The sequence below is a fragment of the Acanthaster planci genome, linkage group LG16 (assembly GCF_054643075.1).
Source record: "Acanthaster planci isolate LZ-2023a linkage group LG16, COTS_SCS, whole genome shotgun sequence".
NCBI lineage: Eukaryota > Metazoa > Echinodermata > Asteroidea > Valvatida > Acanthasteridae > Acanthaster > Acanthaster planci.
In genome coordinates, this window is record NC_141792.1 from 3,525,957 (window position 1) to 3,669,149 (window position 143,193).

Genomic DNA, 143,193 nt, shown 5'->3' on the forward strand with positions numbered 1-143,193 from the left:
TTTTCCAGGTGAGAGATTTCATTCTATTATTGTACTTTCATTGTACTATCCCGCCGCGATTAAAGCAGTTACCGGAAAGATGACTGCCATATAGTTCGTAGAATATACATTATTATAATTATGCAACTACTTTACGCCAGTGCGTTCAAATATATACAATAGTCGCCTGCTCTACCGAATAAATAATAAAAAGCCATCCTGTTTCCCAAATCTAAAGCTGGCGCTACCCTCTTGAACACAGAGCTGTTTAGAGAGTGAGTTGCGACATGCGTATCTCAATCGTTGGAACCAAAATGGTGTACTATTCGTAAGTGCACATGAACAATTAGCACACAATAGTTGCATGTTGTACTGCACATATAAAGAGCAGCCATTTTGGTTACCAAGTGTGAAGTTGGCAGTGCTCTATAAACAACTTTGTGTACTCAGCATCGGAGGGAGAAAGGTTCCCCCAGGAACAGCCTTATTTTGATGGGCAATGAACATCTCAAACTTTCAAATGCAGGGTGGGCAGGGGTGGCACGGAAATTTTGCTTGACAACGAGCCTTTGGGCTTCTATTAGCTCATCATTATCCTGCGAGTCTTTTCTCTTCTGACCAGAGACAATGAACAAACACAACAAACAACGAATTCAGTGTTGCGTAATATTATTCCCTTCACCTAATTCAAAAATTATGTACAAATATATACAGTTATTGCCCATAAAATCGCTACGTATAAAGGGTAAACATATCGGACATAAACAATGACCTACAGTATCCTTATAACTGGTAACCCGTTGTTACCAAACACTTCATTTTGTCCTTGTAAGTTGTCGCGCGGTGTTAAAATGGAAGGCGCTCGGAGTTCCGATCTCGTGATCTAAGAGTCGTTGTAGCAGGACCTGCTCCTGTAAATATGAAGCAACAAAAATACCGAGTGTCTTCAAATGAAGCCCTTTTTCGTTTACATACGTGTATCATGTTTTCTCCTTTACACTATTTTTTTACATTTATAAAAAGCTGATTTACAAAAGAAAAGAAGTTTAAGACTGCACCTTTGCAAAAAATTCGGTAAAATTTGTGCACAAATTAATACAGGATTAACGTTGGTTCCTGACATGATGTTACAGATTTGCTCGTCAGTATGCCAAGCATTCGCATGAAGCAATTAGTACCAAAATACCTTTTAAAATGGGAAAACAAACATGCATTTCATATAGGCCCTTTCAACCAAGAGCACTTAACCACAAGTTAACAGATGTAGCCGGTAGAAGGCAGTGAGTTCCAAAACATTTCTGCTGGGCGCATGCGTGTAACCCACTCCTTTGGAAAAAAATTCCACTTTCAACTTGGATTGTTGGAACCCATATCCTGCTATAACGACCCAGCTCCCAGTAAAAATTTAATTTTGACAAAATCTTATTCTTTAGCTGTGACTGTACTAACCCGACAAAGTTGTTGTAGTAACTTCTACTGCACGACGACCAATTGGGATCTGCGCGGTGATCATTCACAATGGCGGCCATGATGTAACCACTAGACGAGCAGCTATTTCCATCGCTGTCATGCTGCATACTCAGACTGTGGTGGAAGAAATTCAGGGTAATAGATAGACCGTGTACCAATATTAAATCTCGAACCTTACTTGATACTAACTTTTGGTCTTTATAATAAAAAACTATTAGTCAATGTCAGCACAACGGTGGACCTAAAATACGTGCAGTAACTCCTAGAGCCATTTTACGAGCCTTTGATAGGGTTCTGTGATTCCTTTTCCGTGTGACGATCAGTGTTTTCATCTTGGGCTGTACCCTCTGTCAAATGAAGATCGTCTTGCACCTGCCACTGACACTTTTGCACGCTACTCCCTACCACCCTTATCGGAAGCTGGAAAGCCTAGGTTCCGATGCCTTTCAAAAAGTCTGGTAGGGAAATGCGTCAGCATGACAGACACGCAAAGCATTATGGGTTACACGATGTCCAAATCCTTGCACGTAAAACTAACGCAATCTCCGAAAAACCCCCAAAACCAAAGATATTTTGTTGTTCTCTATACACTCTGTTTACTGTATCTATGGGCCCGTTGACAAATAATGATGAAACGGAACGATCATCAAATTCATAACGAATTGGATAAATACATGCACAAGTTTGAATTTGTTGAAAATGAAAAGTGCTTACTTGTGTCCGATCTCGTGAGCAAGCACGTTGGTAGTATCAAGGTTGCGGAAGGTTGAAACGGAGATGGAATAACTGGTGCCACAGCTGCCAACGTAGGCTATGCCAAGGGTTCTGCCGGAATTCATTTCCCATCTGTAGGGTTGTTAAACAACAAACTTATAGTTGGCCTAGCCAAGCTACAATTGGGGTCGGAGTTCATTGGATTGCATACCAGACCAAAACAAATACAATGCCCATAAACAATGTCCAGAATGCTCACAAAAGAAAGTCGTATCCTTGGGTTTTCTGAGTGATTTCCGTACACAGCTGTCCAAGTTGCATTGTGTACTGGGGCTATTGATCCCAAGCCAAGGCCAAAAAGTCTGTGGTTTCTGGTTAGCGCGCGCGTAGCCGTAGACCTGCGCATCAGCAAAATAAAGAAGTTTATTATTTGGTATAAAACGATGTCCAAAAGCTACCAAACTTTCTTAGTCGACTGGAATCCTGCTACTGCGTTATCTTTAAGTGTTTTTGGCTGAGTAATGTACAATAAAGAAGTCCCCTTTAGTTCCCCACATTGGGGTACCCTTTTTCAGATGACGCCTTTTCTGTATTATATATTTATGTCTGGGAACCAGACAAACGAGGTTGTCTGATGTCCTGCGTACAAGCTGAAAATGCTTTAAACAGTAAAAGTGCCGGGGCCAGTCTATTTTAGTGTCGGTAGCAGCCAGAGTTACATACGCATGGACGCACATGGACTCGCGAGGGGCATCTCGCGTTAATTGTGGACGTGCACTGACGCAATGAATAAACCATTAGGTTCCAACAAATAGAGACACTCGTGTTGCAGATCTCTTTATCAACAGCTCTGGCTTCCTAGCTTGAATGGCGCCCCCAGAGGAAAACAAAATTCACAAGAACCAACATGGAAGAGGAATCCAACTGGGGCTGCATGGGTTGCTCAGCCGGTGGAGCACTAAGTACGGTGTTCCGAACGTCTGATCTTGCTATAGTCAGTTGTTTTTCTTCATGTAGTTTTTCGTGTAGTTTTAGTTGATGCTGGAAAGGGTTATGCATTCAACAAAATTGGTTAAGGCCCAGTCCTTTGTTTAAAACAAATTCTGGACATCGCCCCATCGCTGGTGGTCCTTTACAGTCAGTCACATTGACAGTGTCCCTAATGGTTGTAAGGACTACGACTTTGAGTTTTCGCTCCATAGATAACACCGCTGTGGAAAGCCTCAGCCACTGCCGCCTGTGTTAGACATCACAGGCGGCACGGAGGAGTGGTGTCTCGAATGGGACAGTACAGTGCCACAGCCAGCTTACAGCCGAGATGTCATGTGAAACTGGCCAGCTTACCCAGTGAGCACAGCGGCATTGTCCCACGAACGACTGACGGAACTATGCCACGACCTTGCATATCCAATCGACTGTGAGGCGTCTGGGCAGGTGTTCAGTCCCGACTGTGAAAAAAAAAAACGATTGTGTTTGTTATGTGTACGTCTATCCGCCTTCAGCAGACCCACACTCTCCTCGGTTGAAACAAGCCATGTTGGTCGTATTGTTCATTTTGTTGGCAACGACGCGTCAGTAACGTGTGCATTTCATTGTCGTTCGTAAATCAGCGAAGTGCAGATCCGACCAAAATTGCGCCCTCTCTTGGTCCAGCTCGATCAGGGCTCATTTTTACAACATTTCACATGCGTGCATGCAAATAAATTGAATAACTATGAAATAAAATCTGAATTACTTTTCTCAATTTCAGTCTCTATCTACGGTGCACTTCTCTGCTTTCTGGTAAAAAGGCCTAATTATTGAGTCAGTTGATCACCATAAGGTCGAAAATCCAAAAATTTTTGAATTAAACGTTTTCTTGAATTTCAATGTCATGCCTGACTCATGCCTGGATTCTTTAGCTATAGTCTTGAGATACCTTGTAATAACAAAAATAGAAATTAATTTTATGATACACCATAAGTATAAACTGTAAAAATAGTGGGCAATAAAAAGTTGGGCAACGGTAAATTACCCAGATGTTGGTCACTTTTAGTATAAACTTTTGCCATTTTCGAACAGATTTTACAAATAGTTGGACGCCTTGGGAGGTTGGTATCTACATCAATTTAGGGTAAAAGACTATACTAAAATATAGATCGTCATATATCTCACCGGTTTATTGTAAATTGTTGTGAGTACATAAACACATTTGGTGTCCAAGTTCAAAAAAATCTGTACTTTATCCGCCACAAAAAAGGGAAATGTCGATTTGTACAAAACGTCTGCCTTGCTCCTATGATTAATTACTAGTTAATCAACTAGTTTTAAGATATGATCACTTCGTCTAATAGTACAGAACTGGTGTTGACATACAAATACTAATTACGTTTGTTCGGTGGGGGTAATATTGATGATATTACGCATACCTGTGCTGATGTGAAGATGATCATGCTCTCCAGTTGGGGCACAAGGTTGCTTCCAGCCAAAGAACTGAGCTGCATGACGTTCTTCACCTATTTACAAAGAAAGAAAACTTATAAAATTATTGGTACTATTTTCCTTTTTTTTCAATAAATCCAGTCGAAGTTTGGAAATTCCAACTCCTGCTTCTTAATACCATTGTTAAAAAGCATCTAAATTTCATTAAATCATCTGAACAAAGAATAATGCCGTGCAAATTAACGTGACTGGATGATAGGCTATCCCATTTGATTGGTGAAAGCGAGACCAATCAACACCTCAAAGTCACGGATTTTGATTGTTCTTTAGTTTGTAGCTGACACATTCCAAGCACCGTTGTCCGTCATTGTGTCAAAACAAATATCAAATTGAATTTTAGCACAGGTAATACACTTCCAAAGCATGATCAAGGTCGCAAGTAATCACCTCGAGGTCATCTTTCGGATGGCAGAGCTAAGGTAGGAATAAAATATAAATGCTACATACACGGATCAGAAATACATTTTACCGCGTTGAAAAGTGTTGTCAAACAATGCTGGGTATTTCCTCCACGCAGATCATACAGCACGGCGTCACCAACAAGAGCAAGCTCGAGATACTTGGTGGATTCTGGGTCGACGTCATCTTTATCGTCATTAGTCTCTTTGTTTTCGTACACTACAAACTCAGAGTCAGCTGTGAAAAATTAAGTAACAGTGAGCCACCAAAATGTTATTTAACCTTTCATTTGGGTACTGTACCTTGGTTTTCTCCAAGAATTTTTAAATGGGAAGAGGTGGGGATTACCATAAAATTACAGTCGCCTAGTCGACACCGAACGTTGACTGCCCGAACGAAATTCATGTAAACTAGCTTAGTCGATACCGAACTCCGACTGCGCGGACGAAATACATATAAACAGGTTTGTCAGGACTCGACGTTAGAAGTTGTGGTTTCGAAATTTGCATCTGGCATAATTCCTGTTCAGAATGTGCTGCGGGCCAGATTGCTGTCCAGTTTCTATGTCACGTGGAAGGCTGCCAATGGCAACGCTCACAGTACTCGACACGAGTTGAAATTGTTACTTCCAGCCTATTTACGACGCCGTGTTGGAACTTCCATAAGGGCTCATAAGAGAGAAAATACTGTACAACTGTGGGTGCTATTCTCATTTCGTCTCAAGGTTTCCTAAAGCTGAACCAACTACATAGAAATGTTGTGTAACAAATGAGATTCATGACCAGCACATCCATTTGCAAAGAGCCAGTATTTAGAATATCAAGTTTGGTAAATTAATCAACCCTACTGTAAATCATTTCTTACATAAAATAACTATTTGCTACACAAATTGTATAGTTGCTTCATGTGACATTTTTAAATTTTCTACAAACCATTTTCTGCCCGATGCAGGCATGATAACAGGACATTTTAGTATGTGGGTTAAGAGTGTCTCTAAAGGTTTGATTTTGGTATGGTGGGAATTCAAATACAACCCCCAAGCATATAAGCCCCGATCTATACTTACGTGTGACTGGGCAAGTGGCGCCATTATCTGGTCGGTTCTTGTAGGCAACGTGGGGAAGGCCACGCCCAATGTCTCTCTTGAAAGCGTGCTCGTCATCCAACGGCTCAATGTACGTCGGTCCAGAGGCATGATTCATAACTGCCATCTTTGAGGGGAAATTAAGAGGACTGATCAATGGAAAGGCTGTATTGCTAAGGGCAAAAATCGATTTGTGAGTGAGTGTAGCATGATATCGTGAACTACAGAGTCTTCGAATTCAAGTTGGTAGTTTCAATGTCTTGCTGTTGAGTTTTGCCCATTTTTACGACAAAGTCGCCAAATGACCTGACTTCTTAGCAACGCAATTTGCATGGATATTTCTCCCACAGTTACATTTCCTGCAACTGCCTGGTTCCTGACTAATTAAGATTGAGAATTTCCGAATACTTCTTTTGGCACACTTGCTGAGATCTGTTTTCTTTTTACTTGGAGTTTCTGTGCGGTTATTTGACCATGTCGACCATTCGGAATGGTCATCTGGTATGCTGAAGGAACAGTGGCACATTGAGGTCATAAGTCCTTCGAAAACGATGTAATCAAATTAAATTGAAATAAAGAAATATGCGCTTAGGTGTCAGGAAAAACAAGGTACAACTCTTTGTGCAAGCAAAGTCGATATATTTTGCCCATGTAAAATTCCTCGTCTTTGAAACATTCTGTTATTGAATTTGAAATGGCTTAAACAGTGTAAAACAGGATTGGTGCCAAATGTTAAAAAAGTGTAAGATAATTTGTCATAACAGGAATAGCGAGGGAAAAAAACTCTTAAGAAAACGGTCAAGACCGAAAATAAAACAGGATATAAAAGATGAATTCAGTCTCCTACTTTCGTGTGTTACTTTTTTTTTAATATCTAACGTCACTTATTATTTGGTGGTGTGATATATTTCATGCGGTGTTCTTTAATACCAAAGGGATGCATTATGGCACGCAGCGAAAAACATTCAAGCAATTAATTAGGTATCGCTCCCTTGAAATGATTTTCTTCAAAAAGTGGTTATAACTAAGTGATTATTGTCCGTTTGGTTATTGAGTCTTCCGATGGACTATATTGATATATGCACATCATCAAGGGTGAAGAATCGTCTCACTGCATATCAGTCTACCCATGTAAGTCAGAAGACCTAGCCACCATGGTCGTAACAGGTAATTAATTACAAATATTGCAGGTATTGATACTTTCGAAGCATGTCTTACTTCAGAAGTATATGAAATATATAGATGTACCTTGGCTTTATGTATTTTAATCTTAGCAAGGATGAAGGGTACAATTTTCAAGACTGTCCCTAACCAGTATACGGTTGTGATTTCTCTGCTGGCTCAATGAAAAATCTTTGTTTGGGTATATCACATGTTCACTAGAAAGACCGTCGATATATCTCTAAACATCGTTACACTGACCCCTTTCCTAAATGTATGTGCTTGCAATTAGGAAATGGACCTTTTCAACCAATTATTGCCAGATAGCTTTTAAATGCATCCATTCTTTCTTCCGTATGCTTAGTTATGTTTTCAACTGTAAGAGCCTAACACAAATAATTTGTTCAATAATTCCCACGAGGCAACTGTCAGTGGTGATAATCGCTTAAAACCTGGCGAGGCCCTTAGCCAGGCTTTCCTTTAGCTCTGCGAAAGGTTTCTGTTTTAGTTTACAAGTATCCAAGCAACAATGTCCTACCGCGTGAAAAGCTATGAACAGCTCAGCACGGTATTAAAATTGTTTTGAAAGCATGCCTCGTTCTCAGCCGTATAGGTTTGTGCAGGAAAAACTCCTGTGTATCAAACTTACCAAACCCGCACAAGTGGTGACCGACACGAGGGAGTCAACTTCCCCAACGACTTTGCCGGTGTAAATGCAGTCTGTGCGGACAGGCACCTTGATAGTTCCCTCCTCAGTGACGTAATGAGCCTCGAGTCCAGGTTTGAAGTTACTGTCGTCGTGCTCCAATGCCATGTGAAAGGCCTCACCGAATGCCTCAACATGAACGTCAAGGTAAGAGGCTGCAACGGCACTGCGACCCATATCGCGCTTGCTGTCGGCAGTCACGTACTGTGGGTACACAATCTCGTACTCAGGTGCTAAAACCAGAAGACGAAGAGAATCACAAAGATGCATATTATGGATTTATAAAGTCATTTGAACTCTGAATACTAAAACTGAGATTTCGTATTTCTGACTCACTAATTTAAAGTGAGTCACTGTAAGTGACATCTGACAACGGTTTTTAGTGATATGAAGGAGTAGACTCGGACCTTTCTCGTGGCTGTCGACACCGAAGTAACGCTGAAGTTCTTCATTGTCGAACCTGTGGTGTGGCTGCAAAATTGAAAACAAGGAAAAACAAGAGGGCGGAAATTTAAACGGCATCAATGAGATCTTGCTCGAGGGATTTTAGTCTTTCTCAGGCGAAGGAGAAGTCTCATCAGCATATCTCGTTAATCAAAAGTCATGCAGCTCTTCAGACACAAAAATAGTTGACACAAGTTTTAACGATCCTGTGCCTCTTAGGCACTGTCTTAGGTCTTTGCTAATTCTGTGTCTTCCAACAGGTTTTCTTTCCCGTTATTTGTCTGGCATCCTCGTCGACGTTACGAAGTACGTGTTTTGTGATCTCCAAAGTTTTTTGTTTTTATTTATCGTGCTAGTCAAGAACTATCACAAATCAATGGGGACACTTACCACCGCTGGTCCAGCAAACACCGACGAGGTAAGGCACAGGCAGAGGGCGAGTGACAGCATCATCGTGGCACGTCTTCGAACTCACGATCACAATGAGAATGTTGGCTTTGCGCTTGGCTCTTTTTAAGGACTTCCAGCCACACTGACGCACCGCAACTGCGTGTGGGATAAACCTCGGAAAACAAATATACTGACAGCAATCAACCCAGAAAAAAAAAGATCACTTGAAATGTCATTTACACGATACTTTGGAACTATCGAGATCACAAAGTTGAAATTAGAATTTGAATTAAACTTATACCAGCAAATTTACCATCAATTATTATTTCCTTGTGGATTTATTGATCTTCTTATATATTATGTACATGGTTTTTAAATGGCAGGATCGAGAATACAAATTAGAATCGTACAGCTTTTTCAAACGTGAGTCAATTTTTGATGCCTGCAATAAATATTTCCAATTAATGCCTCAAGGTCTAAAATTCAGTTTAACTTTTCCCACTCAAGCCATACATCCGGAATTACTTTTGTCGTTGGTGAAAAGAAAAGACTCCTCTCCCGCCGGATCCGACACCTCAAGTTGGTCTTCATTGTTAGCAAAGCAATTAATTAGGATTTCATTTGAAACAGGTTTTACACTGACACAGAACTGGCTGTCCCTCAGATCGTAACTGGCTTCAGCCAATTTTATACCGCGCTGACGACCACAACCTGGCTTCATGGACAACACATTTTTATGATAAAAACAATCAGTTACTTGATACAGCGCAAAATCTATTTAAAAAATTAAAAGGATTTTTTGACACAGATTATTAAAAAATGTGGCTCCGCAGTAAAACGTCCTGTCTTGTAATTATTCACAAAAATATGAAGAAACCAACTAAAAACGGGGGTGGGGGGCACAGAGATTCTTTTTAGAAGAATTTCCAATGTTGCAACTCGGTCCGTTGATCACAGCGTTACAGGGCCATCGACAACCTTGGTATCCGTTCAGCATGAATTATAAACGGACTTTTGCACTATAAATGTCTTTCAAAATTTAAGGTAAACTTTTCAGTTAGGAGAGCCCTTAGACAGAATCTTTCTTTCTTTGGGGTGTTCCTCCGAGTGCTCTTCGGTTTTTCCTTTTCATGTCTTTTTAATATCGTCTTCTTGGATGTTATTTTTTGTCTCATTTCACTCTTTTCGTATGTTTCCTTCTGACCACACTTCCCTGAGAGAGGGAGTAAAATGACAGTGAAGATTGCAACCCTTGGCTTTGTATATAATCGTCTTTGCAGAAAGTTTTGAACAAGACTGGGCGCGATTGGGAGTAGATGCGAATTCATGCGTGAACATGGTGTTCCTGGAGCCTATACCAACAGATAGGTATCCACAGGTATACCTGTGGGGGAGGGGTACCCTACAAGGGTAGTGATGTAATGTGGATATCTCTAAGGTGTAAACTTAAAAAAAAAGAATACTGTTTTCAGTGTTTAAAGAATCCAGCACTTTCGTTTTGATACCATTTCCGACTTTTTTCAGTTTCTATCAGTACAATAAATTCGATAAAAGCTTTCAACTACTTTCTACCCGCAGAAACAAAATACCACGAGCAGGAAAAGAGGTGCGGGTAAAGGAAAACATAAATCTACGAGTTGAGAAGTGTTTTAAAAAAATTTAACCGCGCTTATTGACGTTGACACGAACTGCAATGTATGTAAATCCCAAGGTTTGAATTAATACCGCCATAAATACACCTAATTAATTTTGAAGATTTCAATGACTGATACAATCACTTCGAAGACCTTCGATTTGTAATTGCTTTTAAAAGTCTCGTGTGCTTCTTACCGCGCTGGCGAAACGCGGAGAGCTCTGGTGTGCACCAGGCTTGTAGCATTCAACCCTGGGCATAAGCACCCGTCATCGATTGAAAAGAGCCACGTTGGTTGGGAGTGTTCATTTTTGTTGGTAGCGATGCGACATTTTGTTGGTAGCGATGCGACAGAAACGCTTGCGTTTCATAGTTATTCGTGAACCAGCGATGCGCAGTTACTACCAAAGGAGAATCCGTCGCTGAGGGTTGCGCTACACCAATAGAAAACAGTGCAAAATCGGACCGAAAAAGCGCCGCCTGTTGACTCTCGTGAAGAGGTTGGCCTCCGTTTTGTCACTGGAAATTCAAGATTATGGCCAGAATATCACTTTTCTTTTCGATTTCATGGGGGTTAGCCACGAAAAAAAATTACTCGCCTTTGAACGAGGTACCCCCCAAAATAGCAATAAAACTAAGCGCTCATTTTTGAATGTAGCCGCCCGTCTCTATTCAAAATAGGTCGGATTCGGGCTTTTTGTGAAAGAAATACCCTGAACTGGAGACTATCAGTCCTAAATTCGAGATTAGAAATATTTCTATGATGCCTCCTGATTATGGCCTGTCTTATTGTAAAAACCCCGTGAGATCACAGAATATCAATGAGCTCGCGCGCAGAAATACAACCATTTGGTGGAATGCACCCTGAGAAAACATCGCTTAGTGTAGGGTACTACTGCATGCTAGGCGAAAGCAGGCTTGTCTTATCTTATCAGCGGCGCTTAATATGTTGCTTTGTGTCAGGGGTTTGAGTGTTGGAAAGGAATAGGACTTCCGGCTTGCCAAGGCGAGGAATAAGTGTTCCGCAGGCCCAGGCATTTTCGTTATATATGGAGTCCCCACTGACACGATTTCTTAGACGGATTTCACATTAGCGCCATCTGCGCAAATCCGCATCGAAACCGAGGCTCTCTTTGTCGCGCGTGCCTGCGGAGTCCACACAGTACATGGAGTATCCGGTTCATAAGTGTGATACCACTTCAGTTGAAAAACCACGCCCACTGCACTAGATACACGACCATCGCAGGTACGTTAGTCCGCGGTAAACTGCCATTGTTTTTTCTCTCGATTTCACGTGTCGAGTCATTCTGAAAGACTCAACAAAAATTTGCAGCCTGAAAAGTTTGAATTTAACATTCCTTTATTCATTTTGTGTCTCAACTCCTTACTTTCAATCGTCTGATCGTATTAAGAATTGAAACTAACACATACAGCCTCTTTTTCAAACGCGGAAGTGCGCAGATCTACGTTAAAGGCGTCGTGTTGGGATTCCTCTATAGTGCTCAGTCACGCATTCCCCTGTAGAATGCCGCGCTTAACTAGCATCTATATAGCTATATGAGCCTACTGGCGCCGCTCTACTTTAGACAGACGAGCCCAACTGTTTACACAAACTTCACTCGGGCATCGGCATGCAGCTAACGTCAGCCTACGGTTTGCAAATTGAGCGTATTTCTCATAAAGCTTGCGGATAAGTCACTTCCTTTTAAAACAGTTGTGTGAAATACAATTTGGGGAAAAAAAGAGGTACAGACAGTCTCGCCTTACTTGTTCAACTTTTTGAACACCGAAGAAGTTGTCAATACGAAACAATCCAGTTTAAAGTTTTCCGAAATCGAAAATTCCAAAGGTTCCGTCGCCGCTAGCTGCTTGTTCGTTTTGCACTTTACTGGAAACGACTGGAATCGATACGGTACGTTTCCAGCATAACTAATGGAATAACCCTTTCGTGAAAGCAACTTTAGTGTAATTATGGTAAGATTTGAACTAATTAATAAAATGTAAAATTGATGTGTCAAAAGTGTCAAATTGATTCAACAAGGTGTGTATAAACTCATACAAAATCATACAAATGGTGTGAATAACAGTCACTAAATTGTCCAACATCCACTCCTTTATATTCAAATTCAGTTACACATTATATTAAAAATTCAAATTCGCACACTACAGCACTTCAGAGAATTTTTCAAAGGTATTAAAATTTAAGACAACGTTCGCTTAACCCTGTACAGAGCAAATCTGTTCAAACACACAAAACCACGAAAATGCGACCAAATATCTTTCCAGTGACTCGTTATATACAGAATATAAGTTAGTAAATATCACAAACGAAAGCACATTAATTTCCCCATCCCTTCTAACGTTAATCTTTCCCGCTTTTTTAATAACAAGCACAGACATACTAGAGCGCTCCGCAATCAGAAAAGAGACCGCGCCTCGGATTAGCTTTCTGTCTTGATAGCCTGCTTTAGCCTCGGGGTCGGGAGTCAGTTTCAATCAGCATCTACGCAAGCCCAGATAGGACAAACGACCTGAATCAACAGGAGCAGGCATTATTAGATACGAGGTTAGTCGTCATATTATGTGGAAGTAGTCATCGTCACAACATACACAGGGCCTGCAAATACATTTTATAAGGGAATTGAGATACCTATTTGAAACGGGTACAGCGCCTTTACACAAATGCGGATCCAGAATCACCTCTTGGACGGGGTGGGGATGCCAATTTTTTTAGGGGACCAAACCCCAGTGACATAACTAGGGGGGGTACGTGCTCCCCAGCGAATACCCGTGCCCCTGGGTGCCCCCCCCCCATTTGGAATCCATGAACAACCTCTGCTGCAGCTCACTGCCTTTTGGTAGCCCTTTGAAAAAAATAAGTGCATCCCCGGATGCCCCTAGACATAACAGCCCTAGTTACGCCACTGCCGAAACATTTGAGAATTTTTGTGTAACTTCCATGGCAATCCTGGCCAGGGGGTTGTGAAGTTGCATTTAGGGAGGATTTTACATTAAAAAAAATTGGAGGGAAAAGAAACGAAATAGGCTAAGAAAAAATTGCCTTTCTCTCATTCTAAAAAAAAATCCACTAGTGCACGGGGAGAGCAAAGAACATTAATCCCGGGAAAAAGACAGTTAATAGACATAGACAACTTTTTACTTAATTAAATCTGTGTCAGCATTAAATGTGAAATTTGCGCGCCGCACGCGATCTCCATGTCATAAACCAACTAATGGCATACTATTGTACAGGTCTTTATGTCCATGCAAATTTGATCAGCGACTATCATAATAACAATTCGAAAATTCGAAAAAAATAAGCTCCAAACTTATGCCTCAACCGCCAGAAGGGCCACAGGGCAATTTCCAGGCTCCTAAGTTGTAACATTCTAGCTTAACCCTAAAACTCCCAAATCCTCCAATTTCAATACGATTTTACATACACCCAAGGGGGTTAGGGTTAAAAGTGCTTCCGGTGCCCATTCAGCCATCTCAAACTTCTATTTCTTCCATTCAGCTGAAGAACGGTAGCGAGGCTCATCAATGTGCTTGGTTGGATAATAACAATGTAATGTGCGGGGTTTTACGACCGAATGGTGATGTGTTTGGATTTGTGTGATGAGACTCTGGACTGGGAGTATTAGAACGTATCGTGTAAACACTTTGGTGCTAAATTTATTCTCCTGTCTTCTGCTGGGTGGGGTGGCAGGAAAAGAATGGGGCATATTCGAAGACTTTAGACTGGCTGAAGATTATTGGGATCTATGCCAAATGGAGGCTGGAAAGGTGTCCTCGCTTATACGTGCATTATGAGGACCTGCAGAAAAAAGTGAAGTCCACATGATGCAGGGTATAAAGACATGTGTGGACTTACACAGGTCCCCACAATGAAGATGCATGGACTTGCACAGATCCACACAACCTTTGCCACTCTAGGCACAGTTTCAGAGGCAGTGGTTGTCAGGGTTATCCACGACAAAATGAAGAGTCAAGGAAATCCTGGAAAAAATTAACTTTGAAAGAGTGTGTGTAGGAGGAAAACGATTAATTTCTCTGGGCTTTCATAGCGACAAGGAAACAAAGGAAACGTCCCGCAGAAGAGGCATGTCAAAGAATTGTAAGTTTTTACAGATATCCATTTCAAAACCTTCCTCCTAGTTTTGATATACAAGTACACATATCCATACGCATGCGTATTACTTGAGACAGCATTTTTGACGTTCTCTTACTAAACCATTAGAAAATTTAGGGAACCATTTCTAGAATCCAGGGCATTTAAACAACTCTGAAGAGATAAACTCTCAGTGTTGCTGAAGTGAGCCAGTTCTTCAATTTGTTGCTGTTGCTAGGAAACTGTTGCTAGGGTGCTGTTGCTATGGTGAAGGCATCTCCTCTGTAACCACCTGTGCTCGCAGGATGAGGTTGTACCTCTCCAGCACATCCCCCTTCAGGTTGAGGATAATGCTGGCCTCAATAACCATATTCGGCTGGAGTGAAGGGGCGGGGAATAAGAAGTCACAGCAAAGGTGAATTATTGGTGGGATTTCCATGCTGGGAAAATGTTAACGTTAGTGCCAGCTTTTGAATTTTACTGATGAAACTGTACGGCCTAGGACTATTAAAGATTGAGGAGGAAAAATGGTTGATGCAAAATCAACAAAACATTCAGCAGAAATGTTGCAACAACAATCCATATAAAACTTTTTGGGTGCTTTCAATATCTACTTTGTAATAATGCTGTCAGTCTCATCCAGGGCTAGGTAAGAGACAGAAATGCTTGTCGAAATGTTCATCTCCAATGCATGATAGGGAGTAACGGACTAATTCCAGACCAAATATTCAACATAAAACAATATGGGCAAAACAATTTCTGAAACCAGTGTAGGTACAGTGATGCATCAGGATCCACATGGACAGCATCTGTGCATAGTGTGTCACATCGGAGTGATCCACCTGTGATCAACATAACTCCATTTTTGCCGGACTCAAGTCCTTACCACTGAGACCAAGTCCAGTATGTACGAGTCTGAGTCTATGAAAAAGCAGATTTGAGTTTGGATTCGAGTCCGTAGTCAGACAACACTGATAAACAGAACTTACATCATGGCCTTTTGGGGGTGTCCAGGTGATGTTGACCGCTCTGGTCATGCCGGCTTCCACCATGCCGCGCTGGGTGTCCACAGCAAACCCCTTGGGTGTCACCATGTTCAGATTGTCAAAGAAGAACTCCCCGTTCTAAACATTTAGAGAGAGCAAAAGCATAAGAAAACAAGGAAAATAAAAAAACAATGAGAGACGTGTAAAACAGTATCATCTGGGCACTACAAATATGCCTCAATTTTGATGGCAACCATTTAAACCTGAGCTCTATGGACAAATTCAACAACTGTAATTAGGACTGAATCTCACAAACTGAGTCTTAAATACATATTTCTTTCTTGTTTATTGCCATAAAAGGAGAAGCCAAGTGCCTCATTTGGACTTGTGCAATGCCTGAGTAAAAGTCTTTGGATAGGTGGATTGTTGAACGTGTCACTAAATAAACCGTCCGTTGAAGTAGTCATTCCCCCCTACAGCTCTGATGCTCCACAAAAATAGAGGGGGCTATTCTACCACCTAATGGAAGTTCTTTGGGCTTGTCAAAAAGAAATTTCCAAACTCAAAAGAGTGATACAAATTGAGACTGTTTATTTCCCACTTGTTTGGCTTAAAAAAACAAACTAAACCAGAATCTGGGAAGGGGATAGTAAGCTTTTGAAGACCCCTTCAGAACTTTTGTAAACCTCACCCCCAGGTATTTCTCTTGATATGCACTGTCAAAAAACAAAACACTACTAATTCTGAAGGCTGTGATGCATATATGTCCATATCTGTTCACCGAACTGTACATTCAAAGCAATCCCAGGGATCGAACTGGGTTTTTAATGTCAAATTTTTATTGCAAATTTCAGTAATTTGTGGAGGCATTGGGAAATATATGCTGTCCAACGCAAATGTAATGCCATGTTCACCATATTGATGGTAACAAATCTGCTCAAAAAATTCTTAAGCAAATATTAAAATTGATTGAAAAAATTTATCCGCTTTCATCATTATGTAATCAACCTTTCTTAAATAAACAATAACAAAAAGCGTTCTTTTTTGTCAAGAAATAATGCAGTGATATAAAGCCATGCAACTTGGACTTCGACAAGAAACAAGGAAATTTGAATCTTTACAAGACTTGGTAGGTGTTTTTCAGTTTCCAATTGCATGAGTGAGAGGTGAAAAACAGAAATATTAGCTGATCCGAGGAAACGTTGCATGCCTGGATATAGGCTAAACGGTCGTTAAAAACTTTATTCTTCAATTTTTTTTTTCAACTGAATTTCATTCCTTGGGTGCATGGTACTTCTTAAAAATAGGTTCCAGAGATGAATTGGTACCTTGTAATTTATCAAAATCAAGTCAAGTGGGCTGGGCCTTCATGCCACTTAAGCCGACTCCCCAAGTGACCACAGAATGGCTGCAACATATTAAGCACAACTGAGGGGGTTAAAATGCAGCCTTGAGACACTAGCCTGGTGGGAATTAGCAGCAAGGGTACAAACCTTCTTCTGGCTGATGGCCATGGTGCGTATGCATCCCACCTGCAGCTGCCTACTCGCTGGGACGGTTTCGTCTTCCTTGCTCAAGGCCCGGAATGACAGCAATGTTGGAATCGCTGGAGGGAGAGCTTTAGGGTCTGTAAAAATGAAGTAACAGACTTCATCTTTATTAGATACGGGAAGAGTTTCAAACTGAGAAGAGACAGGGTACTGATGCTAAGCAAAAACGTTAGACATCTCTCTTTTGAAAATACTATTAACCCTGCAAAAAGAACAGGTCACAGCAACGGTTGCCTAATGTTGCATTCAATAATCAACATAAGTTGCAAAGCGTAATGCATAATCTTGATACTGCCTAGACTAGTATTTACTAGTATTAAATCTACTCTTGGAGATTGTTACATTTTGTTGTATTTTTCAGGGTTCTCATTTTAACTGTGTTGCATTTTGTTGCATTTTGGTTCCCACTTCAGCTGTGTTGCATTCCGTTACAAAGCCTGCCTGAGAGAATCCAACAAGGGTTTAGGTTTCAACTGAGCAGGAAGGAGGTGAACGACCTTCTTCTTCGTCTGTGACCGGCACAACGGCCAGGCTCTCCACGGGCGGCTGCATCTGATCCCCTCCCAGGAGGTACATGATCTTGGACTTGGCCGCCCCCGTCAGGTGAATGGTATGGGCCTCCTGCTTTCCGTACAGCACCACTTGGGCCACATCCGAGAAGCACTCGGAGGGGTGGTCAGGGCGGAAGAAGACTGAGATCTCCGTCTTGCTACCTGCAAAACAGAGTGACAAGAAAGTGCACAAGATATCCAAATTGAGAAACTGGTTTTCTGCCTGCTAATTAATGGTGGGGTAAATTCCATTTCTCTACGGTCAAAATTCTGGTACCGTTGCGTCAAAAAATCAATCACTGTTATGTCCAAACTCTGTTGTTGGAATTTCAACATTTGCAACTGGCTTGCCCCAAATCCATTCAAGGCCAGCTTCATACCTGGTTGCAATGTGCCCTCGCAGGGAACACAGTCAAAGACACTGCTCCCACTGAGGTTGGCTTTGCCAACCACTCCGGCGTCTGCTGCAGCGTCACGGCGGATGAAGAGTGGCAAGCCTTGCTGGTCAGCATGCTTCCGGAAGGAAAGGCTGGCGAGCTTGATGACGTAGTCCACAGCGAGCGGGGACACGTTCTCTAGCTGTGAAAAGAATGAGCAAGTCATTGTGTTCACTCAAAAATTAGAGTGCCTCAAATCAACTAAAATTGTTGAACTTCTTACCTTTATCCCACGAGTTCCATGAATATGAAACTCAAAATGTTACCGTTACAACGTTAGTCTCGCAAATTTCACTTCTCAATACAGGTTTTTTGACCATGAACATGATAGCACAAAACAACCTTTTGTTAACCTTGTTTACATGACTTAAAACATACAGTTCAATTGTGAACAAAGGAAATCAGTTCCACCTACGAGATGCCTAAAGAAAGCCATGTTTGTAATTTCCTCACTCAAGATCATGCCCCCATTAGGAAAACACTATGGAGTCAAGACACGGTTTGTGCATATACATGTACAAAGGCCGTCTTGCATACTGTTTCTGCAATTCTGCAGAAAGATTGCCATATGGTCCACATCCAACAGGCAGCATACCTTAAAGGTTTCTGAGGTCTCCTCTCCTGCGAGCACGTAGCCCAGATCCAGCTTGGGCTCCTTCAGTGAAATGTTCACCACGGGGCTTATCCCCTGGCCCTTCAGGCAAATGCTGAGAGTTGCCGCTGCACAGCAGATGTCCAGAACCTCTTGGTACTACAAACAACCAAAAACAGAAATAATGGGTGGGCGACGGAAAGAACACAAAATATTACACTGGCAACATTGGGAATGAGATGAGATTATAAAAAAGATTAAAGGATCCTTTATTGTCCATTTCAAACAAATAAAATGGAAAATTTTCATGTCTGCTGCTGTCAAAACCCCAATTAAAATTGCAGTTAAAAACACTAAAAACTGAGAGTTTTGAATCATACATAGACAGACAAATTGTACATGCATTGAGATAAATTACGAACAGTGAAACAAAAATAATATGTTTAAAAACATAAGAACAAAACTCAAGATATTTTATTTCTATTAAACACTCTAACTGAAAATGGCACGAATGAATTCAGAAATCGGCTTGTATATCTGCATCTATTAATCCTCAAATGCCCTCTAAAGAAACTAAAGATATTTTGAATACTTCATAAATGACTCTCCAATATCTTGGTTACATATACTGAGGGTGGATACTGAAATATTCAAATGCCTAAACATTTGATATACAGGAGGTACAACATCTGTGAAGGTCGCTAACATTCACTGGCATATCTTGAGTGTAGGATTTCCTAAAATGCGCAAATACATCATCTGGATCTGGGATATTTGAGCTGTAGGATCTGCAAGTGGGTAACGTACAGCTGGAGTATCCAGAGTGCTGGACCTTAAGGTGTATTCATCAGAGAGGTCCTAGGTGCAGAGTCTAAAGTTAAGTTAAATCAGCCGGAAGATCCCAGGCACATGATCCAATGGAAATGAAATGGATATCCTTCATATCGGATCTGAAATCATACTCTTGGATACTCAGTGTGAGACTACATTGAAGTATATGTAACAGTTTCTTTGACAATCTGCAGACTCATCAAGTATTGTACACTTTTGTGTATCATTTTTGAAGATTTGTTCTTTTTTACGAGCTTCTAATTACTGAGTACCAATTGCATCTTACTTTGAATTCCACTGCTAGTAATCAGAAATAACTCCAGTACAGGCATTTACTTTAAGATGCTTTCTGATCAACACGAGACCTCAAGTCTGAAGTCAAGTCACAAGTTATTCATATGAAATGCAACATAAGCACTCCTTTGTCAATGTTCCCAAATAAAATGCAAGAAAATCACTCCTTTGTCAACATTCCCAATTTGTGACTGTTCTTGTAACTGGGCTCGCTTATGGGGGCAGTCTAGACTACAATAATGTCATCGTTGACGATGGTAGACAATGACTTAACAATCTGAAGGAACCTACCACTTTGGCCTTGAGGGGTGCAAAAGCAATCAGGAGGGTGTGCGTACCATCGACAGGAAGACTTCTCAAAGCATTGAGAAGACTGAAGGGGCCACTGGTATCTAAGATAGAGGATTTGAGCTGATAGGAGAGTAACTAGTCAAGGAACAAAGCAAGTGGCTTTAGATATTACTTGAAAAGACACGATCCTTATACTAAATATCAACTGTAAGCAAAAAGGCCTTTTTTTTTCATTTTGCTAAAAAAGGGAAACAATACTTGACAGCAGGCCCCGGGAGAGCCAATTATTATGGAAAAGGCACTTCTATGTTTCTTCATGCAGAACCTAGATGTAATAACTGAGAGAAAATGGAAATATCATATTTAAGCCTCACTGACAAAAAATAGAAACTTTTGTTGACTTGTTCAGCAAAGAAACATGTGGAAAGCTTGAAAATTTGTACGACTTTTGTAGAGCTTATCAGTAGATGATGTCTCATTAGAGCTAACATGCCAAAAAACGAAAAGCATAACCAGTACATCAGGGTTGTGTGTTGAGCACTTTATTTGGAATTTGTTCCATCTTGTTTCATGGTGTTCTACAAATGAACACGCTTATTTTAGAACGTGTAAACTCAGGAGGGTGCTGACGTTTCTCCACACAGGGAATTACAGGTTTAAGCACTAGCAGTAATCACAAATGCAGCTCTGTGCCACTGACCCACTGATAGTATGGGTGCATTTATCAATCTAAAAGGATACCTCCAAGGGCTGGTCTGAGATGTTCTGTATGGTCACAGACATGATGATGCGCTGACCGACTGATATGTCCCCAAAGTCCTTGGTAGTGCGGCCACGGTCTGAAATGACCACCAAGGGGGGCTTGACTGCCGGGCAGTGGACCTCAAGGTAGAGCGTGTTGTGGACACTGGGGTAACAAAAATATAAAGGCACCATCTCCGCTTTCATATGCTACTATCTGACAGCGTCCCTACTGTCATCTTGATGACATGGATGAGGTGCTACTGCCTACATGAGCTACTCTCAAAGATTTCCAAATTTGAAAAATTTACCCATCATTTTGGAAACGGCCAGAAGATGAAAAATATGACCTGCTCTGTGAAAATGCGTCCCCAGGCCATTTTCTGCCAATAATATTGTGTCAGTTCTCATTAAGAGTAGCAAGAGTAGCTCTTTGTCTTGTGATGCAGTTGATGCATTTTTCACTGGCAAGCAGCGCTACAAAATGTATTTTTTGCTGTTTCTTTGGCATATATGGCATGGTTTATTTCAACAGCAAAGTTTAATAATCCTCAGCGAACAGGAAAACTGGTAGCATGTATGTAATGTCCACAGGGACTCACTTGTAAGGAAGAGTTCCTGGATCGCCCGGCTGGCCGGAGGCGACATAGCAGGGGATGGAATAGCTGCTGAACCTGCCTGCAAACTGCCGCAGGAGAGATGTGCGACCGGCAGCATACTCATCAGATCTGAGCAAGAAATACCATCGCCACGATAAATCCTCAACACAACACTTTCATACCAGAATGCAGTGATCCCAACTGGGTAGAAAGCTTTGGAAGAAGTATTAAACTGACGAATCCCTGGAAACTTTGTGAATTGAACAGAGTGCACGACTGTACCCTTCTTCTTCTTGAAGCTATTCAATCTTCCCGCTTTTCAAACATACGAGTATTATGAAACTTACCCGTGTATAACTCATATAAAGTGTGGCACTGAAAAAACCCTGACCTTTCACAAGGAGGCCAATGTTGATTTTACTCAGTGCAATCTGTTTAATGGGGCTGGTGACAGACTATGTTGGGTTCCATGCCTCACTTTCATATTTATCAATGTAGTTCATAGTATAATCACAACGTTTAAAAATATTCATCAGTACAAATGACATTATTTGTAATGTTTTTATTTCAGCGCTTTCATTTTCATTCTCAGGTGCCAAAATAACACAAAAAAAAGACCTCGCTTTCAATTCAATATGGCTGCCCTGTGAACGAAGCCAACTGGATTCTTAGTTTATTCACACTCACCCAAGCTCAATGTCCTCCACCTTGGGAGGGATGACTGGCTGTAGGGTAGGGCTGGCCTTGGATTTGCCTGACGGAGACTTGACATTCCGCTTGGGCCCTTTCTTTCCCTTCTGTGATATGACGAAAAATAACCAGGGATTATGACATGATTGGGTGACAAATGGCCAAACATGTTTCAAAGGGGATTCTGCGTTATAATATATTAACAGGTTTTGTACAAAACCTTTTCGGGGAAAGTTTACTGCACTTTTGGCAACTGAAAAATAATGCCTCTGAAATATGGAGTTGATCTCCTCCACAACATAAGCTATCTTTTCTCTTCATGATAACCAACTGGATTACGACATGACTTAACTTCACGATAGATGCTTTAATAACAATCTCTCTGGTCACCACTGTTTGAAATGCTGTCTGTGACAATAAGTGCACAAAAGATGTGGTAAATTAGGCTCAATCTCCGTCATCTCATCAAGCACAACTGATCCAAATCTGAACATAACATGACACCACTGCAATGATCTGTCAGCTCTGCCGAGGCCAGGAATCCAACCAACATTCAGTCCAAATAGATCTGTACTTTCTTTACGTGTGCACTTTCCTATGCAACCTGTGAGGGCCCACGGCCCACTGTGCTCCACGGGAAAGCACACATTAGACAGTGTGGTATCATTTGTCTTTGTTCTTATTAAATATGGTGTTAGATTGCAATCTTTTATTAAAACTTTAACAGAAATTAATATCTGTTTTCTTTTTCTTTTCCGTGATTTTCACCTCCAATTATTTCATTTGAAAAAAAGAATATTCCAAAATTTTGATAATGACCCAGTTCTGCATATCAATGATGCATGCCCAAAATGCAGTGCATTAGAGGTCAATCGGGAAGGGCAATATGCGTGCGGTTGGTCCCAACCAGCACGGCTGCATGCCGACTCTCACACCCTGAACATATTAATACAGCTGTGCACCTCGCTCTCGAAAGATCTTGCCTTTTGAAAAGCGGAGCTGGCTCAGTTTTGAATCTGTGGCACAGTCCTCCTCAAAGTACTGGCTTGCCAGCCTGCTAAAGAGCACATACTGGCAGTATTCAGCCAGAGAAGCTCCCTCGGTCTCAGAATTGGGACTTTATGCTGCTGTTTTTGACTTGTCGATGCAACAAGGTCACATCCTATACACATGTTCATCTTTCTTGAATCCAGCAGGATTGACAGATGAAAACAGATGCTTCATAAAAATTCATCAAGAAATTTTAAGTTGCTTTACGATATAAACATGTATCAATAAAGTTTCATAATCAAATTCAAGGAATATTCAACATTTTCTTCAGAAGAAGTAGAAACGAGATTTCATAGCATTTTCTGAGCTGATATTAAATATAACAGACCACATATGAACACTCATGACAGAAAAGTTTTAAGAAACATGACCAACTTGCGCAGATAACATATTGCATATCAAATTGTAAACAAGAAACCAAAGGCTCTATTTGTCCAGTCAAATCAATATTTCAATTTTTAACCTTTGCGTCCTCTTCCTCCGCCAGACCCTCGAGGGCGCTCTTCTTAGCAGCCAGCTGCGCCTGCTCAAACTCATACTTGGCCTTGGTCTCCATGGCCTTGGTGACCAGCCTGACCGCCTCCTCCTTGATGTCAGCCGCGCCCAGCTGGGGGCAGAACTTGACAGAAATTTTGGTTTTCTGCAAAAATCACAGGGGCAAAAAAATGTGCAAAATAATCGGCAAAGGTATGCTGCGGACACTTGAGTAGCGACACCGAAATATCTCTGGAATGATGTCGGAAATGTATCATTGAGAAATCTTTGAGCAGAAAGCTAGTAAAAAGCTTCAGGAGAAGAACACTCTGTCCAACGGATCTCAGAGGAGACAGACTGAATATGAAGAAAACAAAATTTCTTGCCGTGTTTCCTGGTTGTAGCCATCACCACTTATTTTCATACAGAAAATCACCACCTATTTCACACAAGGTATGACTATGATAGAGTCTAGTATCCCAACTTCCTTCAGATACTCTAATACACTTCCTGGTTCCTGCAAAGTTAATTTCTGCGCAATATTTTATGGCTCACACTTTTATCTGAACAAAACTGGGACAAGACCAGACAGTAATGATCAAAATCGTGAACACAAGACTGCTGGATCTTTTAATGATTTTGGATGGACGAATGAATTTCATTCTTAAGTGAATGAATTCCAAAAGGAGGAAAATAACATCACAAATCCAAAGTGGCGGTATGCATGTACACTTCTGAGTTTACCTTGCCAGGTTTCACGACACCAACTGCGGGCGAGACGGCAAGCGGCACGCCCCTGGGTACCACGAACTCAAATGCCGTGGGCCCAACAGGGGCTATCTCCCCCTTGCCAATGCGGGGCACCGGATGGGTGAACTCGTTGGCGCTAGTGTGGGAGTTGACCACCCACAGTGAAGTAACGGAGGAATCTTCCATGGCGGTGGCAGCAAAGTGGATGGTGGAATGCGAGAGCTCAAGGGGCGGGTGGACGCCCACAGCTTTACAGGAGATCTTGAAGTCCCTGGGTTTGTGAATTATAAAGATGAGCAAAGAAATTGACGGCAGCTGGATTTCAACCTGCATACTTCTAGAACTTCATGTGATCAATCTTCCAACTATTAGCTATCCAACCTTGTCTCAGTAGTTCCTACCATCTGATCAACATCTTTTCTTCATGGGCCAAAACTCAGACGCCTCAAATCCACAAAAGGCCCGGCAAAAATGTATTGGGACAGATTTGAGGGAGAATGGGCAGGAAACATGCTTTCCAGGAGATTTGGAAAGCTCTTGAGAGAGAAAGAGGGCAACCATCAGGACTGATGAGTCAGGGCTGGGGTATGTTTTGTAGCGAAACCGGTGAGCTGTATCAAATGACAGTGTTTACTTTCAGCTCAACATATTTTGAATAGCTTGAAATCTTTAGTCTTGACGTTGGTATTTCAAGAGTCAATGGCAGAGATAGCCACAGATCTTTACCTGTTTATTCCAGACTTGCAAGTCAGCTCAAAGCTGTAGTTCTTGGCCTTCTTGGCACTGAAGATGATGTCCAGGTCGATGGCTTCCAGAGGCAGTAAGGTGCCGAATCCATCGTTGGGTTGGACATCCACATACTGCGGAGGAAAATGAGTGAAACCTCAACACTGAAAGGCTGCATTCGAATTCCCCAACCGGGGTAATCCAAATACATGTTGATTAATTCATCAGAAGATCTGTCACAACTATGGAGGCAATTATAGTCATATGCACGTCACACTAGTTCTTGGGGTTAACTTGGCAACCCTACTTGTCATAGAGGCATTCTAAGCATATGCACTGCCCGCGTGCTAGCATGGCACTATGGAAGTAAAAGACTTCTAGTTCTGGATCAAATTCGATCACAAACCATGATTTTCCACTCACTGGTTGTATTGCCTGGTGACCTACACACAAAGTGCATCCTGGGCACCAGGCAAAATTGACCAGTGGTTGACTATAATGGTCCCTAGACTGGCCCAGGTCATCAAACAGTATATACACTGTTAAGCATTGTTAATGCAGACACCGCTTTCGAGCTTCGCAGTCAACCTCCACATGAAGTTGTCGACCATCTGTCCTTGTTTGCACGCAACATAAAAAGTTTCAAAGTACTTGTAAAGCCAGCATCACGCAAACAAATGAATTCCAACTCCAATCAAAAAGTTTCGAAGATTGGTAAATGTTTGAAAAAGGCTGAAAAAGCCGGACTTACGGACAGCTCTATAAAACTGTGCCTTTTCTATTGTTACAATCACTCCAAATGGGTTCCAACTACAATTCAAACCAGTTTCAGGTTTTTGTCTCCAAAGGTCTGATCTACAGTTTCACTTGAATAATTGCAACATTGGGCTTGGTTCACTAAGACCCAAGCAAACAACTTTCTACAGTGACAGAACGTCTCATTCTAAACAAAACAAGCTCCAAGCTTACGTCTGGGAGGTTGACGAATCCAAATTTCTGCGACAGGATAGACATGTTGGTCAACTTAACCGTTGCAATGACCGACTCATGAATGGTGGCGTAACCAAAGTCAATGAAGTCGGTGTTGAAGGTCATGTCGGATGTGGTGACCACGGCATGCACGGTGTACAACACAGGAGCCGTCTGTAAGGGAAACATCACCAAAAAAGTTGGGCTATAATCCAATTTGATATAATTCATCACACAATCCAGAAGGTTAGGATTTTAACAAAGCAATTGGCATTTTGCCCTTCACCAACACATATTTACAAGCAGGCTCGTGAAATTCTCACAGATCTTTGTGAAATTTTCACAAATCTTTGGACACGACAGAGTCCACAGTTATGTCTGTAAAGGGTATAACACCAACAAAAGAAATCTACATTTCCCAGACCAAAATAATTTACTTCTAACTAGGGTTGAGCAGAAGTTGAGAGGAGGGGGTTTCCAAGCTCATACCTTCAGAACGCTACGACACTGCTCCACTGGCAGTCAGGGCTAATGACTGGGAGATATGATTCCTTCTTACCTGGTCTGCCACCCGGATGGTCATGGGTGCTTCCAACACACCTGTTTCCTTGTCAAAACAGGGACCAGCCTCCTCAATTAAACTATGCCTAGGGTAAAAACAAAGGACAAAACACTCTCGGAACTGTTCCAGTACACAACCTTTCCTAATAACAACTCTGTAGGAATGTCAAGTATTCGTATACAATTCCCTTTTCATTCTAGAGTTAATGGTTCTGGGATAATGAAACCTTTATGGTTGCTTGTTTTCTTTTAAGATTTTCTCCAAAAGATGCAATATCAAGCCAGCAAGCTCAAGCGGAATTTCAGCTGGGCAGAGAACAGGAACGGGACCTGGTCTGCAATATCACAGAGCCACTCTTGAAAGGAACCTCAACTGGTCAGAGAGCTCAAATTGGGTCCGTCCAAACTTTGCAGTATGAATGTTTCATCTTGGCAGGAACTTTAACTGGGCAGAAAACTGTGACTGGGCCTCTTCAAATTTGCAATATCAAACATCAACAGTGGTGGGGATTTCAACTGTACAGGGAGTTTTGACAAGGGCCAGTTCAAATCTTTAGTAGAAAAAGTTCTCACTTTGCCTAGAACTTTTGCTGGGCAGAGAACTGTGCCTTGGCCTATTCAACTTTTCAGCAATCAAAGCACCCACCTTGGCAGGAAGCTAAATAACTACTTAACAGGGCACAAAACTTTAGCTGGGTCTGTTCAAATTTTGTAGTAAACAAAGTACCTACCTTGGCAGGAACTTCAACTGGGCTGAGAACTGTGATTGGGCCTGTATGTAGGCAGTCTTGGGTAGGAGCTCCATGTGGTTGCGCAACTCCTTGCAGACTTCAAACTTGATGCGCAGCGCCGTGGTGGCCCGGTTGTTGACCACAATGGCGTCCTGGTACAGCCTGTCGAACATGCAGATCTTCAGGTCTACGTTCTGCCGCTCCACCCAGACTGGAACGTCGATGGCCACTGCCACGGATTTGACACTGATCTGTGAAAAAGGACAAAGGAGAGGGTTACAATTGTGTCCCCCCCCCACAAAACAGTGACCCAACCAAATAAAATGATTCACACGTGGTCAACATCATTTTTTATTTATAAATGTGGCGTTTAACCCCTTGGCTACGGAGGACTGCTCCTACCACACCGTTGTGTGAGGATTAGTGCATACCACACATACAGTCTATTCACCATGCAGCTGCTGGTTCAATGGGGTCTGCTGCTGGACAAAGCCCTCCATTCAGGGCATACCACAACCCAGCAGTCGCGGTCAAAATAATCCCGAAGTGAAGGGGTTAAAAAATCTACCACAATTTAGATCAACAGAAACCCTCAACATTCTTGACCACAATTTTTCTTTATATACTGTGACTTTTTGCCCTGCACTGACGTATGGGGCAATGCTGACAGCCAGGAGCTGCACAAAATGGCGGGTAGCCATAACACCGCACTGCTGAAAACAACTGCAACGAGTGTGCACGTACGTACTGACCAAAGAGGAGACTGTGTAACCTGATCCTCGGACTGGCTGGTGCGCGTGTACATGTATATCACCATGGTCACCATCAGCGTGGTACCTGCCATTTTGCAGGAGTCCCGGATGTCCACACTGCCCCATACCAAAACACTGCATACTGGTTGTCTGACAGGCTTGTGGTGAACTATGCAAGTTTGCTTGGTTAGTATTCAAAGCCACTACCTCCTGCTTTACAATTGCAGATGTCTGACCCCTTGGCAAACGAGCTGGCAGGGGTCGGGTGGCCAGTTTAAATCACCGAACCGTGAGAATTGCACCAAACAAATTGGACAAATTGACAATATTACTGAAACAAGAAACCTTTAAACTCTTTTGTAGGACCTAGCCACAAATGCACAAAACCTATATGATGTTTTGTGCATTGTAACATCAGACTCTCTGAAAGTTTTTTTTTTTTCCAAAATGAATGGAAATCTAAAAATTGTAACATTCGCAAGCTGTTTCCTTGTCTAGCATTCCAACAAGTAAACTAGAAAATAATGGGGCAGATGAGTAGAATCTGGCGAGGCAAAATGTACATGTATGTAAAGCCTTTATTATTAAGGCTCGGTTTCTGACTTTGGGTATTAATGGTGCTTGGACAGGCATACAGCGAAGTCAAAAGTACATGTATTCAAACACTTTCCAACTTTTCGGTAATAAGTTTACCATAAGGCTCAACCAATCTTTCTATGAAATGAACAGTAAACGTCTCTCTTTGTTTCTACCCAAACTCACTGTTTCTGAAAGCGGGTCCGTAAAACGTATTTCAAAGTCTACGTCCACAGCGCCAGGAATCGTGGGATTGAAGATGATCTCCAGCTTAACTGAGGAGAAGGGTCCGATCTCGTTGCCGGTCACTTGCCCCACACGCATCCCATCCCAGACACTGGGATCTTCCAAATCATCGGGCGCTAGGGTGAATCCTTTGGTTGCCGTCAAAGAAAATGATGGATTGAATTAAAAACCTGTCATCACACGCACCTACCCATCAACTGATAGGGGAATTTTTTCCTGTTCTCAAATGCTTCAAAACTTTTAAACAGCATAAATGAATTCTTTCAAGAGCTTTGGAAAAGGCAAAACCAGCATAAATCTTGAAAGCCTTGGCATCTGGAGGCTAGTTCACCAGACGCAAGAGGAAAGATGAAGGCGGATTTATGTGCACATAATAAAACCTTGCTGATAAAATCACATTTTCCTTGCAGTTGCCCTGGGATGCACGAACCATGATGAAAATTTGAACCTTTGATAACAAGGAAAAATCCACCTGACTTCGACTATGGAATGTGGTATTAGCTTGCAACTAGACAAAAAGCTTTATGCCCCATGTTGGCAGTTTTCCAATTTTCATCGATTCCCCAAATACGTAAACACACAATTCATGGAGAGGTCACCAACAATACATGTATAACAAGTGAATTGTGTACATATTTTTGTATAGGTAGGGTGAAGTCACATGTCTCATCTCTTCCTGGAAAACTTTTACTTTCAGGTTAGATGAGAATTCTTAAAAATGCAAGAAAACAAACAAAAAACTAAAGAGATCAAAAGAAGACACATGAAGAAAACTGAAACAAGATAACAAGCTCCTGAATTCTGAGACAGGGTCACTGAAAAACAGGAACTACAGTGGAACGATGCTATAACGAACACGGCAGGGTACACGCTAAATGTTCGGTACAGCGGTCGTTCAGTTTAGCGAAATTAACTGCTGAACGTTTCGTTGCCATGTTGAATAGCGCCCTCTCTCTTGTCTAACTGCAGCGCACCCTCTTGTGATACTATGATTCGCTGTTTTGTTGATGTTTTTCCGCTGCATTCATGTTCGAGGTTTCTAGAAATGTATATGTTAATTATATTTGGTTTCTATTAAATCTTGAGTTACAAAATTGACATTTAGTTTTTCTTAAAGTAGTGACGCTACCGCTCAGGATCGATCTCTGCTGCTCTGTGGCGAATCTCGCTTGATTTGCAACTGCATAAATGTTCGGTAGATTTTGTGCACAAAATATTGGGAGCCAAGGACGATGTTAGGTACAGCCTAATGTTCAGTATAGCGACGTTCCACTGTAGTGATTTGATTTTCAGCTCACCTTCAGTGTCATCTACAGTGATGGTCACCACCCCTGACTTCTTACTCCTTGCAGACAACGGTTCCCTAGTCTCCTCTCCAGCCGCCAGTTCTGTATCTTTAACAGAAACAAAATCTGTTTTAAGCAAATGTGGTTCTACATGTTCGGGGGGTACCATTTTGAAAAAAATCTGGAACCCAAAATTCCCGTTTACCGTACATTTTGTGAAAAATGCTTATTAATTTCTTGAATTAGGCCTCACAAGGTAAATATCTTTTCAAGCGCAACTTCACACTCAACAGTCCTTTTGTCCATACCTGCTTTTAACTGTCTGTGAGACAAACAGGCTGAAAATAGGTACATGGGAAAGGTGTGTATGCATGTTGGTTGCAGAAGAATATTACTATACTTGCCAAGGAGGAAAGCTTGTCATGTTAACTTTTCTACGGACCAAGTACATGGAGTGATCTTAGATGGAAAAGTGGGCCATTCCAAACAGCACAAAAAGATGTACGGAAGTGTGTTTTCGTGTTTGTATTAAATGATGCACACTGCAAGTTGATAGAAATGGGATGTACAGCCGACTTGGGATACAAGGTGCATCGCTGTTACAGGAAATGTCGTTGAAAAGTTTATGACTGGGTGAGTGGTGTCTGCAAAGTGGTGCTGCAAAGAGCTGAAGAGCCACGTCATAGTCAAGACAGTCACAAGACCAGTCAAAAAGTAACAGGATGAAAACGATAACAAAATATGCTTTTGCTGCAGTTCAAATGACAGCTTGTGACTTGACTTCAGGCTGGGGGTGTTGTTTTGTCTTGACGGCTCAGGAGAATGACCTTAAGAGGTCTTGACCAAACTCTCCAGAACAAAACACGGACATCTTTATCAGAATGATTCAGTTACAGATAAGGGTCTGACCCTGAATCCTCTGGTGCGTCTTACCCGGTGCAGTGTCTCCCTCGTTCTTAGCCTCTGGTTCGTCCGCTTTCTCCTTCTCGTCAGTGGGGATGTTGTCCTGGTCCTTGGATGTATTTGGACGAGTGGTGATATCCGCTGTAGTCTGATCAAGATGAATGACATGAGTGTTTTTGCTTCAACTTTTGAAAAAAAATACCTTTGAGGTTCAATTAAACCTTATTTTCAACTGTCTCAGATTAAAGGGTATTTTTGGAGGTCATTTGGCTTTCATGCTAAAGGGAATTTCCATATTCATGACCAAAACTGTGATGTCATAACTGTTATTCCAGGGTGGAAACCCTCAACGTTGTATTCATTTGTGCACAAAAAAACCTGCAGCAATATGTGATGCGTTACTGCTCTACTAAAATGTCCTTTTTCTTTGGTAATGTATCGTTGAGTGAGCACATGGCAATGAGCCAGTGAGCCTCCCTTTTGCAGAAATATTTGGATGAGCACATCTAGGCTCACAATCTGAACAGCCATGGAAAGAGAAGAATGCTCCAACTCACCAGGCGACCCAGGGATGTACCGGCTGATGTTACTGTATTTTGCTTCATCCCTAAGAAAAAAGGACAACAATTTTTCATTTTAAAAATGATTTTATACACTGTACCTGTTTTGGAAATGATTGCCATTTGGACAATTGTGTGGACCATTCTTTGCAAAAAAGGAAATTTAATTTGACTTTAATGCACAGTGTTTTATTCTCAAATCACAACGGCCACAAACATGATAAGCTTTTCTGTGCTAATAAAGTACAAGCAGGCTCATGCTTACAAAAATTGCTTACTTAAGTTTTCAATAAGCTATCCACAAACAGAGGTGTTCATGGTTTCAGTCACACAAGTGTCAATGTAGAACAAACAGCTCTTGCAAACTAAAATCAGAGCCAACAAGGACATAAAAGTAACATCTACTAGCAATGAGACAAAATACCACATTGTATCCCAAAAAAAATACAAATGATAAAAAACCAACTGGAATGTTTAACATCTACAGTACTCCAAAAAATGCAGCATCTGTCTCTGAAAACTCAGTCCCATTGCGCTGCACAGACTAGGGATAACACTTCCCAAGAGAGTGACTCTGGACTTCAATATCACTGTCGTTCTGAGCTTCGGGTGTGTGGGTGTAATTGGGAAAGCCTACTGATGCCTGTCCATTTGGAGCACAAGATAGCATCTGAGGGATTCGCAGTGAAAGTCTCAAAGTAAAAGTTTCACAGTGAGGTCATTTTTATACTTGTAATTCTGGTAATGAAACCAAGGGTTTCTCAAGTGCCAAGATACTGACATGTGTAAGCCAATGAGGAGACAGTAAGAAGGGTTACAGTAGGGGGGGAGTGAATTACATTTTATTCTGGATGAAACCCACGGAATCAGGTAGGGACTGAAAACCTAACCCCCATGAGGGCCGAGCCGGGAACTGAACCAGCACTGCAAAGGTGTGAGGCAAGGGAAAAAAACTACCGTGCCAATTTGCATTACTCTCAGAGGTCTGTATTCTGAAGGAACGGGAAAAAAATCTGCACTTCTTTTTTGCAGCTTTACCAGTGATCTTGATGAATTCAAACTGTGTCCCCTTCGCCCCCTTGTTGGTCAGGGTAATGGTTTTCTTCAGCGTTTCTCCGATGACTTGAGTCCCAAAATCTATGCCGTCTGTGTCCACAGATAACTGTTGGCAACGAAAAAGTGGGGGAAACATGTTTTCAATGATATTTCAGTGAAAATACGGTCCACCATACTTTTGAAGACCTCTTTAAGCAACTGGATCAAAAACGAGACATATCAAGATTTTGTACTAAGGATAGCGAGGGCACATTGCTACAGGTTGTTCATAACATATCGAGTGAACTTCATTTATCATTTTTTTTAATCTAAAGTCTGGTTCGTCATCTGTATCAATTTCTGAAACTGAAGCTTATTTTTTTCTGTATTTTTCATCTTCAACTTTGGTGGTGTATACAACTTCATTGAGCAACATGCTGGACGTGAAATACTGACATAAACATTCAGTTTTTATTATATTAACTACATGACCTACTTTATATCAAAAAGCTTTGAGGTGTTTGAAGCAGAGATTTTTTGTTCTACAGATCAATTTCAGGGTACTTACATCACATTTCTTTGTGGAGCAATTGACGGGTACACAGAATGGACCGGTTTGTGTCAAAAACTGCACCTCACCCTCCAAATCCTCGTTGATCTAAAACATGGAAAGAAGAGCTCGATTTGAGAAGTTCCAAAGCAGCGCTGTAAAGGGTATTTTACTGCCTTTTAGGGTTTATGCTGATGAGTATTTCCATATTCATGAGAAGACTGTCATGTCATCCCAGGAGGAAAGCCACGTTGTTACGTTAGTTTGCAACCAAAAACGTCCTGCAGTTTTGTAGATTTTACCAAACTAAATTTCTCTTCTTTATTGATCCATTGTTGTTTATATGCATGGCAATAAGCAAACACCAATCCATTTCTCAGAAATGTTTTCAGCACAATTTACAGAGAAAGCTGGAGAGAAGACCCCATCACGTTCCAGTAAAAACTGCTTTTTCGTGAGGGGAACCAAAGCCAGCACTCAAGCATCAACGATGCCTGAAACGTTTCGGTAAAAATTGATTCCTATGTAAATTTAAGTCAAACGGCAGGAAGTGTTTTGTGTACTTTCAAAGCAAGACTCTGAAACCAAACTTTCTACGCACTCTCAGTGAAAAGGGTTGCACTCTGTGTCGTCATCCATTCAATAATTTGCCTACTGCAAAAAAATGGTTCGTCTAATACATTAAGGGGCCATCCATAATTTCCATCATTTTCACGAGCATACAAGTCGTACAGGGGAGGGTATTAAAACCCTGCATATACATGCTTTTTCTGAATATGAAAAATGACGATCCATCAACATGCAAATCACATTCAAATTTGGCGGGTGTTGCTAGCCCGCGCCGCTTCCTTTACGCCACTATTTTAAGTCCTGTTCTATGCTCTACTAGTATCAGTATTCACTGCTTTTCAAGACTTGACTTTTCAGGTGTTGTTTTAAACAATGTTTGATATGAAATTTACATTTCTGTTAACCACAACACTTACATGTATATCATTGTGCCTCGGCAATAAGGGATTTGGCCAATGAAGCACTCCATCCATCATTTTTTGCCCGCTGGTGTAGAGTTGGGGGTAGCAAAGTCTACTTTTTGCAAGCTCGTGAAAATGACAAAAATTATGGACGGCCCCTAACGAAACTGGGGTCTGACCAAATGGCCCAAATGTCTTCTGGACATACAAACAGAGTGACGGTCATGCTGTCACAATAACATCTAAAGAGGATAATTTTGGGGGAATCTCCCTAAAAAGAGGATTGGGTGCAACTTTGATCTGTACCGGGCCACTCACCATTGGTTTGAATGTGACCAACATCTCGCAGCTCATGCCGGCTGACATCTGACCAGGAGGATCAAACCTACGTACCACAGAACATTGCACATGGGGTAAAGCTTTGATTGAGTCACAGCAAGAAAGTCATGGTGCCAACTGGCCAGAGAAGCTAACGGGGGAAAGGCTATCATTAGAGGTTAAAATTACTTAAAGAGCAAAAGTTTAATCTGAAATAAAACTAGAAATATTATGAATAATGCCTCTTATACAGAGATGTTTTCAGCAAGTTATATGACTTACACGTAAGATAACCCAGAAGTCTGTGTCACAGTTAACCACTTTCAATGAAAACTGTGATCGGCCAAACACAAATTTAACTTCAAGACAGCTAACTGATCACAGGTGTCACAGTTGGTGCACAGATGGACCCAATCACGATCTGTTTTGGTGGGCATTGTTGGGCGACTGCACTTAAACTCTATCACAGCTTCTAGCGCAAATATCACACTAAGGAACAATTACATGTTCCAGTAAACTCAATAGGGCTGAGTAAATTCCAATAATTCACTATTCGAATATTTGACCTTCAATTTGATTGAAACTCTGAATGTTTGGTCGTACCGACCGGCAGATTGTTGATGAACAAACTATATACAAAATCTGTTGCAATAGCGCACACAATTGTACATTATAATCAATATAATAGCTTCTCACATCTAGGAGTATCTCCAGCCACGATTTAGCAAGATTTAAGAGATAAACGAGACTTTTTGCACTGTTGAAAATGTCTATTCCCTTTAAATCATTTCATGAATAATTTACTTTTTAGGTTTCTGACGCTTTTCATTTGAATCTGCTTGAAATAAGCCTCCATAGTGCAATTTTTCTCACTTAAAACGAAAGAAAATTTTCCCTTCCTTTTCATGAGTTTTGTATTCAAATATTCAAATTAAAAAAATAATATCTGAATATTCGACAATCAATCGAATATTCGGATATTCGGCACAGCCCTAAAACTCAACTCTCTTGGAATCGAGTTGCGGCAGACTTTGGCTGACAAGCTCCTTTTTTGGGACTTACTGTAGGTCTATGAAATCCTTGAGATGATCGGACAGATCTACCAGCTTGATGAAGTTGACGCTATAGGACACGTTGGTGAGGATCACTTTCTTCTTGTAGGACTTGCCGACATCAAAATCCTGAAAGAGGGAAAATACAAGAATATTTCAGTATCAGACAACAGGCGAGCCCCAAAGAAATGGTAGCCTTAGAAGCCAGCACTGCTGTGTGTGCCAAAGCTGGAGTCAGTATTGCAGGCGAGACCTCTTAAGACCATCATTAGGCCAACACAAGATCAACATGAGATCTGTAGTCTGAAGGCAAGTCACACGCTAATCGAATGAACTGCAACAAAAGCATTCCTGTTCCATGATTCCCCCTTGTTACAGTATTTGTGACTGGCCTTGTGGCTGGTCTAGTGACCTGTCTTGCGTCTGATGTTGAGATGACGACGACATCCGCAGATGGGTTCATCACCTGGTCTGCCTTCGGCCTCAGGAAAAATGACCCTCTTCAGGTCACTCACGGTCCCTTGGGCGCACAAGTGGCCTCGTTGCCAGTCCAAAATAGTGTCTGATGCTCAACAGGTGTTTAAAGTTCACTGCAGTACATGTTTTTCCAGTGCCATTTTCAGACTCGGAAAAAGACTATTAATGATTACAAACCTATTATGAGCGAATAAAAAGCCGCATCCAGTGGCAAACTTGTTGGACAAAATGGTGCAACCAAAAAGGCTGTTGCCATACCTTGAAGTGGATGACGTCGGGTTTGCTGTAGAACGGACAACCCTTAAACTCCTTGCCGGCCGCCACCTGTTTGCGGACGATGCCCGCCCGGTGCTTGTCCAATGCTGCTGCCATCATATCTCTCTCCATCTTGCTGGTGTACTTGAGGCTGTAGCCTGCATCCTCCTCTTTGGGAACCTAGGGGAGACGGGACAGATGTGAACGGTTCCACAAAAAGAATTGCCATTGGAAAGAGCAGACTGATCTCTTTGTTTTGAGGTATCACTCAGTTTACTTTCCAGTTGAAATGGATATCATTATTATTATTATCATCAATATTATTAAACATTTCTGGTAACGAGTCCAAGGATTCCTCAAATGCTCCCCAGGCACTGCAGCTCACACATCTAAAGAAAAGTTTAGTGAGGAGACCACACAGCTTGAGGGGTTAGTCTAATTCACACCATGCATGATTCTTTCAGACCTTAGATTCAAAAGCACCTCTGACAGATTCCAACTCCTTTTGCTATTCATGCAGAGCAAAGCGGTATAAATGAAGTCAAATCGTTGCCAGTCAATCCCAAATTGTTTGGCCGTTCAAACCAACTTCGGTAAAGACAGTCACTTGTCACTCTTTGCACCCGTCACCTGTGACCCCAAAATCTGGTTTGACCCCAGACCGTCGCTCTGCTGACCAATCTCAAGAGTTCAGTGGTTAATAGGATGAATCCACTAGTTCACAGGAGGTCACAGATTCAAGTCACAGCTGAGAAAGTTTCTAAAATTTTCTGTGGCCACCCTCCGAGTAATAAGGACCCAATTCCCCAATAGTATTGGTACCTTGTAAGTCTTGTGCTGCTGGTTCCACAGTCCCTCAAACTCCGGCTTGGCCAGTTCATCCTTGCGATCCTCACTGTCGCTGCCCCCGCGCTCATCTCGGCTGGTGGCACCGTAGGGGCTGAAACCGTCATCGTCCGAGGATATGTCTGCCCCTGCTAGCTTGGCCGAACTGGGTTTCTGGGTCAGGGTAGAAAGAAGAAGGATCAAACTGGTCGTTTAACAATCGAACTCTTGGTGGAAAACTCCTGCTTCAGAGTTTGTATTCAAAACAGAGTCTGGAACAGAACAGCTATCAAAATCAAATCCAAAGCCGACACCACAAGTGATGTGGCATTTTACACATTTAAATGTTCAAACAAAAGGTAACAAGCCTAATTTCATTTTTAGTTCCTACTTCCTAGACATCATAAACAGGACTCAAGTTTTGAAATATGAGCCTCTTGTGTGTTACAGTACGTAATTCTTATTTTTAAAAGTAATCCCTAAAATGTATTGTTTTTGTTCTCAGATAATTAATACCTATTACATATTAATACTAAAGCTGTACAATTAATTACCCTGTATCTGCTTTATCCCAAGCTAATAATTGCCGCTAGTCAGGCAAGTCTTCTCTGGTTGGCTTGGCAATCAACAACAGAGAACATTTCTGTTCCCCCCCCCCACGGTGGGATGATATTCCACTGCAGGTTTACTTCTCAGCTACCGGTAATGCCAAAATTCATTTACATGTACAATGTAGGTATACTCCTGGCCAGAAATAGGCAAATTGCAGTAACGTGGCTTGCCCATGGACACAACATATGACAAGCAGCTTAATCCGAGCTCGAGTCTGGGACCGCGGGTCAGAGATCCTCATTTTATGTCGCTTTCCCCCCTTTATTCGGCTCAACCCAGCCACCATTTCATTTTGTCACTCACCGGTACAGCAGCTTCTTCGACATCGGCACTGTACTCCATGGAGGAAGAGCCGCTGTACTCCCGGATGATGCGCGCTTTGCGCTTGGGCCGCGTGACGCGTTTGGCTCGGTCCCGCTTGGCGTCAGGCCAGAGTTGCGGATACATGGCTTGCCGTTTCTTCATCTGTCGCTCCTCCCTCAGGAGGTGAGACAGCAGCTCTGCCTGGCGTTCCTTCTGATTGGCTTCGTGTTGCCTGTTGAACGGAAAGACAAAATTCTGATGTGAAGAGGTGTAAATATACATTTGAAATGTTTCCACTTTCACAAATGTAATCTAGGCCAGTACAGTATGCTCAGTGCTGTTTGAGGGACTGTGAGATAATTCTCAGGCTCTGCTGGGAGATCTGACCCGTGACCTTCTACATTATGCTGATGTCATAATTATAATCTCAACCACAAAGCTTGTCTGGTCAACAGCAGCGTATGGGGGGAGGGGACACAACCCCCCATGAAAAATCGTCGCCCCTCTCCCCACTGAAAATTTGATAAACAAAGAAAATAATAGCACCATTACACTTGTCAGAAAATAAGGGACATAACATCCACCTCCCTTGCTCACAGTCGCTACAATGAGAACCCTAGCTTCATTACTGCAAGTCAAATTGCCTGGTTAGAACATAATACACCCGTGGGTACTGTAAAACCCTATTGGTTATACAGTACCCACAGGTACCCAATGGGCAGACTTTTTGCATTGAAAAATGCATGTACATGTACATGAGTCCACTTGAAAGTTTATTTTCTAGAATCAGAATGGTTAAGTGAGATGCAGGCTTGCGGGTACACCAAGGAACCAATCTCGTGGAAGAGGTGTGGCTCTTAGAAGAACCGGTGAGTGTTAACTCGACGTTTTGTCCTCTCCTGAGGAGCATCCTGGCTGAAACATCGAGTTATTTTCACCGGTTCTTCTAAAAACCACACCTCTTCCAAAAGAGATTGATTCCACGGTATACCCGCAAGCCTACATCTCATGTAACTTCCACCATGCAAAGCTTCAAATCTTACAGAAACGCTAAATTACCCCAAGACAATCCAGGATCAAGCGGCAAAAGAAATATTTGGATGTCCCTCTCCCTAACAAAAACTTCCACATAAAGAATACACAATGATACAGTGGGCTTCCGAAATTGTACCACAAAAGGGACAATTTTTTTACACATATTTTGATATGAAAACTGACAAAATTCATCTGCCAAGTGGCATCCCTTTCAAGCAAGGTTGCAACAAATTTAGGGAGAAATAAATGGTTCATTTTAGAGGCCCACAAAGGAGCTTGTGTTTGGAATGTCTGTGCAGAATTTAGACTGTGAAATTTAACCCCTTCATACCGGAGCCCTCCACAGCTGTGGCCTTGTGTGAGGATTAGTGCATACCGCAGATACATTCTATTCATCATGCACGTGTGGTTTCAATGTGGGCTGGCTGCTGGACAGAACTTTGCATACTGGGCATACCGCAGTCCAGCAGTCAAGGTTAAAAGAATCCTGGCGTGAAGGGGTTAGGACAAGTCTTGTCAAGGCAAAAATCTTGTGGTAGTGACATCAAAACAAGATACATAAATCATTTCATACATGCTGTGATTGTGCTCTGTATCTAGTAGTACATGTAGTTACTCTGTATGCTGAGTAGTCAGCATACCACAGAGAAACCATGAGTCAAACAACTCAAAAGAGCCCCACGAGTCCAATGGAGCAAGAAATTTGTTTTGCCTTAGTAATACTAACACTTTTTTCTGTGGTTACACACTTTACTCCAGGCGGCATGTAAATTTGCTACCTACATGTATAACACCAGGAGCCAACTTCAAGCGAAACGTTGCACATGGTGCAAGTTGCACAAGTTACATGTAGGGCACGCTGCATAAAAGTTACGCACTGTGTAAGTCTTGACTCGGATAACTAATTGTGGCTTAACTCATTCAGTCATTTTAGGTGGCGCAAGTAGTGCCTAATGGATTGAAAATGGACAAGTTAACAAACTTAGATTATTTTCATTGCTAGTAAGGGTGGGAATTTAGATTTGATTTGAAAAACGTTTAGAAAACTTCCCCATACCGTTTAAACTTATAAACCTCAAACCCTTACCACGGTGTCATTAAAAACTTTAAACACAAATTGTATCAGATGTAAATGGCTGACACAAAGTTCTGGTGATGAATTCATGGTATTCCTTTGATAATGACCCAGCAGTAAAGTGTTCTGAAAATCGGAGTACATTTTATAGGCATCGTTTACAATAAAAATTTATACCAAACTGCATCAATCAAAACGTCAAACCTCTAAAAGTGACGGTTCCATTTAAATATTTGGGAAAATCTGTCATCGTGTAAACGCCCCCCCTCTTTTGCAGGACTCGTCATAGTTTGATTATCAAGGTTAACAAGTAATTTACAAAAAAAAAATATATATATCTTGAAAAAAGAAGAGTAATTTACAATTTTTTTTTCTGGAGGTGACGAAACACTGGTTTGGCTGTGAGAAAACATGGGAGAATTGCTGCCAGATTTCTGATGAGGAGAAGACGAAACCATCTTCAAAAATGGCAGCCACGGCATTAATTTGGCAACTGTTTTGTTGCCTAATTGTGATTGTTCTCATTCAAGGGGTTTAACATAATCAGAAGGTTGCATGGCCAAGCAACATTCTGTGAAATTGACCCTAAGTACATTGCGCAGCTACGCTATAAATATGTGGTGTAAGGCTTATATATAGTGTTAAGTTTACACCAAGTGTCATGACATTGGCAACTGCTTTTCCTCTTACTGTTTCTCCTGCTCAAACTGCTGCAGCCTCTGCTTCCTCAACATGACCTCCTCGGCATTTTCTCCAGCCACCTCCAGGTCTTCTCGCTCCCTGTCCAGAGCCTCGCGCTCCTGCTGAGCGACGTAGTGGCTCCTCGCCTGCAGCGCTCGCAGATTCTCCTGTTGGAAAAACGATAACGTTAACACTGATAACAGCACACCAATGCATCAGTATAACATGGTTTGATGGTACATAGCCAATGTTGGGTTCCCCAAGTAGTAGAAGTTGACAAATTAGTTACTGCTGCAAAGCTGAGGGAACTAGAGGTGGAAAGGCTTGCGGTAGCACCATGCGAAGGAATATATCTCTTATGAGTATGTGTGGTTCTGAAAAGAACCGGGAGTGTACTCAGCTTCATCATCAACATCTCTTCAGTCTCCTGACGATGGACTAATGTTGAGTATACTCCCGGTTCTTTTCAGAACCACACATACTCATAAGAGAGATATATTCCTTCACATGGTGCTACCGCAAGCCTTTCCACCTATTGCTGTCTTTCACCATGAAGGGCCTGAAATTCAATCTGAAGGAACTAATTTGTCAACCGCCGACAATATTGAGGAGAGGTCACGTCAACTACCCAACCAAAATAACCTGTGCCATACATGTATTTGTTTTACTAGGCCTCACACATATTCAGCTGAAATTACAATCAGACATTATTTACATGCGGAACCATCTCTTCATGGGCAGCTAGGGCAATGTTTGGCCATGTACACATGTACAGTACTTCAATCGAACGGTTCCCTGACATCTCCACGGTAAAATTTCCTCGGGTTAGCCTGGGAGCAGTTAATTGCACACATGCACACCTGGTAACAGGAGTGTGTTAGTGGCCAGTTAAAATCACAGCTGAAATAGCTGGCAAAAAGCTGAAATGTAAAAAAATTGTTCAGACCAGGTGTACAAAAAAGCTGAAATTCAGGGACAACATCTCAACAAAAAAAGCTGAAATCAGCTAAAAAACCGAATTCTCACAGCAGCAGTTTTGTCACTGGACATTCCTGATGGCCCCTCGTCCATAGTAGAAAGCACATTGTGTTCGACTTTGGAGTGACTGTCACAAAGCGTGGCTTCGTGCATGTATAATAGGGGCAAAGCCAGTGATAGCATTGCTATGGTCACCAGATTTGCTTATTGAGTTCCAAAGAGCCACCAGCCATTTTCCAATACTCAACTTCGGCTCTGTCTCAGGCTTCAACTGTTTTGTTAAATACCTAACTTTGAAGCTGTAAGTGTAATAATTAGTCAAATAGTGCCACAAAACATGAAATAAGGTGAAAAAGAGCCAAAAATTACAGTAACCCCAATTTAATTTAAACGGTCCAGGCCCACAATCAGGGGTTGGTTTGGGGGACAGAGCCTGAGACGGAGATGGGTATTGGAAAACGGCCATGGTTACGGTACTTCCAACAAACTGACATAGGACAACTGGCACAGATTCGTTTTACTACATCTACATGTAGGTATTTTCAAGATGTATTTTTGCGTTGGGGAGATGTTAATTATATATAACGGGTTTGCCCTTACCCAACGTATATTAATAAGCAATGTATGCTCAGTGCTTGTCCGAGAGCTTGCGAAAAAACCTCACAAGCTTACTCGGATGGGACTCGAACCCACGACCTCCTGTTTACTAGTGCAGAGGTCTTAATCACTCAACCACCGAGCTTGCCGGGGTCGGCTGGCCGGTCCGAGTCAAATGAAGCAGCGGGTACCGCGAACACCTACCTACATGTAGGTACCCATTTACTCACAGATACCAGTTACTTGTTAATGCTCATCTACTACCTAGCAGTTTTACTAAAAAAGATGACCAATACTCATGGGTACCTATTCGCACACTGGTACCCATTTACTCACAGATACCAGTAACTTGCTAATGCTCATCTACTACCTAGCGGTTTTACTGAAAATGATACCCAATACTCATGAGTACCTATCCGCACACTGGTACCCATTTACTCACAGATACCAGTTATTTGCTAATGCTCATCTACTACGTAGTGGTTTTACAGAAAAGATAACCGCTGTACCTATTTGCACATTGGTACCCATTACTCACAGATGCCAATAGACCTCTTGCAGCTGGTACTTGGTAAAAAATCCTTTAACATGGCAAGGAACCATAGAAAAGAGTGAAGTGCAATACTTCTGTTACAAGTTAAAGCTCACTTTTATACTCGCAGGTCTCTAGACCATTGGACTAAGCAAGGCACTAGCCACTGGTGCTTATTAGACTGAGAGAAATGAATAGGCCTAAGTACGGATGATGTTACACTTACAAGTATGCACACCTTTCCTAAGACGCTTTAAAGCCATTGTTGACTTGGCTCCGTAAGATAGCGCACATGTCAAGAAAGCAAGACGTCATCACCACACGGGCCTAATCAGGATTGCATGCTACATATACCATACACACAAGCTGTTCTGCAGGCTGTGCTGAAAATGGTAGCCATGGATTTGGTTACAATTTATAAACAAACTATGACCGGGGCAAAATTACATGTACCTCACTGTGGCTCAAAATTATGCAAATCTCTACAGGAAGAGGCAGTAACCACAAATACAGACATGCATAATTTCAAGCCGCAGTTACTAAGTAATTCGGACACGGCCAATCCTTCACAGGAAATCCTGTGACAACTTTAATCATATACAAGTAAAATTCATCAGGTTCTTTTTCCCATTCAGCCTGTTCATGGAAGGTGCAGCGAGGGCCTACCCTGTTGGATGACACGTCGCTCCTCAAGTTCAGCAACGTCCTGACCCGTTGGTCCATGTGGGTCCTGTGCCTCTCCTCCTCATCTGCCTCCTTCTGTCGAACTCTGATGGGTCAAAGGTTAAACCAAAGTCAGGTCAAGTCAGTACAAATCAGTCAAAGGTTAAACCAAAGTCAGGTCAAGTCAGTACAAATCAGTCAATGGTTGTTGGGCACATCTAGCTGGCCAAGATCAAAGCCAACTAAAGGCCAGGCTCGATGAGCAACCATTTATTACCCACTCGCCATTTCTCCCTGGTAACCTGTGCATAAAATGCAACCTCGGTTCCAGCCAAATTGACAAATGATTGATGGTCACTGATCGAACCTGGTTAAAAGGTTTGGGTGACCTGCTCATTAATGGTATGGTATCTTGTGTACAATACACACGTCCATCTGGAAACCAGGAGTACATGGTTTCATGTTGAGGAGTGCTATAAGTTTAATATTTCCTTCGCTGAACTTGGAATACAGACAAGATCTCTTGATTTTTGATTTGATTTCTATATTTTATATCTGCCTCTGGAAGACACAATGACCAAATGATTAACTGTAATTTATGATGCTGTGCAAAATTTCCACTGCCGTAGATTCTGAGAGCTTCTTAGATAAATGAAAACAAATGTCTTCCCCACTTTCCAGGGTATCATGTACGTCTTAAGACTAGCTGACAGATACAGTCTGAATATTCAACTTTGTTGACACCCACTGTCAGTCAATCAAAGGTTCCACATGTTCCAGCCCACAAGGTTAATATTTTTGATTCTGGGGCTACAGAGTCAACTTTCTGGAAATTGCAGCAATAGGATTGGCTAGAAGCTATGTCCAACCATACATGGAGAGTTATATTGGCACAATGGTACTTTCCTCACCTTCCATCTCGGTTGGCATGTGGATTGAGTTTTCAGTCTAGTCCCTACCTGATTCCCAGAGTTTTAGCAGGAATACCTGTCAAGGGTTTTCTAAAATCTCTTCCTTGGCTTCTTCATTGTCATTAAAATTTACTCTGTAACAGGTGCCTACGCTTTTGGCTGGACACAAAATGAAATGAAAATAAAAGATTTTGATTCAATTTGCCTTTTCAGCTTAGGATCTACATGTACGCGAGAAAGACTACCCTGGCTAGCAAGGACAAGGGAGCTGAGCGCTCATCATACTTTGCCACGGTTTCCTTGAGGTACTTGGCTGCAGCTTCTCGTGACCGTCGAGCAGCACTCATGGCTTGACGATGCTTACGGTCCCGCTCACGCAAGGCTGCCATGTGATCTCTGCCAAGGAAGAACAGGGGACCTCCAAAAATTAATCTTTCTGTCACGTCAACATCTCTTCTAAAACACCCCCACCAAAAGAGCACATTGGCAAAGAACACCTTATGACGTACCGATAGCCCACAAGCAGCTGTGAAAAATGCAGTTGCGGCTCTCAAGACAAACTGACAAAATTTCTTTTCAGGTTCGGAACGTGAGAAAATTTGCTGAAGAAGTAAAACAGCAACTTGAACGCATGCTGCTGAGGATTTGACATTCAGGCATTTTACAGAACAAATAAATAATATTTTATAGTCATACTATGGAAAAAACAATGATTTCTCCACGTGACAGAACATTCAATCTGTTACCTCATTCAATTAGTTCCACCTTTACACTGCACCCACATTTATCATTTTTACACGACTTCATGTAATGTGAATTTTGTCAATTATCATGTCATGCATGTGGTCTGAACTTGTCTGTGTGTTGTCCAGTTTAGGGCAAAGTGTTCACTGACGAAGCAAGCAATGCCATCTCTGGGTATTCCCGATGCCGCCCTCTTAGACCAAAAAAGCATTTGATTTGGGTTTTGTACGAAGAGACTGTCCCAGTAAAAAAAGGCACGGTACGATAATTACTGGAAGGCTTAGCTTTATTGGAGTGAGCCACCACAAAAGACAAGTCAGTAGCATCACCATGGCAACCAGATTTGTTTGCTTTTCTCAAATGAATTTCAGTGTATATGGCTGTGAAAGGAGTGAACACAAATAATTATCCTTAAGACTCAGTTTGTTGGATCACGTCAAAGCACACTGTTATGGCACAGGATGGCGCACATTCCTCGTCCCTACCTTTCCCTGTTTTTGCGCCTGCGGTCGGCCTGCACCACTTTGATGTTCTCCTTCCTGGCTCGCTGCATGGTGTTCTCCATTCTCTCCTGCTCCAGTCGTTCCTCCTGCACCTCCAAATCCTCCTCTGCCAAAATGAACTTGCCTTGTTCCAGCTCCGCTTTGGACAGGTCCAGTCTGAAGGGAGGGAGGGTGAAAACGAAATGAAAGCCAAGGTTTTAGGAATGAATGCCAACTTGAAAGGAAGGGGCACGTGTAACTCGTAAAACCCTGTTACACCTTGTGAAACCTCAGGGTGGACCTCAAGTAAAAGCTGGACCTCAGTAAACCAAAATTTAATTTGGCACTCTTCCCTCGTGAACTGTAGATCATTTTGGTTATATAACTTTTACCTACAGGAGGGGAAAAACACGAAAACCCGCGAACCCTCGTGAAACTTGAGGTAAACCTTAAGTTACCTCTGAATTTGTTTTGCCTCATTCCTTCGTGTAGATCATCTTCTGTTTCTATTTAAGCCCGTAAAAAGAGACATAGGCTAAACATGAAAGCCATGGCTTTTCAAAGGTGCTACAAATCACATTGCCGCTGTACTCTGAACTGATCTATCCTGTTAAATGGTCTAGCATTTTAATAGGGCTCAATGTGGCTTACTACGTACAAACACACGTTGACATGTAGAGTGCTGCAACTCAGGTGTGACGGGAAGTGGGTTCAAGCCCCGAAAGTGCAAAAACTCCACCCAGGAGTACACATGGGTACCCAAAAGGTAATCGAGTTCTGCTGATCACTGAAGAAAAGTGGCTCAGTGAGCAGGGGTAATAGAAATTGAAATTGTAACTGTGAAGCACTTTGGCGATAAAGTGTTATGCAGTACAAGCAACAGGTAGTAAGTCTGCCCAGTCCGTCATTCCTATCTGCTCCTCTACAAAGCAAAGCATCATATACATGTATATGTATATGTATGCTACCTACACATTTTCATGTACTGTGCTTTAATCTACCCTCTATGGACTAATATTTAGAGCTCAAAGCATCTTACTCTGCCTGGTCCAGTCGTTCCTGTATCTGCTTCTCTAGGTCTCCCTCTGCCTCCAGTTCCTTCTCCAGCTTGGCTAGCTTGCTTTTCAGCCGGTGGACATTGGCCATGTTGCCTTGTTCCTCACTCTGCTGGAGCTGTTCTGTTGTGTGCTCCTTCTCCAACTCTAGGGCTTCCAGCTTGGTGCGACATTTCTTGAGTTCCTCCCTAGGGACAGCCCCCCCCAAAAGAAAAGCGACTCCATCAAAATGAGGAATGAGTTTGAAATGAGTCAGTTTTTACTTGTATCACTTACTCTCATGTTAACATGTAGATGGATGTTTTAACTGTCACAACTGAGGCCGTGTCCACATTACTTGGCTGCGATTTCAAATTACACACAACTCAATGGGTGGTGTCTGCAGCCACTGTCATAGACTCGCGTGTACTTTCAAACATGGTCTGAGAAATTTTTCTGGCCATTTGCAGTGTCACAGGAATGTCTTTTTACAAGTGGTGGGGGGGAGGTAAAATGTAAAAATGGGTACTCAATATCCCTGCTGAAAGATAGAAGGGTTCAACACCATCTTCCAGTGGTACATGGTCTGTGCAATATCCGATATTGGGTGCCACTCCAGCACTAGGCACTGTGCAAGAAGTATGCTCATGTTAACAGGGACAAGTTAAGGTCCACTTATTGGGGGGAAAGGCACTTGCTGCAAATCACTGGCCAGGAGAAAAGGACAATGAAAGAAAAAGGCACCTGTTGCAGAACATCGAGGGAAAAGAAGTATTTACTAGGAAAGAGGATACTGTACATGTGCCAAAACAATGGGGGGGGATTCCTTGCTCTCCTCCTCATGCTATGGCTTTGTTTCTCTGGGAAAATGCATAACCCGTGGCATATCTGGCATTGTCAAAGTGGTAGGGGGATGAGTGGCTTTTTCGAAAGGGTCGTACCCCAGATGAAGGCGAATCTAAACAATTGAGCCAGGCATAATTTTACTGATAACTTTTGTCCTTAAACTTACTAGGTAACTAGGAGGCATCAAAATGAAAAAATGCTATCTTCCCCCAAAACAAAGAGGGAAGCACAAGGCTGTGCAACGTGCCTGCAAGGTGCGTTCCCTCGATTTGTTGCTGATTACCTTACTCCTGCCACCCAAAGAAAGACAGCGTGTTTGTACTCATTCCCACGAAAATATCTTGTGTACACTGTGCAACATATTTGTGCTGTCCAAACAGCTGACTGACCTGGTGGTCTGCACGATGTGCTCGCTCTCCAGTACCTGGCCGGCCAGGTTGTCCAGGTGTCGGCGTAGCGCCAGCATGCGCAACTTCTCGTGCCGACTGAACTTCTGCTTGGCAAAGGACGGCCGGTCGCTGCCTTGCTCGCTCAGACTCTCTTCCGGCCTGGCGGGGGAAAGAAAAGAAAAATTGCATATAACGACATGTGTGTTCAGCTTGTCCCCTTTCTGTTTGCTGCAACAACAGGAGTTCATGACACCAAGTACAAACTCCATTACGATGCCTATTAACTTCAGAAACCTTCCTGACTTTACTATTCCTTACTTTTTCTTCACTATTAAGACAAGGAAAGATTTCTTGTATTCTTGAACGTTCAGATGGTATTGTGAGAAGCAGTAACAGCCGAGTTAACACCTGTACCAGTACAATCCTCCATCATGCAAAATCCTCAAGGTCACAAAGGCAAGTTCGGTGGTATGCTGGAGGAATTACCGTCGAGTTTAGCGATGAGTGGCAAACATACCGTAGAAATCAACCAAGCAACTTTTGAGCAATAGCTCTGTTATGTATAGAATCTTGCGCAAGGTAAATCAATAAGCACCCTCAACACACTTCACCTACAAAATATCCATTTTCATTAAGATGCCAAAAAGAGTGACACATCCAAACAGAGAGCTCATGCTCTTTGTAATGTTATGCCAACTACCAAAAAAGTAACTGAAAAAATGGTCTTTCAAAGACCTGTTCTATGGGATTGGGTCGAGGCATGTACATGGTGAAGATCCATAAATCATCAATTCCCAAGTTAACATCATTCTAATACGAGGTCATACCCAGTCAATGAGGTATCATCGCTCTGCGACCACATTTCAGGGTCGCTCTCATACTCCAGTGGTCCCTCGCTGGATTCCATCCATTGGCGGGTCTCGGGTCCCCCACCACTGGCTCCACCCCCAAAGGAGGATTGCAGATCATCACCATCAGGGCTAGGGCTGTCGTCCAGAAGGTAGGTGTCTCCGTCCTGGTGCGGGACAGTAAGCCCTCCTGACATGGTCCTGGTTGCCTTTCAGGTTTTTGTTTTTCCTTTAATCTTTTGTGTGGCCAATTCTTTTGTTTTACCAGTTCCAAAGCCCTAAGGGAGATAAGTGAAAGAGAAAAATGCACAGAATACAGGCGTTTCACAAGAGTGCACCTCCAAGAGTTTGCAACGCATTGGCCAATCACAATGCATGAAATCTGTTTAAACAGGGATGAGGTCTTGTGTTGTTTTCACCGTGGGACCGTCCTGGCTGCTGTTGTGACCTTGAAACACACATCAGGTGAGACGCGGGACATGTGCGATGTCATCCCCGCCACTGAAAATGGTCGAGCCAAGATGTGGAGCAAGTGCGGTCATTGGTAGGCTCATCGAATGCGCAGTCTGATAAACGCAAACAGCATGAACAGAGTTTTTTCCAAAAATACTCCGTCTCATGCTCTGAAACTACTATTATCCCCTTATTACCAGCTATAGATCAAGCAGATTTGCTGACAGGGGATAATTTGGTTTAATAGGCCTAGCTTTTTTGGGGCTGCAAACCATTTCACCACAAAAATTCGAGTCCAAAACCCCATAGCGTTATGACGCCATGTAAAATCTTCTTGCCTTGAAAGGCACATGGAATATCATGGAGTTAGTGACTGTGAGTTCTCGAAGTAGTGCCCCACCTGAGCACATGTACTATGGTAGCAGTAGGCCCTAGCATAACTAGAAATGCAGTGGCTGTTGTTACGGCAGCCGTAATGCATCTCCCATTTTCTATTGTTATGGCACTCCGACTGCGCAAGCGCGCCAACTTAAGTGCAGATTTCGGACTTTATTTCCCTTTTAAAAAAATCCTCCAAAGCCTCCTATGAGGAAAGAAAAAAGATTCCTGCTTAGGCCTATATAATTAGAAACTAACATAAAAAAACAATTATGGTATGAAACATGAAATTTAGGCGAAAAAAAATAAAATAAGCCCTAGGCCTAGTCCAACTGCGGATTCGAACTCACACACCAGTGGTTCCAAACCTTTCACCTTGACCACTCAGCAGAGTTGTAATGGCTCAAGTCAATGACTCGACTTGAGTTGCATTTCTGGGTGACTCGACTCGAGTCTCTGCTGTAAAATGACTCGATTCGAGTCACAAAAATCAGTGACTCGTTACAACTCTGGTACACATGTACATACACCAGCACGTTTGCATGGTTACTTGGTTTGAACACTGTGGCAATTACAACCAGGGGCCAATTTCATTGAGCTGCTTAAACATAAATTTTGCCCAAATGTTAAAAACTGTTACTCAATAAAATAAGGTTGCTTGCCTAAACTCCATCTGATGTATGTTGGTTTTGAATGGTATTTACACATGTACATGTAGTTGTACATTTTGGTTAGCAAGACAAATACAAAGAGCTTGGGCGGGTGACCTTATTTACTGAGCAACGGTTTTTTGCACTTACGCAAGTGTTTTGCTTTGGCGTCTCTATGAAATTGACACCTGGTGAGGCAAATCTCCAGGGCTTTCTCTTGGGATAAGCAACCACTGAAACCTGCAGAGTGATTTTATTGAGTGCAGTTTTTTCACATTTAGCAAATGTTGTGCTATGCTCCTCATTAATAAATTCAAAACAGCGAACACATTTCCGTCTCTTGATGTTTATTTATTATGAGTCCAAATGTTTGTGACTCGAATTGAATCGGGCAGAATAAATTACTTGACTCGACTTCTCGGTGTGATGACTCGACTCGAGTCTCTGCTGTAAAATGACTCAACTCGACTCGAGTCACAAAAAATCAGTGACTCATTACAACTCTGCCACTCCGCCACAAGCGTTCAGCGATCCAGGTAATTTTAAAATATATAAACCGTTGAGATGATCAGCTACATCATCACACTTGCACAGTTCAATGCCGTAACAATAGAAAATGAGAAGTGCGTTACGACTGCCGTAACGATAGCCACTTTGAACTACAAAATACTCAGAATTTTTCAAACAAGTTCCAAAGGGTTTTTACACAGGGTATCAAGAGGCGTCCATATGTGGATCTCTTTCCAAATGTTCTCCCAATAGGGAGAACACTTCAAGTGAGACAATTCATCTGGTTTCTTTTTCTCCTGATCGGAGAATTCTTCCACTCGAATATGCCTATTCAATATGGGATAGGCCTTGGCCCTAGCTGGACACACATTGCTCTTTGTTACTTACAAGGCTTACGACGTGCTTCAGGAAGAACTAACATAACTAATCTGACTAAGGTGAGATGTTTGGCAATTGTCATCTGGGATGGCATTGGCAATTGCCACGAACGTCGCCATCTTTGTCTTAGCACACAGTCTTGCATAGCAACAAGTTGATTGTGTGCATTATTGGCAAAAGCACACCGGCTCTCATTTGTCCACAGAGGGCGCTATACATGTTCAGTCTGCACCGTACCGGCTAACTGTGCAGGATGCACAGAATATAGTGTAAAATCAACAAAGTTTGGAGCACCGTGGCAGGCAACTGAAGTCCCTGAGGCCTCTCAAACAAAAGAAAATGTGTTGTTTGGTCATTCAGATTTCATTTGATATTCAATTTTCAGTAGGTTAATGAATGAATATTTTAATTATCCGCCCAAAACAAACTCACCTCCCAAAAAGTGAACGTTCCCGAGTCTTCGCATTTTTTTTTTCAAAAGACATCCAATCCCTCACCTTCCACACCTTCCGCGGGCTCTTCTGACAAATTTTCAATCACATATGTCTTCTTTGCCACCATGTAGGTGCCCCTTAATCTACAGAGATAATCCTGGGCCATACTGACACAATCCCACAATTTCTTGGCCCAAACAGACTCCTCTTTTGGAAGAATCTGTCATGGGTACTTTGTATGTGCCTCCGACTGGCGGAGAATTTTCCTTGAATTGGGACACTGCACCCCACAGGGTGCATTCAACCAAATGGTTGTATTTCTGCCCGCGGGTTTATCAATATTCTGTGTTCCCACGGGGTTTTTACAATAAGACAGGCCATAATCAGGAGGGATCTTAGACTTATTTCTGCAAATCCCGAATTTGGGACTGATAGTTTCCATTTTGGTTTTTTTTTTTTGTTTACAAAAAGCCCCAAATTGCGGGCCTATTTTAGATAGAGGCGGGAGGCTACATTCGGAAATGAGCGCTTAGTGATATTGCTATTTTGGGGGTACCTTCGGAGAAAGGCGGATAAAAAAAAATTCGTGGCTAACCCCAATGAAATTAAAACGAAAAGTGATCTTCTGGCCATAATCTTGAATTTCCAGTAAAAAAACTATGGAATTCCATATCTGCCGTCGTGCGTCGTCCGTCGTGCGTCGTGTTTTTTTTTCTTTTGGTCACTTTAACTTAACACTTTAACTTAACTTTGACCCTTGATCATTACACATGTACATGTACTTGTTTGATCGATCCATCATGCCTGACTCTCATTTTAGGAGCAGAACTAGAAGATGTATTCGTTTTTGCAGTTGCACCGAACTACACTTGAAAGAAGAAATTATATCCTGACATCGGTAAAGTGACGTGTATATGAAAAAATACCATTTTTAAAGTAAATTAATTAAAAATAGACGTTTGTTAGGGTAGATTGTTTTTCTCAATAACTTAGTAACTCTAGACGTAACTTTACTCGTTAACGGCCTGACGTTAGGTCTGTAGCCTATGTAATATTTCTGTCTGTCCCTGTACGATATCCTACAGAACGGTAAACAATAAATTATTTACAATGTTTGATTCCTTAATGATTGCAAAGCATGCAAAACCTAAACAATTATTTGTTACATATTTTGCAAAAATGACACAAGCCGTTAAGGCACTCTGAATCTCTCAACTATATTTTATGTAAAAATCATACGAAACTTTTCTTGTCAATTCCTAAAGCTATTTATTACTTAACACATTGACCCACCTCCAGTATTTTGCCTCAGGATTTAAGGGAAAACGATGAAACAGAGAATTTGTAAAATTCTCTTCACGCGAGCCAAGATCTTTTTATAAGTAACCCTGAGATTTTATTTTTTTAACGAAAGCACCACAGTTTGTGTGAATTTTCCCTCAGAGTTTTGATGCTTTGCAATGCTGGCTCTCCGCATCATTGAATCAGGAGCAGTTCTCCAGCTGTTACCGTATTTATATTTGGTTTATATTCCCTAATGTTGTTTAAAAGTCGCTGATGTAATTTTATACGATTATGAAACAACTCTGACATTTGGTCTGCTTCCTTCACTAATGTCTTTTAAAAGTCACCGATGTCCTTTGACACGATTACGAAACAACTCCGATATTATTAGTTCTTGCACTATTTAATTTACCTACACAAGTATGATTTTAAATTAAACTGAAGACATAATAACTGATAATGGTCAGTCCAAGTCAAACATTAAGATAGAGGTCTTACTTATCTGTTTAAAAAGACGTATGTGAGCCTACCTGCAACTCAAGTAATGTCTAATTTGGAGTATACAGCAGATTTCATCATAGGTATACTCGCCCTCAAAGTAATGTTGAATCGGTTTGTCGCTTATGAAAACTATTAACTAGAAACATGACAAACTTGTTACAGTTCATTGCATTTAGCTTTTACCTGTGTAGACTTTAAACGTTTATCTGGACTGGTTTACTTAATTAATCAGCATTTACAAATAAGAAATGCAAAGCTCAAAATGTCATGAACCAAACGGGTAAAAAGCTTTTTTTTATCTGAACCAGTCTGCCTGAAACCAAATTATCCAATCGCACAAACGTGAAGGATTAAATTGTAACGCGGCCTCCTCATTCTTCACCTTAGTTGGTTCCCGCCTGCTACGTATGTGAGTTTGTTTCTGCATTCAATTGGGGACCCTGAACAATAGAGGACAATAAGGTCCCCGATTGACAGAGGGTCCCCGATTGACAACTGTGTACAAAACATATGGGTGGTCTCCTAAAAAAGTTAAAGTACAAACAAAAGAGGAACAATAGGGGGTCCCCATGGAGTTGCAGGTAAATACACACGAAGCTCCCCCCCCCAAAAAAAAGTGCACCTTGCGGGTCTTGATAATAATTACATTGTTTACATGAAAGTTACATAAGTTACAACTCAAAAGAAATAAAAAATAAATGAGGAAGTACGTGTATGTCCAAAGTTGGCATAATTATTGGCAGGCCTACATTTTGCAATGTGGATAGAGTAACCAGTCTAATTACACCCTTTCGCGCGCACTTTTCGAATTGGCAACATTCATATTCTGATTCAGCGGGTTTTTGTTGATAGAAACAACCAAAGTTACTCACGAAAGTCACTTTCTGGCCACATTCCTTGGGGGAGGGGTGATCATGGCCTATTTGGACCTTCTAGAATTCACAAGGTTTTTCGATCGTTTGGTAGTTTCCCTTGAAACCAGACGGGAAACCCGTTCTCGTGGAAGTGTTGGGCCAAGTGCGCGTCGGTCGTGCACGGTCTGTATCGTGGGTGTCCATGCATCAATTACCAATCAGTGGTATATAATTCCGCTAATTGGGGCCAACGCAGACTTCAGGTGTGGTGCCATTCCCCACAAACTGGTGATATTTTTCCTAAACTGGGAATATCTAGAGCTGGCTTGTAGGGGAATCACGCCACAATATGAACACATCGACAAAACGTAGAGCCTACGGAACGTTGCTGTAACAGTTTAACACATTCCTACCTAATTACTTTTATGAAACAAACAACATGTATATAGGGAAATTGAATAGGTGCTTTCATGTAATTATAAAGATGAACGAAGGAATTGCTTTTAAATTCCTCCGATACGCAAGCATTTTTTTTTATCTCTCAAAAAACAGTTTGACACAGTAGTTCATGAACAAGATCGCATAACGTCAAGTTCTGTTAGACTGGAGACACACAAAGCGTCCCATATTTTTCTCCAGTTGCTGTTTTCTTCACTTAAAACGAGTAATACAGCATGTTTCAAGAAAATCCATTCACTCTAAAATTAAATTTGTCATTTTGATAAAAAATATTGTCCAGAGCAATGTCTCTTGATGACTTATTGAAATTGGTCAAAAAGATACTTATTACAAACTAGATTAGGCAAGATTCTGATTAGAAATATCAGTCATGTGACAAGGATAGGATCATGTCTGATGCATTCAATCTCTTAATCAAGTGTCGACTTTCCTCAGTTGTAATTGAACTTCTGACAAACCAAGTTAGTCAAGAATCTGAATTGTCATGTGACTTCCAAGCATATAGGATTATCTGATATACGACTGATATGTTTATCGAGTGACTTTTTTTCCAATTATTACTTGAAATTTCTCACTAATCACGGTGTCGTCCAGTGACTAATGAACTTTGATGATGCTGAAATCAGTAGTGGTGGCAGATCCAAGTTGCATAAGCTTCTCAAGTAATTTGGTCATGTTTCTGCAGCTGATGACTCGTGTCTATAATGCATGAGGGTAAATTAATGCCGGCTCCTCCTTGGATCGACCACACCTTAATCATGACGACACCTGAAAAAAGGAGAGAAAAAGCTGTTTAAGTATGTCTTAAATACTGTTTATTTCGCTAAGCATCTCTAAAAAGACAATGAAATAAATGCTAAAAACATGGCCGTTGTGAAGATCACTGATCATTCAGAACACATATACCAATACTAAATTGATATCATAAGCAAATGACCTAAAACATCATTGCTACATGCTATGTCACAGCACACTTTACTGTGGAAGTGAACTGGATATCAACCATCAAACATCACTGAAGAGCGCGCTTATATACGAAGCATGACGTAACAGTATGTTTTAAGTTTTTTCCCCGAAATCCGATTCGGAAGAAGGAAAACCATTCATATCAACTTCAATCATAATTGGAATATTCGAATTCACGAAAATGTCATCATCTTTAAGACAAGCATGACTGGAGAATTAGAAAATAACATTTTCGTCAAAAAGGTCAACAGCTGTCAGACAAACCTAGTTCAAGTGTCTTCCACTAAAGTTGCCAATTTTTGTGAAATTCGCAAATGATGTACATGCAATATGTAAATTATAAAAAGGTCATATAGTTACGTTGTTATCTAGACGTGTGCCTGGACACCTCTCATTATTAGTGAGCTGCGATGATGGGGCTGAGACGGAGTTGGATGGTATGATGGGATGGGGGAGGAGTCGAAAATGGATGGGACGATTGAAGGGGGAGGCAGAATTGGAGATGGGTGGACTGATGGAATGGAGGAGGCGGAGGTGGAGATGGATAGACTGATGGAATGGGGGAGGCGGAGGTGGAGATGGGTGGGATGATGGGATGGAGGGACGCAGAGTAAGAGATGGATGAAAGGATGGGGTGTCGGAGTGGATGATAGATGGGATAATAAGATGGGGGGAGGCGGAGTTGGAGGTGGATGAGATGATGGGAACGTGTGTATAGGGAAGGGGTGCAATCACAGGCCTACATGTCGCCTCTACGTGTTAAGTTTAAGGGAGTGGAGCTAGCTAGGCTGCCACCATGAATTTCGTTTTTTCCTGGACTGTTCTAAAACGAACTTGTTTCTATGGCAAAGAAAATAGCAGGGGAAACTGGCCTGTGTAAGCAAAGTTCAAGGAATAATTGGTCGATATTATTGCTACTGTTTTGATAATAGGGGGCCGGGGATTTTCAGGATTATTCCAAGAAGATTGCTACCCTGAGTGAGAGTTTTATAGAAGCCTTGGAGGTGAGATTTGTTATCAGCATCAACAGAGCCACTTCCCACTCTTTTTTACTGCATGGTTCTATACAGCTTCATGGATGAGCGGTCTGCTTGCTGGGTTTTACATGCCCAATAGATGTTCGTATACAAACCTGTTACACGCTGTAGGCTGAGGCGCTGCATGACGTCACGTGAGGGACAGGTATGTGACGGAGCGTACCGTGTCCGTGGAGGCCGTACAATTTAAATCTGTACGCCAGTGAGATGAGAAACTTCGAAGGCGCGCGCATCCCGGCGCATATTTATGTAAATTGAACGCTTACCATCAAAATCACGTGACTGAAAATCCTCTATAGTTATATAGCCTACGAGGTAAGCCTTGGAAACACTCCTGTTCATAAGTACTTGAGATTTTTTTCCTCGAAGAATTTCACTCAGTAGCTTATCCAACTATAGCATTTAATAAATAGCACATGCTGAGCTTAACCGAAGCTTCTTCCATACGACGTATCTTCAGTCTTGGACTGCTTTGTTTTTACACAATGTGAACGGCAAGGAAATAACAAACTCCAACTAGTCAAAGGGTGAGGTGACTAATTTGTACAAGTGATGAGTTTTCTTCAGAAACAGTTGATTAACTGCAGTTTCTGAAAACCAACACCAGTACAAGTCTGTGTTAGTTATCGGCTTTCAACATCTACGCGGCTAATGTATATTTGTCAACTTGAACATGACATGTTGTTTTAGTCATCGCTGACGGCAAATTAGTCCTTAATATTGAAGACGTTAAGTGATTCAGAAATGACTAAACAGAGTTCATTTTGACAAATGAAGAGGCGGCAATGACGAATTCATTTTTGGAGTGTTCCAAAAGAGACGGAAAAGACGTTAGGAATTGCAAGAAAAGAAAAATATCTTTGCAACCTGTATGCCTCCTTAATGTGTGTCACTATGGAGTTTGGCAAGTTGAACAATCTTGCCAATGCAGGGGCATTTGTTGTCTAAAAATCTTGTTGAATTACATGGCTTGGAAGACAAGACGAGATCGAACGCTCCACTTCGAAAATGTGTGCCTATAGTTTGAATTAGAATTAACATTCAATATTGTGTGTCTGTGGCAAATGAGGAAATTTTACAAGCTTGCAAGGGCAACAATTCAATTTTACTAAACAAATTTGGAGATAAAACATCATGAATGTAAATGAAAAAGAAAAATGTTTTATATAGGTGTGAAAGGCCGGGACAACTTATCTAAAGGTTCCTCTTGTTTTACTGAAGTGGGCTTTATACTTTATTGCAACCCCACGCAAGATTGAAACTCGCAACTAATTTATTCGCAACTGTTTTATATTCGCATATCTCAATTGCGGCCATCTGTGGGCAGATATGATACGCATGACTCATTTTATGGGACCCAATGATAATAATATTTTTTTTCAAAGCACTCTTTGTAGGTACCGCTTATAAGCGAATTATTATAATTTACTAAGGATTCCACAGCAAGATGAGGGCCCGCTACCAACTCCGTCTCGGCATTCTTGCCACACTTGCCGGGTTTTTACAGTTCTTTGTGACGGCCATCATAGTGAAATCCCTGGGCATTCTGTTGGTGTCAATGGGCGGGGAGTTGCGGGCAGACACTTGGGTGCTCGGCTCCGTCTTTGCGCTGATCGAGTGCGTCAGCGACGTGCTAGGTAAGTGCGCTGTGTTACGGTGTCTGTTTCCGGGATCTGAATTCGGGAACATGTCAGACTAAACCTTAGACAAAAAAAATAATATATAATAAGTGTTCTGAACCCTGATCGATTAGACTTATGCGAGGACCTATACGCAATGTTGCGCAAAAAATTCAAAATCAAAGCAAAACAAAACAAAACCAGCGAAATTCAAACAAAATGATTTTTTATCACCTACCTACGTTACGCTATTGCACCCATACATTCATTTCCATTTTGCTTTCGTGTAAGGACAATGCACATCACAGCTTGAGGTTCACTGAGTCTGCGCATACAGCTCGTTTTAATTGCATGTGTGCATGCACTAACTATGATCTATGCTTTTGTCCATGCTCGCAAAAGCGCCCCTAAATTCTAGCTTTCCCAAATCACCGTAATCTTGTGAATATAACATACTCCTCAACTGTTCAGAGAGAATCTCTACTCGCAAAAGGGAAGAACCAAGTATGTACGGGAAAGAAAACATATGTACAAACATGAAAGCCAAAATCAACTTAGGTTAACGTAGGCCTGTACAAAGGGGAAAATATTAAGTTGAAGGCACAACTTATGGGAATGTCATGTACAGATCCGTGTAGTGTGACGATAGCTTTCTCGAATAGGACTCATGCTTTGCCCCATAAGGGAAAACTGTATTAAGGAATGTAACATTCTTTTCGTAGAATTTTCATTGAGGAGAATCTGTTTACCACAGGGGCATAATCAGCAAGCATCCTCCAGTTGGGGAAAATTAACCTCTAAATTTACACCAGGAGAAGGTATAAAAGTACATTTCTTTCAAAAAAAATAAAGAAAGTAAATTTCATGGTAAAGTCCATGGGGCCTTTTGTTTTGGGGGGGATAAGCAAGCAGCTGTTGTTAAGTTACATCTAGAAATGTAGAGTGCAATCTTGCAACGAAATACTTTAATTTTCCCCTTTCTTAGGTTGCTGATATCATTTCCAAACGATCAATTATTTAAAAAAAAAACGAATAGCTAATACAGCCAAAACAATGCTTCTTTGAAATGTTTGTGTCTCCAAAACAGCACCACTTGCTGGGCCAGTCGGTTCGGCTGTCGGTCATCGGCAAGCTGTCATGCTGGGCGGTGTACTGGTCAGCATGGGCTTTGTAGCCGCTTCTCAAGCCACCAACGTCTTACAAGTTGCATTACTGCTGAACCTACCATTAGGTATGATTCGTGTTCTATACATTATAATGATGCTGCTGTTATTAAGGACGGGATATTGACTATGTTAACGGATATGGGATTGATATCAAGCATTACGTTCTTCTAAAATGGTTGCATCAAAAACTTGTGAGCAGTTTCAAAAGAACTGTAAGTGAAATGTGTAGGCCTAGTGGTCAGTTTTACTTTCGTTGTCTATTCCTAGGGGCCTTGCAGGAGACCAAAGTCCATTTGAGGTCAAGACATTTTTGCAGCGAAATTCTTTCTTCATTGAGCAAATATTTTGTCAGCCCTCACAAAATCGAGTTAGTGTTCGCTTTTACGTTCGTTTGTATGATTTTGCCGATGTCGAATGGCGCAAATGGCGAAAAAATAGTCTTTGGGTATGATATTTAACCACTGGAACTTTTTTCTCTGTTTCATTCATATAGGCCTACGGAACGAATGAAGCTGAAACGTTGCCAAGTCATTATTTCCTCCGACTTAAGATCAAGACGTAACAATTATGACCTTTGCCTCTTTGCTTGTTATCTTTCCCCATAGCCACCGGCTACTGCCTCACTAACGTGCTTACAAGAGCCTCACTTGGGGAATATTTCGACAGCAGGAATTTCGCACTGGCGTCCGGTATAACCAAAACAGGCGTCTCCATCAGTCTAGTCTGTCTGCCGCCTCTCGTGCAGCTGTTTAACGACATGTACGGATGGAGGGGCACCATGCTTCTGGTTGGCTCGATTGGTGCTCATCTCGTCGTGTGTGGGGCTCTCCTCATCCCATTGCCTGAGGCAGCAATGGACAGAAATCCTAGGGCCGAATATGAACCCCTTACAGACAGCCAGTCATCAAAACTGCTCAGTAGGTTGGCAAATAAGTGTGGCACCACAATGTCGCTGAAACCACTTGTTTTAAGAGCAGGAAAAGATCTTAATCTCTCCCTCTTGAGGAACGGCAACTTTTGGATTGTAGCTTGCATCTTTGTTGCCACTCGTATTACCAAGTCGGCTTGGATCATCTACTTTGTGCCTCATGTGGTTGCTAAAGGGTTTTCCCCGGATATAGCCGCTGCCATGGTGACGCTGGCTGGAGTAGGCCATCTTTTCGGCACGGTCTTTGTCAGCGTGGCCTTGTTCAAGGAGAAGGTGACGAGTACCAGCGCTATGCTGGTTTCCGCACTGCTTCTGGCCGTCCTATTCCTCGTCGATCCCTGGTTAAATGCCACGTGGTCACTGTCAGTCAGCGGTGTGGTTGTCATGTCAGCCGTTGGCGCAGTTTATGCCCTCTCTGACGTAATGGTAGAGGAACACCTTGGTTACGAGAAAATGGCCAGTGCCTACGGTTGGATGGGTTTCTTCTCAGGTATATTTCGGGTTTCTTCAGGGTTTATTCCAGGTGAGAAAAGGTCTCTCTTGTTCAATATTCTCTTAAACACCAGGAAAACCTCAGAAGAAGACTTTCAAACAATTGTTTCCTTGTGTAGTTTTCACAAGAGTGAAACTATACTCATGCTGTGTGCTGTAATACTAAACTGTGTACTTCCATTCTTCCACCATTTAGGCTGGATTGTCGACCACAGTGGGAGCTATAACCTTGCTTTTATTATCCTGGGAGCCATCCAGGTTAGTTCCCTGGTGCCACTTCTTTTCAGAAGAGTGAAACGGGGCTTCACGGAGGCCTAACTGGCACTGCAGCGGAGTATTCCCGCATGCTCGTGTGACAGACCAGCAGAACAGCAACAAGAAAGACAACAGACTCTGTGGACAAAAACTGATGTACCTAGGAGTGCACACAGCGTGTATCGTCAGTGTGGGTGGCACAGCGTGAGGGCGTCTTAAATGGAGAGTTTACCTTTCGATGCACACATACGCAGGGACTCAATTAGGGCAGAGCGATATTCATTAAACTTATTGGTAGCAGAGTGCTAAACCAGAAATAGCCTGGCGAACTGACTTGATTAATTAAAAGTAAACACGTAAGTGCTGTCCTTCAAAACGTGTTGTAATTATAAAACACTCGTGTTCGAGTCTTTTTGGTATATAGGTATCATAATGGCGAATGGCATATCCCGTCACAATTACCAAATCAAGTACTCAACCCCCATTAAGATAACTAGTGCGTCCAAACCTACCCGCATGTGACATCTCTACTTACAACAATGCAATCTATTCGTTTTGTTTTTACGAGCCCTCCAATACAATACGTGCGCACGGTATATATAATATGAAGGCTAAGGAAGCGGCTTTCTGAAGAGAAATTTGGTTAAATTGGGGAGATAGTCGGCAGTTTGTTCCCTGTGCATTTTTGGTTCACTTTTACTGTTATTTTTGGTAAGATGAGCACATATACAAAATAAAAAGCCCTATAAAAGAGACACTCTTTCATAGAGAAACAATTTTTAAGGCGCTAACCCTCAGACACATCTTTGGTCATGGAGTCGGGGTCCATGATTTATGCGTACGTTCTGGAGAGTGTCCATTGACGTGTGCATGCGTGACGCAATAAACGGAAGCACTTTCAAGTTGAACCAGACAATTAACAAAAACGGGAAAACGCCCAAAGTCACGCAGTGAGATGGTTGCTATTTTTTGTTATCATTTTTTTTTTTTTGGAAACGTAGCGGCACGCTACTACATGAGATTCAAAACTATAACCGTTTTCACCAACATGAATTGCTGCTTTTCCTAGCATTTCCTACAGGACCTTATAATGCAAGGTTATACAAGGGATTTCACAAATGATCTTGGTATGTACTAGTCTGAGGCTGGATTTTGAGGAAAAGCGGGAAGAGGTAGAAACTTGTCCAACGACTTTCTCAATATAAACCATCCAATATATTATATTAAAAGTAATGAGTAATAAAACACAAACAAAAAGGAGGCCTAGGCCTACATGTACCAGAGGCCTTACTGTAATAGGCCTACATTTTTCATGTAATTACGCCTAGGGCCTTCATATTCAAGTACCGGTACTTTAAGCTTTGTAGACTGTTTATTGCCGCCTTAAATTACTTTATTTGGTGTATGGCGAATTACAAACCCTTCTGGGTCTTAGAATGAGTTTATGCTGCGAAGGAGCAGTTCATCCTGCTCCTTTTTTAATTTTCGACGTCTCTTGAACCTGTCTATCATCGCATGCATCGAAGGGTAGATACGGAGCTCCGGAAGTGTCATCCGACTTGCTGAGATCCTGACTTTTTTTCTCAGGATGAAGACATCATACAGGCGGGATGTCGACATCCTGAGATAAAACATCTCATGATGTCCCCATATTGCCTGTAATAATTATGTTGTCATCCAGAGATAAAATATGTCAGGATCTCGATATGTAGGATGGCACTTCCAGAGCGCCATTCATTACAAACAGTTAGAGTCTCGAACTGTGTGGAGACCCGTTTGCATGGGATGCGAGAGCAAACAAACACAAAAATCACACAATCTGCAAGAACAGGTCTTGTTCTCGATTTCCTCACTTTGTGATTATAAAAAGAACCCACACATGTCTAATCACTCCAATGCTCTGACACTGTAGGAAAACAACTCCCTAGAAACCCGGTTGTCCAAACACCTGAATGGTCGGGGCTGGAAGCACCAAATCGGCATCTTCATACAACTATGGCTTTTTGAATACTGCAAATAAAGGAACACAAACACCACTGCATGCTGCGCTGAACAGTTTTAATAGGCACTGCATCTGGAACAAAATAATTTATTGATATTTGAGAAATTACTTTCTTACTTTTGTTTTCCCAGTAAAAACCCTCCAGAACACCCGAATAATGTGTCATCCGCCGATGCAATCCAAACCGTTGACAAGCTTGGTACTCTCAGAAATGAGATTATTATATTTTTTTTCAAAATTTATGTGTGCGAGTAAAACTCCTTTTAAGCTTTTCATTCAATCCGACGGGTTTTAACCCTCACAGACCCATGCTCAACAGACTTTTATTTTCCAAAATTCAAACTTTCGCTGTTCATTGAGGTGTCCATGAACTGTTAACCACGAACCTGACATCAATCAAAGCAGAACCACACCCTTCACCAACGGGTACAACCACATTTTTGAAACTTGATCCTATGGTATTTTTTCTCAGTGTTTACCTTTTTTGACACACCCTGTAGTATTTTTTTTCTGCGATCGCAAACCATCGGTACGTGTTTGAGGACACAATCTCCAGACGAACCATCACCGACGTAAAACGCGAACCGAAGTATATACAGCGCCCTCTGTAATCTGATTTAAACCATTTGGGCTATGTGAAGTCTTGGGACATGCTGTTACATTAGCTGTGATTAGAACAGTTTGGCTCGTGGACTTGACGGTTTGCAAACAAAAATGATGGAAGCTACCAACAGGACTGCCAACTTGTGCTGATAAGCAGGACCCTATAGACATGGTTCTAATATTGCAACTGACCTTATACCGAGGCCTCAATATTATTTTCCTGGATGGAATTCGATATCACGATCGACTGGGTTTTTTTTAGGGTTGATCGCTCATTTCTTGCATGGAAATATCTTCAAAAGTCATCCACTAAATGTTGAAAAGAAGATAAAGGATTAAGAAAGGAGCTTTATTTCTTGTATCTTCAATACCTGAGAAACCTTTGTGTATACTAGTTTTTGCATGATTGAAGTGGGGGTATTACGCTACTGTTATACGGCAGCCTATACTTGTTTGCAACCCTATATAGTGACAAGCGCTCCTTCCTGTTCACGTGTAAGCCTTGCGAGTATAGTAAGCAACAGATATAGGCCTAACCTTGGGTGACATTACATGTATGCGGTTTCCGGGATGTGAGTTCATAGTTGAAGGTTGCGCTGGTACACGACCTGTATCAATGCGCAATAGAATGCAGACAGACATCGCAATGAGGATCAAGCAGGCTCTGGTATTGTCACTTCTACTTTTGATTGTTACCACGACACTAAATGTCTTCATTCCGTATGTTCGTCTAATCTGGAAACGCCAGAGAACGAGAAACACCGCACCGGCCGCTCACCATTGCAATGCAACAAACTGCAGTAGTAGACTTGGCTTCATTGTTGGTTCCAACACAAGGAACGAAGTCATCTTCACACACCAAGCATGGAGGAATAAAACACATTCCTCCATGCACCAAGTAACAACTACCCAGGAGCCCTGGTGTTCCGGCCGGCCTTTCATTGAACTATCGAAAGGGAGGCACAAAAGGTCAAACTCTGACATCAAGGTAAAGTACTTCTTAACTGCTGTTTTGGTGGTTCGCATCTACGCCACTGACGTCTCTCATTTTACAATCAGAGAGATCGTGCAGTGGTTGCAGTATCTCAGTTACGCAGGTGTTGAGCATGTGTACGTTTACGACTCTTATCTCTACAACAATGAATGTCAGAGAGAAAAACTGCATTGTTTCATTGAGACTGGCTTTGTGACCTACATCGACTGGAGCCACTGGGCAATAAAAAAGCTAAGTAAGCGGGCGCAGGCCACGCAGGTGCCCGCTTACCGGGACTGCCTCAATAGATTCGGCCGTCAGTTCAAGTGGCAGACAGCTATCGATATCGACGAGTACCCTTACAGCTCCAAGGATCGAGCACCGGGATTCTTACGCCGTGTCGTCGAGAAGGTCGCCCGATTTAAAACGCAGAAGCTCGGTCAGATTTTCATGGAGAACTACCTGTTTCTCGGTAAGCCCCTGAATGACACCGAGCATCCGGTCTTGATTGACCGTCTGTGGCGGAGAACCAAGAAGAAATGGAATTACAGTACGAGGAAACCAATCTATCGCCCCGAAGCCGTGAAGAAGGTAAGAGTGCACGATAATCTCCTGCGTAAAGGATACCTGAGGTACTTTCCCAAGAAAGAATTACTGAGGATGCATCATTACCATGGAATTCGACACAAGGACCTGGACGAAGCAAAGATCCTGAACATAACTGAAGAGGATTGGGGCATGAGAGTAGCTGCTACCGCCTTGCAGCATTGCATCGATGGATGTCACCTTGGATGCTGCTGACGCCAGCCGTTAAAAAGCGGGATGATAGGCGAGGATATGTCCCCGATTACTACGTCTGAAAATGAATTTCGTGGCACCCCTCTTAGAACTAATAATTGACGACTGGTTTTTATAGATTCTGATATGAACTCAAAGCTGCTGGTTGGAATTTTTATAAAGCTGCAGTTTTGTAGATATTTGTGCTTAAAGGTGCCCTCTCAAAAGCTTAAGATTTTAGCTTTAAAAAGGGGGAAAAACGAACGTTTTCTTTTTTCTTCAGAATATTTTAAATTGATTCTGGCCTGTAGTTTTGGCTTTATCAAAAGACACATAACCTCTCAGACATAATGATGTACATTAAAAACATTAAAAGATTCATTCCCCAAATACACTGTACAAGTTCATGTCTATCCCCAACTCAAATCTTCAACCCTTGTTGAGTGATAAGGACATCTTTAAATTTGGATTCATTAAGCAACAAGTGTTGAAGTCAATGTCAATTAAAGATGCAGTACACTACCTGGATGAATTTGGGGGAAAATGAGTGCAGTAGAAAGAATTTTGATGGACACAGTGTGGGAGACCCAGAGGAATAAAAGACATTTCTGAATGGATTCTGCATCTTAAATAAAACCTAGAAATCAACTGAAGCTGTCGTTCAATACAGATTTTAAGTTAAAGGTGACAACCACTCAGAAAGGACTTCACGTGAGTGTGAACAGTAGTTGCTCACTTGGGCTATCGTTTGACAAACAATTATAAATATGCTGATAATGTTCTTATTTATTCCTTACAGAGGTGGTTGTCCAAAAGAGATATTAAGGGGAAAATAATTAAGTCACCTAATTCGCTCGCAAACTGTGATACAAAATCTGACATTTCATAAATGATACTTCCATGAAGGCTCACTGCACAAAGGCTTTGTTGTTTTGTGCATGAAAGGTGAATACTCAACCCAAGGGATCTTAAAAATATCATTGCGTTAGATTAATTTGCACTTACAGGGCACTTAGTTTTGAAATAACTTGATAAAATCTTCATTGTTTGGATTGCTTACCATTTCAAACGTCTGGTTGAAGTGAAAACAACGTAATATTGTTCCAGGGAAAAGGAGAACCTGATCGACAGTGTACTCAATGCACTTATCTTGCTGTTTCCTTTTTTAATTAAATGGAATAAAAGGATGGTTGAATGCAAACTTCGTGTATCCTACTTTTTAAATGGATCTTTATTACGATTAACATAATTTCTTTCAAATTGAGTTTGTAGCCCAGTTGGGTGTCGTCCAGGCCTTCCCTTTAAACGGATTTCCAAATGCCACATTTAGAGACAATTTTTGTCATCACAAAATTAGTCAATTTTATTTAGATTCCTTAAAACTGTATGAATGAATTGCCAGATAGGTTTGTGAGGAGAGATTGGTGTTATTTATATTTAATCACTCTCAGAGATTACTATCAGCATCGACATCAACAATGGACTGTTGGATGTACAGTATGTGCTGGCTTGGTTGGCACACTCAACACAACCCCACAACTCTGTGCAGGAAATATCATTGCTCTTGCAGGAACACAATCCTGTGTTGCACTTAGACATTTTGCACGCCGCGAGCAGTTCACTTGGTTAAGAATTTCTGGAGAAGCTGGAGGATCCCTCATCCAGTTTATCTTCAGGTCGCCTTCTTCAAACACTCATCCATGTCCCACTGGGTCTGGTGGTAATATGTACCGATCAAGCGATTGGCAATGGATTGCAGCCTGGTAGTTTGCTCTCTCGATGTGTTGGGAAAGGGCATCTGAAGTGGGTGGCTGTGCCTGTTCATATGTAGATTTCATACAGAAAGTCTGTACCTGGCTTCGTTAGCAGATTCTGTTTCTACTATCCTTGCGGCAGACAAAGACCTCCAACAGCTTTGCTGTGTGTCTGCTGTAAACTCCTTTCCCAAGTTGATGATTTACTTTAATTAAGTTTCCACCATCTCAGTGAACAGTCTCAGTAGTTCATTCAAACGCATGACACCATCCTTCTCAGCACGATGCGTGGCTCAATGACACTCTCACAAAATACAGCGAATGATTGATAAAAGGAGGTTGTGACATGGGATTTGTTACTAAACTGGAAAAATATGTAACATGCGCAATGAATGCACATGAAACATTGTAAAGAAATATTAAGTAGTATAACAAATGCCAAGAAAAAAATGTCCCTCATTGCGGATGATGTTGAAAAAAACTGCTTTACCTATGAGTTCCATTAGATAAAACTGTCTTCGTTGTGCCATTTTTTAATATTTTATATTATTAATATTGTTAGTGGGGACAAGGGTCGCAAGGTTGAGAAAGGAAGTACATTTAAGGGAAATAATTGTGGTCAATCATGCCAGTCCACATTTAAGTGTGCTGTTTGAGTACAGAGAGAAATACAATTTCAACAGTATCATCCTTACCCATTGTCCATTTTCTCCATTAGCTCCTGATTGTACAGAAACCTGAACTTCCACAGCAATGCAGTCTTTTCCCCTTATGTGGACAAGAATCGGTTCGTCTCTGTTCAGTTCAGCAGCTTTTCTAAGCTTACTTGAAACAAATTTGTGTGAAACAAAGTTGTAAGCAACTTTTAATTCTCGAGCACTCAGGTTGAGAAAAAATTAAAACGAAATAAGAATAGAAACAAAGAAATGGACTATTAATTGATAAAGGTAGCCTATTACAGATTTGCCCTTTTCCCAAGCACACATTGCAGTGATAACATTTTGATCAATACTGCAACCGACATAGAGTATTTCTCACCTGCATCTGCAGTTTCAGCACATCGGAAGTTGTCAACAACACGTTCCCCCTTCCTGCTGATGTAGTGCGATTTTTGCTTACAAATTACATATGGAGCAGGACGTAATGTATGCATTGAACTGAAAGAAGCATATAGTGGTATCCACTACTCCAGCTGATCGTCGAGGCTCTGAGGATGAGGTTGATGGCGAGTCTTATTAAGGATGACATTCAGCAGGAGTGGACCGGGCTGTCTGTGACTGCTATTTCTCATGACCTTTGGATGCTGCATTCAAGTTACTTTTGTTGGTGAACAGTGCATAGCATCATCGGTGAAATTCACACAACGGGGGTACGGTTTGGGAACTGGACCTGTATTATGGATCATCAAAATATATAATTAAAAACTTTGTTTAACCTATTTATACACTAAAATTCTTTATTTAGTCCCGGAGCATGAGAACATGGATGTCTACATGTATATTGCCCTTTCACTTTGAAACACAAGTCTCGCATTGCTTGACTGATGTCCGTTTAATAGCAGCACAGGCCGTGGTTGACAATCGGCCAGAATGAGTACATCAATACCAGTAACCCCTCTAGTGCTACACGCATGCACTCTGTCCATTTGGGGGGTCGCCTCATAAAGTGTTTAAATTGAGCTCAATCACCTGCGAATTAAAGCCTAGATGTACATTTCAGTGGGCATAGTGAGTATACATGTAGGAATTGGACATTAAAAAGATGAAGTAAAATTAGGTCCCTAATTTTACAGCATGGGTATAGGAAGAGTGTCAGATTTTTAGCCATTACTATCAATAGAACCAGAGACTCATAAAAATAGTTGAATAATTTATGAACACATCTGATATTGATAATGACACGTACATTCTTGAATATTACCTTGTTTATTTTTCTGAATAAAAGGATGATCTTTGACTTTGAGTGAAATTACAGGGTAGCCGGTAAGATGATGAAAACGAGAAAATAAGCTTTAAAAATGAAGACATTGCAAGCATGGAGGCTGCAATGAATGTTTGACATGTTAGATGCATGATGTTGAATGATATGTTGTTAGGTCTTGTTTCCTTGCTCTATGGGCTTACTCCTCTACAAATTGTATCATGATTTCAAAATATTTGTCATCTTGTGCTGTTTTCTCAGAAAAAAGCAGGTTTGAACACTTATCCAATTTCATGTATGTCCAGGTTTGAAGCGTTCTAATTTCGTTTATTCACAGGAAAAAGTCCTCATTTCGGCACGTTTTGTCCACATTGACAAGCCTGACCTGTGGAACCCCATAAGTGCCAACTTTTTGTGATATATAGTCGCAAGGTGGTACGTGTTTGTAATAAGTTGCTTAAGCAAGATAATACTACGACGAAGGGATGACCGACCAGTCTGGGTCAATGGTATTATTAGAGAGGAAACGAAGTTAGAAGAAAGGTCCAAAATTAATCACACTATAGTCCGTGTAAATCCCACGTCGAATTGGATTCATAAAATCCAACAAAATGTGCAGAACTGTGGCTGACTGGCGTTCGCGCACCCATGCCTTCCCAGAGAACGAGAAGAAAGGCGGAGCATCTGAAGACGCTAACTAATATTCATGACCCTACAATAGTAATAAAACTCCGTTGGGTTGTGGGGGAAGTTCAGCGTTGTGACTCGAGTCGCATTTTTGGGTAACTCGACTCGACTCGAGTCTGTGCTGTAAAATGACTCGACTCACAAAAATCAGTGACTCGTTACAACTCTGGGAAAGTTACCCCCTCCCTTGATAAGCCACTGCAGCTGACGAACTTTTAGGGTTGTAGACGAAAAAGCCACATCATCAGGATACAGCATACCTGTGAAGGTGTCATCACCGGTGGTGATGTGGAGGATGTTCTGCATCCGCCTGAAGAGCCAGTCCATGGCCCAGCAAAAGAACAAAGAATCAACAATGAAACCTTTACAAACACCGGAGGTAAGTTGCGCGAAAAGGCACCGCGAGGTTGCATCCCAGTATCACCTGAGCCCGAGTGCCGTCAGGTAAAGCCTTCACCATGTCGGTTAGCTTCACCGGAATGCCACTAGCACTTAACAGCGTCCATAAGGTGGCCCGGTCCATGGATTCGAAAGCCGTTTTTAATACATGTATCGACAAAGGCAGCTGTGACATTTACTGAACTCGCTATGCAACTTGGAAAATACTTCTGGCGTGATGACAGCATACTGAGGTCATGAGGGTGTGAGTCCTGACTGCTGTTGCTGGCGGTACTCGATTAGGAGGGGTTGCATAATTATCGCTGAAGGAGAACCCAGGCAAACACCTTCCCCGGAACTGAAAGCAGTGTAATCAGGCGATAACTGCTTCATGCAGATCGTGAACCTTACTGTCCTTCCATTGGGATGGCACACAACCCTCCCGCCACACTATTGTGAAGAACCTCTCCAACGCCCTGCAAAGAGATTCCTCCGCTGCTTTCAGGAGTTCAGGGTCCACACCATCACACCCAGCTGCAAGACCCGTCCTTAGCCTCCTGGTAGCAGAAGTGTGAGTATGGGTGTGTTGGGGGGGGCACTGGGACCAGCAGCTCATTGGCAAAGGAGTGATCAAAGTTTCACCAAGTAAACTTTACTGACACAAAATCTCTCTCGTGACAGTGCTTGTCTTTTTTACTTATTTTTTATTCTTGGAATCTATCATCAGAGACCTTGTCCCTTAAAGTATGAAGCTATATCCATTTTATTACACCATTACAAATATTATTCACGATATCGAAAAAGTACACGCCGCACTTTTTTTAACCGATAGCATTGTTTCATTAGATGAAAATATGTTAGGAAACTCGAAAGCAGGTTTGTATAAGATTTGTAATAAGCCTTGTGTGATGGCAACATGTGATGATTGCCATTTTCAATAGGACAATTCTTTTTGTTGATTTTGCACACCCCCTTTTAAGAGCTTAACAGGCCGTCCTAGGCACAAAATCTTGGCGCATCCCTCCGGCAACTACTGACAAAGACGAATACCCCAGTGGCTCACCTTAACTCAAAGAATACATGGCCGTAAATCCCGGGGAACAGGGGGTATGTACCCCCCCCCCACGCATAAACGTCTCTGGTGGGGTTCGAACCCACGACTTCCTGCTTACTAGTGCAGACGTTTTAACCAAGACAGAACTGTTCCAAGTAAAATTTCAAAGAGAAAGGGTTACCTAGCTAGCCATGAATTGAAAATTCCCGCCTATCATGACCTCACAGGTCACAGCACATAGAGTCGTTGAAGTCCAAACACAAAATTGTAGTTTGGTGTGGGAAGGAAACTAAACACTGCATACATATTAAACCACCGCCGAAAAGTTGCATGACCTGACTGAGAGGTTGTGTTTTGGGATTCACATACTCCATGACCCACCCCATAACAAATAAAGAAATATGAACACAAAAGAAGTCAGGAGTCAATAATTAAAAGGGCGCTGAAAATTCTGGGTAATTGAATTGCCAATAGGGCCAAATTTTTCCATGTATTCATACTAAATATTATGTATGTAAATTAAAACAGGAACACTTCTTCTTCTTCTCAGTGTGAGAGCTTTACATTTAGAAACGAGATCTCCCAGCCACAGTAGCTGGCGGGTAGAACTTATGTCACACAAAGCAGAAAATTAAGGACCAGTGTCTGAAGTTCAATTTTCCACTGCGATGATGGTGTAACTTACGCAACTATTTATTTTTTTCTGGAAAGTTGAAAAGACAGCCCTCTTTGTGGCATTTGGAGTCTTTGCTCGACAAAACCTCCTTCAGAAAAAAAGTGTAAAATGGCAGGTTTGTTTTACAGGGAACCAGAGGGCTTTGAACTGAAATATTTGAAAGGAATAAATTGCTCTTAACAAAAGTCTCTGACCAAAGTCTCGTTAGTTTTTTTATTAATGTGAAGAGAGAGCCAGGCATGATTGTCCCGCCAACCTTGAACTGAAAAAGTGCAATGTATTTGTGACTTTGCGTGCAACCTTGATGTGAAAGTACGAAAATCTTAATGAATGGCCCGAGTTGACACAAGCATTTGTTGCATTGTCTAGCTAGTCGCAGTTCATCACTATAGCTCCAGTGTTTCCTATAAAGGTTGCTCACCTGCGGTCTGGTATCCGTCGGCCTTGGATTCATCGGTGTTACTCCAGTAAATGCGGGAACTGTCCTGTATGAAAAGGACCGACTTAAAAGCAGGTTCATACTTCTGTTGAACGAGAAAGCGAAGCAAAATTACGAAACGTTGTTGAAATGTGCCAAAGTCTCAAAAAGTTTCACTGTAACGAGATTTTGATTTAAAGCTCGGCCATACTTTGCTCTGGCTGGATACAACACACACGTCTACGTTACTGGCTGGGAACGTCTTCATTGTTTGTGTTTGTGTTTGTAATTGTTTGTGTATTTACTCCCCTAATATTTCTAGCAAGTGCCCCCTATCGTAATGGCAGGCCATCTATTAAGGAGGTCCGCTTAAATTATCAGTTTGGATGCCAAGACAAAAGAAGACAGGCAGATAAGAGAGTCAAAAAGTCAATTATACAGAGTTTTATTTCACATTAACTTTCGGGGTTCAAAATGTCCAGGTTTGATTACAATGAAATATGATTTCGTTCCTATATTCATGTATTATTCTGATATTGTTATACTCTTGTACCCCCCCCATTCCTTTATGCTTATGTTGCTTTATTCTTATATTCCCTGAATGGCAAGCTGGTGAGCCACTGTGGATTTGGCGTTCCAGATATCACTCAGCGGTACCCAAGCTTCAATTAAAGGAAGAGTGCATTCGCCCTATATGATACTATCTTTGCACTTTGCAGGTATTGTTAAACATTTCTAAGGGGTTGGGCGTCATGCCAAATAAATAAGACTGACCACTAAAACACGCTTCCCTACACCTATAACCTCCCATTTTATTTGTTCTTCCGGTATTTTGATGATACAAATAAGTCATTTAATTCTTATTGCGAAAAAAATCCATGCATAATGAATCTTAATGATGTTGAACTTCTCGTTCAACCATCATGACGCGTTTAAGGTGTGCACGGGGTGACACGTAGCTACACTGTCATCACTTGTGATTATACAAATAAGTCTAAATGAACAGAAGGCCGTAGTATTTGTGATCTGAAAGAGGACACTGTTCTAGCTACGTGAATTTTCTTCTCGATCCACATGTGGCAGTGCAACCAGATTTTGATTTAAAGATTGGCTCATCTTTGTTCTGGCTGGACATAGTGCGCGGGTGTGGTGAGACAGGGTAGTTGTAGAGACTCGTAATATAGTCTAGCTTAATAAATCATGTGCACCTAGGTTATGCATTATGCATTCCCGCAGCAGCTAATCAGAAGCGCGCATTACCTTAAATCTGGGCTTCGTAAGATGGTGGTGTGCTGACAAGAGCCCTGCGGAGTTGTGTCGTCCACTGAGTGATGCTAACTGACGTACTGTGATGGGTGCACGTGCGCCCTCACTTGACAGGCGCCTTTTTCCCGCGCTCTCGGCGATGTCGCACAACCTTCCTGAGCTGAGCCGTCATTCTTGAAGGCAAAATTTCATTTCTTGTGCGTATTTTCAACAATACCTTGATACCCAGCTGTGCAGAATTTGTCAATATCCATCCAGGACTGGGTGAGTCCAGTTTATGAGTCATTGGGTGTAGGTTTTCTTTTATTTTTTATTAGTCAAGTAGTATTGCAGAATTTGTCAATATCCATCCAGGACTGGGTGAGTCCAGTTTATGAGTTATTGGGTGTAGGTTTTCTTTTATTTTTTATTAGTCAAGTTCGGCTCTGGTTATATAAGATGTAAAGCTTGTATATCGCTGTACAAGATATTCAGTGCGCCCATGTGCATGTACATGTGTGTCTATTGTTATGCACAAATTATTAAGTGTAAAACACTTAAAACACTGTATTCAATATACAGGGTGTCTGTTTGTTTGTGTACTGATGGTCATTACCATGGTCACCGACAATAAATAATGTTGTTTCTGGTCATGCTACACCTGTGTCTCAACTAAGTCACTGCGGTCTGCCGTCTCCAACTCCCGAGTCTGTCGTCGTGGTCCGACAAGGGATTCATTTCCCACCAGTTGAAGTCAACACTCCAACAATCCCAGGGGCTGCGCAAGTAGCTACCATTGCAGTACGACCGCTTATGCTGGGGCTTTGGTCTACCTCAAAAGCGCTTGGTGCGATCAGTTAGTGTGGTATTTGTTCTCAGTTGCGGAAGCTGCTGATTATTTAAGAAGTTTTGAATCATAGGTTTAGGGAACCCGTGTGAACCAGTTGATTGGGGAATTAGCGAAGCTTAGGCCGTGTTCGAAACGGGCTTCCAGAGCTACGGCTGGGTCTATTGCCTTAGTACGCATCTCCACACACTTCCAATGGAGCGAAGACCTAGACCTAGTTCTAGACAAGAGAATCGGATGCAGCCTTAGACTGGAGGGATCGCGTGCAGTTGTTCCATGCTATTTAGTATTGTGACGGTTGATTGCAGCCCTGGTCCAAGGTTTTTCTTTCGTCGTTGAGGTTTACTGGATGCAGGTTTCCGTTAAAGTCCAGTGAGGACTATTATAATCGCCTTTTTAGTTGACTGACCCCGTGTCATTTATAATAACTTTAAGTGGGTGAGGGTTACTTGAGTTACGGTACCTTGAACCTTAGCTGTCAGTTTTGGAAACTGTGTTGCTTAGTAAGGCAGTAGAGATTATCGATGTGAAATCCTGCACTGCTGTATAATTTCGAAGGTTACCTTTGCTTGTGTGATCCAGACTCGTCTCATTCATTAACCTACGGCCTATTTCTCAGACTTGAGGGTTACCTAATCAGAGGCGGATCGACAGGGGGTGTGGTTGCAACCCCCGTTAAGCTGCGGATTAAATGGCTACCAGTGAAATGACGGAAAATGAGTAGCCCTATCAGAAACAAAATCCTGGACGAAGACTGCGCCGTCCATCTTTCCATCTATAGTTAAACGATTACATCGATGTCCTGTGCATCCCCTTAGCAGGGCATCCCTTCAGTATGTCCATCACCCCCGCCTCGTTTCCTGGAAGCTAGATCCGTCCCTGCTAGTTACTTGAGGGTTACCTTTAGTTACTAGAGGGTTACCTAGCCTACTTGGTGATTACCCCAGTCACTCTAAGGGTTCCCCTGGTTACTGTGAGGGCGACCTTGGTTACTGGAGGGCTACCCTGATCACCGTGAGGGTAATACCCTAGTGTAGATTGAGGGTAACAATCTTTCTTATTAATTACGTCAGTGGTGTAGTTGACCACGTAGGACCACCTACCCGTGAGTACTACATTGTATTTGTATATAATTAATTACTTTTGTGGATAAACGGTAATCGAAGCTCTGACATTGATCAAACCAATTGCCTTCGAAATCACTTGTCATTGTGAGATTTAGTCCCTTATCGCTTGTATTGGCATTGGCATGGCTTTACTGACGTTGGAATCACTGACTTAATTGATAAAATTGGTGGTAAACTTCCACCAAACGAACAGCCCTTAAGGAATAGTCCATCGTTCGTTAATTGATATCCCCCTTGCGTTTGGGTAGCTGCTCATTCTTGCGTTAGGTTAAAAAGTATATTTGTGGGGTAAGGCCTGGTCAAACTACACCTCCAATTAGACCAGTTTTCTGGTCCGCCACAGAAAATTGTCAGTTGTCCCGCCAGACGTACGCGTCTACATGAACTGGTTGGAAACGTCTTGGTGATCCGATCTTTTGTCGACGTGTTTGTATTATTAGCTTCATAAACTTAGCTGACAGTTCATCACGTTGATTTAAGAGGTGGAAAAGACCAATGGAAACTGGTAACAGCAAGAATGATAAAAGAGAAAGTGCGTTTTTCTTCAAACTAATAGCCACTCCTGTCGACCCAAACTCACAAAGATTACACGAAAACAAATAATCCAACACAAGCAATCCAACCCCTGCAAATACAGAAAAGAAGAAATAAAACAAAACACAATCGGTTTAGTGGTAATGAAAACAAATTTCATTTACCCAAACCTTTTTTTCTGTTTGATCTCCCGCTCGTAGCCGACAAGTCGTATTAGCAATTCGTCCATGATCCGATCTTTGATCCGATCTTTGATCCGATCTTTGGGCATGCCGGAACAAGAATAAGAGCTGTCTAGGGATTTCCGAAGGGTCAAGGTCCAGCACCCTCGTGGCAGGACTCCACTGTAGGCGAAAAACCCTGAGTTAGACACCCTTTAACGTAGTTAAGCTCCAAACAGCTTTCACTCTGTTTTAGAGCCTTCGTGCAAAGCTTTCACGATTTATCTTAGCCTTTCGTGCTCAGAGGAATCCACCCATGACCCCAGTTATATTTGAAAACAATGAATTCGTTGAGGCGGCAACCTTCTTGAGTGATGGTGGATGCATTTCAGCGACATTGTGAGTGATCACATCCGTCTTCTTGGCGTGGTGTGAGAGTCCTACCTGGTTACATCAACACACGCAACAGAAGCTCTTTATAGCCTGGGAGGTTGTGTCAGAGGGATTGCTGGTGTCTTTAGCGAAACTGAGGTCAGTCAGGGTTCCTGAAGGGTACCCAGCTTGATCTCCCTGGAGTTGGCGCGAAACCAAAATCCCCCTTTTGTTAACTGATGGCTTGTCGAAAGGTAAAATCAAGGACAACGATGGGGTAAGGGTATCCCCCTGCAAGAAAACAGCCGAATTGCTGTTGGAGTCCCATAAGAGACCATTCCGAGTCAAAACAGTATGGAAGTAATAGGCTAACGATCCAAACACGTGAAACAAGAGAGTGGCGCTCTTACACCAGAATGCTGAAGATAGTATTTCAACACTGACTGGAGGGACCACGTGTCCGACAAAGCCCTGTAAGGTACACTACCGGAGATCTCGCAAATGATCGCATAATATGGCGGAAGTGCCTACCGGTAGAACACTGCTCCAGACATCCTGAACTGCCAACAAGCCGTCCTGCGTTGTGGGAAACTATACGCTTGGGACAAGACCGAGGAAAGGACAGGGGGTGAGCTGTTTTGGTGTCTCGAGGAGAGATGGAGCGGAGACCATGACTAAACTAGCTGCATGCATACTGTGTGTAATAAGGGGGACAGGAATTGCCGCTTTTGACGCCAAGAAGAAGAAGGCCACTGCCCGTAAGTTTTACTGTTTTTGCAACTTCCTGAAACAAACATTTGTATAGGAAAGGACTTGGCACAGCCATATTGTCTTTACATTTTGTACTACACTATATAAGCACCCATACTATAAGAAAACAGTATAAAATCTGACAGAAACAGCGCCCCAGGTGACTTACGGGGAGAAGCTGGCATCCGACTTTGTTTGGAAATTGAAGATTGTGGGAAGAAGTTCACCTTTCTTCCGTTTCTATAAGGGTTAGCCACGCCGTTATTTTACTCGCCCTTCGCGAAAAGTACCCCAAAATACCCCCCCCAGTTGAATTGCACCCCAAGCGGCAAAAGAAAGACAGGTTTTCCAAGTAGGTTCTTGCAACGCGTTCTGCGTGTTCACAAAGACCATTAAAGAATAAATTCGTTATGCGTACTCAGCGTGCTCCGCGTCAAACACGCAATTGATCTCCGTAATAAACACCGTACATGTACATGTGCACCGTGACTGCGATCTAATCACTTGAAGTTTATTCTGCAAATGCTTCATATGTTGAGAACAGAGTATAATTAAGTTTAAAAAGTAACTTTGTTGGTATGGTTGCAAATTGTGTACTGTCCCTTGAAGTGGACATACATAAAGTTGGTGTTTTTTTTATTATCTGAAACAAGCCCCAAGGACACTTTTCATCTCAGTTCAATTCAACTCATTTATCCCCAGGCTGGAAACTCATTAGTGTCCTCACCTGTTTCTGGATAGTATATACGTTCTGTAGTTTGGTTTGATTTATAGTTAGATCAAGTTCAATTCTTGTGTAATAATGAAATCCAATTTTGACATTCACAACATCAGACGAAATAACAGTTGTGCATACTGGAATAGCCAGATTTGAAGTTGAAGAGGACAGCATACATGTGTTTTTAACCCAATCCTTGACAACGGCTTAAATGAATGTTACGATGCAAAACTAAATACAACGGGAAGTGCTTCACTGAATGCATATGGTTTTGGAGTGGGACGTGTCCTTTGCTGTAGCATATTCACAGTTAATTGAAATGTGGTTTACTGCAGCGCTTAACCCCGACCAGATCTTCACTTGCTGCCCAATGCACTGCAGCCAGACCTGCGGATCCCGCATTGGCCTAATCGGAGCGTGCGTGCTGTTGACGTGCCCTGGACCACTACCTTAATTAATGATCTTCGTTCGCGAAGTCAAGCCCAGAAACACGGTACATGCACATACATTATGTATACCATTCATATTGTACTGCAGCCGAATAAAACATTACTTTAGTTTAAAAAATAGGCAAAAAAATTGCACAACCGAATTTTCATTATTTCATAATAGTTGACATTTTCTGACCTGAATAATACGGGATGCTGGCTGTTTGCGTTCATCAAAATTGGGCCGGCAGGAATCGGCAGGGCGTGATTGCATCTCGGTCACGGTGCACAGTACACGTACACCGTGCACAAGCGGTATGCTTGCTTATTGGAGTTCAGTTCAGCAGTAGGCCTACTGGATAATTCATAGTTTTGACTCGCCAACCTACGGAAAAAAATTGCGCCAGCACAGTAATGTGTAGTCTTGTTCAATGAAAAATATTCCCTCCCCAAGCTTGATAAATCGTAGGTCAGGTATCACCCACCGATATAAATAGATCATGACGCAGCATGTCAGGGGTTAAAAGGCAAGTCCCGGGTGGGTACTTTGAAAACATGCAGGAAACTCCAAAAATGCGTGGGAAGGGAGCAACATTGTGTTGCGGTGGGCAACAAGCAAAAGAAAAATATGTATATCATTATTCGTGCAGACAAGACCGGAAATCCCCTAACATCAACAATGCTATCCGAATATGGACGGGACAAATTCAGAACATTTCGGCTATTTTAGAAAGCAGGAGGAATTCCTCCGGTTTTGGTGGCATTGACATTGCATTACTTAACCCTTGATTGGACACGGAAAAACAGCATCATCGGATCTAGTATCCAGAGTAAGTCCTGTGCTGAGCCTTGAGCGCAAGTCACGTGTAGCCTGCGCGCAGGCGTAATTGCGATAGCTGTCGGTTAGCGAGGCTGTGGGGCGCGCAAGCGATGACCGGACGTCCTGATTCAAGGGTTCGGTAAGTGGCTTGGTAGTTTGAGGGGCTATTTGGTGGTGCGGGAAGATAGAGTTCCTTATACGAGCTTACGGTCGATACCAAGGATGGATCGCTTATATCTCACACCGTGAGTTGCGCGCGGCGTAGTCCTGAGAAAGCCCTATAACTTATTACGGTCCTGTAGTGGCATTAGATGAACAGGGAAACGTGAAGATAGCTAATTTCACCAGTATTAATCTTTTATCATGACTTTGCATTCTCCATTTTGAAGAGTTCAACAGAGAGACAGGCCGTGCTACGCACATGACTTATCCCCCCCCCTCGGGCAACTGCCGACAAACTTTAGAGGGAAACGGCTGAAGCTCAACGTAATCATAGGATTTGATTTTATAGAAGTTGTCTTTGCAAGAATTGTAGGACAACAGTATGCCCGCATTACCTTCACAGATAAAATGCATGTACTCAAAGTTTTAGACTTGGTTTAAAGACTTACCTGTAAGTGTATCGTTATTGTGCGATGACAGTGAGGGCACTGTCTCCGGGCGAACCACCATCCTACACAGAGGTCGAAAACGAATCCTAGCGCCCTCTCTATTTTGAACTAATCCATCAAAGCTAAAATCACAATGCCAAGGTCTTAGAACCTCAGACTATCTACTATTACAGCATTTTGTGGCTTGTGGACTGCGTGTTTTAAAAACAAAACAACAATAAACATCAGTGGAAGCAACCAGTGGGACTTCCAGTTTGCGGTGTGGATAACCAAAGCATAGACTTCTAAACTGGAATCTTGGAAACTCGTCCTATCTGATCTCATGTTTTCGAAAGTCGACAGTGCACGATTGTGCTAGTCTGCAATCACGGTCACAAAGCGCCCTCTCTTGGTCCCGTATAAGCCCAGTGAGCAGCAACCAACAGACAGGCGTAACCTTGCTTGAGATTTCCTTTGACGGGGATCACGATGTGGATTCCAAAAGCTTTGATGGTGTGGCTTCTACTTTGTAATTTCTGTTTGACACTAATTGTGTTTTTTTCGTACATTGGTCCGATCTGGCAACCCCGGAGAATGAAAAAACCGGCATCGGCCGCTCATCAACTCTATCATCCAACAAACTGCAGCAGTAGGCTTGGCTCCATTGTTGGTCCAAACGCGACGAAAGCAGTAAACGTCACACACCGGAAAACCACTACCCACCAGCCGTGGTGTTCTGGACGACCTGCTATCGAGCTCGCCAAGGGGAAAAATAAAAGCCAAAACTCTGGCATCAAGGAAAAGTACTTCTTAACTGCTGTTTTGGTGTTTCGCATCTACAAAACGGACTTCTCTCATTTTACGATCAGAGAGATCGTGCAGTGGTTGCAGTACCTCAGTTACACAGGTGTTGAGCATGTGTACGTTTATGACGCCTTTCACAGCAGGAATGAATCTCAGAGAGAAAAACTGCATTGTTTCATTAAGACTGGTTTTGTGACCTACACCGACTGGAGTCACAAGGCTATACCGGAAGTGAGTATAAAGAGGGCACACGCCACGCAGGAGCCCGCTTACCGGGACTGCCTCAATAGATTCGGCCGTCAGTTCAAGTGGCAGACAGCTATCGATATCGACGAGTACCCTTACAGCTCCAAGGATCGAGCACCGGGATTCTTACGCCGTGTCGTCGAGAAGGTCGCCCGATTTAAAACGCAGAAGCTCGGTCAGATTTTCATGGAGAACTACCTGTTTCTCGGTAAGCCCCTGAATGACACCGAGCATCCGGTCTTGATTGACCGTCTGTGGCGGAGAACCAAGAAGAAATGGAATTACAGTACGAGGAAACCAATCTATCGCCCCGAAGCCGTGAAGAAGGCAAGAGTGCATGACAATCTGCTACGTCAAGGATTCCTGGGACATTTTCCTAAGAAAGAATTACTGAGGATGCATCATTACCATGGAAATCGACACAAAAACTTGGGCGACGCAAAGATCCTGAACATAACTGAAGAGGATTTGGGTATGGAAATAGCCACTACCGCCTTGCAGCATTGCATCGATGGATGTCACCTTGGATGCCGCTAGTGGCCGCCGTTGAAAAGCCCGATAGTGATTAATTAAATTTAATTTGCATATTTTTTTAGGTCCGTCAAGAACACGGGCGATTCAAAGTGCAGCGTCCAGCCTCTTGGTTGCACCAGTGGGAGGCCAATTTTCGCTGCGCATAGTGGGAAAAGCGGTCAACAAATTTCATTTGCTGAATGCGCGAGAGAAACTTAATTACTCCCGATGTTCCTTTACACAGCTATTTGGATAGAAAATTAGTAAATGCCTTTCAAGTATAAGTTTCATTATGCGCTCCCAAGCTCAAGACAAATAGCCACGGATGATGTTTTTGTGGGCAGTAAACTTGAAAAATGCATGCCTTTCCTTCCTACATTCTCCTAGTGCCAGACACAAGCAAGTGGACTTGAAAGTGACATTAAAGTTTGAACTTTCATCAGTCGAAATTTATCAATTTATAGTACTTAAAATTTATAGTACTTAAAAATTTGTAACAGTACTATTACAAACACAACGCATGAAATATCCTCACAGTTTTGGACGTTCAAACCAAGATTCTATAAGTGCACACGTGTCGTGCGAACCTAGCTTGAAGTGTGGACCCATGTTCAGATGTTAATGTAGACTCCATCAATAAGTTCACTACTAATGTATGTATTTGCCCTTCCCAGCGCCCTGGGTGCATGTTTGTGACAAGTGAACACGTGGATGATTTCACTCCAGTTGCAGAAAAAATGTGTTAGTTTTCCTTTCATCTTCACTTCATTTGTTTTTAAAGCGCTCGGTGTAGTCGTTAATGCAGGCCTGCAGACACGAATAGTTTAAAAATGCGCAGAGCGGTTTATTTGCTTTCATCAATGTATTTTTAGCAATAACACATCGCTGTTTCGGCACGGAAAAGCGGTTGTGCGCACGCGCAAGATTTGCGCCATTTAAGTGCGCCCTCTTGTGGTAAAAAGTACTATGAATATTAATGAGCTGAAAGGATCACCTTAATTAAATCCTTTTTGAGAGGCACTGTGTTAATGAATATTTATAGAATACGGCTTATTAAAATTTTTTTGGTTGCCGGATACGCGTGAGAAGAGTCTGAAATGTTAAAATGAATGTCTAAAAGTTAACGTCTGTTTGTGATTGATCGACGATTACGGGATTTTTGACCGTTGTTAAAGCCTCAAAAGCATTGCTCCTAGAGTTTTGCCAGTCTAGGCTTGACATTCAGCGTGAAGAATGGACCTTTTACAATGTATTTGCGCTCTGTGAACTGTGCAAACCTAACGGTACGCATTTGCAAGGCATTACACGACACGCTGATTTTTGCATTGATACACTACATCTTGGAGGAATATCCACGAGAGCTCTACGTGCGTGATGGTTTCATGGGCGCCCTCGCCGGCACCGTGGAGGAGTTGCTCCGAAGTACTTGCCGTCAGGTACCTATCTTCAAATAGCATTATTTTTAACCAGTTTGACAAAGACAAACATATACACGACAAATATGCCTGTGTGTTTACTCCATTGCACAGTACATGTACGTTCATTTATAAATATGTCGGATTTTGGTTTATAGATTATGTTATTAATATTTGCGAACCGTGCTTACAACATACCTAAGGCTATGCATGCCTTCACACATCAAAAAGTTACTGCATGGTTTAGAATATCTCTTAATATCTTCTCATCAACAGGTGCTGAACTTTGTGGATTACTGCAGTCATGTCTTTCTGCATTTTTGAGCCAACTGCTTTGGTTGCATTTCTTGCACTTGACCCTCCCATTCATAAGGACATTCACAAAGTAGTGCTTGGCAGGTTGGATATGCAGAAGGCTGATTTGCTTCTTACATACTGGGCAAAGAACTGTCGAAGATGACGATTTGGAAAACAGCTCTTCTAGGCATTCCAAGCAAACAATGTGCTCACATTGTGTTTCGGTAGGTCTGTTGAAGATTTTGCAGCAGTTATTGCAAATGAAAGAACTATCATCTGACTGAAAATCCTGCCCCATTGTCGGAGTCGTTGTTTGCCTAAGCCACTCAAAGTTCCTCTGCACAGTTGCCTTGGCTTTCTCCTCTTCCCTGTCAAGAGTCATAAGACGAGCATGTTTCCCTTTCGAAGGACGACCCCCTCTTTTGGAAATGTTCACCTTGTCACAAATAAAGCAGGGGCCTGTTGGAGGGGGGGCAATCTTTTGGCACAGGATGTGTCTTTGCAAGATAAAGATTTGAACTGCAAAGATGTCACATGAAGGGAGGGTGGCAATGTGGCTCATTGGTTTCTACACTGATTTTATACTTTGCTTGTATCTTCTCTTGATTTTCTGAGCAAGGCTTAGGTTGCCTGTTATAGATTTTCCATAGATTTACTCTCTCAGCACATATTCTGCATAATTTCTGGAGATTGTGTATGTGATCCATAAATCAAAGAGCCACTTTGCAATAGTCTGTCAATTAAAAGTAATAAATTTACATGCTTGTATCCTTTAGAATTTTGTCAAGAGTAGCTTTGCTCTTTCCTTTTTGATTGGTATGTAGTTCCAGAACTATTTTTTTATTTAAGGTATTAAAAAGTGACAAATTAAAACAAACGGTTTCAGTGTAAGAAAACAATTTAAAATTTTCTTTCAAAGCCTTTCCAGTAAAAGTGATCCACTTGTTATGTAGTTTTTGAAAGTACATGTAATCTGAAAAGAAGACTATTTCATTTATCAACCTCTGAGGATGTTATTTAAAATACCAGTCATTTAAAAGTTTTGACAATACCGCACCCAACCTGTTTATATATCAGAAAGTGGAGGTTATTTTGCACTGCTGGGAGGTCATAATTTGCCAAAGAATATCGAGTTAAACTGCTGGTTGCCCCGCATTTTTTTCTAGTCAAGCGGGCATGCAGTATCGGGCAGATCGCCCGCGTGTGCATGTGTATGTACATGTACATGTAGTCTGGCACTGGTACCGCGCTTACGCGGGCTACCGAAATGGCGGTTCAGGCTGAAAATATCACCCATGTAAAGTCCACATTTCTCGAAAACCTTGGGGTTTGCGCAGAAGAGAAAATATAGTTTGTAAGATGAAGACTTGTTTTGTGATATTATGTGTTGTTTTAGGCTAGGAGACCTCTAGGTCGTATAGAATTTCATCTGTAAATCTTATCTCGCGAGAAACACAAAATCGGAGCAGCTCAGTTTAGCTTTAAATTTCGCGCTTAAAAAATCAATTTCAGTTCGCTTCTCCTGTTGCACTTGTCAGTAAAAAGTGTAAACGTGTGGGAGTGGTCGAAAACACTCATCAAAATCGTGAATATACAGTGTTATCATGACTTTTAGGCAGTGCTTACAAAATGGGTCAAGATTCATGAATTATGCAACTTGCCCGTATTCGTCAAAAAACTGACGCATGCGCACAACCGGTGTTCCTCCGTTTAACACAGACGGAAACAGCGGTGCGCGGGAGGGAAATTGGAAAAGTGCCAGGGCGGCCTTAGAAATTGTTATACATTGTGATACATACTGTGTTTTGTAGAGCTCGAGTGTCACGTAAGCAGTTGTTGTAGTTGTTCTGACGGCCGTTTGGAAGGTCGTGCACCGAGTTTGGTGAATAAAACTAATTCTTTTTGGAAGTCCTGTATCTGTCCCCCTCTTCTGCGTTACCGGGTTTTGAGGGGCAATAGCACCCAGGTCTACGCTACAATATCATTGCACATCCATATAAAGTGCGATCTCTGTAAGGTGAATCAAAAGGCCCGTATCAATAGCGAAAGATGGCCATGCTTAGTCCATTTTGCCAGAGCAAACTTAATTAGCAGTGAGAAATCTTTTGTCTTTCGAAAACAATAGTTTGAAATTGAAGCTGTTTAGGGCCACACGAGTGACGGACAAAAGGCCATCAACGGAATACAGGTATGGCATGCAGGGCAGGAAGCATCACCGTGCATCAGCAGCAAAGCCGCAGTCAACGACGTTAATCCAGGAAACAGGACAAGCTGTAACATGATGCAAAGCATATGTCCAGCAATCCGATAACGGTGTTGCTATCACGGACGAAAACAAATACCGTTAACTATCCATCATGGCGGCACCACTTCAGTTTAGCGAAGTACGAGAAATGTGCACATAGTAAGCTAAAAGTCCTGAAAACATCAGGTTGAAGGATTCAAAGACACACCAATACACGAGTACATACAGACAAAGAACAGAATACTCACGTAGAACTTGGATGTTAAAATTTCTAACGAGATAAAAGCGCGATTAGAAACGGAGCAAACAATTTTTTTAATGGATGTCAGAAGCTCTTTATTGACGAATTTCAAATTCATTCAGTTCATACTAAAGGCTTCCTGCACATTTTCAAAACTTCTTTCCGTCCAAAATCATAAATGGTTTAGTTTAAATTCTTCTCAGGAAGAATGGAATTTGTAAAATTATAGCTATATATAACGAACTTAGTCACTTGTCATTCTAACCAATAAAAAGGAAAAAAACGAGGAACTGAATCGATTGATTGTAAAATATGTGCAAAATAGGAACAAGTTTCAATTTTTTTTCATAAACATAGACAAAGGGCAAGTGTACAATTTAATTTGCGTGTGTATAGACCTTGCTTTGTCCAGTCAATGACAATATGACGAAGATGGTATAAAATTATGTGACGAATATGAATGAAAAAGTGTATCATATTGTCTGCAAAATGAAGATTGTTTCATACATTCGGCAACTTAAGCAGGCACAAGGTGTGTTCTATATTTCTATGATGTTCTGTTCACGATCATGTTTAAAATGATCTTCTGCTCTCAAGAATTAGTTGAAATGGCCAGAAATTGCCTCTGTCACACAACAGAAAGTGTAACTTTATTGAAGAATATTTTGGGATCCCAAAGGACGCACTGAACTCTATGCTGTCTGGGGTTTACGCTTTAATCAGTGCAATAAAAACCACCACCCAACGTTGGCCCTAGGGTTGCTACAAAGTCTTGGTGGGTCCGAGTTGGTTCCGGATGGATCCGAGATGGCATTGCTCCAAGTTGGTTTGGGGTCCGAAATGGCGCGTGGGTTCGAGTTGACTTCGGTCCAAGTTGACCTGATCTCTTTTATGACACAACACCTTACGTTAAGCCAATGGTGGTGCACTGGCTTTCCCTTTTTTTCTCATTTGTGGTATCGGCCTACGGGTACATGAAGTTACAAAGGTTCTCCATGGTGGAACTGAACAGTCTGATTATACTGTACAAGAATGACATGGACATTACGAGCAGTAATGGCCTTGCTGTCAATTCATGCATTCATTTTCATTTCAGTTGTAATCCCGTTTGTAATAAGTTGGTCCTGTTTGTTAATTAAACTTGATAATTATACTGGCACATTTAAGTCCATGGTTACTGCTCTTCAGTACAAATACAGAATAACTGAATTTTAGTTCAGTAGAGTTAACTGTTTCTGACCTTCGTTTTGCTGATGCTTCTGTTTAACGACACGATTTTTCCAAGTATTATTTATTAATAACTACGTAGTCCAATACCCAATGACCACGTGTACAGTTACGGTATAATCATACATGGGACATAAAGGTCATTGCCAACAAACCAACTGAAATGAGGATGTTTTCTTCTGAATATTAAATAAACTTGTAACGCTTCATAATATTCGGTTACGAAATAATTGAATTCTATGCGTAAACCTGCCTTTTCTATAAGAGAAAACAATGCAAGATAAAATTGTATTAAACAAGTGAAACAAAATGTACAGGAATCGAACCAGAGACTTTCTGAATGTGATCCTTTCTTTTCATCATTATTCCAATCCAACCAGCTCGCCTCTTTGCCATGATTATTGCTTTAATGCCCCAGCTGTCAGTCGGTATTTGGTATTGTGTTCATACATGTGTTCATGGAAACCATATAAGGTTTTCTGAGCAGGATTTCTGGCATCAGCATAGCTTGGTTTAAGCAAGTTGTTTTTTTAATATAATGATACAATTACAAAAAAAAATGCGGTCTGCATTTTTTTGTGTGACTTGTCAGAGTTCTTTCGTTGGATTAAGTTTAATTACCAACAAAAACAAAATAATAATTGTGTCCTTGCACGGGAATACTCACGGTCGGGAGAAAGCATTGATCAGGTCCTACCTAACAGGCGTTTCATAATACAGTAAGCCAGCAACATGTTACCATGGACAGGCATACAGTTTTTAAGTTTACTGAGTGTCGACAAAAACATGACATTCATCACTGGGTATTTTCGCCAAGCACGGAAACGCATTTAATTCAACATTTACGAATCTTCAATACGGATAGATATATACAAGCATCGGGATATAAATATGTTTCTTGGGACGAGTCATGCATGTTACCCTGTTTATACGTCTTAATTAAAGAATAAGATGCTTTGTCCAGTTTCATTTTGATCTTCTAGTGAATAAAACCAATGTCGAACCTTGCTATTAGGAGATCTTTGGGACGGCCTGTTTTAACAGGAGTCGTTCCAGGTGTAATGGACTGAAAACAATGGACAAAATATTAACACTTAAGGGGCTGTAGGTTTTCCTCATTATCACAACCGCATGGTGGGGGTAAGTGGGCTTGGCAGCCTGTACACACTTTGAAAAAAATAATAACATGAAGCTCATTCGTCGGCATCAGATATCCTATTGGATTCCCATGCTTGACGGTGTTTTTCAGTTTGCCTCAAGTATGGTTGTGGCATATATTGCAGGGCAAATATTTAAATATTCGATGAAACTCTAAACTGATGACATCAGGATGCAAGTGCTGTGAGACCACATGCACAGACCTCAAGGAACTTCAATTTGATAACAGCGATGAGCCGAATATCCGACTATTCTATCGATTATTGAATATTGGAGTATTTCAACATTCATGAAAGGGAAAGGAGGATTTCTTTTCCCACGAAGACTTGTCTAAACTATTGAGATTTGTTTAAAGCAGCTTCCAGATACCTAAAGGCAGTTATCTCTCGGCAACTACAAACTGTGGTGTCAGAGACCTGTTTTATTGCAACAATATTTTCTTGTAAAAGTAATCAAGTAATTGCTCTTCAAGTATCATGGGCGGGACTTTGCTAGAGTGGTCGATTCCTGTAAAGTGAACAAAAGGCGACAGAATAATATATCTTACAATGACACAAAAAGCAATTTATTCTCAAAAACCTAAAAAGGAATAATAACAGGGCAATAGCTATTGTTCTTTTGCATGTCTGTTAATTCTTGGCAAAATCGTAGCAGGGATTATTATAAACGTGTACAATTGTGTGCGTTATTCCGACTGATTTTGAATGGTTTATTCATCAACAATATGCTGGCTGGGACGACCAAATATTCCAATATTCAATTGAACTGAAGGTCGAATATTCCAAAAGTTAATTATTAGAATTGACTCAACCCTATAAATGTAATAATTTATCAATTGCTTCTTTGCCATTAAAATAATATGTTCATAATAATTGCCACGTGTACACGTACATGTACATCAGTTTGAATTATGAAGAGCTGCAGTGTTGCCTTCAATTTGTGTATATTTGCCATCCATTTTTTCAAAAAGTGATGTAAATAGCTTGCATCTAGTACGTGATGTGAGTCGCTGACAAGCGGGCCCTCCACGAGGACATAGATGGGTGCATGTCGAACTGGTTTAGCACATAGTATAATGGCAAACTCTTGTAATGAAATGGAGACAGACAAGAAGTATCGTTTTAGTGCTCATGTAAAGTTGGTCACGGGGCTCATAAAACACGTATCGTGCACACGTAGGGACTGCCCGCAGCTTACATCATGCTGCAGACTTGCCACAGGTGCTTGAATATGGTAACATGTTTTGAAACATTTCTGTAAAATTAAACTTCAGCAAACAAACCCACAACATCTAGATAATTATCAAAAAATTCCATCAAGATTTTCGCAGATTATTTAGGTTTACTGCCTGTACGAATTTTGTTTTAAAACTAAACTCTCGTTTGAAGATTGTTGGAAGTAAATACTTTTGTTGATTGAAAAGAGTCAACTCATCAGAAGAATTAGTGCACACAGAATGTATCTCTTGTCACTATCTTGAGACATTAAGAGGCTGTCAGCATCCGCAAGAGTTGCAGTCGGATGCCATCTTCCTTAAGGCGCGCGGTGCTCACTCATCTCAGCGAGTTTACATTCTTTTGGGGCATCAAGTTCCAATCTCTTGTTTATGAGCCCCAGCAAGGGATCTGTGTGTGGCTTGATACTTTTTTGCATCACAAATAAGTAGCAGATTGCATCAGTTGTAAAATTCCTTTAATTATTTTCTCTCACATACCATATTTAATATTTAACGTAATCATTATGGCAAAAAACAAAGAAAATTGCATCCTTTCTCTATATCGTGAAAGTTGGCCAGCCTATTATCTCGAAATGAAGAAAATAATAGTCAAGGCTATTGCAAAACATTGAATGAATGGGCCGCAAATAGCCCAATTCAAATTCAAACATGACTAAGTTTCCAGCCAGAGCTCCCAAATAGACCTTCATAAATTCATTGGTGTAGATAAACACATTACAGATGCAGTATTTGTTTAAATTAAAATTCTACAGAATAATGTAGAATACCTTAGACACTCTTAGGCACCCCGATGAACAAGCCTCTCAGCTTAAACATACAGCCTATAAATGTTGTCCTGCATGTTTTTCTTCAGATTCTCTTTCTTTGCATTTCCACGTTTTGATCAGTTGTTCAATTCTCTCTTGGAGAGTCCTCTTTGTTGCGGCATTCTCAAGATTTAAGGCTTAATTTAAGTTTTCCCCAAGAATAACCCACCTGTCCGGATGCTATATGGATCAGGCGTAGCAACTTCCTTCACGAGAAGTAGATAATTATATACAGTAAAGACCATACTTCTTCTCGACAGACAACATAGCTATTGAGGTCCTATAATAAAACATAATGCCAATTAATCAATCTATATCTGACTCAATTCATAATGGGCGTGGGTTTTCCGAAGAGAATTACGGTTGAGGCGACAATCATACAGATTGTGGATCGACGGTTTACTTCACCGTGGTAATTTTTTCTTGTTGAAAAAATGACCTAATTTAAACACTGGTTGTTAAAAGCTTTAGATAATAAAAAGGGACACTTTGTCAATGAGAAACACCGATAAGGTGGCTCACAAATGCGTTTTTGGTTCGCATCTTGATTCGTAGAAAGTTTTAGAAAGCAGGGAAATTCGTCCAATACATTTCGGTGACGTGACAAAATGTTGGAGGTAAGAGACTGTGATCTTTTCAAACGATTTCCTCCACTTGGAACAAGACAACTTCTGGATGATACCTTTAACATCAGGAAAAATATGGCTAAAAAAGTCCAGAGTAGTATACAGAACAGGTGTTCTGGTGCAACCCTCACAGTTCCAACTGCCATTCAGCGCTTAATCTGATTGTTGCAGAGCAACAGCTCAGCCCCTTGCCGGCCACGGGATTCCTTATAGACATTTGCATTGCAATTGGAATACTTAAGCAGTTTGGCTGCACCATGAAGGGTAATGACTTGTGTGCTTTGTTGAAAGTGGGTGAGGCAGGGATCTGAGGTAATACCTGTTGCAAAAAGTATTGTACGATTCACCTGTAAAAGATCCACAAGGGTAATAACATTCCAGTGCCCTGTAGGTTTTGTGGGAATGGCGCTTAGAGTGAGGTTGAGTCATGTGCCCCAGAAAAAAAATCTGGCATAGCCATATTGCTATGGAGAGAAAAACGAAGCAGCAGTTCAAATTGGTGATAAATAAGGTCCTCGCAGTTCGAACCCCCATTTAAAGACTGCAGGGCTACCAACTGAGCTTGTTTACTGTATACCCATCCAGCATGGCTACTATGGATGAAGACATCGACCAACTATTAGCAGAAATGCTGGACAACCAATCGAGTGTCCATAACGTCGCTCAAAATATCATGAATAAACCTATCCTGAGGAAGTAAGACGATGCCTGCTGAAGCCCTTCCTGCTTTGAAATATCGACCTTCTGGTAAAGCTCAAAAAGCTACGGTCGCTCCTCGAATGGAAGGTCCGGGTGGCGCTAAGGAGTAAACTGATCCCGTGCTCCCCCACAAGTAAGAGGCTATCCTGACATGAGACCGATGAGACACCCGACAAGGCCTCCCCAACATCCTGAAGGTGCTCGAGAAATGGACCCAGAAAGGCTCTGGGTGGTTGTTGGACAGAATGCAGATTCTATGACTGGACATCGCCAGATATCAGCCATTGAGAGGCGGATCCTACATCTCATCACTACCAGCAGCTGAGGAATAAAACCTGTCTCACATGGGCCCTCTGGTCTGCCTTGTTCCCAGCAGCCTAGGACCCTCTGGAGGATACCAAGTACCCAACAGATTTTCAAGGGGATTGATGCCCCACACCCATCCCTCGGATGCATAAGGTTGAGAGACAGAATAAGCTAGCCATTAACGTCTTTGGCTTGGATAAGGGTGTTGTTATCCACCACCTCAGCAAACAGCACACAGCATACATGCGTCGTATTAACCTGCAGCTGATCGAGAAGGTGGGTAGGCTTCACGTACACCTGAATCAAGGACATCAACCACCTCCTGTATGACCAAAGCAAACACCATGAGTGAGAGCACTGCTGTGAGCGCTATCTTAATTGCTACACCAGAGAAGCGCTGCTGGAGGCCCACAAACCTGAGTGCCAAGGGATCGGGCAAACTGCTATGAGGGCGGAGATGCTAGAGGAGGGGGGAAATAGGGTTGCCTTCCAGAACAATACAAGCGGCTCCTGGCCCCATATATTATCTATGCCCACTTCGAGGCTCTGACCTAAAAATCTGAGAGCCCTGAGCTCAATCCCACCAATAGCAATTGTCAGAAAAAGCAGCAACACGCAACTTATAGTTACTGCTATCTGGTACATCGTGTGACGCAATGGGCAGGCAGAGCCGCCCATTCTATACCGCGGCCCCAATGCGGCGGAGCACTTCCTCCAAACACTTCAGGAAGCTTAGAGGAGCACAAAATTAAGGCGGTGCTAGCCAACCCTAATGCCACGTAGATGGCTCGAGAAGACTGACAGGCCTACAACACTGCTACAAATTGCCACGTGTGCGAAAATCCTCTTAAAACCACGTATCGAAATGCTAAGTATCTATATGATCCCAACACTGGTAGCCAACGAGGGATCACACACCGAAATTGTCGCTTCAAAGAATGGGGTAGCTTTATCTGTCCCAAGGCTGAAAAAAGAACAAGGATAAGATCCACAGAGCTGCAGCACACACACAACCACACCCACACACACAATCAAACAGAAAACTGTATGATTTGCAAAGAGCCCTTTACTCCGGGAAATATTTGTGGACAAAGTCAGGGATCAGTGCCATATCACAGAGCAATACAGGGCAGCCCACAATGCTTGCAACCTCAACCTGCAGCTGAGCCCCCAAACCACAGCCATATCGGTCATATTCCACAACCTTAGGGGCTACGACTCTTTAACAATACAGAGAAATACATCACCTTCTCCCTGGGGTGGCTCCGGTTCATTGATACCGTCCAATTCCAGCTGGCCTCCCTCGACAAATTAGTGGCAGCTAATCAACCCGAAGCCTTCCGAATAACAGGATCCTCGGTACGATCCCAACGGAGAAAAGCGACACATCCGACTTTCCAAGGGACCATCCTGGACACAGCACAGCAAACAAGAAGGTGCTGGGCGGAGCAAGATGTAGGACGAGTGCGCTGGGCACCCCATCGCCGAATAAACTGGTCTTCCGCCAAAGATTTTCTCTATCCTAGAGGCAGCTGGCAAGAAAATCCAGAAGACCAAGGGAGTGAAAAAGCCCAAGATCAATGCGTCTGCTGCTGATTGTCTGAGCTCTCCCTTTCCTGCCTGTTGCTGTTGAACGAGACGATTTCAGAAAGCTTCGGTATTCGGGATTGATCTGTCAGTTCTTTGACCTCCAAATCTTCCCTTATTCAGTTTACGACTTGTTCCCGTCGTTCGGTACTGCTGTACGTTTCTGGAAACTATTTTCCTCGATACATGCACCGCACATTTGGGAATTCCCGACGGAACCTCCGGATGACTTCCTCAACACTGTTGGTAAGATGGTATTCTGTTACCGTAACCGGACGTGGATTTCTAGGCGGCCCTTGGTGGTGGGGTGGTTGGTCCATCCTCCAGTATTGGATGATGAGGCAACAAGAATACTCCCTCCCCCCAAGAATGAGTTGGACATCGGATATGATGTCAAGTATTTATTCTAAATGACTCATCAGTCTCATTTCAGCACCAGAGTTTGCACCTCAAAACAAACCATGTATGCCAAATAATTATGTATTAACTGTTTTAACTAAGGACATGTTGCACAGAAAGTACAATATAGTCACACAATAGTTATCATTCTCAGAGTTACCAAAGTGGTCCTCCAAAACATGCAATTGAATACACTTTGTTAAATTATCCCGGTGTGGTAGCTCAGACAGTGATGAGTTCTAGAGATAGGTTTGCTGGCAACGGCCTGAGCATGCAGGCAATTAAGCCCCATAGTCTCGAGTTGCTGTCAAAACACAATACAGTACATTCAAATACAGGTATACATTAAAGCACTGGTATATAATCGACTTCAATGACAATATCCATCAGCACATATGTAGTTGCATGGGAATGTACATTGAACAATTCTAGAAAGCCTTCAACATGAGAAGGTTGTCTTAACTCCCACCGCCCTAGAAGCCCACTTCTATAATTATGTTCACATAATGCAATTCTAGTTCCTTTGTTGCAGGGTAAACTCCACATAAAGTGTAAGACGCTTCTCTAATTGAAAAAAAATAGGCTTGGCTTGCCGTGAACTATGTTTTTAACTTTGACTCAAGTTCAAAATGGAGAAGCAACACTTCTCCAGACTGTGTTAGACAAGACATGCAGAAAGCTCCACGTCGCCCTCTGAGGCTTTCATTGTGAGGTTGGCTATATCAGTGGAGGTTCTTTCTATGTATTTCTCTGGCAATCTACCACAAGTGATATTAAAAAGTCTCGGAGAATTTCGGTGCCTTCAGGGCGGTGTAACTTTGAACGGGTTGTACAGCTTTTCAGGGAAGAGATTCCCAGTTTAACGCTGAAGTTGAGTGAACAAAGCAATTGGTCTGATCAAACTCAATATCCCAGAGTCTGGTGACATGATTAAACTCAGTAACGATTTAGACTAGATAAAAAGGTTGCTTTGATGGGGAATATGAGAGAAACAGCCCGGAACATATTATTGCCCACAAGCTGTTTTATATTTATCTCGACCATTTCTCGACAAAGCTGTAGTCCTGGTTAAGTCTCGACCCTAACTGACAAACTCCAAACCGCCTCTGATTGTATTGTGGACATAAACCCTGACTACCCTATGTACAAAAAACTGGTAGGACAACCTACGCGTGTTGGGTGAAAGTGGTATGAAAGTGCAGAACCGTGAGAGTCCCATCACTGCAGTTCTTGAGCTTTAAGAAAATACTGTGGTACTGCGCAGACTTGTGTTTAGTCTGGGTCATTAATAATTCAGGCACGTCTAATTCATGCGTTATACATGCGCGCGGCAACCAATCAGAGGCGCGCATTACCTTAGGTCTTGGCGCTGGCTGCGTGGGTACGGGTTGCCGGGACTTCCCAAGATGGCAGCGTGCTAACCAGAGCTCTGTGGAGTTGTGTTGTGTTCTGAGTTTCGAGTGTAAATCTGACGTACGACCACTGGTATTTGGGGATCTACCTCAAGTGTACCTGGTACGATCGGTTAGTGTGGTGCTTGTTCTCAGTTGCCGGAGCTGCCGATTATATCAGATCTCTTTGAAGATTGGGGAATAGTTAGACAGTCTCGTTTATTTAAGAAGTGGTAGATTATAGGTTTGGGGAACCCGTGTGAACCAGTTAATTGGGGAATTAGCGGAGCTTAGACTAGAAGGATTGTGTGCCGTTGTTCCATGCTTGTTGGCATAGTGACGGTTGGTTGCGGTCCTGGTCTGGGAGCTTGCTTTCCTCGTTGAGGATTACTGGGTGCAGGTTTCCGTTAGAATCTGGTGAGGACTATTATAATCGCCTTCTTAATCAACTTACCTGTGTTATTTCGTAATAACTTGAAGTGGGTGAGGGTTATTTAAGTCACCTTAAACCTTGTTGCAGTTTGGGAACTTTGTTGCTTCGTAAGGCAGTATAGATTATTGTTTTACAAGTCTACACCGTTGTGTTGTGTTGTACAGTTACGAAGATTGTATTCGCTTGTGTGGTTAAGACTTATCAGTTATAAGCCATCGGTAGATTATTTATTCAGACTTGAGGGTTACCCTGATCACTGTGAGGGTTACCTGGTTATTGTGAGGGGTTACCCTGATTGCTGTGAGGTTTACCCTGATCACAGTGAGGGTTATTCTGGTGTAGGTTAAGGATAAGGCTGATTAATCACGTTCGTGGTGCAGTTGACCACGTAGGACTACCTCCCTGTGAGGATAATTTTGTATATAGTTAATTGCTATTGTATATAACGGATAACTGAGCACTGACATTGAATAAACCAATCATATGATTGCCTTGGAAATCACTGGTCACCGTGAGATTTAGTTCAGTCCTGTATCACTTATTGACATTTATTGTAATCTTTATTGGCATTGGGATCAATTACCTAATCACAGAGCGGTGGTAAACCTCCACCAAACGATCAGCCCCTAAGGCATAGTCCACCGTTCGTTAACTGATATCCCCCCTTGCGTTTGGATAGCCGCTCATTCTTGCGTAAGGTTAAATAAATATATTTGTGGGGTTAGGCCAGGTCAATTCTATCTCCGATCAGGCCAGTCTGCTGGTCCGCCACAAAAAGGTGTCAGTTGTCCCGCAACAATACGTAAGCTGCGAGCAGCGTCGCTAGTCGCGAGGACAGAGTCGACATACACTAAGCTCGATCTGCTCGTGACTCTGTCGCAGCCAGACATAGCTTCGATCTTATTGAAATCCGCAACCACCTCAAGCGCATAGAGGAGCATGAAGGAGATTAAAGAGCCAAACTGTACGAAAAGTACCGCAGAGTCATCAACGTCATTGATGGCGTCGACACAGAGCTGGTCGCATCTACTATGGGAATGGGTACGGCGGGTGGGGGTCCACTCTCCACAATTACAGCTGTTTGGTCGATGCACTTGAGGCGCCTGCACTTGCTTGTGGTCTGGCTGGTATTGCCAGAAAATACCGGCACGTATCCCGGTGGCTCCTGGAGAAAGCCAAGAAACACGTCGAGATATAGAATTGCGTTCTCGCCCTATCTATGAGCACAAGAGCATAACGGATGTGATGTAAAAACCGCTTCGCGCTGGGCAAATCTCCCCTGAGGCGTTCAAGCTCGTTCTCGACGAGATGGAGAAATACGGCCAAAAGAAGGCTAGTAATTCAGAAAAAAAATCTGGCAAAGTTTATACTGCTCGAGGGAGCGAAGTCACAAAACAAAAGCTCATCACGAAGCCCGAGCCTCAATAATGGAAGAACTCGCTGCTATAGTTCCGACCGCCCCAGTGAGAACGATTTTGAAATAGAGTGCGGTTGCTTTGCTCTGTTTCGTGTGTCTATTAAACACGATCTTAGATTGTCCGCTGCTAACGTTGTCAAGCATCTGTTTGCCCTTGTAATTTAAACAAGCATTGCCTTTATATCTTCTGTGCAAGTACTAGCTGCTTTTGAACCTTGGACGGCTGATGTAACCTACCTAGATCATAATTTCAATTCTTGAGTGCGTTCTTTGGTAATCAGCTACAGTAACTTTTTCAAGGGCACAAAACTGTATGTGTACATATCTTATTTGCAAGTCAGATAAGGCCAGTGAACCCTAGACCCTGTTGTTTCAGTACCAACCCTTATACTATAGGCCTATGCTTGAGGTTGAGCTCGATGGGAGTTGGAACTGGGCGAGCTACGCCAAAACCCAAATTGTTCATACTACTCCTGCCTTTTCTGTAAGAGAAAACAATGCAAGATAAAAATTATTTTAAAAAGTGAAACAAGTTGTACAGGAATCGAACCAAAGTCTTTCTAAATGTGATACGTTCTTTCCTTGTTCCATTTACACCAGCTCGTACAATCTATTTTGTAATCATTCAGTTTTGTCACGGTGCTTCATAATGCTGCTTGAGCAGTTATCTCATTGTCATAATTGTTGCTGTGATGCCTCAGCTTTCATTCAATTTTGTGTGTGTTCAAAATATGGAAACCATATAAAGTTTTCAGAGCAAAATTTCTACCATCAGCATGCATGCTAGCTAGGTTTTAAAAGTTGGGATTGATTTTGCATTACCCCTAATTAAAACTTCGGTCTGTACTTTTTTCATTCGTGGAACTTCTCTTGAAGACTTAATAATAATAACAAAATAATAATTGTGTCTCTCAAGTTTACATCTCGCAGATAGTTGTGTCCTTCCAAGGGAATAGTCACGGTCAGGAAAAAAATTGATCAGTTCCACGTACCCTGCTGAAGCTGCATTGCTGAGATTCACTACAATATCCTTGTCAAAACAGGCCTTACATAATACATTCCCAAAAGGTTACCATAACAAGGCATACAGTTTTCAAGTTTACTTGCGACAAAAACATGACATTCGTCAATGGGTACTTTTGCTAAGCGCAGAAACGCCCGGAAACATTCACGAATCTTCTATACCGATAAGTACGTACAAGCATCGGAAGTAATTATGTTTCCCTAGCCCACTCGACAAAGAAAATTTGTCGACCGTTTCTCACAATGTACAGCGAAACCTGGCCTCTCCTTGGACCTGAGAGAAAAAAGTGTACATTAAATGTATGAAATTTGATAAATCAATATCAGGCTTTCAAACGAGGTTTTCAGCAGCATCCAAGGTGACATCCATCGATGCAATGCTGCAAGGCGGTAGCGGCTACTCTCATGCCCCAATCCTCTTCAGTAATGTTCAGGATCTTTGCTTCGTCCAGGTCCTCGTGTCGATTTCCATGGTAGTGATTCATCCTCAATAATTGTTTGTTTGGGAAGTACTCCAGGTATTCTTCGCGTAGGATATTGTGGTGCATTCTTGCCTTCTGTACAGCTTCGGGACGATATATTGGTTTCCTCCTTCTGAACTCCCATTTCTGCTTGGTTATCCGCCACAGACGGTCTATCAAGAGCGGATGTTCAGTGTCATTCAGGGGCTTACCCAGAAACAAATAATTCTCCATGAAAATCTGGCCGAGCTTCTGAGTTTTTTCTCGCGCGATTTTCTCGATAACACGGTGTAAGAACCCCGGTGCCTGATCCTTGGAGCTGTAAGGGTACTCGTCGATATCGATAGCTGTCTGCCACTTGAACTGACGGCCGAATCTGTCCAGGCAGTCCTGGTAAGCGGGCTCCTGCGTTGCCTTTCCTCTCTTGACACTCACTTCTGGCATGGCCATGTGACTCCAGTCGGTGTAGGTCACGAAACCAGTCTCGATGAAACAATTAAGATTTTCTCTCTGAGATTCATTCTTGTAGAGATAGGAGTCGTAGACATACACGTGCTCAACACCTGCGTAACTGAGATACTGCAACCACTGCACGATCTCTCTGATCGTAAAATGAGAGATGTCAGTGGCGTAGATGCGAACCACCAAAACAGCAGTTAAGAAGTACTTTTCCTTGATGTCAGAGCTTGATCTTTCGCTCCTCCCATTCGATAGCTCAATAAAAGGTTGGCCGGAACACCACGGCCAGTGGGCGGTGGTTTCCTGGTGTGTGAAGCTCACTGCTTTCCTCGCGTTGGGACCAACAATGGAACCAAGCCTTCCCCTGCAGTTTGTTGGATTGCCATATTGATAAGCAGCCGGTGCAGGGTTTTCCATTCTCGGGCGTTTCCAGATCGGACTAACGTACGGAAAAGACACAGTTAGTGCTAAGACAAAAATCAACAGTAGGATCCACAGTGCCAAAGTTTTTTGAATCCCCATTCTGATCCCCCGTCCGCAAAAAAGGAACTATCAACCAAGTTAATCTGTTTGTTGGTTGCTGCTCGCCGAGTTTATATACGTGAGCAGGGAAGGGCACTTTTTCACTGTGGTTGCAGACCAGCACAATCATGAACAGTCGACTCCCGATAGGCCAATATACGAGCTCACTTCCAGTTTTGAAGTCCATTAAAACCCTAGGGGCCCGTTTATCAAAATGAAAAGCTGGTAGTCCTGTTGGTGGCTTCCACTGACCTTTCTTTTTTATAAAGCATCAAGTCCACAAGTTACACAATGCTCTTATAGCAGAGATTTGTGGTGTCAAGACCTTCTCACTGTTGTGTTTGGCCGAAATATTTTTATTCATAATAGAGAGGGCGCTCTATGTAATTGCGTTTTTCTTTAGGGGTCCAGTCCACAAATTCAAGCCCCATTGAAAACAGTGTAAAATCAGCAACGTTCAGGGCCCAATAGCATGCACGCCAACATCCCTGAGATATCTGAAACACAAATGAAATTCTTGTCTGGTCACTTATCTTTCAATTTCTTTTCAATTTTTTGTGGGTTAACCAATTACACTTTTAATTATTCCCACAAAACAAAATCACCCCCAAATAGTGATTTTTCCGAAGTCTGATTGCAGCCATTTTTCAAGTGGCAACCCTCACTTTCTTGGGCACTTAGGACCATTTTTCAACCGTAGTTTTCAGCCCTTCTGCCCTCACATGAAAGCCCAAAGACCCAGGGAGTTGATCCTGGCAACGATTTACACAATCTCACCATTTTGGGGGCCAAACAATCTCCTTTTTCGAAAGATACTGTGGGGGCACTTTTAATGCTAATGAGCTGGTCAGGAATTCTCACTTGAATTAATTAGTGGTCTGCACCCTTAGTAGTCGTCTGGAGATGGCGTCGTCAAACAGTGATGGTTGGTCCACGCAGGTGTATTTACTTACCTGCAGTCCTGGAGGATACAACTTCCATTAAGTCATATCTTATGATTTAAGTTGAGATGCTGGGGTATTGTCGTCTTTGACTTTTATTGCCGCAGCGATACGTCATGTACGTAGGATGGCTTGTGTGCCTGTTCAACTCTTAAGAGGTATGCAAAGTAACGATGAGAGAGCTTTTGTCCTTTCTGTGTACACAAGCCCACTATAGTTGAAAGATACAGAAAACATACTCGAGTCATGCATACGAACAGTCTTATATTGAATTGTATGGCGTGAAAATTGACATTTGTCCCAAAACAGAGATATCTCTATTCCTTATAGAGATAACTTTAGTAAAAATAAATTCTGTTAGAAAAAGAGATACATGTACATGTGCCTCTATTCCACGATGTTTCCTTGTTAATTTAGCACGTCTTTCATTTAAAATTGCTTAATTAATTAAACGAAAGTTTAATTTCGTCAAAGAGGGGTTACACTGAATGTTGATTCCATTTTCAAAACAACACCATTAGATTTCAATTTAAGAGCATTGTAATTCACGAAAAAACACACTTATTCGTTGAATTGAAAAAGCAAATTCGTTTTTTGTCCGAGCTCATTTTACTGATTTAAGGGCCAACGCTTTGTATAAAGACAAAAATGAATGAATTGATCTAATTAACAAGAGAAGAGAAAGTCAAATAACAGTGAGTTATGTAATTATTGTGCCTGACTTCTTTGGCCTATCCTTTCTTAGTTCAGTTGAATCACAACAAAAATGACGCCCAAATAACCGCTAATTCAAACCATCTTATGATGCATTCTATCACGAAAATGAATGATTAAATCAGCACCATTTCCGCAGTGAGACGAGAATGACGATAAATGGTTCGTCGTTCGCAATGCTCTGAAAGTGAAATCTAGTGGTGTTATTTCGAAAATGGAACCAACATTGAGGGCGAGTGCCCCTGCTTGACGAAATTAAACTTTCGCTTAAGCAATTTTAAATGAAAGAAGTGTTAAATTAAACCTACATTAATTTTGCACGTCTACAAATAGGAACATCTCTATTTTGTGATTAAATGTCGACTTTGCACGTAGTGGCGCGTAGTGAAGGCTTTGAGGGCGTGCCAAATAAGTCAATTTGCCTACTTCTAAATTGTTCGCCAACCTCGATCGTGTCATGTAAAATGGAAATCCATGGTACGCGTACATTTCATGCTTCATGGAAAATGTCGACGACCAACTATGACGTTAGTGTACTATGGAATTCATTTGCAGACCAAAGCTCTATTTGCTGAGTGGAATTAGTTATTGGGGGTGGGGTGTTGCACCCCCATACCGTGGTCGCTACACCGTTTAGCACATTGTAGAAATCATTCACTCTATTAGCTTCTTCAGTGACACTAAATCACTCGTTAAAGTGCTTTGCACAATGTGTACATTTTAACGTTCTTCGTGAAAAAACAGCCTCAAATTACCACATACATGTACAACAATATATTGGGACTTTTTAAAATTATTTCTGATGTTGTATATTGGAAACAAATTACATTTTCACTATTTGTTTCTAATCAAACGGTTTATTGAACTATTGGTTTAGTTGAGTCAAACTTACACACAATGGGAGTCTTACGTACTGTTCCAAATTCAAACTGGGTTTCACTAGGAGTTGACGAAATTATGGGCATGAAAAAGGACAAATTTTAAGAAGCAGCCTGTATGAGGTTAATCCAATTTTGAAAAGAGCACTTTTGCCGCTATTTTTATGGTCCTAGTTGCTCCAGGAATGCACTCACTCCACGACAAGGAAATTTCTGAAGAAAATATGAGGTCAAACAGAAATTCAGAAAAAAAACTCCTGAAGCAACTTTGCTCACATTTGGTCAGATCTACCTTTGTGAAGCCAACACATAAACAACATAAACCCAGAGAACTGCACTGGTGACTGCAAAAAAAATGGAAGATTTGAAATATAAGTAAACGTACGAGTACAGTAAATTCTCCATATAATTGTACGCCGTACAAACTTTTTACTCCTCTTTGACAGATTTAAAGAGAACTCAATACCAAAATACTGAGACAAAGGGAATTCTGCACCCCAAGGTCTCTTCATATCAATGGCATTCAAAGTTAATTTTGCTTTGTGTACGAGATGTTGATTTTATACGAGGTTTTCCCCTTAATGTCTCGTGGCCTATAGGGGCAAATCTCGTCTAAAACTCCTTATACTATTTTCTCTTCTTCCTTCTTGAATTCTCTTGAATTCTGTTGCTTATTTTTCCCAGTCTGTTTACGAGGTATTTGTAGTAGCAGCAATCCATTTTATAAAGTACCAAAACTCAATGTGTTACATAGCAGTTGAAATCGAAGAACCTACAATCTTAAACTATTTCGGATGTTTTCAAAAACACTCTACTCAGAAGACAAACTTTCCAGCCCATTTGCAAAGACAAAAGCCACCCCCTTGAAAGGCAAACTTAAAGCTTCTCAAACTACAGCACATCAACAAAAAAAATGCTGAGCGCTGCACAGAAGTTTAAAAAAGCAAGTCACATCACACCGCCACAAGTTGAAAACTGGACAGAGATGACATGTACAAGTAATGTCCACAACTGAGAATACTCACTGGGGAAAAGCTGGTATACAACACGGCTGATAAGACACAACTTCAAGTGTGCCTTCGTCGCCTCACCCAACAGCGTCATACCCTACATTCTGTGGACTTCTTTTGTGCAGAGGTCCACACTATGTACATGTATGCCACACCTGCACACTCAAGTGTGTAAATGCCTTCAATCGTGGACTCCCTGTTGTTCCTGTTTTGTTCATACTTCAACTTTTTCGGAAGACCTTCCATATGTTTTGTACACGTTTTCCAACCGTGGATTTTTCGGCAACCGTGGACCCTATTGTCTCCAATTGTTATAGGTCCACGATTGAAGGTGTTTACACACTCATGTAGTCACACAGGTCTGTGTAGATGCACTGTGTTGATCTCGAGTTAGGTCCGCGAGCACAGCCCAACATGGCAGTAAATACTGCATCATGGGTGTGTCCTACAGGGCTGAAAAATACATGCTTGTGGTGGGAAATATCCTATAAGTATTGCAATCAGAATTTATGGCATTTGGGCAGTGTTTCGAAAGTTGACCGCTTACATATACATGTACACATGTATTTTTTTTTTTTCCAAAATCTACATTTTCGGCAGAAAATGGCAGTCGACAAGCACTGATACCTATCTGATAAATCCTGTATACCTGTACATGTATATCGCTCATACATGTACAATCATGCATATTTCCAAGTGCTTGAGTTGTTTTCCCACACAATGTTGACATGAAATTCTGTGTCGAAGTCTCAGTGAGACACGTGGCCTTTTAGAGAGAAAAGAGCTAACTGGAATGAAACATCAGATCATGTCTTCAAGGAGTCTTCCCGCTCATCATCTTCATGAACTGCTGGAAGTTGTTCTCTTCAAACTCGGTCATGATCTTGTTCAGGGCATATATCTCCAGCCTCTGTCGCTGCTTCCAAGCCGACACTTGGTCTCGCTGGAGCTGCTGCTCCACCTTGCGAGCCTCCTCCCTCTGTTGCTGTTGCTTCTTTTTGGCCTTCTGCTCCATTCCGGACAGGCGGTCGCGGACAGCTCGCTGGCTCTGGACACCAAAATGCGGGGAGACAAAGGGGGAAAAACTGGCATGTTTACACATTGCAGTGCCTACTGCAGAGAACTGGGCACTGCGTAATATAATTACATATCGGTTTCCAATCCACCTCTTTGCAATCTTTGGAGTGTGGCTATCCTGCATGTTAACAGTGCCACAAATTGAATTGAACCTACCTGTGACCCTTCTGGGAATTTGACTAATCTTTGATCCCGGCCTTAAAGTTTTGCATTAATTGTGTAGAGTATTATGTATGTTATCAGAAAATGCTTTGTGTGCCCCCATTTTTGACCACTTTGTGATGCTTGAGCTACTAGATACGAATGTCTCCAATCTCCCTCTGTTTTCATTTCATTTAGGGCCAGCCAGAAAGTTGTGAGCACTTACACTGTATATTCTGGAATACAAATATTGAAATGTGACTTTCTACTTTCTTCCATTTTGTAACATCCATGCTCATTTAGGGACCATCTCAAAATCAGGAACATTCATGTTTAGTTCCCACTGGAATACTAGCATTTCATTTGAACAGTTACATGTACATGTACAAGTGAGTGAGAATACATGGTGCCTTGTGGGGTAACGGAAACAATGGAAGGTATCCCGCAAGGCCAGTTTTGATCCTTGTGGGGTACTAAAGTGGTACCCCACAAGACTTTCACAAAATAGATATTTCAAATTTACTAAAAAAGGAGGAAATTTCAAGTGCCATTCATCTGTCGCAAATTGAAGTGTTTTATATATAAGGGACATACATGTAAGGTCAAAATTTCAACCCAGGAGACTGAATTTAGTTGAAATGGAAGTGATTTGAAATTTTTCCGTGTTGTGTGGGAGTTTTGTACACGAGAAAAAAGGAATTACCCCACAAGTACATTATACATATGTAAGATGGGTGATTGTGCAGAGTAATACACAGGCTAGTAAGCAAGCCACAAGTGGACATTTGATTTTAGCAAATTATATGCCGTGTTATGTTGACAGAAATTGGGCTGATCGGGTGCAGATCTAAGGGGGAGTTTGAAGTCAGGCCCCCCCCCTCTGACACCAAAAAAGACATAATACAATAAATAAACTAACAATTACATGTATGTAAGTACATGCAATAATATTGAAAACAGATGATATCCTGTAAGGGTTATTGGTTATACATCAGTAACAATGCAAAACAAAATGTATGTACATGCATCTGCCTGTCTGCAATGAAGACATAAAATGAGGGGTCGACCCCCCCCACCCCTGGAAAGCCTCCAACATCCACTGCTGTTTATGCTTCAAACGGTATTTGTTACATATAGATTACATTTTTCCCAGTGTTCAGAATGGAATTTCTTGAATTTACGTACATTTGTTTTATTTAACTTTGGTGAAAATTTATAGGAGAGATGATCCAGAGTGTCAAGGCTAATCTTCAAGATGCAATGGACGATCACAAATATTGTCATCCTTACCCTCAAGTCCATCATGGATGGTATGTACTGATACTTCTGCATCATCTGAGGAGTCGGGGTACAAGGCGGTGCACAGGGCAGGATTGAGCCACACTCCCTCAGGTTACCAGACTGTTTGTCGGACAGGTACACCCTCGTCACCCGTGACAAGTTGTCCTGCTCTCGAGAGCCATTACCGAGTCCGCCAGGTCCAGGGATCCGAGGTGACACCCTGCTGGCGTAAATGATTGGGTGACGTCCCTGAGCGGTGAGGTTGCTGACAAAAGCCCCCTGTGGTGAATCCCTCTGCAAGGATGTCACAGGGTTTGGACTATTGGCTTTCTCGATATCAGAGGACTTTCGCTCAGTCCGGTGGGGGGTTATACCCTCTGTTTCGCATTTGCCATAACGTGAACTGTACACTTCTATCTTTTTGGTCTCAACCACAACGGGCATGGCTCGGAGTAAGGTGCCCAAGGAATCCTGTACAGTGGCCTTTTTGTCAGCCAAGGATTGTTTGCTCTCTGGGGGATGCTTCTGAGAAAGATGACTCCTGGATTTTGTCCTTTTAGTTTTTCTCTTCTTTTTCTTTGCAGATTTCTTCTTGTGTAATTTCGATGACATTGGGTGATCTGCAGTTAAAAGAAACAGTGTGAATGTTTAGCTAGCTAACAGACAGTAAGCATGTCACCGGTGTGGTGTGTTGTAAGTAACTGACCTTACATTGTACCTGATCAACTTTGCCATGACAGTATGTGACAGAGGTGCAATGTAACATAGACATTGAGGAAGATATGAATGGTCACAGTCACTCAAAAAGCATGAACCGGGTATGATCATGAGATTCATAACATAGAAATGATGGCAATTCTGTTACTGATAAAAATGACATAAGAATATTACCATGACATTCCAGTACATGTTACGATGTAGATGTATGTACATGCTCCCCATAAGTTCATGCATACTTGTACATAGTTTTAGTCCCAATGATACTCATGAGATGATCTTAAACTACAGTGCTGCAGTTGAAGTTGCAAGACCAGCACTGATGTTGGGACTATGACTACAACTGGGACACAATCTGAACAAGCAAGATCAACTCACCAGCAACGTAAGCCTCCATCATCTCATCAGAAGAGGAGCTCTTCCACCTTAGACGTTCATCCTGCCTGTTTCCCGGTAAACTTGTGAGTGCACAGAAGCCAGCTGGGGTTCGTGTGGCTTCAGGGCCCCGACTCAGCTGGAAACTTTTACCACACCTCTCATCAGCCGGGTGATTGGTGCTGTTTGACCCTGGCGTTCTTGAACTGTTAGAGTTGGATAAGGTGCTTCTCCGGTTGAGATCTTTGTCAGCATGAACACAGGTGGTACTGCTTCTCCTGGAGTTTGTACTTGTCCTAGCACTGAGTGCCAGCCTTTGGAGAGCTCGGAAGTTGGGAAACGTACTGCTCCGTGTAGTACTCTGCATTGCACTCCCCTGTAGCATTTCTTCCTTCTGCCTCTCAGCAATGTTCCTCACTTGTACAAGGAGCGGGGAGTCTGAAGTCGCAACAGACCGCAAACTCGGACTGTTGGGTATTTCGGGCAAGGAGCAAGTCTGGCTCTGGGTGGGTGGAGATACTGTTCCATCTTCCGTTTGGACAGCTGAGGCCCGGCAAGTTGAGGAGGCCGACGTGTTGGCAGCCTGTTGGGAGATGGCTGCTATACATGTAGCTGAGGCTGAGATGAGCCGTGATGGAGACCCGCGACCACTCACTACTGAGCTTGATGCACTGCCATATCGTGATATACTCCCAGGGTCACTTATTGGCACAGGATATACACATACCCTGACGGACATCCTCCAAAAGCCACTTTACTCTTTTCTAACAAGTGTAATCGTCTAGCTGTAAATGTCAAGACAAAAAATAAGACAACACAAAATAAGTACATTTCTGAGAAAACCCAATATGGCAAAGTGAAACAAAAGCTTTGGACTCGATCACTCATCGACATCAGCCTGTTATTTCCAAACATGTGATGAATACAGCCAACTACATGAACTTGGCTGGAGCTGGAAATTGAACCCATGCCCATGGAAGTATTTTTGGTGAAAACAACAAACTATACATGTACATACAGTCCCTCATCAAACGTGTTCAATTCTCTTGTCCGACATGTCTTTTTCCTTTTGGTATCTCTGATTAATAGAAAGTTGTTGGAATTTCAAAAAGAATGACCATTATCTTGAAAAGATGAAAAAAAATGGAAAGCCCCTCTTAAGTTCCTCCTCTTTTCAAAAACCCAACTGAGCATAACATTTTTGTTCTTACTTGCCCTGTTGCAAAGTAGACTCTGCAGATACATGCATGCAGTAATTGATGAGCCCCAGTGTGAGTTTAACCTCTCATTCTAAGAAGGCTCTAGAGGTCTTTAGTTAAGACTGAAGTAGGTACAGAGCCCCGTAACTGTGCTTTGACAAAGGAGCATGGAATTGGCATTAAGTTAGTGGTGTCGTGCAGACCTGCACAGGAGAAAACGTTGAAAGATTCAAGACTACGAGTTGAAGCAAAATGTTACTTGCTTAAGTTGTACAGAGTCAGGATTAACCCTAACCCTCCTCAATCCTTCACCTGTTGGAGGACTGAGGAGTGTTAGGGTTAATTGTGAATTTGCTCACAGTAAAATCTGGGATGAACAACTTCCCACTAGAATTCATAGATGCAGACAAAACTGTTAAAATATATCTCCCTGTATGCACACTGTCTGAAGCCTTAAGCATGCTGAGGGCATCAAATCAAATTTATATAAACAATAAACATACTGAGCATTTCAATACTGGCCTACCTGCCGACCGGTACATTCATTCAAAACACAAGTAAACCCTACATGCAAAGATCAATCCTACGGAAAACAAAGGACCCTACTGTTTTTGGTTTTTTAACATATATTTCATTTTTTTTTTCAAATTTTTGGGGTATGCTATAAAAGCACCTCCAACATCCTGCACAGACCCATTTGTTTATAATACAAGTCTTGGAAGCACTTCCGGGTTTCTGAAGTTGTTTGCAAAAAAAAAATCAAGGAGCAAAAATTGCATCCTTGCAACTCAAGCAAGGAGTACGTCTCTTAACTTTTTAAGGCTTTTCTGGGATACCAATGAAAGCGTATCAATGTAAGTGCAAAAGTCGTGATAAAGAGGACTTCCGCGCGGGTAAACGGTGTAGTACAGGAACTGTGCGGTACAGCTGGCCGGCCACGCTTGGTGGCAGGTGAAGTAAAAAAAACCTCGATCGCGACTATGGGGCTTCACACTTCATAAATTCTTCGTGATAATTATCGGATAATGTTTCCCTTACCGTATCCATAATGTGGTAACTTGAACCTGCTTTAAGTAAAACGAGGCGTAATGCAAACAAAGTGATTGAGAAATTTAATCCACAACATTGATAGCGAGTCCGATCACAAAGGCCAGCAAGCGCCGTACAAGTTATGTACACGTACATAGTAAGTGAGTCAACAATCGGCTGTTGCTTAGAAACGGTCGTGCAAAGGTCAAAGGCCTCTCTTGCCCTGGACAACAACATTAAAGAATTAAGCTAGAAAACCCATAAGTATGTTAAGCCCTTAGTTGAAACAAAAATATACTAAATTGATATTTAACATGATGCATGTTTAACAAAACTGACAAACAATGTTAAATGTTTGCAGATATTGTTGAAGAAAAAAAACTTGTTATCGGACGAGGAAGGTACAGTATCGCAACCGCTAAGGTATACTTATGATAATTTATTTAAGTTTGTATTTCGCTCAGGGTCATCAGGCGTCACCGTATGTGGCCATACAATGTGTGCACTGTGCGTAAGGTACGGTACACTAAGCCGTGTCCGAAAAGGGCTTCCAGAGCAACGGCTAGGTCTGTTGTCTGCGCGTCTCCACGCATTTCCAATGGAGCGAAGACCTAGACCTAGCTGTAGACAAGTTAACATGGGCATATATGTGATTAACACGGGCGTAAATCCCGGGGGATGGGAGTATATACCCGTACCCCACGCACACATTTTGAGGTGGAGGAAGGGCTATATGAAGAATTTTTAACACGATTCAAAGACTAAAATTCCTTCAATTATATTAATATACATCACTCAAAAACCTGGATTAAAATTTGAATACGTAATTACAGATGTGCATTAATCTCATGAACTTAGACCTCTATATACAGTCTGTGTCCCACCTCCCCGCTTTTCAAATTTTCATCTCATCCGATCCCTGCACTTTTCCCCCTCGATCCCCCATGATGCAGCCATCACGTACACACAGCCTCAGTCTACGTCCACTGTCAGAAATACTGAGGCCTGGACCGTTTAATCAAAATAATACGAGAAGTTGGAAAGTGCGCAAATGCCATAATGAACAAGGCTAATGACGGTTGCCCAAAATACGATCATTTTGAGCCCCTCTTTTTTCTCAGCCCCGTGATCAACTAGTAATTATAACACTGATTCTAAAAAATAATCAGAGCACGGGACCTAGTGATAATTTTGACCCAAAATGCCGCACCGATTCCCTAACAAAAACGTATACGGATCATATTCTTTTCTATCAAAGTGCGACACTTTCTGAGGGAGGTCACATTGTGAGAAATAGGCTCATTTTCTAGTGATTCAGTACTTCTGAGTAGCCTAAGTTACGGTACAGTGCGGCAGAGGGGATCACGGCTCCCCCTCAACAACCTTAAGTAAAAAGGCCGCTACAAATATACTTGTAATATGTGCTTGCCATGATCTTTGTCATTTAACTTGAAGAATAAGCCTTACTTTTTACCTTGCAAAATAATAACGAGAAGTAGATCGTGGCCTCTATCTCGTAATTAATTCTGAGTGATGAATATCATATAATCCCGGCCAGGGCCACATGTGGATTGAGTTTTCAGTCCCTACCTGATTCCGTGGGTTTTACCCAGAATATTCCTCTGGGGTTCAAGTTTTCCTCCCACCTCTAAAACTGCAACTGGCACTTTTAATTGTCTCCTATGCCTAGGCTACATTGCCTAGGGCGCTTTTGAGGAATCGCCCATATCCTTAATTGGTGTCATTTCCAGAAATATATAATATTATACATGTAACACCTTTAAATCAATTTGCGATCCTGGGTGTTACGCACGTTTGAAATTAACAGCGTAATTGTACATGTACATGGCATGCCGGCATGCACATGTACAATGCACATGTACATGTACATCTACGTACATGTCCATGTACATGAACAATGTACATGTCAAGTACTGTACATGTACAGTACATGTACAGGTTGTACATGTACATATGTACCCTGACTTGTGCACGTGGCGGTCTTGGCAAACACATACTGTATAACCAGTAGGTGATCCACTGGTAATATTCAGATAACTCAATATTATATTGAATCAAACATGGCTTTCATTAGTCTTTATGGAGTCTGCATAATATTGAGACATACTGTATATGTACTGCATAATTCATAGTTCACCAGGCGCAAGTACCCTTCCCAGTTGTGATACTGCCTTTATCTGTCGCGCATGCGGTCAGTACACATCATGTAACACGTGAAAAATTTTGTGTGGCTGTACCTAATTTTAAGGCTGCCGATTTTGGGTGAAGATATAAAATGAGACCACTGACGGAGGAGGAAACTAAGCTTGTTTTTGAGAAGCTGTCAAAATAGTAAGTTTAAGAGAAATTAAACTGCAACTTCTAGCCTCCATGTCTCCATTCCAGGTCTAGTCTACGGTATCGGAAATATACGTCTTATAAATATTACTAACCTAAACCAGTTTTATGGCGTGCACCTTACAATGCCTAACATGAGTATTGTTTTTGAATACTATACATGTAGTATAATCAGACAATGCTCAATCCACACATCCTACTCATGATCCACTATACTATTGTATGGGCCTACACTAGGGGGTTGTAAATTTGGTGACCCCGTTGACAGAAGGGAGACCTATATGTACATACATGTACATGACCTAGGGCCTGCATTTTAACTTTTGTATACACCTTGTCCTTGGTAGATGACCGATGTGTTGGATCATGGTCAACTGCATGCTCAATAATTGTACAGTTGATGTAAACAAAGGGCAGTGCTTTGCATTTCAGGGGAAAATAACAGGAGCAACTGTGAGTGTTTTAACACGAGTCATCTGGTCATGGTAAATTCAAATTTGCACAGCTGGTTTATCAGTGAGAATGTCACATTTTCTCACAACTTGCCATTTGAAATTTCCGAAAATAGGTTCAGTGCAATAGAGAGAGTGTTACCTTTGTACCTTGGGGGGACTTACATGTACCAGTTTTGCAAGAATAAAATGACAAAAAGCAGGGGGGTTCCCAAGTATAAAATAGTACGTGTTTAGTGAGTGGTGTTAGAAACAATGCAGTGGCAAAAAGAGCAGGTGATGGCCGCAGCCCAGGCCTAGCATGCCTAGGCCTAGGCATACTTCATGTAGCCTACTTGAAGAACTCCAAGTCACTTGTGACCCTGTGGTTGTTTAAATGGGGTCGTAATGCATAGATGTGTTATTTGAATGGAGCTTTTGCGGTAATGATCCGGCAATGCAAACTCCACTTTTCTATCAAATTTTCCCATGAGAGCAACTGTGAGGTAGGCCTACATTGCAGCTCGGGAAGAGTTCCATACATGGAAAGCAAAACATGTCCAGAAAGTTCAATCTGGCATTTTAGGGGGGAAAAACCCAAGTTGTTTGCTTTGAAAAAACTTAGAATTTTTCAGACCAGTCGCTTAGGGTTTATATGCAGGGTGTCAAGCCGCGTCCGTATGTATATACATGTATACTGTAGAACTCTTTCCTATAGCTCTTTAAAATGGTCTTGCTGGTGTAACAGAGGTTTCAGACCGTAATGAAACCAAGTAGTTTTTGAAAAATCTGAGATTTTTACTCACCAATCTCTCGTTTCGCACCGTTCGTGCCATTTGTGTTAATCACATTGCACATGCATCTCGCCAATGGCCAAGCTTGTCACACAGCAATAATGAACACGCAGTGAAAACCCTCCATTGTTCCATCAATTTCTTAAAAGGATACATGTATATGTACTTCATTTTATTTTCCTGATTCATGGCTTTGGAGTTACATTGCTTTTTTTACCTAGACAGTTGAACCAAACGTCCACAGGATAAATTTCCCAAATTTCCTAAGGCACTGCACGTGTTCAGTGCCACACTCAAGTAAAATAGCAAAAGATATTATGTGTTGCTGGTGTCTCTGTAGTGTCTCTTAAGCTGTTTTTCTATTTTAATTTGCATTGAAAGCCCTATCCTCTTTGAGTGATCCCTGTTCACCACTTCGCAGGTTGTATTGTGTAATTCGGTGTGATCCCTGGCTATATGGTGTTTCAGGTTTAATGGCTTCTGACTAGCACCCCCCCAGCAGGTTTAAGGGCCAAAGGCCGCAGGTTCAAATCCCGCTCCAGTCAATTTCTTCATTCATCTTTATAATCATTCATAAGCAAATTTTGAAACCCCAAATAGTCTGGCACCATCCTGTATTAGATCACACTAAATATGATAGTTTCAGGGAACAAGATATTTAAAAGTGGCTTCCACATGAATCTATTTACAATCAAGAACCAGTTCATAGTCAAATGTTCCTAATGTCATCATGAAATGTAAATTTGAAATACAAATAATTACAGTTGCTTTTTATTATTTATGGCAGTTGACTATTGAGAATTGTTTAGCATCAGATATTCCTGATGCCGTTTGTTCTTCTGTGTTACAGTATTGGGGAGAACATCAGGCTGTTGATTGACAGACCAGATGGTGCGTACTGTTTTAGGTTACACAAGGAACGAATCTACTATGTCAGGTAAGTTGACATCTAGTGACTCCTGGAGACTGTGAGTGCAGACAAGAATGTAGACTAATTTGTGCCAACTTTACTCATTGTTTAGCCGTTGGAATTCTCCAAACTCATGGACCAAAGACAAGGCCTTTAGTAGTTCACCTGCCAACTAGAAGGTCTTGGCTCAAAATTTAAACATGTTAAAGGGAAGTTTTGTGTTCCTTCCTCATTGGTTTCTTCAACATTTGACATGTGACAGTGAAGCCAAAAGATTTCAAATCAAAGCTGAAGACTAGACTGTTACTTGTCCAATTTTAGTCTTATGGCCCAACTTTTGAGAGAATGGGTAATATTACAGACTAAGTAAGCACAAGAAGTTCTATTTTCACTCTAAATTTCTGCAGTTCTGAAGGCTTTTACGTAGACAGATGCCAGTTTATTTCCCTGTCCTGCATAGCATTACATTCACTACCTTAAGTTTTGGGACTTGCGCACACAGTGTCAAGAGTGCCAAATCTCCAGACTTCTGAAAAAAAATTACTCCAGTGACCAGAATTATGAAGCATGCCTCATTGCCACTATGCCCATCCATAGTGAGAGTTTCAAGGTTTTTTGGTGGCAGCAAACATGCTGCACTCAAGCAACCAATACACTTGTATGTTTGCCACAACCAAGCATCTCAGGGTGCTTCATTGGTATACATGTACATTTACAAGCATTGAGTACCTCTTCGGCCAATAGATTGTCATTTCTTTCCGTACCGGGCATACATGCACCTCAGGTTTAAAGGGACCATGAAATAGAAATATTTTACTAAATTGTAATAAAACCCTTGAAATTGCACCTCCGGGTTTCAATTTACCTGATTTTAAATTTTTGTTCTGCAATATTAACCCATATTTTGGAGCTTTTTTAGTTTTTATGCTAATGTACATTTGCATATTCATGAGCAAACTATGATGTCATCCAAGGCACCGAGCCTCAATGTTGCACTGATTTGTGCACAGAAAATCTCTAGATTTTTTTTAACACCGCTATTGTAAATTGAATTTCCTTTGGCAATTTATTGTTGTGTAAGTATATGGCAATAGGCAAGCAAGCACATGAATGAAGTTTCATTTAGTGTATAAATGGGCAACATGTATATTAAGAGAATAGATACATGTACATGTGCGGTATATGCTCCGCTAGCTTTAAACATTTGTTCGTGACTAGATCAGGGAAAGGACGCTGATAATGCTGTAGGCAAAGGACATTATCAGCTCCATTCTCCTGAGGCGCTTTGTAAGACTTTGTAAATACCCTTTGAGTGGCAAAGTACATGTAAGAACAAGTTTCAGAACTTGCAAATTTCCAATTTTTTCCAGATTTTCATTTTCATATAATCCAACACCCATCCAGCCATGCTACATGTATGTGCTCCTTATGGGTACAGTGTTACATGTCGTAATCTGCTTATATGGAGATTAGCGCATGCATGGGGCATACATGTACTGTGTCAGAGGTGTCACATCCAGCTGGTGCTTTATCATGTGACTCAACCAGTTGGAAATCCTGAACTGTCTCAGGTCTTTACAAATATTATTTGGCGACAATGATCCATTCAATTATCCATTAAAAATGCCGAGATGCTTCTGTTCATGTATGTACTTATTTCTTGGCAGCCAAGACATCATGAAGCGAGCAGCCAGTGTGAGTAGGAAGCAGCTAGTCAGCATGGGCACCTGTTTTGGGAAGCTCACAAAGACCATGAAGTTTCACCTCCACATCACAGCTTTAGATTTTCTGGCTCCGTATGCAAAGGTACATGAACATGTACATTTGTGATAGCATTGAATCTCCTCAGATGCGTTTACCTGTGCATGTGTCATCAGTGTATTTATGATGTCAGCTATGGTAATGGAATAAAAGTGTGAAGGAGTGGTTTTATATTACTACATGGCCGTTTTCCAATACTCAACTTTGTCTCCCTCTCAGGCTTCGTTCCCAAAAGTAATCCCCGATTGTGGGCCTGAAGCATTTAAATTACATTGTACTTCTATAATTTTTGGCTTTCTTGCGTCTTATTTGATGTTCTGTGGCACTATTAGACTGATTACTGCGCTTACAGCTTCAAAGTCAGCTAGTAAAAAAAAGTTGAAACCTGAGATGGAGCCAAAATTGAGCATTGGAAAATGGCCCATGTAGCTTAAAACTGGCAAGGGCTTGGGGATGCTAATGGGATAAAAGCCGAAGATGACACACCCATTCTTCCTAGACATATCAGCCAAAATTGCCAACCTTTCCCACTGACATGCTCAGTGCACACCTCCCAACATGGGGGGAGGGCAGGAGCTTCATAGGACCACAGGAAAAACTCTCAGCGTCAGATTGAATTGAAGCTTTACAGACGTACATGTACACATAATGTCTTCACATGCATGCCAAGTTTCCATAAGATACGGCATGAGACAGCTGAGTTCTTGGTCTGGAAAAGCTCATCCCTTTCAGGGTTTACTGCTTTACTTCTACATTTCTCTGCTGATTCTTCCATGTAGTACAAGGTGTGGGTGAAGCCAGGCTCGGAGCAGTCGTTCCTGTACGGCAATCACATCTTGAAGTCCGGCCTGGGGCGGATCACAGAGAATGCCGGACGGTACCAGGGAGTGGTGGTCTACTCCATGAGTGATATCCCGTTGGTAAGAAACGTCGTCACAACATGTGCACACTGCATCGTCCTTGGGATCAGGGGACACATCCCTTTGAATGTCATCGCACATTGTAAGGGATGTTGACTGAGTTATTTTCTTACAATGTGAAGACGAATTGGTAAAATTCACCCCAGCGACTCTACTTGTTACTTGCTCTTTGAAGGCAGTTTTTTCTCATCATAAAGTTCCATTGTGAATGTATGACATGGCTTGTAGAATGTGTATTAATTTCATTCTCTGTAGTGGGTTTGCATGGCTGCCATTTTGCAGGCTTGTGCTTTTCACAGTGTATGCACAAAGGAGGTTTTTCTGTGGAACAAAGGAACTGCCCTTCAAGATGGGCACCACCCAAAGCCTCTATACCACCTCATACTGGGTTCTGCACCCGCAAACCAAATATTTCAATTGTTCAAAGCAACAAGTGCAGGAGGGATAGGAAATCAAGAAAAGGGATAGAGTGTAGTCACTTGAACTCTCTCCAGATTCCCTTCCTACCCTTAAGAATTCCACGTGTTGATTAAGGAAAACGACAAGTACACGTAGATGTATGTGTATAGATATAACAGTGTGAACAGTAAAAGACAAATTGACACCGAGAAGAGTAGCAAAGTCTGTTAACACACAGCTCTTCACTGCCAAGTACCATTAGAAATGACATCTATTGTATGCTTGAAAGGTAAAGCATTTTGCTCTCTGTATTCTGTTGTGGAAAGAGGAGACAGAAGGGTTGTGACAGAGTGGCTTTAAGAGGCAACGGAGGTGCCACAAGTAGACCCCAGATTTATAGATTTATAGCTGTTTGTCACAGAGATCATGTTTCCTGGTGTGTTTCCTACAGGGCTTTGGGGTAGCAGCCAAGTCAACCCAGGAGTGCCGGCACGCAGACCCAACGACGATTGTCGTCTTCCACCAAGCCGACATTGGACAGTACCTCCGGAATGAGGACACTCTTGTCTGACACCCACAGTATCCAACGGACACAGACTTGTGCTAAATGAAAGGGACTATGGGCTATCCCACATATACAACTCTCTCCTGGAAATTCCCAGCGTCCTGTGTTTTGACTTACAGCGTATTATGTTAGCACAAGAATGGGCTTGCGTGTGCTCATGCGGTGGTCACCAGCATCTCATTGAAGTTTGTCAGCTTCTACTGCAAGGCTTGCATGAATTGCTGGATCAGTCTTTAATAGACTATCCTGGAAATGCACCGACGACAAAGTCTTACAGTTTCCTGCCAGATGGAGAACCGTTTCTAGGAGAAAACTGTAGAATGAAAATTATCCAACTTTATTTTTTCTCTTTCCATCAGCAATGTCACTGTTGTCTTCATAAAATGAGGTCCCAAATATCTTCTAAATTTGGCTCATATGTTTAAGTCAATCACCCATAAACCGTTGTTCAAAAAATTAACTTGGAAAATGCTGAACTTTGAAAAACCTGAGTGCTACTTTAAAAATACATCGGCCTGTTTCTCTGTGTTGATTTGATGGCTAAGTCTGAATCAACAAACATCAACTTGCACTTCTGATCAAGTTGATCAGAATCAACGTGCCATTAGCCCTCCCAATTAAAGGCCGCAGCTTTCTGATTTTTTTAGTTGAATGATTGATCATCTCTTTCTCTCTTGATGACATTTTTGATGTATTCCAGTCACTTCTTGTGCGCTCATTTTGTAAGAAAAGTTTTATAATTAACAATGAATGAGCGGTCAGACCTGAGATCGTCAAATTGGTATATTTTTCACTGACGCAATTTCAGACCATCGGACAAAGAGGACCAGTCTCTGTTTTCGTCAGATCTCTTTCAAGGCGGAGTCTTTTGTAAGGAGAGTTTGAACACACAGTGCTCATTTCACACTTTGATCAATATCAAATAATTGTAGCTATATGTCAGTAGCATAAAAATGGCCTTTCGCTAAACTGGTGAAGCACAAAGGAAACAGAAATGTTTTATGTTAAAATATTTTTAAAGGTAAATAGAAATCTTTCACATAAAGATTGTTTTTATGTGTCAGAAGGGGTAAGTTGATACCTTTCTTCAGGGAAACGTGATATTTTGTTCAGAACCATTTCTATTTTCTTTAGATGCAAGACCTGGAAAATTTTTACATTATCACACTTTTCATCTTCCTCCGTATTTTTGATAATGCATCATTAAAACAAATAGTGGGGTCAAGGGATTGCACCCATCACTTAAGAATTTTACAGCATAAGCTATGAATCATGGGAGTTGAGCCATGGATATCTGCTATGGATTTAACTGCAAAAGTTCCAGATCATTCCCATTTCAAGAATTTTCATATGCACTCAGAGGACCTTTTGAAGCAGTGGCTTAACGTGGGTATTTTTTGCTACGTTTTGCCTCGTGATCTCATATTTATCCATCATTTTCTCCTTTCATATTTGTATAGTAACAAAATTGTGTCTCTGCGCCATGAGCACTTCGTTAATTTAAAGAAGTGTCTCCGTGTATTATATAGCTACTAGTATTTAAACAAAGTCAAGTAGTTCACAGAAAGCCCAAGGGATTATGGACTATAGGCTATAATATGTAACATAGCGTTTATATCATTGTCGCTGCTTAAGTTCGTCAGGAGTACTTTCAAATTAATTTGGGATGAACGTACAAATTTTAGCGACTTTGTTCGCACTCCTGTGATCCATTCGTGTATTCTGACGATTCACACTGCATCGAAATTCGCGCTGAAATATGAGGCTATCTCTGTAGAGCTAACTCGAACTCGATTTCAAATTGATGCATTGTTTATATTGTAGTTCCCCAAGTTCTAAATTTTAAACTCGGAAAGTGCGGGGAAAGGTAGTCTTGGTTCCAAGATCTTCTATTCATACTACGATGTGAAGGTCCTGGAACCAAGACTAGGGGGAGGGTTGCCCCCACCCTTGAAAAAAGGTATCTCCCCCTCCACTTTCTGCTATGCCATTGGAGGTACGAATTAAATTGGCCCATCAACCCCCCCCCAAAAAAAATGATTGGGCCATAAGATCTCCCCCTCTCAAAGCCTTTCTGCCTCCGCTGGGTAGGAGATGAGGAAGGTTTGTTGGGCTGCCAGGCTATTTCTAGAGATGGTGAACACTTTGATGCAATTGCGTGTACTGAGTACAGGTTTATACGCATTAGCTAGTAGACCCTCTGTACTTCCATTGCCATGGACTTTTTAATATACGTGCACAAATAATCCATGCATTTGAAATGAGTAACATAAGTTGTTACTATGTGGGAAGTGAACCATTAGCAAAGTCATTTCGTTGACCCCAAGGTCAGCTTCTTTGTGCCACCGAGTACCATAAGGGCTGTACCTCACCTGCCGATCGACGGGAATGCAAACTTAATCTTTTTTTTCTGTGTGCTGTTTGCAATATGTATTATGCAAGGTATTGTTTGTCCTGGGATCTAAAGCCCGCAGTAGACTCGCAGTCTGTTCATCAAATATTTTTAAGCACGCACATTTCAAAGGTTATGGGTATTGCTTCATACTGCCTGCGTGTGGATATTGGAAGGGGTGTTGTCTGCACGACGCAGGTTTAGGCTGCTTTCGCACTGGTTTAACCGGAAGAGAAAACTACAGGAAAATGCAGGTGGTAATAGAATTTGTTTTGTGCGCTGTATTCCTTATACGGATGTCCAGTGGCGAGGACCCTCCTGTAGTCACGACAAGCCAGGGTCGCATTGTTGGCACGAAGCTTCAGTTCGCCCCCGAGGACCCTGCGCTTCGCAGGAGCGTGGACGCCTACCTCGGCGTACCGTACGCTGAGGCTCCCGTCGGTCCGCTGCGCTTCAAACCTCCCGTCGCTAAGTCATGGAGCGGAGACCTGCAAGCCACCAAGCTGGGCAACCGATGCCCACAGCCAGTAATGCCAATCGGCAATATCACAATGACGGGGCCCTTTAATGAGGATTGCCTTGTCCTTGATATCTTCGTTCCTAAGCCCGTTGTAAGTATACTTCTCGTGGGTTATATGTACAGCAGGCCCGGCCTCTAGTTAAACCTGAGGGATTTTTTTCTGTTATATTAATGTCTGAAATGCTGGCCTCTCGGGATCATCACTCACGAAGCATTGTGTGTTCCCATGCAGCAACTACACGTATAGTCAACGGTACGAACTGAATTTTCCTCACCAGTAAACTCCAACTTCACCCTTCTGTAACGTCGGACGTCCGGTTGCAATTTAAACGTTCACGTCATTCAGTTGGATCCCAAACTTTTACAATGCTCGCTCCGGACACGATTTGATCGGGTCGTAAGGTGACCAAAATGAAAACAGTGTGATTCAACACATCTCAGGGTTCAATAACATGCAAATTGAAATCGTCTCTTCCCATCTCCTTTCAATGAGCTCGACAGCGATAAAATAAACAATCGCAATATAAAGTGGCAAATAAATTTACGGCGGCCGTCACTAGTTTTATGTACATAAATGTCTGAATGCAAAATTTAAAAAAAAATAAAAAGCAATATGGAAATGAAATGTCTCCCTAACCTGTTTTCTGACAGTGTCAATAGTTTTGGAAGTCAGGGTAGGGCCTTCATCAATCTATGGCTTCTCTAACGGTCCTCAACCTTGTTCTCCTCTGTTTCCCAGCCACCAAAGGCCGCAGTGCTTCTGTTCATCCATGGTGGTGGTTACACCATTGGGGCCGGCACCATGCTGGAGATATACTCTACTCCGATTGCCGCGCTCGGGGACGTCATCGTCGTGGCCCCTAATTACCGACTTGGGGTCCTGGGGTTCCTGTCCACAGGTGAGTGGACCCTGGGTTTTGAGATACACTTTGCTCGAAGTGGATGTGTAGCTTTTTCTTGAAAGTAAATGTAAAGACCTCATTAATCTTCAACACGCTGAATACAGCATCGTTCTCTTTTCTTAAAAAACAATACTTTTAACTGAAATGTTCATGAATTTGGATATAAATGTTTTAGAGCAGGTAGTTTTTAAGCTCTCTTCTGGAAGGGTTTGGCAGATACTGAATCATGGGTGTTACGGGGACACGAAGGACTTGTTTTTCTTTTTTTTTTTCATTCCGAGGGGACCTTTTAGCCCCCCGACCAGAGTCACATTTTGCCACCAATTTGCCATTGCAGACTGCAACGGAGAAAAATTTAAACCCTCCCAGGTTTTTGACTTTAGGGGAGATACGAAACCACTTTACTTAATTCCGACTTCCATCTTCCTCGCGCATGTCGGTAGCTGTCCTCCCTGTCTATCGAGGGTTTGCACTTTGCATATATTGCTATCATGTTGCAGTCCGGGGCTTTGTTCCACATGGCATGCACAAAAGAGGTTTCCCTAAGGAATAAAAGAACTGCTCTGCAAGATGGCTACCAAGTAAAGCATCAATTCAATTGAACACCTCATGTTTTCCAGGTTTTTGCATTTGGTTCACATTATCCCTTGCCTGACTTTGAGTCTGAGCGACCTCCCAAATCTCTTGATGTGTGGCTTGCCACTAAAAGTTTTGTTACTTCGATACGTTGCGTCTATAGGCATCTGTTACAACTAATGATGGATTTTGATCTCGACCCCTGATGTATTTTAGGTGACGAAGTCGTTCCCGGAAACATGGGGCTGTTGGATCAACGTCTTGCAATGGAGTGGGTCCGGGATAACATTGCAGGTATTGTAACCACATAATTACCAGTAATAAATTGCAAACAGCGGCGAAACGTTTTAACGCTAATTTTTGGGAATGTTCTCCCCTTTACATCGCCTACTGTGTAGTGCCCAGCATCATTTGCTCACCGTAAAATGGAAGATAACTATCAATATGCTTCCCAATTGTTATCCGTTGAGCGAAAAATACTAACGCTGTAAAGTTATTGGAGTTGTTGCTGTACGCGGTGCCCGCATACGATAGGTACAGTACTCTTTACAGTATTCCAGTACGTATTTGCCTAGCTGAGTGGTTGCTGATAGTGTGCATTGTTTACATTTGCATATTGCGTAATAGGATTAGTACGACAAAGCTTCAGAAAGTCACAGTACATCTTTACACAGTTTTAATGAGTCATGGATTGCTGTGCATTTGCCATGTACAGACGACAGGGGGTCAATTTGAAGCCCCCCCCTCCCGTGATAATTTTGTGACGACTCCCAAACTGCTACAGATTTAAGTTGTCCTTTCATAAGTTTTGTTTCTTTGGTTGGTTAGGTTTGGTTGTTGTTGTAGTTGTTTTCGTCGTCGTCATCGTTGGCGGCGGCGGCGGCGGCAATTAGAGATCAAATATCATCCAAAAGTATTGACTTTTCCGTATTAGCATGTAAAACTTTACCGACACATTTCCCACGTACAGCTTTTGGTGGTGACCCCCAGCGAGTGGCCATCTTCGGTGAGAGTGCAGGGTCCAGCAGCGTCAGCTTGCATATGGTGTCACCGGGTAGTGCTGGGCTCTTCCGCGGTGCCATCATGCAGGTAAAAAGCAGTGATAGAGTAATCCCTTCGTCAGGCTTTGGAATCAAAATGGCTGGTCATTATGTGCAGTTCAGTGTGCATATAGCGTGTGCCAACTGTCAACATGCACTAACGCAAAATCCACCATTTCCAACCGTGAACCGAGACACTCGTGTCGCAAGTCTCTCAATAAATGACTTTGGTAAAAAGAAAAGAAAGAGACTACGGATCTCTAGAAGTGCCATCATAGTTGTTTATGTCCCAACGCTATGTTATGTCCGTATGACGACGTGTTGCGGCCAACATGACGGCATCCTGCGCTACCTTATCACAGCATAACATCTAGACGAAATGGCGGTATCTTGAGACGCGATGCAGAGATTATGGCAAAATTTGTCTCCTTCATTTAATTAAGGAATGACCTCAAAATAAAGACGTTGAGATCCTCAGAAAACCTCTTTGTATAATATCATACCCCCATGACACCCTGAGGTAACATGCATTTGGGGATGGCGATATATCTTTCACCATGGTGGCATCACTCTTGGATGATTTATCCAAGAATGTTGACATACTAACTTAAATGACGTCCTCCCATGATAATTATCTGAGGATACATAACCCGCTTTTAATGCGCGATCATCCTGGGATATGCTGGGATCTCAACGAGTTGGATGGCACCGTAAGAATCCGGAAAGCGAACACAAACAAACTTGTGACGTCAGATCGAATTTTCCTTTTGCGATATTAAACATTCTGTACGCATATCAACTTAGTGGAAATTTTGCTGCAAATTTTTCGTGGCGTCTAACACGCTTTGCTCTCACAATGTGCCTGTAATATGAACTGGCCTGAAGTAGACTCCCCTTCGCACATGGGCCAAATTTCTGTAGGTTGCAGATTAGCAACTTGCTCATTTCTCAAGCAGCAGCTGCACCAGAAGTGACGTCGCTAGGATTTTACCGTGGGGGGGGGCACAATGGGTATCAGTGGGCCGCCGGCTTTCAGTGGTGTGGTTTTTTGGGGCAAGCTTTTGTTAGCCTTGTTCAATATCCATTCGTCCGTTTTAAGGGGGGGGGCACCTGGGGACACCGTGAATTAGGGGGGGGCACGTGCCCCCTTCCCCCGTGGCTACGCCATTGCCTCATTTTCAAGAAAAAGGACCTAAAGTCAGAGTGATGCCTTGGTCAGGCGTGTCAAATAGGTAAATAGGTATCTTTGTGGAACTCAAATTACATTATTTTATTTAAACGTGTAAATAATCATGGTAGTTTTCAGGGGCCTTCTGGAGGAGGGGGCTAGGGAACAGGAATTCGTACCCTTAACACTTGTCGTAATTGGTGTGAGTGGCTCCAAACTATATGATCGGGTACCCGTAAACATGGCAACAATACAAACTACATGTACTTGTATAGAGACAGTGATACGGACTTTTTGATGTTGACCGGGCGACAACAGGTAAGAGAAGGAAGAAATCCGAGAGGTAGAAAGATACCTGTTCCTATTTCACTTGAAATGCAGACATTTATAGGTGCAATGGGAGCGTGCAGGTTAGAGGGTAGCAATTGCCGAGAGAGGTTACATAGGAGGGAAGATCCTCAAGACAGCGCATGATGCTAATACAAAAAGTTTTAAATGAATAACAGGTTATACTGGGAATGTTTAAACACATATTTCTAGTTTTTATGTACTTTTTGGTCGAGTGTTTAGCGTAAGTCAGCTTAGTTTTGTGCAGACTTCTTTGCTGTTTTTTCTTATGTAATTTTGCTTGGCTTCTTACATGCAGTATACGAGGATGCCCATATATTATTTTATTATTGTACCAAGTTCTTGTGCAAGCTGGAAATGCATTATGCTGAGATTTCATGGACTTTGAAGGGAAGATGCCCATTTAATGTGTTTTTTTAATCAAAAAATGACGTTGAGTATTTGACAAAATTAAATCAATACAAAAGTTAAGTACATGTTTCAACCCAAGACGCACTTTGATTTAAGCAAGTTATTTGCATTCTTTTTGTCAATCAGGCATTTACCGGAAAAAGGGCACGGCCTTTGTTCCAACTTTGTTTTGTCGGACACGATGCAAGAACACGGCAAGCTAACTTGGTGAACCGAGTTACGAAAAGTTTTGAGTATTTTCTCGAAAAACAGTGTGTTAATTCAACAAGGCCAGAACATAATTAGGCTAGTTAGCAACAAACAGTCGACTTACAATCTGCGTCAATTCAAATACCTTGCCCCAATGGTAAATTACACCTTTCTCTACACAGAGTGGTGACGCCACATCACCTTGGGCTTTTTTACCGTCTGGCAAGGGACGAAGTCGTGCGTTCGCTCTGGGCAAGCTCGTGGGCTGTGAGGAACAAACATCGGCGGAGTTACTGGAATGCCTGCAGAAAGTGGAAGACCCAGACGTGTTTGTTCAAACCCAGTACGAAAAGGTTCGTTTACTGTTTCTTGATTTTTGTACGGGTATTTACCATGGCCATACTTCAGGACGAACTTTGGGAAGCACTCATTTCAACGACCTCTGACCTACCCACCTGGTTCAATTTTCTGCGTCACAGACCTAATGTTTTACTTACAAAAGACCAACAAGCAAACTGATTTCATTAATGTTTCAAATCATAAGTGTTTCAGCCGATCCATAATTTTAGAATAAAATATTGATGGGCCAAAATAATACCGATTGTGTATTCCCTGATTTACATCTCGCAACAGTATTTTTTTTAATAGTGATTAAAAAGGGCCACTTTTCAGTACTCCTGATCCCACAACGGATGTCAGGTAGTTGTCATTGAAGAATATAGAGACGCATTAATGAGTCCAAGACATGTTATCGGACAGAACCTTTAAAATGCCTAAAAATTGATCCATGGTAGTCGCAGGAGTAATAATGTTTTGTGTCTGGCTGAAACCTTTCCCATAGATGATGGAGACTGTTGACATCGATGAAATGATGACCTTTCAGCCGATTGCAGACGGAGACGTCATCCCTTTTACCCCAGCCGAGCTCTATGCAGAGGGCGCCATCAACGATGCTGTTTCGATCATCGGGTCCCTAGCAGATGAGGGTATGATGATGCTTTTGGGCGTTTTCCCGAACATCACCGACGAGGCGCCCAATGTCGATAGCGGCACATTTGAGCTCATGGTCCAAAGCCAATTGGCCTGGCTGCTTACCCGTGAGCCTATCGTGGCCGAGGCGGTCACGATGTTTTACCGTGACACCTCTTGTAGGGAAGCCCCCAACTGCGACCAACTAGACAGCCTCTCGCAGGTCGTCGGTGATGCCTCGTTCATCTGTCCTGGGGAAAGAGCAGCGAAGGCCTTCGTCAAGGCCGGGCGTAAGGTGTACCGCTACCACATGACCCATGAACCTTCTTACAGCTTGATTGGCAAAAAGTGGACAAAGGCGACCCATGGTGATGACTTGCCATTTGTCTTTGGTCTCCCCTTTGTGCCTTCAGCGAACTGGTCGTTCACTGAGGACGAGGCCCGCATGTCGAAGCAGATTATCAACTACTGGGCAAATCTGGCAAAGACTGGGTAGGTCTATTTGAAAAGTTTGTCAAGATAAAAAGCATATAGCTGACACGATTATTTTCTGTTTCTTAATATCAACATTGATCACATACTTGTGTTACAACCCACAGACTCTCCACTGCGAATTGTCGCGCAAAGGTTAAACAGAAGTCAGATAGGCTTCAAAATCAAAATGACAATGAAAACCCTTTTATTTCCAGCTTGTCGTTGGAATCTCACAAAGAGACCCCATTTTTTCAATTAAGTTGGTAACGCTACAAAAGTAAAAGTAAAAAATGAGCCACTTTTTTTCTTTACAAAATCCTTGAAGGGCTGGCACCTATGTTTTCAAGTTCATTTCATGTTTAGGTATGACTTTGCCATTTGGGATTTGCTTTTGTTCTTTTACTCTGATGCGATTGTTCACAGTCATTACAAGAAACGTACTGAATCATTCCAGGCAAAGAGCAGAATGCTGAAATTTCTTTTTCACCCGATTTTTTTTGGCAGTCCTTTGTATCTTTCTGCTTCTGTCTGCCTTTGCCTTTGTTGTGTCTTTTATGTCTGGTCTGCCTTTTCTTTGCTGATTTAACCTCCAAAGAGCCGGTTTATTTTGACCCATCTCACAGGTGGGAGCAGATTCCGTCCCCTAACAACTCGGCTGTGCCAAGGCCGATTTTTTTAAAACTTGTCATTCATAATCAATATAGACACTACTTATCATTAGAAAATGTAATGTGAAGTACGGTTTTACTGTTACGGTCATTTGAAGTTCATGGCTCAAGCGTGTCAGTACGCGTGTATTGAGCACCGCAGGCGAAAAGGTATACATTTTTTGCTCATCTGTCTCGTAGAAATCGTAGCGCTAAAACGGTATCTCTAATTTTGGCAAAAATGGTGTAAAAACGGAAAAGAAATACACCACAAATTCTTATAACACTCTTAACTTCTGGAAAAAAATGCACTGCTCTTTTAGGGTTGAGCCAATCATTCAGCACACAATGAACTCTTAACTTCTGGAAAAAAATGCACTGCTCTTTTAGGGTTGAGCCAATCATTCAGCACACAATGAACTAGCCTTGGTCAAGGCGTTCGTCATTCGTCGCAGCGCAGAGGGTGCTGCGACGAATGACGAACGCCTTGACCAAGACTAACAATGAACGCAACGTCTCCATGAGCTGAAATTTTGTAATTCGTGTTGTGGACAAAAACCGTGGAGAGCAAAGATCATTTTCTTCCCCTTTTTTTCAACATTAAAGCAGCAGCGCTATGTGCTATCAGCAAATAGCGTGTATAGAAATACATTTTGTTCAAGATGTTGAACATGTAATATTAATTAATGAACTGATACCATTCCTTGTACATGTAACTTTTACTTTGTCTCCTCAGTAATCCAAACTTGTCCTCTTTGGATGGTGAGCAGAGGGAGGAGGAGAAGCTGCCAGAATGGCCGCTGTTTACCCTGGAGGAACTCGCGTACAAAGACCTGTCACCTTCCATGGAGAATGGGCGTGGCATCAAGGCAAAGGAGTGCATCATGTGGAACGAGTTCCTCCCTCAACTCCTCAAAACCGCCGGTGAGTTCTGTCTTGCACTCTAAATTCGAAAGATTGGCAGGTTACTCCCTATGAGGGAAATTTCACTCACACGGACTCATCTTTGGGACAATATAAAGTAGTTGAAAATTTCACTGGCTGCAATAAAGTTGGGATTTCACCACGTTCCCATTGAAAGTGGCTCTTTTTCAAACTATTTTTAAGTGTAAAGTTTATGGTGTTTATGCTCCGAATCGTCCAGTCCTTAATTTTAATCTCTGGAAATATGAGAGAGGAACAGGTAGAGGAACTGTTTCACTTTTGAAATTCAGCAAAGCGATGAAAAATGATCACCTGGACCCATTACGTTTAAATGCACATTACTTTCCAAGTTAATAAATGCAGTCTGCATTTTACACTACGTGGTATTGTATTGGTTCCTTTGATCTGACAATTACAACTGTTAAATTTCAATTCCTGCAACTGTCACTGTACTGTAGATCAGTTGCGAACCATAGATGTTGCACAGAGAACCAAACAAAGATGCAACAGGAAGAAACCAAACACCAAATACAAAATTAATACAATGATCACAGGTCGGGCAATCAAGGAAATATGCAAGGGCTGCGTAGGACCGTGATGAGAATATTGACAAGAATATAATATAAAATCAGTGCTCTGGAATATGTGATTGCCGAGTTTTCGGTGATTGAGTACCTTCTTCTGAATCGGCTTGCCCTGAAGAAAGTACTCAGTTACTGAAAGCTCGACAATCACGTATTCCAGAGCACTGATTTTATCATTATTTTCTCGTCAATATTCGGGCAATCAAGGTCTAGTTTGGCAGTTAGGTTGACCCTGCTTCAGTGATGAGTCCCCTGCAGCTGTCAAGTTTTTGTCAACGTGTTCTTGTTTTTTAATTTCTAGAAGAAGCAAAGAAGTGTGAAGAGGCTCCGACCGAATCCTCAAGCAAAGACAGTGCAGACAAAGAGGTTGAACAGGGTACATGCACGAAAGAGAACTGCCCAGAGGATTAGGCATATCTACCTTCACACAACGGGGGCCAAAATTACTCTCATAATGTCACAGAATTGGGCAACTAGGTATTTTTATTGCTAAGAGCATAGTGTAGGTATTTTTAGGTTGTTTTTGAACCGTTGTTCCGCTCTTACCACTGCGCTATTATTTTTTTGGGGGGGAGGGGGACGGGTGTTAAAGATGTAATGTTGAATAGACTTACAATAATGTCAAGGCTTGTTTAGATGTGTGGTTTGCTATGACAGCGAGGTGGGAATGGGACACGATCCATACTAAACCCCGTAGCGCACGTTAAAATGTAGCGTCTTTATGCCATTGATGTAAATTTGTATAGAGAGCATTGGTCCTTCATCCAATTAACAACAGATAAAAAAAACGAGTCGTGTGATTATTGCAAAATGTTTATGCCTGATTTCTTAGGCCTGTTCTTTTTAGTTAATTTTGAATCACCACAATTGATTGAAGAATGATATCCAACTAACCCGCTTTTTCAAACTCTCTTCAAGACAAATTCAATGACGGTCGACTTGGGGTAGTTTAGCAATTACTGTTGTGTATCATTCCACGAACTTGAGAAAAACGTTCATTTTTAACCCTGCGAGGGCAGCACGTGTAATTTGCCTCGAAAAAAAAATGGGCCACAGGACGTTTTTGAGTGCCTGTACAATGCACTGGCGAGGTCAATCTGCAGACCAATTATGACCTTAACAATGCATTTTATCATGGCTTCGTGCAATACTAGTGGTCGGCAAATTTACCTTCAAGTTTGTGTTTCCTCTTCAACAATAAACGTTTCATGTACATATATGTAACGTTAGTTGGCCCTCATGAGGGACCACTGGATACATGGCATGCAGATGTTAGGCCTACGGAATTACTATAACAGGCTACAATGTAATTTGTGTTTGGCTATTTAATTTGTCTTTAGTGTTAGCTCGAATGGAGTCTTTTTTACAGACATTCTCCTCAGGTAACGGCACACGTGCACGCATCTACGCGTATCTTGTGCAGGACATGATCAGACATGTCTTTCGTCTCTTTGAAGGACAGTTCACGCCTGACGAACATCAGTCATTTAAAAACACTCCCCAAGTTCCACAGCTTCTGCAAAGTCGCCCTTGAACTTCCTGCGATTTCTCAAACTCCTGCAATGGCTATCTTAACACACATTTTCGTCACATTTGTCAGACTGTAAGGTTGAATAATAATCAAGGCAAGGTATCAACCTCGGAGGCACGTAACGGTCAAGCCAGCATCGGGTATTCCATAACTTTTTAACGACCAATCAGAAGGCTGTAAGACAAGTTTAAACACCAATGTCAAGTAACACCGGTTTTCTTTTCAATTTCAATGCCTTAGGAATTATTTACCCCCCCCGCAACACCAAAAAGATAGGTGCTAAAAATTTAACACCACAGTTTCCGCAGTGAACAGAACAAATATAAGAGTACACTTCCATAACTTATATAAACAATATTTAAGTACAGCGCGTCCACTGGTGAAGCACAGCGCAGTGAAGGTTGTGCATGTCTGTAGACACGCGTATGTACTGTACATGCCTTCTCAAAACATTTTTAAGAAAAGTATTGATGCTCACTGATTGTTATGCAAATAAACAACAATGAATGAGCAAATACGAGAAAATGTAGACCAGCAAAGTACAAAAAATGCAGGTGACTTTGTGACTTACAAACCAATGTAACATTGAGGCATTCTTCCTTGGATGACATCATGCTTTTGCTTATGAATATGGAAATCTCATTAGCATAAAAACCAACCAGGCAGTAAATTTACCTTTGAGATAGTGGGAAAAACTTGAAAATGAGGTTAACTGAGACACAAGGTTAAGGTTAACTGAGCCCTTTAGAGTCTACATGTTACGACCAATCGCGGATGACCATGGGGCAGTGTTCTGGGCATCATTATCTTGGTAGGTAGGTCCGCCAAACTGTTAGTTATTAAGTTATGGATGTCGAGGCCAGACTCGGACAGTTCAATAAACATCGAGGCAGAAGCAAAAAGTACCATGTCACAACATTAAGAGGAAATATTTTTATAAATGGTCTGCCTTAGAAATGGAATGGACAAGATCCGTAAATTTGTAGCAGAGATGACAATCAGTTCTCTTTTTTTCTCAAGTAGGTTTACATTATTAAAAATGATATGAAAAGTGATTTACAATAATACATAATACAAGATGTAAAGTCTTAACTTATTGGGCGGAATACAGTATGTTACAAAAGAATGGAATTCCACATACATGCATTCCACATCAAAAATTCCACATAACAGATTACATCGTAGAATAATTGTACAATTATGTTTGATTCTCCAAGTCTTCATCCAATCCCATATTTCAATTTAATTCCTAAGTTCCTCAATTTCCTAAATTTCTTAATTCCCCGGAGCGTCAAGCTGGGGGATGCAAGGTAATACAACAATGTCAAACAATAACTGAAAACAATAATTGGGGAAAAAATAATTCCTGTAGATAATGTATATCTTTATCATTACTAGATTTCGTATGATTTTATCATTTATTCGCTCAACAATGAACACTTAAATTTGTCTGAAAGGTGCTGTTAGCGTCAAGGATTTCCTTTCTACGCTGTGGCCTACGACGGTATGTGAAAATGACCCCAATGACTTGTGCAAAATAGCAGGAGTTTTGCTTGTTTTGCAACGATGGTGGGAGGCGAAATTGAATAATATTTTGATGAACCTTCTAAAACGTGCTTAACGGTAGGCCTACCGGTAGTTGGTTGACGGGTTTTTTATCGAATCCTCGTTGCATTTGTATTTCCTGCCATTGTGCACAGAAGAGGACCTTCTTCCTCGAGATGAATTTTATCAAACACAATATACGATTAAATATGCTTGGCAGTCGTTTCAAACTTTCAACGTGTTCGCCTTAGTGTTTAAAGTGTACTTATGTTTACGATACAGTCACATCTTTGGTTTGATAAGATTAAGAATAAACAATTGATAAAATATGATATATGCATATGCATTCTACAATTTCACGAAAATATCAAATACAACGGCGCTATCAATGCGCTTATGTTTACAGATTTGAAAAACATGCTTTAGCTTCTGCACTAACACTGAACTTTCTATTCAAAATATTTCTGGTACGTGTCTTTATCCTTTGGTACGAGAATTAAAAAGGCTGGATAAAAAAGACGGTATTACAAATTTACATTCACACTGGGGAAATAATTATGTACTGATTGGCCTTTACACGAGTTCAAGGATTATATTCTTGCAGGATTAAAAATGAAAACTAATGATGTACTTCATTTCGCTGTTTAATGTTTCTCAGTCTCTTTGAAAGGAGTAAGTCCCACGTATCCACACTTGAGTGGAACGCTAGTGCAGTTCCTGTTACATTAGTACTACATTTTAACGTCCTTATTCCTGGCACTTAAAGTAATGAAGAACCATCTCCTGCAATGTTCATTCTGTTAAGTAGCACCTTCAGGCAACATTTATACCAAATGACAGATATTTCAGTGCTCTATCAATTTCCCGAAAAGTCTGGATTTGACCTTTTGTCCCATGTTCAAATTTATGACCTTCTTCAGGGTACCTGACGACGTTTGAGTAAACATAATTGGGCATGTAATGCATAAACATGCACAAATATTAGACATAAATAAACTGATCTGGTGATATTCAGAACCAGACGTCACCGGTAATTAAATCGCTCGCACGCACGTGATATCCGTGCTTTGCATGCCATCTTAACCAATAGGGGCCTAGGTAATTTGCCACGTGTACTTGCCTCTGAAGTTAAAGATGCAGTCCATCATTGCCATTTGGGCATTATTTTCTCTCCAGGCAACAAAACCACTAGAAATCTAAGGAAGGCTGCTTGGCAACAAATTTCACTGATGCAGTTTCAGGTCAGTGAATAATGTACATTTCGACTCTAAATTTCCATTTTAGATCAAGACGTATTGAGTCATGTTTTCAATTACACCTGAATTCGGCGTCTGGGACAGGTTCTCAGGTTCAGTCGCATGCAGCCACACGTACGCGATGTCATACACTGAGCAGACGAATACCGGTAATACGGGCGATTCACAATAGAGCGCCTCCAAGAATTTGCAACGCGTTGGCCAATCACAACGCGCGAAATTTGTCGACCATTTCCAAGCACGCATTGGGTGACAGATTTCGTGCATTGTGATTGGCCAACGCGTTGGAAACTCTTGGAGGTGCACTACTGTGAAACGCCCGTATTGCGAGCGCATGTGTTGTTGTCAACTCTTGCTCGCGCTTCTTATGGTAATTTTAAAAAGCACTTTTTGGACACTTGCCACACAATAATTTCACAAGGAGTTTAATCCTATAAACTATGGTTAAACCAATATGTTTTCACCAATAATTTTCTCAGCTACTTTTGCCTAAGTGCAACTGATGGGCTGCACCTTTAAAGAAAAAGCAAGTGGGTGTAATGTTAATGTACTTCAATGACGTTTCTTTGAATCGCTCTAGTAATCAAATGTTAGACCACTCCCACCAAGATGTTCCTCGTATAGCTGGTCAAACTGTTGGCTTTGTGCTGTAGTCAAGCGCTCCCGCCAGTCGCCAACCTTCCCTGCACATGAAGGAAATTTAAAATGAACACCCAATCGGCACTTTCAGATAACACCAGTGCATGTATTTTTACATGTACTTAAACGTCAAGACCCAAAACTGCAGCAATTATTTCTTACCTTTTCTCACGAACGGCGATTTTGTTTCGTCCATGAACATGGTGATTGCCTGCTTCTTTTCGCTGAACTTTTTGCGCATGCTATCTATTGAACAGTGATCGGAGATCTCTTTGATTTTCTGCGCATCGAGGTTCTGCCCCAGATATCTTCCCACTTGATGGATGACAGCGTGTTCGTCCTGTAAAATAATGTTTCGGATTGATGATGTTCAAACAAAATGCACCTCCAGGAAGGGCCAATTATACTCTTTCAAATTAATGTAAGAAATATGACATAACAATTACTGTGCCCACGGGAAACATGGATGTGCAGTTATGTGACCGTAGTTGAAACACCACTGCAGTGGCTTAACTACGGGGGAGGCAGAGTGGTCCGCCCTCCCCTTCCCGCAGTGGAGGTCCACACCTCACCCCCATGCCACCCATTAATTTTGATACATGTATTAAAATGTACACAACTTCTTTACAATCCCTAGCATATCGGCTTTCAGTGTCCCATCACAAATGTGTACAGTCCTGTGTGGCCGCTGGAAAGCTATCCTCGGCTTTGTTGGTTTAGCCTTTGTTGGTTTGAGTAGAACTGAAAAAGATAACCACATATTCTTGGCACAAAGCCACGACATGAATATATTAAATGTGTAACATGAATGTGTGCTTGCAAATTTTACACTTGGACAATTCAACAGAAAATTTAAGAGTAAAACAGGAATTTGGAGGAGAATCACACATTGTAAATTGTTGCATTCAGGAGAATTTGTCAAATTCTCCTCTGTGAGATGCAATGTGTACCTTTTTGAGATCTTCATACTTGAGAAACAGAAAGTTCTCGTGATGCCTCATCTCCCAGTACTGCTTGACGTGGGTAAACCAGGAGCCATAAGGCACTTTGAATAAAAGAAAGACAGTTCATTTGATTAGAATATTCACATAAAAGGTTTCTACCATGATTTCAGTAAGTGTCAGTAATAATCATGCTGTGAATAACGCATCACGCTACTCCCCTCTCCCACCCTCTCACAAATCAAAGCCAATGTTGACAGATCAAATCATGTCTCAACTGTTCCCCTCCAGGAATGCTGGGACAAACTCCTCCCACTGCGGGAAGGGCTCTGGCGCCTTCACTGCGCTGGTGAAATGCGAGTACGACACCACAACGTCCTTAGGGTTGCGGGCAATATACAGCATCTGAAGCAAAACACAGGGGAGGAGAGCGTCACTCTGGTAGACATGAGACATCCCTTTAAAAATGGCATTAGAACATTTAAAGAAAAAGTTAAAAGTTTTCTAAGAAAACAAGACAGTATGCGTCGATAGTATTTATTTTTTACCCCATTGTGGAAACATGTTACTATAATAAAGAAAGCATCTGTAAAGAGATACAAACTTTAAAAGGCGAGATTTTGGTCCTTTAAAATCACAAAACTAACATTATTCCCACCCAAGGCAATACACTCTAAAAACTCCCACCCAGATTGACAAGGAATCTGGGTTTTGTTTGGGCCTGACCAATTTCAGGGTCACTTTGACCTTGAAAGGGTCATCTTTTGATCTGAAAAGGGACATCTTTTGTCGAGGAAGAGGAACGGTTCGATCGAGACATTGATTCTGGGTCCAAGCTGACCCGAGACGTTTCGGGGTGCATCTTTGTTACCTTGGCCTTCTTCGCAAGTAACTGAGCCGGGAGCAGACGGGGCAAGAGATGCGTGATCATAACCCTGGGAGAGGTCCAGGTTTCAACTACTTTATACACCGGGGGAGCTGCACGTATTTCTTCTTCAGATCCGCCACTACCCAAGCTCAATTCAAGCCCCAGGTTGACGTTGGTTTGGTCCTCGCCACATCCAAGTATGCAACTGACAATTTTCTGTAGCCATACAGTGCCTGCAAAGTATAAACAGTGACACAGACGATGGTGGACAGTGTCTATAGTCTGAACTGGCTGTAAAGAGCATCGGCATTTCTTTCAATTCTTTGAGCAAACTCAATTACCGTTTTCTCTTCTTCTGACCATATCACTATATTTTGTTAAACAGGTAAACCCCTCAAAATCTATTTGATTTAGTACAGTTACCCCTCAAAATCTGTTAGACTCGCGTAACGAAAATAATAAACCTGTATTTCTTATAAACACAAAGAAAAATTGTAGAGAAAGTCTGCATCCTACATGTATTTTATTGATTGTGACGATGATGTTGGTCACGATTTCGATGAAGACGGAAGTTAATGATAAAAACGTTCTGCTCGCAATTCAACTTTGCAAATGAACATTGTTTTTTTTTCAATAAATGAGATAACTGCTAGGGGTACCTGACTTTGGGTACGAGATGACGAAGATGTCGTCTTCTCGGACTTCTAGATCTAACACACCCTGAAGACTGCTATCATCACGCACCCGCCATGGTACAGGAATTCCACGAAGAACCCTCAACGGCATCCTGCAGATGTGTATTCAAAATTTCAAGTGGGGACAGGGCAATCAAGGGGCACAGACATCTGCTGTTTGTCCCCCCAGGGCGGACCCGGGGAGGGGGGCATGTCTCCCGAAAGGACCATTTTTAAATATAAGTGTTTTGTTTATTTCTTTTCCTTTAAACTTCCACAAGCGCGTAAAGAGCCCACAATGAAGACATAGAAGATTGTGAAAATTTCAATTTTAGGCCCCTGAAAGACGCCTCCCCCCAATTATTCACTTTTGGATCCGCCCTTGTTCCCCCCGGTAGTTACGCCACTGTAGGCTAACCGGTTCATACTTGGCGCAAAAGCGAAAATAAACGCAAATATGTGACGTCAGATCAAATCCTGCAGGTCCAAATTCGCAACAGTAGAACACATTTCAACTCCAGCGAAATGTTTCTGCAAATTTGTCGTGACGTCAAATTTGTTTCGCTTTCATGATTTGCCTGAAGTATGAACCAGACTTTAAAAGGTCAATCTTTGATTTCGGTCAGCGAATTATACAACCCAGGTGGTTTTGTTGATAATAGGCTGTCATGCCTAATGCAATCAATCAACAGTAACATTGTCTGCAGAAGTAACTACACAGCGGTTGAATCTGTTATCGACAATGCTCGTGTTCCAGGCCGTACAGCAGCAGCCAAAGCCACTACCTCTTGGTATTATAGCCTACAAACAAGGTTTTAAGAACTAGAGATTAAAAGTTAAATATTCCACAGTTAGCAGAGCTTTAAAACGGCTACCGGACTATGATACCACCACGTAGAATTTAAACCACAAAAGGTGCTCCTTAATTCTCTTTGAATAAGCTCACCTGTTTCTCGTGGACTGGTTTCTTAATTATCGCTGTTACATTCAACGCTTACACTTGTGTCAGTGCCAGGATGGCACAAACAGATTTCCAGCCTCGCCTGTTTACACACGAGTAAAAATAATTCAGATTACGTTACTCAAGGTTGCCTTCTTGTGCTTATTGTAAAGTGCACGATGGTGAATAAAACGTGACATTGGTCAAAGGTTTAAGGGATTCTTTTTTATCTGTAAGAAAACACTTCTTGAAAACTGGCCCCGTCGTGCAACGTGTCATGTCATATGAAGCAAACTATGGAACAGAGAGAGCCCCCCCCCGCCTTTGTGTTGGTCATTGTTATACTGGTATCTCAGGAGTTCTTTTCAGACATCTAGGGGGATGTGTTAAGTGGCAATAGGCTGGAGTGTGTATAAGGATTGGACTTGTTGGGGGGGAGGGTTACCCCTCTGTCCCATTTCGTGCCCGGAATATATACCAACTTCAATTTTACGTATACGATGGGGGACCCAAACCCAATATTCCCTGCCAATTTGCAGGCAGATATTTATTTGCAAACTAACTTTAGGGCCGAAAAACTAAAAACTTTCATATGCATTATGCTGACAGTAGCACTAAGAAAAAGTCACTTATAATATCCTTCATAAGATTTTCCATTCTCAACGTACCAACTTGACTTACCTTATTATTATTTTATTCATGCCAACAATGTACATCACAAAGGGATGGGCATAGGAACGACAAAAGTAACAAAATCACTGTCTGCCCACATCCAGTTGTGAGATAAAAAGTGTATATTTTTAGGGACCCGTGTGCAGGATCATTATAGTAACAATAAATCGTATTTATAAATTCATAAAGTTTACAACTCAAGACCATTAATAGATAGGCCTATGGCTTAAATGGGCAAAAAGCTTGTTTCTGTAATAATAGGATGGAATGCACAGAAGACTTACGTGTTTTTAAATTTTTCATTTTCTCTCGAAAAAGTCATGTTTGAAATCTTGGATATGTCATATGATTTTGTAGATATTTTTAAACGTTACCGTTCGAATTTTCTGAAGAAAACCACTCGGGAGCCAGAACTATTACTTCCGCTCTTCGCTAATTCTTACAAGGCCTGTTTGCTTTTAGTGGAGATATGGCATGTACTGGGGCTTTTTAAGGCTTGGTAATGCAAAGCCCAAACAAGAAGCAATTTCGTGTGTATATCCTACAGGTAAACGTAGGACCTACTTCCGTCTATGGTATGCGATGGTACATGCACGTAATACATGTATATTGTACATGTACATGTATTGTACATGTACAGTACATGTACTGCCCATTGTATACAGTATATACTGTATAGTGACCTCGCATACAAGGACAAACAGTCACAAAAAAAGTGTGGACCTACCAGCCACACAAGCTGTTCCCTGCACGCTGCGTACCGTAAGTTATTTCGGTTTGATCAGTCTGACAGCACATGACAGATTGTGAGCCCAGTTTATACCCAGCAAGAAATGAGACCGAGGGGTACCCCCCAACATGTCCAATCCCTATACACATTCCAGACTATTGTTACTTCACACGTCCCCCAAGATGTCTGAAAGGAATTCCCCAGATTCCTGCGAGACAATGACCAACACAAAGCAATGGGGGGGGGGTTCTCTCCGTCTCATACCTTGCTCCATGTGTGGAGTTGATGCTAGCTGGTGCGTTGACGTACTCCCTTGACCAGCTTGATTTTGAGTGCATTTGTGCATTTGCTTTTCACTGTGCTGTTGCATTTGCATTGGTGGTTCAGGGATGACGACAGTGTAGTTCTGATGCAGTGCGGCTGCTTGTAGTAAAACTAAAACTTTGCAAAAGCAGCCGAAGGCCTCTGACTGAATGTGCTGGGTATGGGGTTAACGGAAAGGTCAATGTACCACAGAAATATACAGAAATTGTTCAGAACCTGATTAGAAACAAAACGCGCTGCAGATGTCAGTCACATTTTATGATGGACTTTGAACAGTATAATGAAACAGGCTGTGTTGAGACTGGTATGGGGCGCCAGTTGGGGTACCCTAGTAGGATCCTGTGTACATGTACATGTATAATGAAACAGGCTGTGTTGAGACTGGTATGGGGCGCCAGTTGGGGTACCCTAGTAGGATCCTGTGTACATGTACATGTATAATGAAACAGGCTGTGTTGAGACTGGTATGGTGTACATGTGTACATGTACATGTACCTATTATTTTAATGCTCAGTTTTCCCTATGGATCACAATAAAACAAAGGTCTGAATTCAAGGAAAGTGTTCGTGTATTGCATTTTCTTATTAATTGTGGTGAAATGAGCAACATCAGTTTTTTCTTTCAGTGATAGAGTTGGCATGAACTTGATGAAGGATGATGATGATGAATTATGAAAGTGCCTTTCTAATCCTAAAGAGTGAGAGAATTGTATGTGTTTTGAACAAAATGCATTTGTTATTTGATACTATTGCAATTCTTCTCTTCTTCTCTGAGAACATGAAGAATTTTCAATTTAATCTTAAAAATGCAATACTGAGAATATTTCTCTCATTTTTGTTTGTAAAAAATTCAACAATAATGATTCCAATTTTACCAAAATAGTTCCAATGCTGTTATAAGGTATTTCCAAGTTGTTGACGCTTTGTTGGCATTACTTGTGTGTGTTGGCACGTACCTGCCAGTGTGTGGGAGAAACGGCGAAGTTGCTTCCAGATTCTCGCATGAAAACAAAAATTTTTCGCAATGTATGGGATCCGGCATCTTTTGTCTGCCTTTCATAAGATGGTGGCCGGTCGGGCTGCATGAGCAGGCCTGACGTTCAAGTTTCCACACTCAAAAATCATTTTAGATAAATGTGATACAGTGAATATGATACGTAGGATCCTCGTTAATATTGTAAATAAAAAATATTTGCATAAATATGCTTGAATTACCTTTTGACACTTCGTTGATGCTCGTTGACGCTTGTTGACGTTAAATCGCATGACCCGCTGCTAACCGTCAGGGGGCTTATCGTAAAGAATCCGCTTGACGCTTTCCCAACCGTTTGTATTTTGCCCCCCGCAGTGAATATGATACGTAGGATCCTCGTTAATATTGTAAATAAAAAACATTTGCATAAATATGCTTGAATTACCTTTTGACACTTCGTTGATGCTCGTTGACGCTTGTTGACGTTAAATCGCATGAAACAGGCTGTGTTGAGACTGGTATGGTGTACATGTGTACATGTACATGTACCTATTATTTTAATGCTTTTAGATAAATGTGATACAGTGAATATGATACGTAGGATCCTCGTTAATATTGTAAATAAAAAACATTTGCATAAATATGCTTGAATTACCTTTTGACACTTCGTTGATGCTCGTTGACGCTTGTTGACGTTAAATCGCATGAAACAGGCTGTGTTGAGACTGGTATGGTGTACATGTGTACCTTTTGACACTTCGTTGATGCTCGTTGACGCTTGTTGACGTTAAATCGCATGACCCGCTGCTAACCGTCAGGGGGCTTATCGTAAAGAATCCGCTTGACGCTTTCCCAACCGTTTGTATTTTGCCCCCGCAGCTGTATCTGGACACATCCAGGTTGTTTACATTTCAGGTGTCGTAAAATTTAAACAAATATCATGTGGCAGGTCAAGTCCACTCGCATGTTGACTACAAACTTATGGATGGCCAAAGTTTGTAAAAATCAACAAATGTGTATGAAGCCTGGGAAGGGACGGGGAGGGGGTTCTTTTGATTTACATAATTGTTCCTACGAATTAGTAATTCGTTCCAACGAACTGTTAATTCGTTCCCACGAATTATTGTTCTTAACAATTCGAGCGAACGAATTAGTAATTCGTGCGTACGAATTAGTAATTTGTGTGTTCGAAATAACAATTCGTGCAAACGATTTTTTAAACCGCTCAAACGAAATAACATTTTGTGTGAACGATTTTTGTAAATCGAAAAAAAAATTCCCCGTCCCTTCCCGGGCTCCATAGAAATATAAGATTTTTGGTTAGTTTTTGATTTTACCTCAAATTGTCCGGGATTTTCAACACTTCGTGAGTTACTGTTTTACTGTTGTATCGACGGCCAGCCATAGTATTAGTAGCCACTTGTAGGAAAAACATGACTGTGACTTCAAAGGAACAGACCTTGTAGTGTCTCATTGCCTACCTAGCTTTACTGGATTCAGTCGATACAAATTTGGCCAATCAGTTATCATGACTCTCTATTGCAAATATTGAGAAGATGTTCGAATCAAACGCAGCTTTAGACCGATCCATGACAAATGTCTTTCAATTCTAGCCTTTCAATTTCATATACATATACATGTACATGGATAGGACCATGCAGTCAGTTTGTATATGGAGCTATTTTACTTCTCCATGGTTCGTCAAACGCATGGCATAATGGCGTATCGACGGCGTGCAGGTGAACGGCTGTTAAAACGTGTTCATCCTTTCAAGACTTCTGCAACAGCTACGCGATTTACAAAAATTATATTACGGCCCACTGCATACAGTGTGTACATGTATGTCACGGACGTGTATAAAAAAACCTGGACTTGGAACGCCTTTGTATGAAAAAGAAGCCAACCAGCGGCCATTATACCGAGCCGAATACAAAAGCGTAGGCTGGCTCCCTTCTATAGACGTCAGGAAGAACAAAGGCGGGCATTGCCAGGAAAGCTTTGTATTCGGCTCGGTAAAATGGCCGCGAGTAGATTCAATGATCTCTATAAGCTGATTAAGGGCATTGCGAGTCGGGATTTTATTATACACATCCGTGGTGTATGTAGAGTTGACTATGTAGTGCGTAAATATGGCGCTGTGCTTTGAGAATACAAATTTTTGTTTCAGGAATTAACCCCCTACATTTATGATATTCAATCAAATAATGTTCTCCAACAGTCGTCCGTACGATGACCGTTTTTAAAAAAAATCCATTTTACAATACACTGTCCTGTAGGCAGAAAGATTTTATAGATTTACTAATAACTGATAACCGATAACACTTTTAAGAGTGATTTCATAACATAATTTGGCAATATTGTTTTTGGTGCGTACCACCTTTAATTCTGATAAATCCGTTGATATTATGATAATATTATATACAGAACTGCAAGCTTCTGTGGGCATGGAGGAAGGAGGTACGAAAGAATCATGCCGTTGTTGTTTACACAGGTTGCACTAGCAACTAGCAGTAGCCTCTGACAGTCTGAGCTAAATTACTAGTCACACAAATTCCACCTCTTCAATCGAATTTTCCCTGATAGAAACCGTTAGGTGTATCTCCTGATCGGACAACGTTGTATAAGTGGTTTTTAAACCACAGGACTGATCATATTTTGAAAAATCAGCACTCACCAATCTCCCGTTCTCTGCCCGACGACCGCACCATACCGTACGCTTAGTGTGAATCACACGGCACATGACATGCGGCAGTAGCCGAGGTTGCTCTGCACTGTACGTGTATTTTAGGAGGTCACGGCCACACCGTTACAGCTAGCGCAGCGCGTGTCAAGACGTTCTACCTGACGACTTGTCACACAGCCAACGTGCCCCAAGGGTGCACTGAACTAATTGAAGTCCCATTGAAGAACTCGACCAGTCCCTCAGGTCTCTCAAACAAAAAACAAAGTGTTCTGGGGTCATTCAGCTCTCAATTGATTTTCAATTTTTAGTAGGTTAACCAATGAAATTTTTAATTATCCGTCACCCAAAACAAACTCACCTCCTAAAAAGTGAACGTTCCCAAGTCTGTCAGCAGCCATTTTTCAAATGACGTCCCTCCACCTTTTCAGGCTCTAGGGACAATTTTTCAGTAGCATTTTTCTACGCTTCGCCCTGGGATGGGAGCCCTTGAATCTAGAGATTTCATTCTGGGCCGTTCTTTTACAATCCCACAAATTCGTGGGCCACACAAAGTCCTCTTTTCTAAATAAATTGTAGAGTACGTTTTGAGCGCCTCCGTCTGCTGAAGAACTTCCCTTGAATTGGGCAGTGCACCCATAAGAGCGAGATTCCAACCTCCCCCCCCCCAAAAAAAATGGTCGAACCAATTGAAAACTACGGAAGCGTATATAGAACATGACTGACCAAAAATCAGGCCTGCTATTTCGCCGGGGCGGATTCGTATTTCGCCCAGGTGGATTAGTATCCCTGGAGACTGGGTGTATATATATCGCTCACTTTTTGCAGGGAATGGATCATCCCCCACTTTTTCGTTAAAAAAAAGGATTTTTGAGTAGGCCTACTTTTTTTATTCAAAATCAATTCAATTGCAAAGTTTCTCTGGAAGTTCGCCCAGAGTTTGCGGGGGGGCCCTAGATTAGGGTTGGGGGAAGGGGCAAAATGATTTTTATCATCTGTCTCTCCCTACCCCCAAAATAAGGCCGGGGCGATTTCCGCCCACTCCACATTTTTCTCTCCAGCCTCACAGTGCATTTTCACGCTTTGGGTCTTCCAGACTCGTTACGCTTTGCCGTCATTTTCACCTATTTTGTGAG

The 143,193-nt window shown here is 41.9% G+C and overlaps 9 protein-coding genes across 14 annotated transcripts; 4 read left to right on the forward strand and 5 right to left on the reverse strand.

Moving 5' to 3' along the window:
• Positions 1–631: 631 nt before the first annotated feature.
• LOC110985235 (zinc metalloproteinase-disintegrin-like MTP8) lies at positions 632–8,988 on the reverse strand. The gene is made up of 10 exons (XM_022246108.2): positions 8,829–8,988; positions 8,402–8,465; positions 7,938–8,227; positions 6,110–6,254; positions 5,114–5,280; positions 4,572–4,658; positions 3,508–3,611; positions 2,164–2,295; positions 1,429–1,563; positions 632–890 (listed from the first exon to the last, which is right to left on the reverse strand). The coding sequence occupies exons 1-10, from the start codon at positions 8,889–8,891 to the stop codon at positions 863–865; spliced, it is 1,215 nt and encodes a 404-aa protein (XP_022101800.1). The 5' UTR covers positions 8,892–8,988; the 3' UTR covers positions 632–862.
• Positions 8,989–12,552: 3,564 nt separating this feature from the next.
• LOC110985259 (cilia- and flagella-associated protein 74-like) lies at positions 12,553–51,467 on the reverse strand. Its single transcript, XM_022246166.2, has 35 exons — positions 51,310–51,467; positions 48,911–49,209; positions 48,084–48,242; positions 46,854–47,057; positions 45,818–45,991; positions 44,874–44,984; positions 43,681–43,783; positions 40,917–41,074; positions 38,117–38,348; positions 37,199–37,375; positions 36,380–36,556; positions 35,655–35,773; positions 34,593–34,659; positions 33,322–33,411; positions 32,757–32,880; positions 31,716–31,765; positions 31,189–31,306; positions 30,268–30,363; positions 28,910–29,097; positions 27,396–27,646; positions 26,663–26,750; positions 26,104–26,277; positions 25,135–25,268; positions 24,403–24,679; positions 23,648–23,824; positions 22,132–22,241; positions 21,448–21,573; positions 20,846–21,011; positions 20,105–20,224; positions 18,692–18,847; positions 18,040–18,238; positions 17,606–17,821; positions 17,052–17,185; positions 15,562–15,696; positions 12,553–14,948 (listed from the first exon to the last, which is right to left on the reverse strand). The coding sequence occupies exons 2-35, from the start codon at positions 49,126–49,128 to the stop codon at positions 14,835–14,837; spliced, it is 5,142 nt and encodes a 1,713-aa protein (XP_022101858.2). The 5' UTR covers positions 49,129–49,209; positions 51,310–51,467; the 3' UTR covers positions 12,553–14,834.
• A 6,822-nt stretch (positions 51,468–58,289) lies between these two features.
• Positions 58,290–62,039, forward strand: LOC110985251 (monocarboxylate transporter 12-like). Its single transcript, XM_087147439.1, has 4 exons — positions 58,290–58,472; positions 59,542–59,685; positions 60,226–61,071; positions 61,237–62,039. Exons 1-4 carry the CDS (start codon positions 58,394–58,396, stop codon positions 61,356–61,358), a joined length of 1,191 nt encoding a protein of 396 aa, XP_087003565.1. The 5' UTR covers positions 58,290–58,393; the 3' UTR covers positions 61,359–62,039.
• An 18,183-nt stretch (positions 62,040–80,222) lies between these two features.
• LOC147796408 (uncharacterized) lies at positions 80,223–82,532 on the forward strand. Its single transcript, XM_087147585.1, has 2 exons — positions 80,223–81,506; positions 81,776–82,532. Exons 1-2 carry the CDS (start codon positions 80,619–80,621, stop codon positions 81,857–81,859), a joined length of 972 nt encoding a protein of 323 aa, XP_087003711.1. The 5' UTR covers positions 80,223–80,618; the 3' UTR covers positions 81,860–82,532.
• Positions 82,533–96,073: 13,541 nt separating this feature from the next.
• On the reverse strand, positions 96,074–99,844 carry LOC147796409 (uncharacterized). Its single transcript, XM_087147646.1, has one exon. The coding sequence runs from the start codon at positions 99,639–99,641 to the stop codon at positions 98,544–98,546; it is 1,098 nt and encodes a 365-aa protein (XP_087003772.1). The 5' UTR covers positions 99,642–99,844; the 3' UTR covers positions 96,074–98,543.
• Positions 99,845–102,133: 2,289 nt separating this feature from the next.
• LOC110984285 (uncharacterized) lies at positions 102,134–109,170 on the reverse strand. 4 transcript variants are annotated; one of them, XM_022244311.2, is made up of 5 exons: positions 109,013–109,170; positions 107,991–108,177; positions 106,779–107,560; positions 105,693–106,303; positions 102,134–104,232 (listed from the first exon to the last, which is right to left on the reverse strand). In XM_022244311.2, exons 3-5 carry the CDS (start codon positions 107,512–107,514, stop codon positions 103,999–104,001), a joined length of 1,581 nt encoding a protein of 526 aa, XP_022100003.2. In that variant the 5' UTR covers positions 107,515–107,560; positions 107,991–108,177; positions 109,013–109,170; the 3' UTR covers positions 102,134–103,998. The 4 variants fall into 4 exon arrangements, with proteins under 4 accessions (XP_022100003.2, XP_022100001.2, XP_087003626.1 ...); XM_022244309.2 differs by having other exon boundaries at positions 107,987–108,177; XM_087147500.1 differs by having other exon boundaries at positions 107,987–108,121; positions 109,013–109,165.
• A 2,013-nt stretch (positions 109,171–111,183) lies between these two features.
• LOC110984262 (60S ribosome subunit biogenesis protein NIP7 homolog) lies at positions 111,184–117,904 on the forward strand. The gene is made up of 5 exons (XM_022244260.2): positions 111,184–111,355; positions 113,437–113,523; positions 115,164–115,302; positions 116,037–116,177; positions 117,028–117,904. Exons 1-5 carry the CDS (start codon positions 111,300–111,302, stop codon positions 117,145–117,147), a joined length of 543 nt encoding a protein of 180 aa, XP_022099952.1. The 5' UTR covers positions 111,184–111,299; the 3' UTR covers positions 117,148–117,904.
• A 1,072-nt stretch (positions 117,905–118,976) lies between these two features.
• Positions 118,977–129,595, forward strand: LOC110984261 (acetylcholinesterase-like). Its single transcript, XM_022244258.2, has 8 exons — positions 118,977–120,144; positions 120,793–120,952; positions 121,748–121,825; positions 122,502–122,620; positions 124,870–125,040; positions 125,529–126,148; positions 127,514–127,701; positions 128,587–129,595. The coding sequence occupies exons 1-8, from the start codon at positions 119,782–119,784 to the stop codon at positions 128,694–128,696; spliced, it is 1,809 nt and encodes a 602-aa protein (XP_022099950.2). The 5' UTR covers positions 118,977–119,781; the 3' UTR covers positions 128,697–129,595.
• A 1,124-nt stretch (positions 129,596–130,719) lies between these two features.
• Positions 130,720–142,208, reverse strand: LOC110984289 (sulfotransferase 1B1-like). Of its 3 annotated transcripts, none has more exons than XM_022244315.2 (8): positions 142,052–142,208; positions 136,686–136,782; positions 135,725–135,852; positions 135,069–135,298; positions 134,476–134,602; positions 134,207–134,301; positions 133,419–133,596; positions 130,720–133,300 (listed from the first exon to the last, which is right to left on the reverse strand). In XM_022244315.2, exons 3-8 carry the CDS (start codon positions 135,849–135,851, stop codon positions 133,194–133,196), a joined length of 864 nt encoding a protein of 287 aa, XP_022100007.1. In that variant the 5' UTR covers position 135,852; positions 136,686–136,782; positions 142,052–142,208; the 3' UTR covers positions 130,720–133,193. The 3 variants fall into 3 exon arrangements, with proteins under 3 accessions (XP_022100007.1, XP_087003315.1, XP_087003314.1); XM_087147189.1 differs by lacking the exon at positions 142,052–142,208 and adding an exon at positions 139,620–139,643; XM_087147188.1 differs by lacking the exon at positions 142,052–142,208 and adding an exon at positions 138,346–138,593.
• Between the last annotated feature and the right edge of the window lie 985 nt (positions 142,209–143,193).

Bases quoted from the DNA above. Each gene is read 5' to 3' on its own strand.
- LOC110985235 (XM_022246108.2), bottom strand. From the start codon at position 8,891: ATGATGCTGTCACTCGCCCTCTGCCTGTGCCTTACCTCGTCGGTGTTT. The intron at 8,466-8,828 runs GTAAGTGTCCCC...TCAATTTTGCAG, and splicing joins TGTTTGCTGGACCAGCGGTG to CCACACCACAGGTTCGACAA. The intron at 2,296-3,507 runs GTAAGCTGGCCA...ACAACCCTACAG, and splicing joins AATGCCGCTGTGCTCACTGG to ATGGGAAATGAATTCCGGCA.
- LOC110985259 (XM_022246166.2), bottom strand. From the start codon at position 49,128: ATGTCAGGAGGGCTTACTGTCCCGCACCAGGACGGAGACACCTACCTT. The intron at 25,269-26,103 runs GTAAGCTTGGAG...TTTCCTCCGCAG, and splicing joins GATTCGTCAACCTCCCAGAC to TATGTGGATGTCCAACCCAA. The intron at 15,697-17,051 runs GTTTGTACCCTT...CTAAATGTTTAG, and splicing joins TGGCCATCAGCCAGAAGAAG to AACGGGGAGTTCTTCTTTGA.
- LOC110985251 (XM_087147439.1), top strand. From the start codon at position 58,394: ATGGGCGGGGAGTTGCGGGCAGACACTTGGGTGCTCGGCTCCGTCTTT. The intron at 59,686-60,225 runs GTATGATTCGTG...CTTTCCCCATAG, and splicing joins ACTGCTGAACCTACCATTAG to CCACCGGCTACTGCCTCACT. The intron at 61,072-61,236 runs GTGAGAAAAGGT...TCCACCATTTAG, and splicing joins TTCTTCAGGGTTTATTCCAG to GCTGGATTGTCGACCACAGT.
- LOC147796408 (XM_087147585.1), top strand. From the start codon at position 80,619: ATGTGGATTCCAAAAGCTTTGATGGTGTGGCTTCTACTTTGTAATTTC. The intron at 81,507-81,775 runs GCAAGAGTGCAT...ATATTTTTTTAG, and splicing joins GCCCCGAAGCCGTGAAGAAG to GTCCGTCAAGAACACGGGCG.
- LOC147796409 (XM_087147646.1), bottom strand. From the start codon at position 99,641: ATGGGGATTCAAAAAACTTTGGCACTGTGGATCCTACTGTTGATTTTT.
- LOC110984285 (XM_022244308.2), bottom strand. From the start codon at position 107,514: ATGTCCGTCAGGGTATGTGTATATCCTGTGCCAATAAGTGACCCTGGG. The intron at 106,304-106,778 runs GTGAGTTGATCT...TTTTAACTGCAG, and splicing joins GATGGAGGCTTACGTTGCTG to ATCACCCAATGTCATCGAAA. The intron at 104,233-105,692 runs GTAAGGATGACA...TTTGGTGTCCAG, and splicing joins CATCCATGATGGACTTGAGG to AGCCAGCGAGCTGTCCGCGA.
- LOC110984262 (XM_022244260.2), top strand. From the start codon at position 111,300: ATGAGACCACTGACGGAGGAGGAAACTAAGCTTGTTTTTGAGAAGCTG. The intron at 113,524-115,163 runs GTAAGTTGACAT...ATTTCTTGGCAG, and splicing joins GAACGAATCTACTATGTCAG to CCAAGACATCATGAAGCGAG. The intron at 116,178-117,027 runs GTAAGAAACGTC...TGTTTCCTACAG, and splicing joins CCATGAGTGATATCCCGTTG to GGCTTTGGGGTAGCAGCCAA.
- LOC110984261 (XM_022244258.2), top strand. From the start codon at position 119,782: ATGCAGGTGGTAATAGAATTTGTTTTGTGCGCTGTATTCCTTATACGG. The intron at 122,621-124,869 runs GTAAAAAGCAGT...TTCTCTACACAG, and splicing joins TCCGCGGTGCCATCATGCAG to AGTGGTGACGCCACATCACC. The intron at 127,702-128,586 runs GTGAGTTCTGTC...TTTAATTTCTAG, and splicing joins TCAACTCCTCAAAACCGCCG to AAGAAGCAAAGAAGTGTGAA.
- LOC110984289 (XM_022244315.2), bottom strand. From the start codon at position 135,851: ATGCCGTTGAGGGTTCTTCGTGGAATTCCTGTACCATGGCGGGTGCGT. The intron at 134,603-135,068 runs GTAACAAAGATG...GTTTTGCTTCAG, and splicing joins TACTTGCGAAGAAGGCCAAG to ATGCTGTATATTGCCCGCAA. The intron at 133,301-133,418 runs GTAAGAAATAAT...CTTCATGTGCAG, and splicing joins ATCGCCGTTCGTGAGAAAAG to GGAAGGTTGGCGACTGGCGG.